This window comes from Cucurbita pepo, chromosome LG01, assembly GCF_002806865.2.
Source record: "Cucurbita pepo subsp. pepo cultivar mu-cu-16 chromosome LG01, ASM280686v2, whole genome shotgun sequence".
NCBI lineage: Eukaryota > Viridiplantae > Streptophyta > Magnoliopsida > Cucurbitales > Cucurbitaceae > Cucurbita > Cucurbita pepo.
This window is the reverse complement of record NC_036638.1, coordinates 5368633-5478464: the sequence shown is the minus strand read 5'-3', so window position 1 is coordinate 5478464 and position 109832 is coordinate 5368633. Positions and strand designations below refer to the sequence as shown.

At 34.7% G+C, this 109832-nt stretch overlaps 16 protein-coding genes and 1 long non-coding RNA gene across 25 annotated transcripts in view; 8 read left to right on the top strand and 9 right to left on the bottom strand.

Moving 5' to 3' along the window:
* The first annotated feature begins 3204 nt into the window (after positions 1 to 3204).
* On the top strand, positions 3205 to 6413 carry LOC111776771 (putative cysteine-rich receptor-like protein kinase 35). 2 transcript variants are annotated; one of them, XM_023656128.1, is made up of 6 exons: positions 3205 to 3527; positions 3645 to 3784; positions 4727 to 4937; positions 5069 to 5306; positions 5399 to 5552; positions 5681 to 6413. In XM_023656128.1, exons 1-6 carry the CDS (start codon positions 3464 to 3466, stop codon positions 6167 to 6169), a joined length of 1296 nt encoding a protein of 431 aa, XP_023511896.1. In that variant the 5' UTR covers positions 3205 to 3463; the 3' UTR covers positions 6170 to 6413. The 2 variants fall into 2 exon arrangements, with proteins under 2 accessions (XP_023511896.1, XP_023511904.1); XM_023656136.1 differs by having other exon boundaries at positions 3208 to 3527; positions 5072 to 5306.
* Positions 6414 to 6907: 494 nt separating this feature from the next.
* On the top strand, positions 6908 to 7893 carry LOC111776782 (probable NAD(P)H dehydrogenase subunit CRR3, chloroplastic). Its single transcript, XM_023656147.1, has 3 exons — positions 6908 to 7186; positions 7268 to 7410; positions 7556 to 7893. The coding sequence occupies exons 1-3, from the start codon at positions 6963 to 6965 to the stop codon at positions 7678 to 7680; spliced, it is 492 nt and encodes a 163-aa protein (XP_023511915.1). The 5' UTR covers positions 6908 to 6962; the 3' UTR covers positions 7681 to 7893.
* Positions 7894 to 22477: 14584 nt separating this feature from the next.
* Positions 22478 to 24409, bottom strand: LOC111796135. The gene is made up of 3 exons (XR_002815298.1): positions 23994 to 24409; positions 23158 to 23232; positions 22478 to 22784 (listed from the first exon to the last, which is right to left on the bottom strand). It is a non-coding gene; the product is annotated as an uncharacterized LOC111796135 (long non-coding RNA).
* Positions 24410 to 25124: 715 nt separating this feature from the next.
* On the bottom strand, positions 25125 to 29882 carry LOC111796129. The gene is made up of 10 exons (XM_023678835.1): positions 29229 to 29882; positions 28950 to 29087; positions 28209 to 28397; positions 27032 to 27169; positions 26823 to 26941; positions 26568 to 26700; positions 26351 to 26480; positions 26163 to 26242; positions 25917 to 26051; positions 25125 to 25807 (listed from the first exon to the last, which is right to left on the bottom strand). The coding sequence occupies exons 1-10, from the start codon at positions 29715 to 29717 to the stop codon at positions 25577 to 25579; spliced, it is 1782 nt and encodes a 593-aa protein (XP_023534603.1). The 5' UTR covers positions 29718 to 29882; the 3' UTR covers positions 25125 to 25576.
* Positions 29883 to 30805: 923 nt separating this feature from the next.
* LOC111807726 (30S ribosomal protein S17-like) lies at positions 30806 to 36346 on the bottom strand. 3 transcript variants are annotated; one of them, XM_023693581.1, is made up of 4 exons: positions 36003 to 36346; positions 35491 to 35641; positions 33233 to 33314; positions 30806 to 31094 (listed from the first exon to the last, which is right to left on the bottom strand). In XM_023693581.1, exons 1-2 carry the CDS (start codon positions 36162 to 36164, stop codon positions 35492 to 35494), a joined length of 312 nt encoding a protein of 103 aa, XP_023549349.1. In that variant the 5' UTR covers positions 36165 to 36346; the 3' UTR covers positions 30806 to 31094; positions 33233 to 33314; position 35491. The 3 variants fall into 3 exon arrangements, with proteins under 3 accessions (XP_023549349.1, XP_023549358.1, XP_023549366.1); XM_023693590.1 differs by lacking the exon at positions 33233 to 33314; XM_023693598.1 differs by lacking the exons at positions 33233 to 33314; positions 35491 to 35641; positions 36003 to 36346 and adding exons at positions 34741 to 34891; positions 35253 to 35436.
* A 2096-nt stretch (positions 36347 to 38442) lies between these two features.
* On the top strand, positions 38443 to 39116 carry LOC111808593. Its single transcript, XM_023694681.1, has one exon. The coding sequence runs from the start codon at positions 38465 to 38467 to the stop codon at positions 39002 to 39004; it is 540 nt and encodes a 179-aa protein (XP_023550449.1). The 5' UTR covers positions 38443 to 38464; the 3' UTR covers positions 39005 to 39116.
* A 3162-nt stretch (positions 39117 to 42278) lies between these two features.
* Positions 42279 to 46705, bottom strand: LOC111811209 (auxin efflux carrier component 4-like). 2 transcript variants are annotated; one of them, XM_023697966.1, is made up of 6 exons: positions 45147 to 46686; positions 44778 to 45054; positions 44595 to 44680; positions 43122 to 43279; positions 42963 to 43039; positions 42279 to 42820 (listed from the first exon to the last, which is right to left on the bottom strand). In XM_023697966.1, the coding sequence occupies exons 1-6, from the start codon at positions 46348 to 46350 to the stop codon at positions 42754 to 42756; spliced, it is 1869 nt and encodes a 622-aa protein (XP_023553734.1). In that variant the 5' UTR covers positions 46351 to 46686; the 3' UTR covers positions 42279 to 42753. The 2 variants fall into 2 exon arrangements, with proteins under 2 accessions (XP_023553734.1, XP_023553742.1); XM_023697974.1 differs by lacking the exons at positions 42279 to 42820; positions 42963 to 43039; positions 43122 to 43279 and adding an exon at positions 44001 to 44226 and having other exon boundaries at positions 44570 to 44680; positions 45147 to 46705.
* Positions 46706 to 48064: 1359 nt separating this feature from the next.
* LOC111792381 lies at positions 48065 to 54111 on the bottom strand. Its single transcript, XM_023673793.1, has 12 exons — positions 53944 to 54111; positions 53731 to 53841; positions 53416 to 53539; positions 53206 to 53339; positions 52957 to 53101; positions 52232 to 52410; positions 51241 to 51481; positions 50577 to 50663; positions 50283 to 50428; positions 49977 to 50084; positions 49763 to 49851; positions 48065 to 49043 (listed from the first exon to the last, which is right to left on the bottom strand). The coding sequence occupies exons 1-12, from the start codon at positions 54010 to 54012 to the stop codon at positions 48569 to 48571; spliced, it is 1908 nt and encodes a 635-aa protein (XP_023529561.1). The 5' UTR covers positions 54013 to 54111; the 3' UTR covers positions 48065 to 48568.
* A 4697-nt stretch (positions 54112 to 58808) lies between these two features.
* On the top strand, positions 58809 to 63681 carry LOC111801392 (protein WVD2-like 7). The gene is made up of 9 exons (XM_023685374.1): positions 58809 to 59167; positions 59304 to 59382; positions 60046 to 60708; positions 60920 to 61132; positions 61276 to 61319; positions 61421 to 61504; positions 61599 to 61695; positions 61998 to 62105; positions 63042 to 63681. Exons 2-9 carry the CDS (start codon positions 59341 to 59343, stop codon positions 63447 to 63449), a joined length of 1659 nt encoding a protein of 552 aa, XP_023541142.1. The 5' UTR covers positions 58809 to 59167; positions 59304 to 59340; the 3' UTR covers positions 63450 to 63681.
* Positions 63682 to 63953: 272 nt separating this feature from the next.
* Positions 63954 to 64331, bottom strand: LOC111805802 (formin-like protein 20). The gene has a single exon (XM_023691038.1). It carries the CDS (start codon positions 64329 to 64331, stop codon positions 63954 to 63956), a length of 378 nt encoding a protein of 125 aa, XP_023546806.1.
* A 4673-nt stretch (positions 64332 to 69004) lies between these two features.
* On the bottom strand, positions 69005 to 70175 carry LOC111781020. The gene has a single exon (XM_023661418.1). The coding sequence runs from the start codon at positions 70151 to 70153 to the stop codon at positions 69062 to 69064; it is 1092 nt and encodes a 363-aa protein (XP_023517186.1). The 5' UTR covers positions 70154 to 70175; the 3' UTR covers positions 69005 to 69061.
* Positions 70176 to 70725: 550 nt separating this feature from the next.
* On the top strand, positions 70726 to 77405 carry LOC111778088 (nicotinate-nucleotide pyrophosphorylase [carboxylating], chloroplastic). The gene is made up of 12 exons (XM_023657735.1): positions 70726 to 70966; positions 71053 to 71204; positions 72443 to 72585; positions 72892 to 73025; positions 73125 to 73188; positions 73329 to 73411; positions 73590 to 73673; positions 73756 to 73908; positions 74334 to 74510; positions 75017 to 75084; positions 76149 to 76266; positions 77039 to 77405. Exons 2-11 carry the CDS (start codon positions 71074 to 71076, stop codon positions 76243 to 76245), a joined length of 1134 nt encoding a protein of 377 aa, XP_023513503.1. The 5' UTR covers positions 70726 to 70966; positions 71053 to 71073; the 3' UTR covers positions 76246 to 76266; positions 77039 to 77405.
* LOC111778095 lies at positions 75091 to 81219 on the bottom strand. 3 transcript variants are annotated; one of them, XM_023657743.1, is made up of 3 exons: positions 80016 to 81219; positions 75730 to 75732; positions 75091 to 75520 (listed from the first exon to the last, which is right to left on the bottom strand). In XM_023657743.1, exons 1-3 carry the CDS (start codon positions 80174 to 80176, stop codon positions 75298 to 75300), a joined length of 387 nt encoding a protein of 128 aa, XP_023513511.1. In that variant the 5' UTR covers positions 80177 to 81219; the 3' UTR covers positions 75091 to 75297. The 3 variants fall into 3 exon arrangements, 1 of the variants encoding a protein (XP_023513511.1); XR_002812488.1 differs by lacking the exon at positions 75730 to 75732 and having other exon boundaries at positions 75091 to 75729; XR_002812487.1 differs by lacking the exon at positions 80016 to 81219 and adding an exon at positions 75874 to 76142 and having other exon boundaries at positions 75091 to 75732.
* A 5609-nt stretch (positions 81220 to 86828) lies between these two features.
* On the top strand, positions 86829 to 95618 carry LOC111807309 (putative 1-phosphatidylinositol-3-phosphate 5-kinase FAB1C). Its single transcript, XM_023693017.1, has 11 exons — positions 86829 to 88557; positions 88920 to 89702; positions 89828 to 89981; positions 90151 to 90492; positions 90973 to 91710; positions 91828 to 92159; positions 92245 to 92371; positions 92454 to 92618; positions 92725 to 94230; positions 94740 to 95006; positions 95166 to 95618. Exons 1-11 carry the CDS (start codon positions 88088 to 88090, stop codon positions 95418 to 95420), a joined length of 5139 nt encoding a protein of 1712 aa, XP_023548785.1. The 5' UTR covers positions 86829 to 88087; the 3' UTR covers positions 95421 to 95618.
* Positions 95619 to 98434: 2816 nt separating this feature from the next.
* Positions 98435 to 99673, top strand: LOC111779853 (uncharacterized protein At1g66480). Its single transcript, XM_023660030.1, has 3 exons — positions 98435 to 98730; positions 98904 to 99239; positions 99369 to 99673. The coding sequence occupies exons 1-3, from the start codon at positions 98488 to 98490 to the stop codon at positions 99429 to 99431; spliced, it is 642 nt and encodes a 213-aa protein (XP_023515798.1). The 5' UTR covers positions 98435 to 98487; the 3' UTR covers positions 99432 to 99673.
* Positions 99674 to 100357: 684 nt separating this feature from the next.
* LOC111809069 (U-box domain-containing protein 11-like) lies at positions 100358 to 103944 on the bottom strand. Of its 2 annotated transcripts, XM_023695416.1 has the most exons (5): positions 103355 to 103944; positions 102469 to 102585; positions 101986 to 102393; positions 100724 to 101802; positions 100358 to 100652 (listed from the first exon to the last, which is right to left on the bottom strand). In XM_023695416.1, exons 1-4 carry the CDS (start codon positions 103724 to 103726, stop codon positions 100729 to 100731), a joined length of 1971 nt encoding a protein of 656 aa, XP_023551184.1. In that variant the 5' UTR covers positions 103727 to 103944; the 3' UTR covers positions 100358 to 100652; positions 100724 to 100728. The 2 variants fall into 2 exon arrangements, with proteins under 2 accessions (XP_023551184.1, XP_023551175.1); XM_023695407.1 differs by having other exon boundaries at positions 100358 to 101802; positions 103355 to 103943.
* A 3416-nt stretch (positions 103945 to 107360) lies between these two features.
* LOC111780191 (annexin D5-like) overlaps positions 107361 to 109832 on the top strand; it is a 4970-nt gene continuing 2498 nt past the window's right edge. Inside the window, exons 1-3 of one of the 2 annotated variants that reach the window (XR_002812816.1) lie at positions 107361 to 107679; positions 107956 to 108101; positions 108887 to 109105. Coding sequence is in view for 1 of the 2 variants with exons in the window: in XM_023660526.1 (XP_023516294.1) it covers positions 107604 to 107679; positions 107956 to 108101; positions 108887 to 109105 (441 nt within the window). In the remaining variant the exon portion in view is untranslated. The remainder of the gene's footprint in view (positions 107680 to 107955; positions 108102 to 108886; positions 109106 to 109832) is intronic. The other variant, XM_023660526.1, reaches the window with a different exon arrangement.

Sequence of the window (109832 nt, the reverse complement as noted above, 5' to 3'; positions counted from 1 at the left end):
CTTTCGTACCATCCAGCTCATGTTCTCTAAACAACTTACTATTAGAGATCGGAGCTCTATGTCCTATTGGCTCATGTTCTCTAAACAACTTACTCTTACTATTAGAGATCGGTTGGCTACTCTCTAGTAGTTCCCATACAATTACTATAAAGTAGAGATCGACCTCGTGTCCAATAACTATCTCGATATCATGCTGATCTATGTCACTCTAAACAAATTCACAGTCAGAGAATTATAGGAGATCCTCTAAAAATCACATAATAACTTGATGATGTGCATATTATATACATAAGGAATTCACCCTAACAAATGTTATATACCTTAATAGCAAAGCTCACAAATTTGAATGATAGACATGATAATATCACCATACTCGAGCATCTTCACACTTTCAATCAACAACATGCTTTTACCATAACAAGTCGTATTTAAGCTTGTTTCATAAACTTGGTCAAAAGTAGGAGTTATATTGTGTCTTTTTTTTTTAAAATCTTAATTAATTAATATAGAATTGTTTTGAATTCTTGAAAACTCATTCAAAATTATTCTTAAACTTGAAAAGCAAAGTATTAAACTTTGATTTTGTTGTAGAAACTAAATAAAAATAATNAAAAAAAAAAAAAAAAAAAAAAAAAAAAAAAAAAAAAGTCAATTCTTATTTTCTAAGGCTGGGCCCCAAAAATTAAAGAATCTTACTTCCAGTTATGAATAGAATATAAATGACTTTTCTAATTGACCAAATTTCAAATGATTTTAATTTTATATTTCATTAGAGGATAAACTTTTTATTATTAATATTATTAATATTATACATTTTAATAGTATTTTTAAAGATTTGGTCTTATTTTGGTATATTTTTCTTCATAACAAAATAAGATATTTAAATATTTCTAACTTAAACTAAGATTAAGTAATGATGAAGATATTTTGAAAAAAATTATAAATCTTTTTTTAATGACATTCGTCAAATGGCAATTTTGACTAATTGGTCGAGAAATCACACGATATTTTTATTTTAATTAAATTGTATCTAGGATTATAAAGGTCATTTCTACCCTCCTTCCCAATATTGATTTAGACAAATAATTTCTGATTTATAATTAAAAATTACCATAATTTCCATATTAAATTCAAATTTTAACTCCAAAAATTTATCATAATTTCCATATTAATTACATTTTAAAAAAATATTTTTGAAGGGTAGTAATATTTCTTAAATAAATGTTTTTTTTTTTTTTAAATTTACAAGTTTTCAAACTACTTTATTTCCATTGAAAAAAAAAAACACATTTTCAGACATTAATTACTTTGCGCGTAGCTTCATCTCGTCAAGATCCAACATTTTAAAAAAATGTACGGAACTGGGCGCTGACTTTAATTAGATAAGTCCTTTTCTTTTTTTTTTTTTTCCTCTCAGAAAAAGGAAAAAAGTTAAAATTAAATAAATTTAATTTTGACGGCGCAAACAGAAATTTCCAGGAATTTTCAATTATCCAGCTTATTATTCAATATTTGATAATTAATTTTATTAAATTAATTTTCAGAGAATATAAGAAAAGTGCCTAATAATATAATCCGCCATAAAAATTATAAAAAATAAAAGTTTTTTTTTTCTTTCTAAATGTATTTCATAAATTCTGCTTCTAATATTTTATTTATTTCTTTATTTACTATAGTATAAAAAATATATATTGTTTCTTCTTTTTCTAATCTTATAATTATTTTAAAGAAGATGATGTAAAAATTATAAAATTTTAATATATCCATAAACTTTTTAAAGAAATGATAATATAAAAGCATTTATTTTTCTTTAATTTTTACCACTTGAATTCAAAAGGAAAATTAAAAAAGTATTAAAAATTTCCCCTTAACACAGGGCGTTTGATTTATTCCATTTATGCCCCTGGTTTTACCCGGTCAAGTGACCCATTTTTCCCTTTAATATTGTCTAAATCAGTCCTTTCATTTTCATATGAACAAGTTGCTAATGTTCACATTTTCATTCATATTTAGATTTCTAATTAAATGCTTAATCAACCCTTCTAATTTCAACCAAACCTTTTTTTTATTTTGACCTATCCATCGTTTTCGTGCCATTGTTATTCTCCTATCTTAGCTAAATACTTTCAACAATCCCAATAACTTTTACGTTGTTTCTTTTATAAATATATTCATCTCACCAACTTTTCTCTCTTGATTTCGAGAAATAGTCCTAAAATTTTCAACCGCACTGTTAAACCAAATCTAATTTTCTCTCTCTCTCTCTCTCTCGATATGTTTCTAAAAATTTTCAGGTCGTGCGGATTCTTCCCTCAACAAAAGAAGAGATCTCGGCAAAATTGTCACGAAAATATATACGACCATAATGAAAATTTAAAATTTTTAGGTATAATTAAAATTAATGTTTTGAGTGTGTTTTTTTTTTTTTTTAATCTAACCAACATAATATAAATAAATAAATAAATAAAACAGGGGGAGAAGGCGACAAAAAGTACCAAAATTTTGTCGTGTTTTGATGACGTGTACTCATTTTTCTTCTGAATATTAATTTTCTTTGTTCACACGGTTTTTATGTTTTAGAGCTGTCTTTATTCACGCGCCTTACTTCATATAATAGTCTTTCCATATTACGTATCTCACTACCTCACGAAATTCCCTTAATTTTATGTTTATGAGAATATCTAATACAATTTTAAATTTTAAATTTTATATTATCGATCGCTCGCTATTTTATTAGAATAATGGTTTAGAAGTTTCTATACAAAAATTTAAAAGGGTCGTCTACCAAAGTGTTCATCTATAATCTGTAAAATCCTACCTTAGTTGGAAAAGGGTAACAAATAATTCAGTACAAAGATGTGAAAATCTCTATCTAACATACGTGCTTTAAAACTACGAGACTGACAATAATACATTATGGACCAAAACGAAGAACATCTACTAGCAGTGAGCTTTGACTATTACGTAATCAAAGTATCACTAACCCTAGATTAACTATTTCTCGAAAGATCCTTCTAATTCACATTGCACTTGGTAGATCCAACACCTAAAAGATTTTCTTTCGAGTTTGGACGAAATTTGGGATCTTAAAATTTTGAGTTTGAGAAAAAGATCTTACTATTAATTTTTTAGATGATAATTGATGTCTTTATGTATTGAACTATGTTCAAAGAAAAGGTACGTGTTTGTTTGTGCGAGGGGGCAGTGGGTTTGAGTTTTCTAAGGTCGTGGATTGGGTCAATTCGTGTACGTGTTTTTGCCTTCGATCTTTGTTTTATATTTCTCAAATCAAAGATCAAATTTGGATTCCCCATTTCTCTGTCTCAATTCCCCAATCCCATCCGCACCAACATCATCAGCAGCAGCAGCAGCAGCAGCAGCCATTTTTTGATCCTCTATTCGCTTTTCTTCTTCCCAACTTCGCTTGATTTTCGCTGTTTCCAACTTCATGGACTAGACGAGCATGACGAAGTCCAAGAGTATGTTACACAACCTCATGAGACCATTCAGATTCGGTTCATCAAGAGGTACCTCCCAAAAATCCACTTGCTTTCTTCTTCTGGTCCCTTTTTAATTAGGGCAAATCATTTTCTGTATCTTCTGATCTTGATTTTTATTAGCGATTGATGGTTTGGGTTGATTAGATAGCCAGGGCGAGGACGATTTGGAGCAGATTGCAGCTAATGAACAGAAGTTTTTTCGGTTCGAAACCTTAGTTGAAGCTACCAACAATTTCCACCCCACGAACAAGCTTGGCCAAGGCGGATTTGGTCCAGTTTTCAAGGTTAGATCCAAACCTTACTCCATTGACTGCAAAATTTATACTCTGACCGTGAATCGAACCATCGAAACTCTTCCTTTTTGCTCTTATTTTATTTCATCGATTTTTTCGTAGTTAACAAGGATTTGGACTCCATGGAAGTTTGTAATAAATCTTGTTGCCCTTTCTGCCATTTTGTTTTCTAAATCATATCTGTTCTAGCAGCATTTTTCTTCGTTGTTTTGTGCTGAACTTTTGACCTCAATTTGCGGTCAATTAGAAATACAGCGACTATCACTTTCCTTGGGTTTCTCCCTATTTGCCACCTCACTTGCAATGAATCCTGGAATTCGGGAGAACATGTTTACTATCAAGAATCAAGCTAAATACATGTTTTTGGTGTTTTTTTCTTCAATTTAGTTCTTATTTTTCAAAAAATTTATGCAATCTTGCCTCTCATATTTCTACATTTTTCAATCATACCCTTTATTGGTCAATATTAAAATTAGTTGAAGACGAAGTTGAAATGATATTTAGTGAGTTAGCATATATTTAGGGGAAAAGTTAGGCTACTTGAGATAGAACAGTTCTGTTAAATTATTTTCCACAGCTATGTACAAAAATGAATTATGCCCTGTTTGATCATTTAGTTCTGTTTTTTAAATTCATGCTTATTTTTTTATTTATTTATTTATTTTTTTTTATAAATTTCATACTATGGTTTCTACATTTCTTGAAGGAACTCTTGAATTCTTGAACTCCTAAATGAATCTTTCCTAAATGAATCTTTAAGTATGTCTAGAATTTATTTTTGAGGTAAGTTCTGTTCTAAGGATAATTTCATCGATAACATCTTTAAAGATTCACGGTCCAAGCTTGTTATTGTTTAAGAAAATGGAGAGCATGATTCAACATCCTTTTCAAGTAACATCTAAGTTTCTTTTACTTCTTTTTTTTTTTTTGTAGGGGAAGTTGAAGGATGGAAGAGTGATTGCAGTTAAGAAGTTGTCGCAATATTCAAAACAAGGAAAAAAAGAGTTTATGACTGAGGCCAAATTGTTGGCTCGTGTGCAGCACAGAAATGTTGTCAATTTGTTGGGGTACTGTGTGCATGGTTCAGAAAAATTACTGGTTTACGAATACGTCACGAATGAGAGCCTCGACAAGCTTCTCTTTAGTAAGTAATGCTGGGAAATTTAGTTCTTCTTTCAACTCTATATTATTATTTTTGTTGTTGATATGATGCCTGATCTTCGAAGAACTGTCGGTAATAATAATTGTTGTTTGTTGTTGTTGTTGTTGTTATAGCAGAAGCCAGCAGACGAGGAGAACTTGATTGGAAGATGAGGTATGGCATAATCTTTGGCGTAGCACGAGGGTTGCAATATCTTCATGTAGACTCACATAATGTCATTATCCATCGTGACATCAAGGCTGGTAACGTTTTGTTGGATGATAAATGGGTCCCTAAGATTGCGGATTTCGGTATGGCTCGTCTCTTCCCGGAAGATCAAACTCATGTCAATACTCGTGTTTCTGGTACAAAGTAAGTTTCTTTGCTTTGCTGCAACACCCCCATCAAATTTCTGAATCCTATATGGAGCGCTTCACTAATTTTCTTTTTTCATATATGAATAGCGGGTATATGGCTCCCGAATATGTAATGCACGGGCATCTATCTGCGAAGGCAGATGTATTTAGCTTTGGTGTTTTAGTGTTGGAGCTTATCAGTGGCCAGCGAAACTCGTTATCATCTGGTTTATTTATGGACGCCGAAAATTTACTTGATTGGGTAAGGTTTTAATTGCATATGCTATGTTGACTGATCATTTTAAAAGATCATCACTATAGTTGTTAGTCATTTAGAAATTTCTGATTTGTTTTCTATAAGGTCTTACTGAGATATGAATTTTTCTGCAGGCTTACAAGCTTTACAAGAAAGGCAGGAGCTTGGAGATCATGGACTCAACTTTAGCATCATCAGCTGATCCTGACCAAGTTACAATGTGCATTCAGATAGGATTGCTTTGCACACAAGGCGATCCGCACCTACGGCCGACCATGCCACATGTAGTTTTGACCCTGTCGAGGAGACCTGGTACTTTGGAGGAACCAACAAGACCGGGAATGCCTGGTTCTCGATATAGAAGAACACGTAGGACAAGCGTATCGTCCTCCAATGCTGGAACTTCTGGTGCATCCGATTCCTATGCTTCGACGACCAATACTACTGGAACTATTACTGCAACGGCAACTGCAAATGAGATTGTTTCTGGTTCTTCTTCAGTTAGTCAAGGATACAATACTCGTGGGAAAACTATTACTGCAACCGAAAACGACATTGCTTCTGGTTCTTCTTCGGTTAGTCAAGGATACGATACTCGTGGGAAACGTCCCATGAAAGGTTAGGGTCTTTTCTAATAGGTTCATTCTTTTTGTTCATAAGTTTTGTACCCTTAGTTATATTAGAATGTAAATGTGGCAGTGGAAAGTTTTTGCTTGGATCGCCATTCCTTCCCCATTCCCCCTTTCTCATCAGATTTTTTGTGTACAGTAAGTTTGCAGTTGTAGGCCCAATCCCCAATGTACAAAGATCTGCATTCTGTATTTTCCAAAAACAGTGGTTTGATGCAACTTTGACCATTCTTTTTCATCCCCATCATTTCCCACCAAGATTTCTCGCTTATTTTTTAATTGTTTAGGTATAAAATATGGTGGTGAAGATTTGAAATCCACGTCGGTTAGAGAATTAGAGAATGGAAAGAAACATGAGTGTGGAAATCTCGTTCTTATTATTTTAAAACTTTGAGGGGGAAGCCAAGAAGGAAAAGTAAAAAAAAGGACATTATTGGCTAGTAGTGGGCTAGGGCCAGGGCTGTTAGAAATGGTATGCAGGCACGCTGCCCCTAACGGGGTAGATTGTGAGATCCCACGTTTGGAAGAGAACGAAAGTATTTTTTATATGGGTGTGGTGGAGAGGGAAACGAACGAATCATTTCTTACAATTTAGGAGCGTTTGCACAACTAGCTTGTAATAAAAACAATAATAACATTTTAATAATAATTTAGTCCTTACATTAAAATTTCTTACAATTTAGTCCCCAATTTAATAAAAATTTCAATTATATTAATGGAAGTATGGTTTGTTATGTTTGAAAGGATAAGAAGGGGTTGAAGTGTTTGTAAAACGAGTGAAACAGGAATGGCTTGCTTCTTCTGCATTTCTGTGACCAAAAATGTGGCTCTCGCTTCACTCAATCCCAGCGACGACTCTCACTCGCCTCCTCCCAAAACCAATGGCGCCGCCGAAACTATTCCGATCAAGAATCCACGGTTACGCCGGCGGCTTCCAAAACCTCGTCGGCCCTCCGTTATTGAAATCGAACGTGCTATCGGTGCCGGAAGGTTCAGAGACGCGGATCCCAGGCAAGTCCGAGAGTTCTCTTTCGGTGTTCTGAACTTTATTGTAGTGAAATATGAGATGTAATCTGAAGTTTTGATGCTCAGGGATTTGGAAGAAGATAGGAAGGCTGCATTTGACATGTTTTTGATGAGTTTTACGGGGAAATATGAAGGAGCACTCATGAAGAAGCTTCGCGAGACAGGGGAATGGGTAACTGATCAGACTGAAACCAAATTTCAAGCTTCAGGTAACCAATTCTCTCGAAACTTGATTGTCTTTTTGAGTAATGAACACTCCACTCCCTCTAGAATCTAGAGAATGAAGGAGTTCATTAATGTTGTTGCTGGGTTACCCCATCAAACAAGACATATTGATTTTATTTTAATTTGCAGGAAAATCGTTTCTGCTGTTTACGTTTCAATGGGTTCTTCCAATTTGGGCATTCTCACTCCTTGTGGCTTCTGGAGTCATTAAGTTACCATTCAACACTCCATTTCTTGATCAACTTCTTACGTAACAAGCTTTGCTAATAAGTTTCTAATAAGTCCATTAATATTCAATTGCGTGTAATAGGATTTGTGAGTATAGGTTGTCAGCATCTAGTTTATTGAACATGAAATTGAAAGTTTAATGTGTATTAGATACAAAATTCGATTCACATTAACTTTGTAAACACAGCTCAATTGATAGCCTTACTAATGTTATTTGGAAAACACCATTGAGTTGAGTTTGTCTTGGGTTGAGTTTTCATTTGGGTTTGGGTACTCAGCTCGGAGTTGAGTTTGTCTATATGAAAGATGAAAGCTTGCAAAATTTGGTGTCAATTAAACACTCAATAGACGCTCTGCGGTGCTGTATGATTGTTCGCCAAAATTACGTCTACTCCAGCCATATCAAATATGCCTCAAAATGTATTATAATGAGAGACATGATGTTAAACTTCCACCACCCCTACGTGCTCTATGGCCTAAATGAGCTAACCCATGACACGTGTCATGGTGTGGCGAGCATTGCAAGATGAGTGTCCTGGACGTCTTCCTTAGAAAATAATTCTACTGTATTTATAAATTTTTCATGAGAATATCTAAATCATGATACTACACGGTGCTAAAAATGAGACTCATTCTAAATCCAATCGTGCTCTTTAGGCTTCAACTGAAAACCACACATTTATTTTATTATTTAATCCATATTTAAAACACTCCCTTTCCCTCTATGGTGGCTCCACCCAAGTGCCATGATATGACCGAAGAGGATGGTACACATCCAACACACGAAGAAGAGTATGCATGAAAGCCAAAACGAGACATAAACAAAATTAGGGGCAATAAGTTGTCATGATTACTAGAGATAGGCTCGAAGAGGACCATGTAAGATCCTGAGTCATAACCTCAATAGTTGGGATTCTGGCGTGAGTTAAAGCATAACTCTAGAATTAAGTCCGTCTATATAAATGATGAAAGCTTGCCAAATTTGGTATTAACCGGACATGAGGTCGTATGACCATTCGTAAAAATCATGTTTATTCAAATTAGACCTAAAATATCTCATAATGTACTACGGGGCAGTGTATTACGAAGGCCAACTGATTTTGGGGATCCTTTCCGTTTCCTACTGCACGTTTACAAGACTTCGAGGGGTATTAAAAACATCCCGAGCCTTTGGAACAGCCACCCCTTGAGGGTCTATTGATATCTATTTTTTCGAACACTTTTCGTTTAGCAGAGATCTTTTCAATGTATTTGGCTGCATAATCAAACCAGCAACAGTAATGTTCTAAATAACGTAGAAAATAATGTTCTACATTATTTACAAGGTCTAAACACCTTTGATTCATTCAACCTCTTTCCAAATCAGGTTCCCCACTTGGCTCATGATCCTCTCTTCTCCTGTGCTACTCACTCTTTAACACCTTTCATAACATACAATTCGAACTCTTGGAAGTCTAATTCAAATCATTGATAATAACACTAAATGGATTTCGGCTTCACTCCTTCACTTTGAATACGTGAGACAGCTTTAACTATTTACCTTATTTATTATTAACCTGAACCTGATGTTGTGTCCTTTTAGCTTCGGAACCAACAACTCCATTTCCTTACTGGAACCTTTGACTCTACTTTATTCCCTTCCTCTCTTTCTTAGTGATAATCTAAGGGAGACTCGAGAAGAAAGCTATCAATTTATGACTTTTAGTTACAAGAAGAGGGAAAGGTACAAAGCAACTCGACTATAAAGGAGAGGAATTATCAGAATTTAGTTAGGCAGCTGAAGAAGAACAAAATGAAAGAAAAACTCACAAGAATGTAACCATGATCGCACGACTCCAGAACTTATGGGTCTCACTGCTTACTGAAATCCGAAACCTTTGACTCTATTACCTAACCATCTTAAATGAGGTAAATAGGCTACTCGATAACCTATTCTATTTCCAAAATAAACTTTCCAAATAATTGTTCAGCTTTTAGTCTAATATCTCTAATTCAACACACAGTCCTGTACCCACCACAATACATGTGTCTTTTGCCTCTTCTATGTGCATATCATCCACTATTCTCTTCTCATTTTAATATTCAGAGTACCTTTGTCCCATTATCCAAACACTTCCACCCAGATTATGTCCACTCCAACTAACACAAAAACTTGCATCTACTTCCGAAAACCATAACTCTTTAAGAATACCAGGCGAGGTCCAATCTCATTCTTTTAATCAAAAATCGTTTTTCTACCGCTTATGCCTTAAGCTTTTCAAAAGATTGTCTATTATCAATATGTAGGGAGTCGAATCTCATTATGAACCCATGGTTCTTGTATCTAAACTTATCTTCCTTCCATCCTTACGTAGATAAACAACTACCAAAACTTGAACCTAAAAAATTTCCACACAAACCTAAAAAATTTCCAAAGCACTTTACCTTTTATGCCATCTAATTTCATCTCCTCATACCAACCTTCATGGCAAATCATCAATAATTCCAACAAATTATCCTCCTACATTGTATTAACACAAGTCATTCTACAGTAAGAAAACTTGCAGCCAAGAAAATCTCTTTCTGTTACTAGTGCTCTCTTTCTGTTACTAGTGCTTGGGCTGTAATTTGTTCTCATACATAGTCGGGTCCATAGAGACAGTTGACTTATACCTGGTTCATGCATGACTCTGTTTGTGCCAGAAAATTAGAAAATTTTATGTATGTAGCCTAGTGTAAGATTTGAATAATTCTTGTATCCAAACTCATCTTTCTTCCCTCCTTTCATACATAACCATTGAACTAACAAATTTCAAAGGGAGTCCAATCTCATACTTAAAATTCACCATTCTCGTGTCCAAACTAACGATCAAACTAAAACATTCCAAAAAACTAACAATTATTTAATTTATACACACAACACAAGTCAATTTCACAAGCTTCTTTTTGCAATAAGTTAAGATATCATCTCATTTAATGTATCATCTCATTTAATTCTTCAAAAAAATCATAAACTATTCTAAGAAAGTACCCATTTCTTCTTCATAATACTTTATTCAATTGCCATAAATTAACAATACTCCATGATTACGTTTGATCCATCAAAAGGCAAGAAATCATCCATAAAAAATTGTAGTCCAATCTCATACTTTAAATATCCAACGTTATCTTTCTTCCTGTCATTCCATACACAACAATTAATCTAAAAAAAAATTAAAATGATAGTCCATTATCAAAAGGTTGGGAATCCAATCTCATACTACATCACACAATTTTCATATCCAAACTTTTAACTTCCTTCCTTTACCTACATAACCACCTATCTAACTCAAAAGATCAAATACAATTTAATTTTTCTTTAGTATCAATTAACCAAACTCTTTTCTTCTAGCGCTTCCTTCCTCTAAAATTTCATAAACCTCTTTGTGATCCCTTACTTCTTGATTCCAACAATTCTTCATTTTTCAATTGTTCTGGATTCCTTTCATTATGACATCTTAAAACATAGATTCCAACCATTTATCACTTTTCAATTGTCTATTCAAACATATAGTCTTCCATTTAACTTTTCTTTACCATAAATTAAGCAAATTCTTGTAGTCTAGTGCTTCACAATCCTCTTTTTGCAATCATTCATGTGTTCCTTGATTCCAACGTTTCTTTGCTTTCCAATTATCCTTGATTCAGATTCCTTTACACTTCTTATCACATATAACATCTTAGAACTTAGATTCCAACAATTCGTCACTTTTCAATGGTTTATTTACCATACTAAATGGATCTTTTTCTTCTTTAAGTAAGGATATCATCACATTTAATTCTTCAAGGAAATTCATAGATCGTTCTAAGAAAGTAGCTTATTTCAACGTCATAATACTTTATTCACTTACCCTAAATTAAACCTTAATAGACAATACTACCTCAAATATTATTTTTTATCCAAAGAATGGCAAGATATACTTATTGCCCTTGGGATTGTCCTTCTCCACCATGTTTTTCTAATTTTCCCTGGTGACCTTTTGTCCTGCCTTAAGGCCATATACTTATTCTGGTATTTGTTCTTCTTGATTGTTTTCTTAACATCCTTTGTTGAGATTATAAGTTTTTCTCGGTCATCCTTGTGTTTTTCAGTATCTCTTGGTACATATTTCCTTCCTTGTATCCAACAAGTTTTGACATAATCAACCTTGTTCCTTCAAGGTTGTATCTTAGGGATCTCTTGTTCCTTATTGTACAAAGCTTATTGTGGTTCTTAGGGTCTTAAGTCCTTTACTTCTTTCCTTGGAGTAAATACTATTTCTTTTTCAGACCTGTTTCAAAGGCTTGAATCCTTATAATCTCTTGCTAGGGCATTGAAATACTTTTCCATTGGCCCATTAATCTTCCTTGAGTATCTTAATCCTTTTTTTGAATCCTCCTTGAGTATCTTAATCCTTTTCTTGAATCCCTTAATCCTTTCTTGGGCACCTTAAACTTAATCTTACTTGGTCTCTTACAAATTCTCTTCCTCTTACAAAAATTTCGTCCTCAAACGTTCACTTTTCTTAACATGCCTTTGGAGAGTTCTTGGTCTTAGTTATGCCCTTCCAAGTTCCTCGAGAGTCCTTGCATGGGTTTTTCCTTCTCAAACATGTTTTTCTAATTTGCCCTTGTGGCCTTTTGTTCTGCCTTAAGGCCATGTACTTATTATGATATTTGTTCTTCTTGACTGTCTTCTTAACATCCTTTGTTGAGATTACAAGTTTATTTTGATGTGTAATTCTTTATATCTGGGAGAATATCTCCTTCATTGTACCCAACAAGGTTTAACAAAATCAACCTTGTTCCTACGAGGTAGTATCTTAGAGACTTCTCTCCTTCCTTCTTGTACAAGACTTATTGGTAGATTCCTAGGGTCTTAAGTCCTTCTTTCCTCAGAGTATATACTATTTCTTTTTCAATGATATGAATCCTTATAATTCCTTGCTCTACCATGAGAAATCTTTTCCTTTTGACCCATTAACCTTCCTTGGGTCTCTTAATCTTTTTTTTTAATTTTTTATCCCTGAATCCTTCCTTGGGCACCTTAAACTTACCCAAGTATCTTAATCTTACTTCCTCTCTTACAAATTCTCCCTCTCTTCAAACTTTCGGCCTCGACAGTTCACTTTTCTTACCATGCCTTGGAGTAGTTTTTGGTCTTAGTTATGTCCTTCCAAGTTCTTCGAGGGTCCTTGCATGGGTTTGTCCATCTCAAACATGTTTTTCTAATTTTCCTTTGTGGCCTTTCGTTTTGCCTTAAGGCCATGTACTTATTCTGGTATTTGTTATTTTTTAACATCTTTGTTAAGATAACAATTCTTTCTTGGTCATCCTTGTGTTTATCCTTATATTTTGGAGCATATTTCCTTCCTTGTACCCAACAAGTTTTAACATAAACAACCTTGTTCCTTCAAGGTTGTATCTTAGAGACTTCTCTTGTGCCTACTTGTACCAGGCTTATTGGTGGATTCTTAGGGCCTTAAGTCCTTTCCTTCTTTCCTTGAAGTAAATACTATTTCATTTTCAAACCTTTTATAGAAAATCTTGAATCTTTCTTGGGCACCTAAAAAAAACCGAGTATCTTAATCTTACTTGGTACTTACAAATTCTCCCCCTCTTAAAAACATTCATCCTCGAAACTTACTTTTCTTACTATGCCTTCGAGGAGTTCTTGGACTTAGTTATGTCCTTCCAAGTACCTTGGGGTCTTTGCATGGGTTTGTACTTCTCCAAATTTTTTTTTCTAATTTGCACTTGTGGCCTTTCATCCTACCTTAAGGCTATGTACTTATTCTAGTATGTGTACTTCTGGACTCTCCTCTTAACATCCATGGTTGAGATTACAAGTCTTTCTTAGTCGTCCTTGTGTTTTCCCTATCTTGGAGCATATTTCCTTCTTTGTATCAAACAAGTTTTAACATAATCAACTTTCTTCCTTCAAGGTTTTATCTTAGAGACTTCTCTTGTTCCTTCTTGTACAAGGCTTATAGGTGGGCTCGTAGGGTCTTAAGTCCTTTCCTTCTTACCTTGGAGTAAATACTATTTCGTTTTCAAACCTTTTTCAAAGTCTTGAATCCTTATAATTCCTTGCTCGGGCAATGAAAATCTCTTCCTTTGGCCCATTAACAATCCTTGGGTTTCCTAATCCTTTTGTTAGATCCCTTAGTCCTTTCATGGGCTCCTTAAACTTACCCGAATATCTCTTAATCTTACCCGAATATCTCTTAATCTTACTTGGTCTCTTCCAAATTCACTCCCTCTTAAAAACTTTCATCCTCGAAACTTCACTTTTCTTACCATGCCTTGGGGGAGTTCTTGGTCTTAGTTATGTCCTTCCAAGTACCTTGGGGGTCCTTGCATGGGTTTGTACTTCTCCAAATTTTTTTTCTAATCTGCTCTTGTGGCCTTTTGTCCTACCTTAAGGCCATGTACTTTTTCTAGTATTTGTTCTTCTTGACTCCCATCTTAACATCCATTGTTGAGATTACAAGTCTTTCTTGGTCGTCCTTGTGTTTTTCCTTTTATCTTGGAGCATATTTCCTTCCTTGTACCCCAACAAGTTTGGATATAATCAACTTTCTTGTTGCAAGGTTTTATCTTAGAAACTTCTCTTGTTCCTTCTCGTACAAGGCTTATTGGTGGGTTCTTAGGATCTTAAGTCCATCTTTCCTTCTTTCCTAGGAGTAAATAATATTTCTTTTTCAAACCTTTTTCAAAGGCTTTAATCCTAATAATTCCGTGCTAGGACATTGAAAATCTCTTCCTTAAGAGTCTTTTAATCCTTTTTTACCTTAAACTTACTCGAGTATCTCTTACAAATTCTCCCCCTTATAAAAACGTTCATCTTCAAAAGTTCAATTTTCTTCCATTGCCTTGTGGGAGTTCTTGGTCTTAGTTATGTCCTTCCAAGTTCCTTGAGGATCCTTGCTTAGGCTTGTCCTTATCCAACATGTTTTTCTAATGTCCTTGTGGCCTTTTGTTCGGCCTTATTCAGGTATTTACTTTTTCTTGTATTTTTTTTTTCTTGACTGTCTTCCTTGTGTTTTTCTTGAATTCTCATATTTACAAGTCTTTCTTGGTCATCCTTGTGTAATTCCTTACATCTTGAAGAATATTTCCTTCCTTGTACCCAACAAGTTTTGATATAATTAACCTTGTTCCTTCACAGTTGTATCTTAGAGACTTCTCTTATTCCTTCTTGTACAAGACTTATTGGTAGGTTCTTAAGGTCTTAAGCCGTTCTTTCCATAGAAGTAAATACTATTTCTTTTTTAAACCTTTTTTAACGGCTTAATCCTTATAATTCCTTGCTAAGGCAATGAAAAACTCTTCATTTGACCCATTAACCTTCATTGGGTCTCTTAATCCTTTTTTTAGATCCCTTAATCCTTTCTTGGGCACCTTAAACTTATCCGAGTATCTCTTAATCTTACTTGGTCTCTTACCATTCTCTCCCTCTTAAAAACTTTCGTCCTCAAAAGTTCACTTTTCTTACCATGCCTTGGGGGAGTTCTTGGTCTAACAAATTCTCCCTTTCTTAAAAACTTTCGTCCTCGAAAGTTCACTTTTCTTACCATGCCTTAGGAGAGTTCTTAGTCTTAGTTATATCCTTCCAAGTTCCTTGAGGGTCCTTGCATATGTTTGTCCTTCTCCGACATGTTTTTCTAGTTTGCCCTTGTGCCTTTTGTCATGCCTTAAGGCCATGTACTTGTTCTGGTATTTGTTTTTCTTGGCTGTCTCCTTAACGTCCTTTGTTTTTCTTATATCTTGGAGCATATTTCCTTCCTTGTACCCAACAAGTTTTGACATAATCAATCTTTTTCCTTCAAGATTGTATCTTAAAGTCCTACTTGTACAAGGTTTATTGGTGGCCTCTTAGGGTCTTTTACTTAAGTCCTTCTTTCCTTCTTTCCTTGGAGTAAATACTATTGCCTTTTCAAACGCTTGAATCCTTATAATTCCTAGCTAGGGCATTGAGAATCTCTTCCTTTGGCCCATAAACCTTCATTGGGTCTCTTAATCCTTTTGTTAGATCCCTTAATCCTTTCGTGGACGCTTTAAACTTACCTAAGTATCTCTTAATCTTATTTGGTCTCTTCAAAATTCTCCCCCTCTTAAAAACTTTCATCCTCGAAACGTCACTTTTATTACCATGTCTTAGGGGAGTTCTTGGTCTTAGTTATGTCATTCCAAGTTCCTTGAGGGTCCTTGCATGGGTTTGTCCTTCTCCGACATATTTTTTTAATTTGCCCTTGTGGCCTTTTGTCCTTCCTTAAGGTCATGTACTTATTCTGGTATTTGTTTTTATTGATGGTCTTCTTAACATCTTTTGTTGAGATTACAAGTCTTTCTGGGTCATCCTTGTGTTTTTCCTTATATCTTATCTTGGAGCATATTTCCTTCCTAGTACCCAACAAGTTTTGACATAATCAACCTGGTTTCATCAAGGTTGTATCTTAGAGACTTCTCTTGTTCCTTCTTGTACAAGGCTTATTGGTTGGTTCTTAGGGTCTCAGGTCCTTCTTTCCTCGATGTTACTAGGTTTCTTAATCCTTCAAAAAAAAACTTTTGGCCTTGTAAAGATTGCTTTGTCTTGAGACAATCTTTTTTAGGAGGGCTCTTAGGGTCTTAAGTCCTTTCCTTCTTTCTTTGGAGTAAATACTATTTTGTTTTCAAACCTTTTTCAAAGGCATGAGAATCCTTATCATTCCTAGCTAGGGCATTGAGAATCTCTTCCTTTGGCCCATAAACCTTCCTTGGGTCTCTTAATCCGTTTGTTAGATCCCTTAATCCTTCCTGGACACGCCTGAAACTTACCCAAGTATCTCTTAATCTTATTTGGTCTCTTCCAAAGTCTCCCCCTCTTAAAAGCTTTCATCCTCAAAACGTCACTTTTCTTACCATGCCTTGGGGAAGTTCTTGTTAGTTATGTCCTTCAAGTACCTCGGGGGTCCTTGCATGGGTTTTTCCTCATCCAAAATGTTTTTATAATTTGCACTTGTGGCCTTTTGTCCTACCTTAACGCCATGTACTTATTCTAGTATTTGTTCTTCTTGACTTTCATCTTAACATCAATGGTTGAGATTACAAGTCTTTCTTGGTCGTCCTTGTGTTTTTTCTTATATCTTGGAGAATATTTCCTTCCTTGTATCCAACAAGTTTTGACATAACCAACTTTATTCCTTTAAGGTTGTATCTTAGAGACTTCTCTTGTTCCTTCTTGTACAAGGTTTATTGGTGGGCTCTTACGGTCTTAAGTCCTTTCCTTCTTACCTTGGAGTAAATACTATTTCGTTTTCAAACCTTTTTCAAAGTCTTGAATCCTTATAATTCCTAGCTAGGGCATTGAGAATCTCTTTCTTTGGTCCATAAACCTTCTTTGGCTCTCTTAATCCTTTTGTTAGATACCTTAATCCTTTCATGTACACCTTAAAATTACCCAAGTATCTCTTAATCTTATTCGGTCTCTTCAAAATTCTCCCCCTCTTAAAAACTTTCATCCTCGAAACGTCACTTTTCTTACCATGTCTTTGGGGAGTTCTTGGTCTTAATTATGTCCTTCCAAGTACCTCGGGGTCCTTGCATAGGTGTGTCCTTATCCAAAATCTTTTTCTAATTTGCACTTGTGGCCTTTTGTCCTACCTTAAGGCCATGTACTTATTCTAGTATTTGTTCTTCTTGACTCTCATCTTAACATCCATTGTTGAGATTACAAGTCTTTCTTAAGCATCTTTATCTTTTTCCTTATATCTTGGAGAATATTTCCTTCCTTGTATCCAACAAGTTTTGATATAATCAACTTTATTCCTTTAAAGTTGTATTTTAGAGACTTCTCTTGTTCCTTCTTGTACCAGGTTTGTACCAGGTTTATTGGTGGGCTCTTAGAGTCTTATGTCCTTTCCTTTTTTCCTTGGAGTAAATGCTATTTGGTTTTCAAACCTTTTTCAAACGCTTGAATCCTTATAATTCCTAGTTAGGGCATTGAAAATCTCTTCCTTTGGCCCATTAACCTTCCTCGGGTCTCTTAATCCTTTTGTTAGACCCTTAATCCTTTCATGGACACCTTAAACTTACCCAAGTATCTCTTAATCTTATTTGGACTCTTCTAAAGTCTCCCCCTCTTAAAAACTTTCATCCTCAAAGCGTCACTTTTCTTACCATGCCATGGGGGAGTTCTTGGTCTTACTTATGTCCTTTCAAGTACCTTGGGTGTCCTTGCATGGTTTTGTCCTCATCCAAAATGTTTTTCTAATTTGCACTTGTGGCCTTTTGTCCTACCTTAAGGCCATGTACTTATTCTAGTGTTTGTTCTTCTTGACTCTCTTCTCAACATCCATTGTTGAGATTACAAGTCTTTCTTGGTCGTCCTTGTGTTTTTTTCTTATATCTTGGAGCACTTCCTTCCTTGTATTCAACAAGTTTTGACATAATCAACTTTATTCCCTCGAGGTTGTATCTTAGAGACTTCTCTTGTTCCTTCTTGTACAAGGTTTATTCGTGGGCTCTTAGGCTCTTAAGTCCTTTCCTTCTTTCCTTGGAGTAAGCACTATTTCTTTTTCAAACGCTTGAATCTTTATAATTCCTAGCTAGGGCATTGAGAATCTCTTCCTTTGGCCCATAAACCTTCCTTGGCTCTCTTAATCCTTTTGTTAGATCCCTTAATCCTTTCATGTACACCTTCTTAAAATTACCCAAGTATCTCTTAATCTTATTTGGTCTCTTCAAAATTCTCCCCCTCTTAAAAACTTTCATCCTCGAAACGTCACTTTTCTTACCATGCCTTGGGGGAGTTCTTAGTCTTAGTTATGTCCTTCCAAGTACCTCGGGGGTCCTTGCATGGGTGTGTCCTTATCAAAAATGTTTTTCTAATTTGCACTTGTGGCCTTTTGTCCTACCTTAAGGCCATGTACTTATTCTAGTATTTGTTCTTCTTGACTCTCATCTTAACATCCATTGTTGAGATTACATATCTTTCTTGAACATCTTTGTTTTTTTTCCTTATATCTTGGAGCATATTTCCTTCCTTGTATCCAACAAATTTTGACATAATCAACCTTATTCATTCAAAGTTGTATCGTAGAGACTTCTCTTGTCCCTTCTTGTACAAGGCTTATTGGTGGATTCACAGGGTCTTACTTAGTCCTTCTTTCCTTCTTCCCTTCTTCTCACTTAAGTCCTTCTTTCCTTCTTCCCTTCTTCCGTTCTTCCGTTCTTCCGGGGAGAAATACTATTTCTTTTTTAAACCTTTTATAAAGGAAGGTTTAAATCCTTATAATTCCTTAATGCATTGAAAATCTCTTCCTTTGGCCCATTAACCTTCCTTGTGTCTCCNATTTCTAGACTAAATCATTCCTCTCATTTCTAGACTAAATCATTCCTTCCATCTTCTTAATCTTATTTGGTCTCTTACAAATTTTTCTGCTCTTAAAAACTTTCATCCTCAAAACTTCGCTTTTATTACCTTGCCTTGTTGGAGTTCTTCGTCTTAGCTATGTCCTTCCAAGTACCTTATGGTCATGTACAAACCCTATTAGTTGGCTTAGGGTCTCAGGTCCTTCTTTCCTTGTTGTTACTAGGTTTCTTTTTGGCCTTGTAAAGATTGCTTTGTCTTGAGACAATCCTTTTTAGGAGGGCCTATAGTCTTAGTTCTTTAGTTCTTTCATCTTGGTCTTATGAACTCTTAGCGTTACTACTTGTCCTCGGGGTGTTAAGGTCATCTTACATCTTTGCTGGTATAGTAACCCTAAAGTTAATCAAACACATAAAAGCCTTTGGCATCCTTATCTTAAAGTCTTAAAGGTGTTCAATTCCTAGTTGTGGCAGAGCGTCTTTCAAGCAGGGCCATAGAGAACCTTTACTTGGATATTACTCTGTCACGACTCAATTTCATGAGTCGCGACTATATAAAAACTTGAAAAAACAAAAAAAAAAAAACGGTAAAAAATTTGTGTTTAATACAAAAACATAAAATACATTTTATTCAAAATAAATTCTATGAGTTTAAATACATTGGGCCCCCATTTAATAAAACAATTTAAAACACTAAAGAACTGAATGGCTCTATATGGCACCTGCTCCAGATCCATTTCCAACCTCGGTTAGCTCCTTTTCGCATGTTAAAAACATGAGAGAACTAGAATGAGTACAAAAACTCAGTGAGTTGCATACTTGGCCGCTCTTAATATAACTTTCTTTCCTCCTTTCATACATAACCATTAACCTAAAAACGTTCAAAGGATTGTCCATTATCCAAAACTAGGGAGTCGAATCTCATACTTTAACCCACAATTCTCGTATCCAAACTTATCTTCCTTTCCTCCTTCCTTACAAACATAACTATCAAACTCAAAAAATCCATACCATTGTAATCATCTCACTTAATTGTTCTTGGAAACTCATAGACCCGTTATGAGAAAGTACCTCATTTCCTCACCATAATACTTTCTCCACTTGCTCCAAATTAAATCTTAATAGACAATACTACTTCTGTCAATCCAAAGAATTAAAGAAATTATCAATAAAAAAGTTTTAGTTCAATCTCCTACTTCAAAACAAAATTCTTGAACCCAAAGCTATCTTTCTTCCGTCCTTTCTTACGTAACCATTGAACTAAAAAAAATTCAAAAGATTTGTCCATTATCAAAAAGTTGGGTTCCAATCCCATACTTTAACCCATAAATCTTGTATCCAACCTTATCTTCATTCCTTTCTTACATACATAACCATCCAACTCAAAAAATCTAAAAGATTATCCGTATCTGACTTGTAAACCATATACAATTTAACCTTTCTTTAGAACCAAAATTTCAAGAATTCTTCGCTTTTCAATTGTCCTTTTTTTCAAATGTTTTCATACTTCTTATGGCATATGACATCTTATTCCTTGATTCTAACCGTTCTTCGATTTCCAATTGTATATTCCAACATATAGTCCTCCATTTACCGCTCTAAGTGGATTGTTTTCCTTTTTATATAAGGATATCATCTCATCTAATTTTTCGAGGAAACCCATAGACCGTTCTAACTTGTAACTTTATCTTTCTTCCTTCCTTACATACTTTAAACCAAAATTTGTATCCAAATTAAACTTTGAAACTTCAAAAGATTGTCCATTCTCAACTTGAGACTCCAATCATATACTTCAACCCAAAATTCTCGTATCCAAACTTATCTTCCTTACATACATAACCTTCAAACTCAAAAGATCCAAGAGACTAAAAGGCAATTAAACTTTTCTTTAGCACCAATTAAGCATAATTTTTTATTCTAGTGCTTCCCTTTTCTAAAATTTCACAAACCTCTTCTTGTGATCTTTCATTCCTCGATTCAACAACTCTTCGCTTTCCAATCATCCTTGATTCAAATTCTTTCATACATCTTATTCCACGTCTACCACTGTACACATAATGTTTCCTCCTTTATGTGGCATAATACCTAGTGTTATTTTTTCATTTAATTCATCACGGAAACTCATTGACAAATCTAAGAAGTGCCTTCATCCATCATCTTAATGATTCATCCAATTTACAAATCTTTACAACCCCTTTTCCGTAAAATAAACCTCCTTGCTTAGAAAGGGTTGGAAGACCTTGGGGCACCTCTGTATGGTATGGGAGAGTGTGTACAATTTTTTGTAATTACCTTTAAATCTTATTTTGTTTGATTGGAGTATCTTTTTAGGTCAATTGGGCTCTCCTCTTGGGGATATCACACCCGTTTCTTTTAAACAATCCTTTAGGTCTTACTTTGCTTGATTTGAGCACCCTTTATAGGTCAACTGGGTTTTCTATTGGGTGGTTTTCTAGTGTTCCCTTTGTATTCTTTTATCTGATCTCAATTAAAGCTTCACTTTCATTTTTTCTAAGAAAAAAGATTTACCTAAAAAGCTCATAAAAGAAAAGATGTAATTTAATTCCTTACTCGTCAATCNTTCCTTCCTTACATACTTTAAACCAAAATTTGTATCCAAATTAAACTTTGAAACTTCAAAAGATTGTCCATTCTCAACTTGAGACTCCAATCATATACTTCAACCCAAAATTCTCGTATCCAAACTTATCTTCCTTACATACATAACCTTCAAACTCAAAAGATCCAAGAGACTAAAAGGCAATTAAACTTTTCTTTAGCACCAATTAAGCATAATTTTTTATTCTAGTGCTTCCCTTTTCTAAAATTTCACAAACCTCTTCTTGTGATCTTTCATTCCTCGATTCAACAACTCTTCGCTTTCCAATCATCCTTGATTCAAATTCTTTCATACATCTTATTCCACGTCTACCACTGTACACATAATGTTTCCTCCTTTATGTGGCATAATACCTAGTGTTATTTTTTCATTTAATTCATCACGGAAACTCATTGACAAATCTAAGAAGTGCCTTCATCCATCATCTTAATGATTCATCCAATTTACAAATCTTTACAACCCCTTTTCCGTAAAATAAACCTCCTTGCTTAGAAAGGGTTGGAAGACCTTGGGGCACCTCTGTATGGTATGGGAGAGTGTGTACAATTTTTTGTAATTACCTTTAAATCTTATTTTGTTTGATTGGAGTATCTTTTTAGGTCAATTGGGCTCTCCTCTTGGGGATATCACACCCGTTTCTTTTAAACAATCCTTTAGGTCTTACTTTGCTTGATTTGAGCACCCTTTATAGGTCAACTGGGTTTTCTATTGGGTGGTTTTCTAGTGTTCCCTTTGTATTCTTTTATCTGATCTCAATTAAAGCTTCACTTTCATTTTTTCTAAGAAAAAAGATTTACCTAAAAAGCTCATAAAAGAAAAGATGTAATTTAATTCCTTACTCGTCAATCTCTTTCAACATTAACATTCATTATAATCCTTCATTGTAGTTTAAAACAATAAAAACATGATATCCGAACCACAAAGAACATCAAAAAAAGAAAAACAAACCCATAATAAAAGTTAAACACAGGAATCTAACCTTGTTAGGACCACAACATTGTCAAAAATGTAATTCCTGCGAGAACCAGACCGGACATATGGTAGTTCATGATGTCAAATAGAAAATTTCTTACGTGGAGTGTTTAAAGTAGCAACTCTAGTTGGATTCTTTGTAGAATGACCTCAACTTTGTTATCTCCATCTATGTCCACCATTGTTCATCTGAAATTTTCACAATAGAGTTACTAACCAAAATCTTCTACATTAGCAAAGGAAATATGAGCAATAATGACAAACCAATGAGATATGGACAATTTGAAACCATTAAGAGTGAACATTGACCATTTTTTTGTTGGAGTTTGACCCGTAAATAGAATTGATTCTAGCTTGTTATTCTTAAAAATTGAAGTGTGTGAATAGAATAATCTAAAACAATATTTACATAATCCAAATAATCTGAGTTAAATAAGCACCAAATATCAACTTTGAAAATTTTGCAACATTTTTGCACCTTGTCGGGTGACTGGTGACCCATATAATCATTTCCAATGAAGCAAGCTTACATCTTTTAAAATCACTCACATCAGAAGCTTACATCTTTAGACTCTGCACCAAATTCTTTCTTAGACTCTGCCTTTTCCTCTTCAGCTGACCAAACTCTTTCTTCTACCTTTTAAGAACAATGTAATGTAGAGAAAATGTCAAAAAAATTTAACTCGTGAACTTATTACAAAATAGAACACAACTCGTCCTTCCTTTTGCAGGGTTAATTCACACATTGAAAACATAAAACACTGAAAACTGAATGATGTTCAAATCGGTGAAAGGTTTGTATAGGGAAGAATCTACATATATGTCACAATTGATAACTTAATCAGAGGATGTGATCATGCCATATTACAGCCTAAAGAAAATTAGTGCCAGAAAACTAGACCCCAAATCACCAAAGGGTATACATGATGTTGGTTATGATTGTTTGTGGGAGTTTTCTAGAGGGCATCTTTTTGGTTTTGCTGAAAGGCGGAATCGTCACTGTAACCTTAAAATTTCAAACCCAGAACAGCGACCAAACTACGCATAAACTAAAAGGCTGAAAACGAAATTTTAAGGCAATCGGAGGAAGAGAGAGCAGAGTTATCACTGTACCCTTAAAATTTCAAACCCAAAACAGCGATCAAACTACGCATAAACTAAAAGGCTGAAACGAAATTTGAAGGAAAACGGAGGAAGAGAGAGCAGAATCATCACTATACCCTTGAAATTTCAAACGCAAACAGCGATCAAACTACGCATAAACTAAAAGGCTGAAACGAAATTCGAAGGAAATCAGAGGAAGAGAGAGCAGAATCGTCACGGTACCCTTAAAGTTTCAAGCCAAGAACAGCGACCAAACCAGCCATAAAAGTAAAAGGCAGAATGAAGGTAGTTTACCACTATTTTTCGTCACCGAGACGAGGCGAGAAACTCCTTTCGAATCTGCTCTCTCATCCTCCGATTGCCTGGTAACAATGTAGCGTTTGGTTTGAGCAACGAAGACTGAAAGGGAAGAGGCCGTTGATGGAGCATTGTAACTATGTAGCCTTCGGTTTGGGCAACGAAGACTGGAAAGGGAAGGGAAGAGGGCGTTGATGGAGCGCTCTGGTTCTAATGTGAGAATGTGCTGAAGAAGAGAGTGTGAGTGTGAGTGTGAGTTGAGTGCGGGAGATATATATAAGTCCGAGTGAAACACGCGGAAGCCAAGACAGCTGGCATCCGAGAATGGCGGGCAACGGCTATGAACACCGTTATGACTTTGACCCTGGAAAACCGTCGACGATATGAACGTTGGAGGTTATATTTCCGAACCTAACAAAACCCTTGTCGCCGGAGAAAAGGAATGAAAGAAAAAAACGGACACCAATGACGTGGCTCTAATTTCTAACCCTTTTTTTTATTATTATTATTATCTTTCTCCCTAATTTCTTTTGATATATTAATGAGTTTAACTATCTCACTTACCAATAATTTATATATATTAACCAACCTAATCATTTGTTAACATATGCTCTTACTAGTAATTTTTTTAGGCTATTTTTTAATCGCTAATTTTATGACTTAATTTATTTTTTAATTATAAAAAATTAGATCAATTTTGTTTGAAGGAATGGTTTCAATCATATTTAAATTAGAATTATATTTTGGGCAGAAAATATTATTGGTATCGAATATTGTTTACGTTATTTTTATTTATCGAATCATTTTTACGAGTATTGTGAAATATCAAACTCTTCCCATAATTAGGATCATTACATTTTTTTTCTCCAGCAAAAATGATATATAGTTTACATAATTATTATCAACAGTTGTTAATGTAATTATGTTGTGAATCAAAATGATATAAATTGCAGTTAATTACTATCAATGGTAGCTAAAGGCAACTATGTTATATCAAAAATGTATAAATTGCAGTTAATTATTATTGTAATTTAACCTATTAACTAAATTCAAAAGAAAAACAGCAGCAAAATAGAAAATAAAAACTTGTAATCTAATCAATAGAATCACATATGATTAAAAACATAATTAAAAGTTAGAAAATTGCATTTTAGAAATGAAACAAATTCTTTCTTCCGAAATTACATTTGTATCCAACTCCCTTTCTGATCATCTATTGCCGAGTCTGTGAAGGTTAGAGTAGGCAAATAACTTAAAACAAATCTAACAACCGAAGGAGGAAGAAGACGAAGAAGAAACAAAAAGGACAGTCAAAAATCAAATCAAAAGATGCTAAAATGGCTATTCAGCCTTTTTGAGCAGCAGCATTAACTTAAAAAACTTACTACAACTACTACTTTTGTATCCTCGAGAGGATTACAAGAAGGATGTAAAAGGACTAACTAGTTGGTGCAGTTTTGTTACCAGGGGATTTTCGGCTTCCCTTACTCGAAAGTGGTCCTTGCCCAAGGACGGCTTCATCGGAGGGGGAAGAGATCGAAATACGAAACGTTATCTGACAATGCAGGAAGGGCAGCAGCTCAGAAAGAGTGTTGTGGGATGAAAGCAGTGAGTTTCTCCCAATCCAAAGACTCTATGTTCGGGGACATGAATGCAGCGCCAACGCCTATAGCGATAACGATAAGAGCCATACTTTTGAGACATCCATGGCCTCGTGAAACCCTGTTCAGTAATGCCTTAGCATACTTATCTGCCTCCTTGTATATTGACTGGCGATCATCCTCTTCTTCATCAGCCAATGCCTTCTCATTCTATCCACAAAGAATATCATGGAAAAAAGAAAAATAAGAACGGTCAACTACTACTAGTTCAATTCTTCCGGAATATAAGCTATGTTTTGCACAAGAATAAGGGAACTACCTTGATTCTGAAACTTTTTAATGTCTCTCTCAGAGCATCAAAAGGAGCTAGATTTAAAGAAAGCTTTTTCCAGTCATCAGAAAGCTTTTTCAAAACAGAAACACTAGCTTCTAGGTTATCCTCATAAATCTTGTCCTGCAAAATACAATTGCATATTTTAGAGGATGAATTTAAAAATATCCCAGATCAGTTGAATATTGGAATTAAAATGATTAAATGTATGGGAAAAGAACAAGAATAACTCACCCATTGCTTGTAGCAATCAACATTTTGCGTCAAACACCAAATGAAAACGTTAGTTGCTTCTCCAGATAGCGCTGAAACACCTATTAATGGATATTCTCTCAGTTACTGTTTCATGACCAACAGAATAGTTCCCTTGGTATGAAAAAGGGTTAAAAAAGAAAAAAAGAAACTAAATTACAGTATCATACTTTCTCCTGCTGCTTTGACAGCAAAACTAAATATCTGCTGTGAAACTTGTTTCATGGCTTTACTACCAGGAGAGCCAGCAAGTGCAACCTCCTTCAAGGTTGGATAGATGGCCTCAAACCTTTCAGTAGCCTGCAAATAGTACAATGTCAAAAAAGAAATCTGCATATTGTTTTCAGCATATTAGATAACAGCAACATTTCCCGTGACTATACCGACCTTCACTCTAGCTGATGAGGCAGGGAAAGTAACACGTAGAAGTGTTTCAAATGAAGAAGGCGGAATCAATCTCTCCCCCTTCCTGACTGCACCATTTACTAGAATAGTACGAGCTTTTGGAGAGGACAAAATTCTGCAGTAAAATGATCTTTCATGTTCAGGAAAGCAAAACTGGAAGGGGAGGGAGAGTGGAGGATGAAATATAATAGTTAAAGGGAAGATAGATGTATTGTGTGATTGTCCACGTATTCCCACCTTTCCACTAGCTGCAAAATTAAATCTCTAGACTGGGGATTACAACTTCTACCACTAACTATGGGCAAAAGGTTATGTGCCCATGCATAAAGCCCTATTGCAAGATCTGCTTGACAAGCCTGGCATGGGAATAAGGAAATCCAGTATAAGAATCATAAAAAAAGAAATTAAACACCAATGAATTACAAAAGACATTAATATCAATTCACCTGAACTATCATCCAGACAAGTACTGGAAGCTTGTCCTGTCCTTGATACTTTGAGTTTTCCCTTATTGTTGGCAACACGTGAATGAAAATCTCAGGTTTTCTTCGTAATACCATTGCTAGGACTACAAATATGGCAACCTGCTATGCAATAATATATTAATTCTTGAATCATACAGAAAATATGTGAACACACCCTCCCCCTCCCACCACCCATACACAGAGAGAAAGAGAAGTTAAGTGAAAAAGCAAATAGAAACTCATAAGCATCTGTGCAGCTTATTGTTAGTGAAAACAAGAAAGGCAATGATGAACAAATTTATGAAGGTTAAACATGTACTCCAGAATAATAAACGTGAAAGGACAAGTCATAGAAAATGAGTAAGATAAAATGAGGAAACGTCAACAAAAAAACAATATATCAAGAACGTCAGACAAGGATAATAGAGATGCATATCATGATCATCACTCTTATTGAAACAAAAAGTGGATTGCTTGCTTATTGTAAAGCTATCCTATTTACCAGTTGAGTTAATGATTATTACTACTATTATTAGGTATTATAGTAACAATCTATGTGGGATTCCATTTCTTGCCAAAGATGGCATTAACACTCTAATTTCATCAAAGAAACAGATTTCCTAGGCTTTTCAGCCTCTGTTAGATCATCTTTGAAGTCCCTGCAGTTCGTTTAGCTTTACAAATTTCCAGAAACAAACAAGGTTGAAAACTAGTTAATAAGTGTCGAGTTAATCAAGGTTGCTTTATAATATTACTTTTTAAGCTTTCTTTACATCTTCTGAATCATCTTTTCTTCTTTCTTTCTGTTTTGCAGCGTTTTGAAACAGCATGTCATATGCTCAAAAAAGAATAACAGTACCTCCCTAAATTTACTTCACTTTTCTCAATACGGAACAACAAATTTTATTCGTTCTTGATTTTTCGCATTTTTCTCCATTTATTAGATCCAGCACCTAATCTTAACCAATGGAACCCTCAAAGGTTGTTGACGTCAGACCTTTTGAAAAAAGGAGAAATTGGGGGTTAGGTTCAACTCGAACCTCACAATATCAGTGGTACACATGGACTGTGCCACCCAATATGAACAAACCAATGTATCATTATCCCTCCCAGTGCACATAAACTTCAAACAAACAAAGAGTGATGCAACCACTGATACCTGGGATTTTGACGAAGCATTTTGTGCTCCCTTTTTAGAGCCTTTGGCACTAGCTTGTTGAGCCGCAAAGTCAGCAAGGATGCTATCTAAAGACCATAAAACGAAAGAGTTGAGTGCCTCAAGAGAACGTTTATTAAGCCAATCAACTGACGCCTTATAGACATCCTCAGAAATATGCGAGAGGGGGGTCTGCAAAAGAGTAGATGCAACAATTAAGTCGTAAAGTGTACCATTTACTAACAAAAAAACAAAACTCCATCCATTTTAAGTCAGAGCTCATGAAGATAATGAATGTAAGTACTGGAGCTCACACAATTGGAAAATTCGATAACTAGGCAGCTAATTATAAAAACTAGATTTTATTTTGCTTTAACCTATAATGCACCAAATATCTTCTAAAACTCATAATACTGCTCAAGAAAATCTGACAACTTCGATGGCTAATTTAGAAGAATACACTCACGTCACCCAAAATCAATGGCAAACAAAGAGAAGGTTCAAAGTTCTTGTTCACCCCCAAAACTGACCCTCTGATCCAACCAAATCCATGAACAGTTTAAAACACAGAATGTACATCTACATAATACAAAAACATTTTGCCGAAAGATTATTCTGCACCAGCACAAGGGATCTGAAGTATTAAGCAGAAGCAAACAGAAATGTTGATACGCAGATCTAAGAATTCACCCACTGAAGGCGAATTTCAGAGGAATATAACAAATCAAAGATCAGAAAACTCACATCAACAATCTTAGCTACTGGAGACTCCCTAAACATTTTCACCCACGGAAATTGAGAAGCGCTCACGTCTGAGAATGCGCGACCAAAATAATCCGCAAACCTCATTAGCTGAATATCCTGCTGAGTCTCGTACGAGCCCTATTACCAAACATTAAGATGGAAGAAGATGAGAAGAGTCGATAGTATTCGATCGACATCAAATTCTTTTCAAAACAAGCAGATCAATTTAGATAATTTAAAACAAAAGAATGCATCGTCGAGCAGATCATATCGCATTACCGACACATCGGCCAAAAACGCCAACAGATCGTTTACATCAATCTTCGCAGCCGCCTCCGCCACCGAAATCTTAGGCTTTTTCGGCTTCTTTTGCTTCACCTTCTTGGCATCCTCGCTAGGCTTTCCGTTCTCCACACCCACTCCATCACTGTCCTCGCCATCCTCATCATCGGACCTGATCTTCGATCTAACCGGAACAGCCTCATCGTCGTCAACAGCAGCCGCCTTCTGCGCCTCAGCAATTCGGCGGCGTCGCTCCTCCGATTTCTGCTCCAGCGAGCGAAAAACGTTGTCCGCGCCGGGGACGGAAACGGTACCATTAGGCACGATTTTGGCGGAACCAGCATCGGCGGAGGGCTTGGCCGTCTTCCTCTGACGCTTGGCGTAGGTAACCTTCTGCCAGCCATGGTCAACATGGGCGTGAGAAATAGGGGCGTCAAGATCTTCATTTACAGGGACGGATTCAAAAGCAACGTGTTTGTCCTCCATGGCTGAGGGGTAGGGGGATTGTATAGTGATAGGGAAATGGAATTCAACAGAAAATCAGAAGAGATTTTAAGTGGGTCCAAAGAAAATTGAGATTGAGATGAAGAAAGAAGAAGAAGAACAAGCGAAATGAGCTGAACGAAGAAAAAAAAAATGATCGGAGATCCGTAAGATATAATCGACAAAGCCGACTCAAGGAGGAGAAATTAAACTTATAGGGCGTTGACTTCCTAGAAAGGCCCATTTATATCACCGGATTTACAGGAATGCCACAACCCGTAATTTTCGGAATCTCTAAAATTTTAATTTTTCTTTAAAATTTTAATTTAGGTTAAAAACTGTTTTGATTCCTTAATAATTTAGTATTTTATTCATTTGTTAAGATTTAGTATTTTCAAATTATTATTTAAACTTTAATCCATTATTTGATCTTTTCTTTTAGCAAATTTAAAACTTTTAATTAATAAAAAAATAAAAAAAAATAAAAAAAAATAATAATGTGGGTTGTAGATGATATATTATGTAAAAAGAGGGGTAAGAATTGTGGGCGGGGTTTGCAACGCAAATTTGGAGGGTACACAAAATATGGTGTGTTTAGTTAACGTGTAGAAGCATTTGGGTTTTGGGGGCCAAGTGGTAGTGACCATAGTGGTAAGTGGAGAGGCTGCCTTACCTTAGCGCCAAACATTCTTCAACCACAAGCAAAGCATGCTATGGTGGCGCATTTCCATTTTTTACCCAAAACAATGACCACACTTCCACTTCTTTGTGTCTAATCATTCGGTTTTAGTATAGTGTATTGAATATCGAATGGTCGAGTATCATAGTTACTATCGTACCTAATTTTATTTAGTATAGTGCAACCTACAACGACCTTCGTGGTGAAGAGGAAGTATTCTAAAACACTATTTCTCAATTGGGAAATAAATTTGATTGATTAAAATCGATTTAAACATAACAACAATTATTAGATGCCTTTTTAAAACATAACAACAATCATCATGTAATGTATTGAAGTGAAAATGCATATTTTAAACAAATCTTCAAATGAGAAAAAGCTATACAAAGTAAAAATTTCAACACAATCCAAGTATTAAATTAGATGAAACCTTTTTGAGTACTTTATTATGCACTTTCAACAACCTCACAAAAAGAAACTTATGGAAATAAATCCTGATAGGGAGAACAAAAATAGGTTCACACATCAATACATAACGTAATGCTAATGTAACTACAAATCTTTAGCATCAGAAACATACATACTGCTTACATTACAGTAGTAGTTCATTTCCAGAGCTTTCGTTCTTCGGTTTTTCGATCAATTTCGTTTTTTCTTTTTTTATCTGGTTCGGTCTCGTATGTGGTTTGCAGTAGTTTCCCCTGTTCAATTGTTGTGCAAACAAATATTCTTGTAAGAGTCTTTACATAAATGTGAGACAGATTAGCAGTTGTTCACATTGATGAAAGAAAACAATAGAAGGGAGAGGGAATCAACTTAACTGAGTTGTGAAGAAATTATATACATGCAATGTCCCATTAGGTTGAACCATAAAAAATTGAATGATTGTTGAAGGAAGTTACAAGGCACATGAAGAGGCAAAACAATAGCTAACTACAGAATCATCCATGGATCACTCATCTTTAAAGAATCTACTAGTTCATCCCACCTAACTCCCAAGAGGGTAGCTAGCATGAAAACCTTCAAAACAAAGCACCTAATATTTTCTGTTCAGACCTATTACTGCAAAATAAATAAATAAAAATAAAAAGTTCAACAAAAATGAAGGGTGGAGATTCAAGCCTCTAACTATGTTCAAATTGGTAATTACTACAAAGATATTTGTGTTAATAGAAGTTAGGAATCATCCAAGATCTTGTAGGGACTACAATCCATTAGTTGAAACTATCACAAAACCTTCCCAAATAGAAACAAAGGGCACCCCGAGAACATATGATCCTAATCTTCCCTTCCACATAATTCTTAAACAAGAAGCAACACTTGATGTCAAGATACGTTTGGGGGCATCTTTTATGGATATTCAGCTCAGATCTCTACACAAAGTAGCCGGAAGATAACAAAAAAAGCATATTAGGAAAAGTTTCTGCAAATGGGAGGCAAGGCTTAATTGGCTTGAACTCAAACATTTGTCACTAAATTTTTTGGAATTAAAGAAAANAAAAAAAAAAAAAAAAAAAAAAAAAAAAAAAAAAAAAAAAAAAAAAAAAAAATCATATTCAGTAATTTCCACTTCTTACTCAAACCAAAATCATTAATGGGATACGCTCATTGAAGTTCTCCCTTGTTCAAACCAAAATCATTGACGACAATAAGATGGAGCTCATTTAAGTTTCACCAATCTCCATTCCTTACAAACAAAACTCATTGGTCGTTAACATCCCGAAAACTTATCAATAGGATATACAGCCAATCAATATCCAATGGAGAAATAATTGGACTAAATTATGACCCTTTGGAAATAAAGATGAAGAGGATGCAAATTTGATTTCCCTTCTACTTGCTAAGCAATGACCTGACATCTGCCATCCTCCAAATGAATTTCCAAAACGAAACTCTTTTTTCTTTATAGCGGAGTTATAGTGTGAAAGAAGTAACAGTTTTCCTCACCCTTCTTTCACCATTTTGGTTGGCACTTTGATCTTCCTAACATATCCTCTTTGAGGATAATCTCAGCAATTTGTTTTCATTAATGTTGTAGAGCTACTTTCATTTTGAGATAAGTTTCTTTCCTCATCTAAGGCATCCAGAGTAGCAATACTATTAACATTTCCAAAACTCTTTTTTCACATTCTAATTTTTCCCTTTAGATCTTTCAGTTTTAAGATAGAAGAATGGCCCAAATAACCTAATATCTAGTAAACGGTTCCACCATGTTTTGCATACACGAAGGAACTCAGCATGAACCTACTGAACATAATCAAAACGAAAGGGAGTTCACCCATCCAAATTACCAACTTCAAGGAAAATTGGATAATAGTCAGATGTGCTCCTATTCAACCCCACTCATATGAAAATTTAGAAACTCGTACAGAAAAGCATAGGAGAAAGAATTTGACCAAACAAGAAAGACGAGCTTTCTCTCATGTTTGACCATGTAAAAGGCCTCCTTTTCTAGAGGGTCAAAAAGAGATAGAATTCTTCATGCTGGAAGTAAATCTATTACTACTTGAGATTATTCTCTCGATCATCTTACCACATTGAGATTACTCCCAAGACCCAGTTACAATCATGAAAACCTATCAAAACATAAATAAGGGTTGTTCAATAAAATAAAAAAGCCCCGATAGACCCAATGCATTGAAAGTAGTCATTTGCAATGATCTTGGAACTCCATGAAGATTCAACTAATTTTCTATTAACTTCTCTGAATTTTATTTCTTGGACAACAACAAAATTAGGATTGGATTACTATATAAAGTGTCTAACCAAACCACAGTGAGCTCTATCTCTCAAATGTCTACTTGTACTTCAGATTTAAATCTTCATTAAACAGTAGTACCTTTATAGCTCCTTCGGAAAAATGTTTGCTTTGCACCTTCCAACTTTCAAGAATCCAAGGTGCTACAGGTGTTTATCTCCTCCTTCAAAGAAATGTGGTCAAAAGTTGAAAAGTCTATTGATTTGACTTCATAAAATCAACCATTTCCCTTTTCTTATTTTGAGGAAACCTCGGACGACCAAGAAACTTTCCTCTCCGCCTTTAATTGAAAATATAAGGTTTGCATAGTATATTAAACTCGTTTAACATTACGGAGCATCTATCAACAAATATCCACTGACATGTTTCCATAATAGCCATGTAACTCTCTGAGGAGAAAAGGACAGTGTTGCTGGGACCAGCACCTTTGAAAACTCTATTTTCACTGAAAGAAAGCCACTAAATTTTCCTTTTAACTTTGATTTTATTCACATGATTCAGCCCTCTCACTGTGTAGTTTACCATGCTAATGCAATCATACCATTTAAACCTCCAAAAGAATCCAGCATGGTATTGACGGTTTTCTGTCCGAACCATTTGACCCCACTACATTTGGTTGACAAGCAAACTTGTATGATTTTAAATCTTAGGTGTATGGCTACCTGATGCATGTTGGTTTTGAAGGTTCCAAGTAATTCTAAAATGACAAGTGAAAGAGATTGTTTTTGACCTTATTCCAACCACAATAGCTAGGAACAACATAGGACTTTCGGAAGACAAGCATCCTATAGCTCAAACTTCAAATAAAAAATTTGAACAATCACCAACAAGTATTTTAAAGACAGCTATCTGGTTGATCAAAACCCTGAATTCTAAGCAATGCATTATCTGGATAAAAGGTGAATAATTCAAAACATTAACAAGTAATTGGAGGGCAGAATGAACATAAAATCAATTATTATGAAAGGACCTTCCAATAACTACTATCGTTATGTTCCCTTTTTATCGGGGAGGGGGGATACAAATTTCCCCAAATTAAAAGATACAACAAACGTTTAAATGAAACAAATGCCTAAATGAAGCCTAATGAAGCAAATAAAATACAAGGCTCTAATCATCAAACGCCAAACAAATGATCACAATACCATGGGAAGGGCATCTTGAGTTCCCACAAAACAATTCAAGGTAAAACATTACATGTGTCAATGCAGCACGAAAGCCACCACCCTAAGTACATTAGTTTCAAGACTACCAAAATAATTCATTTTAGTTTTATTACTAAATCTTCTTAGCTGGATGCGCACAATGTTGTCATTACATTAGCAAGAACTAGTCATGGACCTATCATGCCACCAAGAAAGATGCTAATTATCAAATATTGTTTACAGAACATTAAAGATGTATTCTTGTAATCAACTGCAATGTGCTCTAAATAGAGGCAAAACAATGTTTAAACAACAATATCATACAAATAGTCATCAGGTATTCAAGTGATTATGATTTCATAAGACAATCCAAAAATTAAAAAGAGAAAAAGAAAATACAAGTTTGGCTTTCTATAAAACAAAGAACAAATGTCTCAATCAAACCTTAGGTAGTTGAAGGAGCTGAAACTTTGCCTTTGTCTGAAACAACCTGGTTCTCTTGTGATGGTGGTTGGTAAATTCGTGCTTTCCTCAAAATTTCAGCAACCACCCAACGTTTATGCTTGCTCAACGGCCTAGAAGGGTCTAGTTTAACCTGATATTATAAAATTCAATTTGTTTCATCAGTGGATTAGAAATTATAAACGTTCAAATATTAAAGTACCCTCGGTTCATGTTCCAGAGAAATAAAAACGCGACAAGATTAATATAAATGAACATTATGCATTTGCAAATTGAACGAACAAACTCTCCAAACACAAAGAACATTCGCGAAAACATGCGAGATTCTTCAATATACGGAGAATATTAGCCATTTCATCCAGTATTACAGTGTAGTCAAGCAAATTACACGATATTGTAACTGAAACTCAAAATCGAGTCGAAAACATGGTTGATTAAATTGGAATGAAAAAGAAAAAATTAATTGGGGAGTAGAAATGGGACTGAATTCTCACCCTGTCACCAATATTGCACTGGTTGTTCTCGTCATGAGCCATGAACTTAGAAGTGCGCTTAACGTAGCGATTATAGAGCTTGTGATAAAACAATCTGTCCACTGCAACGACCACCGATTTCTGCATTTTATTTGAGACCACCATCCCCACTACCTGCTTCATCTTGCCCCTGAGATTGAAACCCCTAAAATACAAGTTTGGCTTTCTATAAAACAAAGAACAAATGTCTCAATCAAACCTTAGGTAGTTGAAGGAGCTGAAACTTTGCCTTTGTCTGAAACAACCTGGTTCTCTTGTGATGGTGGTTGGTAAATTCGTGCTTTCCTCAAAATTTCAGCAACCACCCAACGTTTATGCTTGCTCAACGGCCTAGAAGGGTCTAGTTTAACCTGATATTATAAAATTCAATTTGTTTCATCAGTGGATTAGAAATTATAAACGTTCAAATATTAAAGTACCCTCGGTTCATGTTCCAGAGAAATAAAAACGCGACAAGATTAATATAAATGAACATTATGCATTTGCAAATTGAACGAACAAACTCTCCAAACACAAAGAACATTCGCGAAAACATGCGAGATTCTTCAATATACGGAGAATATTAGCCATTTCATCCAGTATTACAGTGTAGTCAAGCAAATTACACGATATTGTAACTGAAACTCAAAATCGAGTCGAAAACATGGTTGATTAAATTGGAATGAAAAAGAAAAAATTAATTGGGGAGTAGAAATGGGACTGAATTCTCACCCTGTCACCAATATTGCACTGGTTGTTCTCGTCATGAGCCATGAACTTAGAAGTGCGCTTAACGTAGCGATTATAGAGCTTGTGATAAAACAATCTGTCCACTGCAACGACCACCGATTTCTGCATTTTATTTGAGACCACCATCCCCACTACCTGCTTCATCTTGCCCCTGAGATTGAAACCCCTAAATAAAAAACCCCAACAACCCTTTTAAGCTCTAAGCTGCTGCAAACTCGAGGGTTTAGAAACTATCGGGCAGGAACGGCGTGCGGCGGGGCGGCGTACAGTGGGTGGTAGGGTTTGGAAAGGATAGCTACGTTGGTTATGATGTCCGATGACTGGTGNCTCTAATTCAAAATTTTAAAATCTTAAACCTCTTAATTTTAAAAATCTGTTTTGCTCTCTTAATCGACTATTTGAGTGATTTCAATCCTTAATTTTTTTTTTTTTTTTTTCAAGTTAGACTGTCAGTAAAATGTATTTTTAAAATATTTTTTAAATCGTTTATTTACGGTACATTAACTTTTTAATATTAGTTTTGAAGATAAGAGTATTTTTTTTTTTTTCTTTCTGTACTTTTGACATTTAAGAAAAATTTAAAAATTATTAAGAAACTCGTGAAATCTTCTCGACTATTTTTAAAATACTCGAAATAAGGTATTACAAGAATTGAAAATCACTGTCTATACTAACAATGTACACCTTCCTTTACTGAATCACAGGAACTTCATGATTAAATGTTGTTTGCTTTGAACAATTTTATATTGGTAATCTCCTACAAATATTTATAGAATGCATGTGACTGATACATGCTGAAATAACTTACGTTAGTCTATGGGAATATTTTCACTCTTAAAAGTAAGAAGTATGTAACGTAATCATGTCATATAAGAATGTTGGAACCATCAAGTGTCGAATCACTGATATGGATCGTTATAGTTACCCTAGTGAATACGATAAGACAATTATTCGAGAAGCTTGTTCATGATTACAGTGGAGAAACATATATCATATCCAAATTCTTTGAATACACAATATTTTCTCGAGACCTAACTACATAAAATGATTCTTTTTACATACAAAATTTTATGGTGTGTGATAGACCAACGACGAATATTAATTCTAATATCATATATTATCTAAAATTATGGTTTTTTTTTTATAGATTTTTATAATTTATAGTATAATTTTGAAATTTATGTAGGACATTATCCCGACTTAAATTAAACATACATTAACATATCATTTATGGAGTATGGGGCTGTGTATGGATACCCATTAAGTTTCATTGGAATTAAGTACACAATTAATATCGAATATGATGATAGAATGTATGTAAGAAGCCAGAACTGATTTAAGATCGTTCACTTGTATTTTACGTATGTGATCTTTTAGTCGAGAATATAAATTTAATCGAGACGGGTGGGCCGACCAGTTGCAGAGGGATATAAGTGCAAACCCCAGACAACCAGATGGGTGGAACAGTTGGGCAGCTGAGCTGAGGACTGTGCCTTGCCATTCAATCCATCTCTTGTAGCATTGGTTTTAGCCTTCCTAATATTACACCCATTTACTGCTATTATAAATGCATAAGGTTGTTGCAACTTCCATATTTAATTCCCTTCTTCTACCCCCTTTCATTACCTTACCTGTGTAATGAATAATATAATGGTTTTAATAAATTCCGTTTAATTTGTAGAGCTCAGCTCTGTGTAGACACGTCTTGAATAGAGCAAAAAATTCCCGTTTAAACAGGAAATAGAGATTGTATTCTCTATCCCGTTATGTACAAAACTAAACAAGGACGAGGATTATATATTTTTTTTTTTTTGCTATTTATTCAAGTAAATATGTTGAAGTTGTTGTTTCATGAAAGTCGAACGTTGGCTAATTTAGAAAATTATCTATCTTAATTAGTGTGAGACTATTGTGGAGAGTTGTGTTTATCTAACATGGTATCAGAGTATTTTTTATTTATATAAAAAAATTTGGTTACGTTGAACAGTTGGTGGATGTTTCATTTATAAGAGTTATTATTGGATATAAAAGCTTATGGGCGTGACATGAGCTATATTAAAAGTTGGAAGGTCCCCCATATTTTCAAGAGTTCGAACCCATATGTAACGATTGGAGAGGGGAACGAGCGCGAACGAGGACACGGGCTCTGAAGGGAAGGTGAATTGTGAGATCCCACGTCAGTTAGAGAGGAGAACAAAACTTTTGTTATAAGTGTATGGAAACCTGTCTGTAGCAGACGCGTTTTAAAATGAGGAGAGCCGGAAAGAAAAAAACCGAAAAGGATGACTCGGGTCATAAATGATGGGGTAGAATTTAAAGAGAGTGAAGGGCATAATTGGTAATTTGGTGAAAATAGAATCCCAAATAGAAAAGAAAGAAAGCTATATTAATAAGGGGTACCCACCAGTATTCCAACACCAAAAAGGAGGAGGAAGTAGTGAAGTATGAGTGTAATCACAGAAGAGGTGAAAGGCAAGGCCGACGAGGTGTACTATGGCGACAAGGTGTCACAGGAGAAGACAAGGCTTCTACTGAAAGAGGTGGGGCTTCCCAATGGGCTTTTGCCATTGAAGGACATAATAGAGTGTGGGTACGTCAAGGAGAGTGGGTTCGTTTGGATGAAGCAAAAGAAGGCCATAACCCACAAGTTCCACAAGATTGGGAAGCAAGTCACCTATGCCAAAGAGGTCACTGCCAATGTGGAGAAGAATAGGGTCAAGAATTTGACTGGTGTTAAGGCCAAGGAGGTTTTGATTTGGCTCACTTTGTCCGAGATCTATGTTGACGACCCGCCCACCGGGAATATTACCTTCCAGATCCCGGCTGGGCTGTCCCGGGCTTACCCGGTCGACGCGTTCGAAATTGAGGAGGAGGCAGGGACGGAGACGAAGAAGAAGGACGTGAAAGAGGAGGAGGAGGAGGAGGAGGTGAAGAAGGAGGTGAGTAATGGAGGGAGTGTGGTGGTGAATGTGAAGGAGGTTTGATGAGATTGTTTGTTGTAGGGTTCATCATGTGCTAGGATTGAGATTAATCTTTGTTGAGCCCCTGTGATAATAATTAATATCATATCATAACTTTTTATTTTCTCGATCTTAATCTTTTTCCCGAAGTGTGCAATGAGTTATAACCCTATCAAATTAGTTAAATTATTGGGCTTAGTTATAACTAATTGAGATAGATAGGTCGGGTTGAATTAAGCAAAATCAACCCAACCAAACATAAATAGGTCAAGTTGAACTGATCGAGACTTAATCCTTTTGCATGTATCTTCTCTCTCAATTTCTTTTCGACAAGATTAATTAATACATGTGAAGAAAAACCAACGATAAATCGAAAAAGTTATCCGAAAAAATATGAGCTCAAATTTTCTCCACACTTTCGCTCGATTACAGTAGACATATTATTGGTGTTCTCCGTACATATGGATAATATTTTTCTTAATGGTTTCAAAAATATAATAAATAATTTAAAATAATAATGTAATTAATGGGTTAATATAGATTTATATTAAAAAGAAAATGGGCCTTGAAATCATTGGGCTAATTTATGTGAGGTTCTATACATTTGGGTCATGGGGTCATGGGTTCAAATCCTTCCCATGCACAATTAATATTGTCTATTTCATTCCTAAAGTTTGTTTAAATTTAGGTAATGAGTTTTTTTTTAAGGTTTGAGCGGGTAAGGGTAATTTACGCTTTTGACCTTGAGTTTAGAAACTCAACGGTTAATAAATCGTGTTATAATATGCGGTCTATTAAACTTCTAATACATGACTACCACATCCCATGATTCCTAATGTTAGGTTTTGAACAATCGAGCTCGATTTTAGCTTGCTTCCAGTTACTTCACTCAACAAGTTTTACCACCACAATAATTGGCATAAAGCAACAGCTCAACTTCACAGAAAGATAGTGCTACAGCTTAGCTAGCTGCTTCTGAGATTGCCAACTGATCGAAAGTAAAAAAAAAAAAGGTTGAAGAACGACTCGTATCTAATGAAGATGTATGATGCATGTAACCCGATCCGTACATGGTACAGTGTAATGGTTAAATGGGAAAGAGAATGGGTTGTTGGAAGGTATTATTGCAATGAAAGGGAAAGGCCACAATTATTGGGTTGGCTCTCGTGTGGTGTGGCTCTGCCCATATTGGGTCATGTGGGAAAGTAGCAAAGGACTGAGACATCAGAATTAAAGGCCAAATCATATCAAATTGTAGGGTACCCTAAACAAATGGAAGTCGAGTTGGAGCAGTTTGGATCGAGATGAACGAAAAGAATGGTTATCGTGTGCGTTGAAAAGGGATGAATAGTGATAGAAAAAAGGTTAGAAAAGAAGAATTGATTGTGCAGCGTTCATGTATGGTCCTAAAAATAAAACCCTTCTTCATTATTGCTATTTAATTTCTTCTACCACTTGCTCTGCTATTATTTTAATATTATAAATTCAATTCATGTACTATTTTTTTTTAAAAAATATGTAATATTTTTTAAAATAATTAAAATTATTTTAGAAGAGTTTTTCATGAATATATTTTTAAGTTAAAACCTATTTTTTAAATTATTTAAAAATTTTAAACGTATTTTTTAAACAAAATATTAACGGAGAAATTTAGAGGGAAAGACTGCGAGTCAAACCTATGGGACAAAACGCACGCTTCTGGTCCCAGCCAGCCATTTATTTATTTTATTATTATTATTATTATTATTATTTTAAAATTTTTAATTTTTAATTTTTAATTTTTTTTTTATGTTATGTCGAAATCCCATTATTTCATATGTTATGAATTTTAAGGGACCTAATTTCGGGCTATCATTAAAGCCTCTTCAACAATCCAAATTTTCAATGTTATTTTAAATTATTAATGTTTATTTTTATAAAATGATTTTAGAATTATTAAATTACCAAAAAGGACACTACTTTTGGAAAAAATAAGAAATAAGTTAATAATTCTTGGACTATTTTTTATTTTTTTAATAAAAAATATTTATTTATAATAATTACAAAGTTTACGAATATTTAAGTCTATAGCAAATTTTAGGATAAAATATATTTAAATGATTTATCGTAACAGTCTTACTTTTAGAAAGAGGTCAAAAAGTCAGCATATGGGAGAATTCATGAACCTAACCATTTGTGTAGTTGGCTAACTACGAGACACATTGACAAATAATTGAATAAGAATTAAATGAGATATGTCTAATAGCTGGATCGTTTTCATAGTTAGTCAAGAGGTTTAAGAATCGTGAACGAAATATTATTTCAAATATCGATCGCATTAACTACTTTGATCTAAACTTAGAGAAACAACCGGGTATTTTCTAAGATTGGATACACATTATCATAAGACAAACCATATGGTAAACAAAAAAAATGAAAAGAATAACATTTGTGTCCACTAACCTATGAATAAGAAAGATGCAAAAATAAAGATGTTATGGAAGGTCCCATCAAATTACCAAACAACTTGGCTTTGGTTGAAGAAATTATACAAGTCTAAGTTCCTTTATAAAAGTGAAAAAGCTAAGCTAAAAAAGTAGAACCTCCTTTCTTTGGTTAGATTTGGGTGTTTCTGGGTGTTCCGTGAATTGTTGCGATGTTTGTATATACCTAAAACTAAGGGATTTTATATGTACGAAAACTTTACATAATTGTAGTACTTATTTACTTTTGGGTATGAGAATAACATTGGAACTCATGATACGATCTCGTGGCAGTTATCTATGTGTGTGCATCCAAATTATACCATCTCTTCGTGATATGGTCTTATGGCTATAAGCTCTTAGTACATGAGAGACGATTTTAGGTCCTTCAACTTTGCAATACTTTTCACTAAGTATGCATATCTAACCCAACATACCAGTGAAATTGTTTACTTAGTATTTCTAATACTCATAGTTTTCAAAATATTTTTAGATAAGGTCGAGAAGGCGTGCAAAGGTCGTGACAAGGAGGGATTATTAGCTACCGGGGGAGCCTCACTCTTGATGTTCATCCATAGGGTGGGTGAATATACCAAAATTTTACATCCACTAAATTAGGAACTAAACATATTTTGTATTTGTTTTGAAGTGGAATGTTGGTTGTTTTGAATTAGTGGTTGGATAAGGAGTAGTTTGCTTTAAAAGATGCCTTTGTTCTCTCATCTTTTTTATCTTTTCCACACTGTATTGATGCTGAAAGTACACATTATCATCTTCTTATCTTCTTTATCTTTACAAAAAAGTTCCTTTCTGTAAATCTACAAAAACAAAGCAGAAGAGAGCAAGACGACAAGGCTTCATATAATTGCACAACCGATCATATTCAAACCACAACAATGGTTGACTACAACAACATCTTCACCCTGCCTCCTTTGTGTTCTCTTCATTATTTGCAATACCCATTTCACAAAATGGTCATCAAAGTTAGTCAAATTTGTCCTCTTCTTCATACACCACAACAACAACAACAACATTGAAATTAACAACCTTTTTCATGCAAAATCGAAAAGGATTGAGAACCACTTCCCTTGATTTCCTCATCAATGTTTCCCATTTCTCCCTCTCTCTTGTCTTTTCAAAATTTCAACCCTTTTTCTTCTTCTAGTAGAGTATGCTTTTGTACTAATCTCCCCCCAACCCCCCAAATATTAGGAACTTCTTTGACAATTGAATTGTGTTGAATCAAACCTTGTGGGGGGTGATGTTCTAGCGTTTTTTTGCTTGTGTTTCTGGCAATGGCGCGCCGAGGTTTTACAAGCCGAGAAGAATGTAGTAAATGAGAGTGATTGGAAGTGCTATTAACATCCCGAATATGACTCTACACGCACCCAACAACGAGTAAAGATTGATATTAGTTAGGAAGGAAACAGCATCACAACAAATCAGACACAGAATCTCACTTTGTTAACATGTCAAGTCGAGTTAAAGTAAGTATTCGGTTGAATTTGTGAGAAACTTACGCGGTGTTGAGGATGGCAGGATGAACGTTGTACTCTTTAGCAAAAACAAAGGGAACAATGCCTTGGGGTAATGCAGCCTGCAAAGATCATATCAGATCAACATAGTTGGAGTCACTTGCTATAAGTTTCGTTAATGGTGAAACGGACAGTTCGAGTAACCTGAACAATGGCGACGCGGAGGAGATTGCCGTGCAGGCCGATAGCAGCCGAAGCAGCTGCCATCACAGCCGGGCCAGTGAGGAACCTCACTGCCATGGCAAAAGCAGCAACGGAGTTTCCACAAGCTATTAGTTTCGGTTGTAAAGCCATGAATATACCTTTGGAAGGGAAACAAAAACCAGAGAGAGAGAGAAGAGTCATTTGGACCATAAAAAGATGAATTTAATGAGAATCATTTCACAATGTAAAGGGGACGGCAGAAGAGTCAACAACAAATGTGACCATATGAAACTTAAACCACCAGAGACACTGACGNGGTCATTTGGACCATAAAAAGATGAATTTAATGAGAATCATTTCACAATGTAAAGGGGACGGCAGAAGAGTCAACAGCAAATGTGACCATATGAAACTTAAACCACCAGAGACACTGACGAGTGGACCCACATGTTGGGTGGTAGAGATCCATTTGTAGTGAAGAGGATAAATATTTATGGATTTGGTTCGTGACAGAGAATGTGAGAAGCAAATGGATGGTTCCTAGTTGGTGTTGGCAGTAAGGACCAAGCCATAATTTCAGACATAGACAACAACAACAACCTAATATCTGCCTAATTTAATCTAACAAATCACCGTTGCTAACCGGAAAATTTGAAAAACTCCCCACAAAAAATGTACCCTTATCTGTTAANTGTTGCTAACGGGAAAATTTGAAAAACTCCCCACAAAAAATGTACCCTTATCTGTTAATGATCCCCTACCCCACTACTATTAGATACTAGTTTTTACGCTCTTATAAGTAATGTTTAGTTCCCCTCTCCAACTGATGTGGGATCTCACAATCCACCCCACCCCCTTGGGCGTCCAACGTCCTCACTGGCACGCCTCACGATAATTGGCTTTGATACTATTTGTAACAGTTCAAGTCCACGGCTAGTAGATATTGTCCTCTCTAGGCTTTTCTTTCCAGAGTTTCCCTTGAGGTTTTAAAACACATTTACAACGGACGTGGGATCACTTTTCCAAATCTGAAAACTAAAAACCCAGAACTCTATCAAGCAACCAGAGATGAACACGTTTGCAGGCATACAAAAGCCAATAGAAACTTGTAGGNCTACCCCACTACTATTAGATACTAGTTTTTACGCTCTTACAAGAAATGTTTCGTTTCCCTCTCCAACTGATGTCGGATCTCACAATCCACCCCACTCCCTTGGGCGTCCAACGTCCTCACTGGCACGCCTCACGATAACTGGCTTTGATACTATTTGTAACAGTTCAAGTCCACGGCTAGTAGATATTGTCCTCTTTAGGCTTTTCTTTCAAGGGTTTCCCTTCCGGTTTTAAAACACATTTACAACTTTTCCAAATCAGAAAACTAAAAACCCAGAACTCTATCAAGCAACCAGAGACGAACACGTTTGCAGGCATACAAAAGCCAATAGAAACTTGTAGGAGATAGATTTGACTCACCTAAGCTGAACATAGCCATTCCAAGCCCAGCATCAGAGAGTATGGAGATTGATTGCGCTACTATTTTAGGCATAGACACATGCCAGCTGCAAATGAACACACAAAAAATGATTCAAACTTGAGGGCTAACAGAGAAAACAAGAGAACATCCAAATCAATGGCTTCAAAGTTTAAACACAGTACCGAAAGGCAATAAGAGCCCAAGCAAGGCCAACGAGACTTGAATATGTGTTCGGATTTCTAATAAGCTTTCGCCACACCATGATTAAGATCAAACGTGTCATAACGCTCGTCGGAGGCATTTGTTTCGCCGCCCCACTCTCCGGAGCTGTGGCGGGGGCGCTGCCGCCTGAGCCCAGCTTGAGAAGTCCAATAGGACCCTTTTCTTCTTTCTCATCGTCTACCTCAACTCTCCCTTGAAAATTCAACTCCTCCCCTCTGAACCCCTCACTTTCAGCAACTAATTAATCATGATCACAACAATAGTTTATCGTTAAATGCATTGAAATAAGCTTTGTGATTATTGGGTTTTTGTGTTCTTTGTGATTCTACCTTTCTTCTCCCCATTCTGCGGGTGATCGGCGATGAACATCCTGATTTCCTTGGCGTTCTGATCGGAGCGTCCTGTTTGTTCAGTAGCTCCTAAATCGGACCCGCCGAATACATGAAGACCGTCAGTTTCTGAAACTGGCGAAGCGCTTGAACTCCATACGAACATGTGAAGCTCCTTAGCATCATGGCTGGCTTTACTCGTCGGACCGCCGTTCTGTGGCAGCGGCTGCTGGGGTGGCTGTGTTTTAACGCTTTTTGTAAACTCTGGATTCGGCGCCGGATAGAAACCGAACCTCGGAGAATTCGCCGTCGGAACAGCAGAACTCTCCTCAAAATTCGACGGCCGAGGCGTCGGACCTCTCGACGATTGAACGGAATACAATTCCGGTTGGCCAAAATTCGAGTGCCGTCCTTGATATCCCATCAGAGAGTAGAAATCCGAGTGGTTAAAATTCGAACCTCGTGGCGTAGGGTTTCTCGAAGAACTTAAACTGTAAATCTCCGCTCCAGTGAGATTCGACGGCCGAGGCGTCAACGCCGGAAGTGAACAAGGCCCTAACGACCGCCGTGAAGCGTTAGATTTCCTCACAGTGACATGAAGCTTGCCGTCGTTGCCAATTTCAGCGTCGGTCTCAAGAAAATCCCTCCCATCCAAGGAAACCACATCGGAATCGACCTTGAAGGACACAATGGAGGCCGCAGTTTCAGGAAATTGCTCCATAATAAGAATCTTCGCTCCACGATACTCAAACAGAAAAAGCAGAAGCGTGTACCAGATAATGCACTGCATAACAACAACTTGAACCATCAAACTCCCAGAGTTACCTCCATACATAGCCTGTAGCAGAGGAATCCCCATGACGAGAGTATTCGGCAGAGTTGAAAGCGAGAAGATGGTAATCATCCACTCCATACTCCCATTTTTAGTAAAATTCGCCCAAATCGTAAGGGCAACGAGCATAATAATCTTCTGCAGAGTATCAGCAGCAATGAACCGAAAGTTCATAGCATAAGGATCATTATTAGAGATGAAATGGAAGGAAAGCAAGGGTACGGCAAAGATGGCAACAAAGCGGTTGATACCGGAGCACTGATCCGGCGAGAAGATCCTCCACCAACGAACAGAGCCGTAAGCCAAAATCATGGCCACGTACAGAGGAATCACCGCCGTCAGGACAGTGTAGAGGTCCTTCCCGGTGATCATCTCCGGCGAGACAAAAAACAAAAAACAACGAATGGGAGCTTCTGTAGAAGCTAGAAATTGAAGAGATTGAAAACTCGATTGATGATAGAGGGCAGATTTGAGAAGATTAGGGGAAGAAGAAAACCGTTGGATAACGAACCGTAGAGAGAGAGAGAGAGAGAGAGAGAGAGAATTATTTGGATGGTTGCAGAGGTGCTAATTACAGAGTGGAAACTGGGTTCCACTGTGATTAGGCTTTAGAGAGAGAAAATTTGGTGATTTGTGGAGGGAGAGAGGGAAGATGGAAGAATATATATTTATAGAGCAGAGCAGAGCATAGCATAGCAGAGCAAAAGGAGATAGATTGGGAAGGATACTGTGGCTGAGAAGTGAGCTGTGGTGGGTTTTGGGTTCTTTCTTTTACGACTTTTTTGGGCTTTTCTTTTAGGGAGGGGACCATTCCCTACACAATTGGGACACTCCCCCTTTAACTAACCATACCATGTGCTTCTCTTCACTCTTAACTCAACCCTTGGGTTAACTTTTAACTCACCTTTCCCACTACCACCCTCCAATAGTAAAAATAAAAAAGATTTTAATATAAATAATATAATATATTTTTACTATTGATTCCGAAACTAATAATATTAATTAATTGAATATCTGTACCAATTCCCACAAACATCATTGGTTAAATGATATGGTATAACATGACATGTAATCGTACATAATCATAACTTATAATTCACGTAATATTGACGTTCATAATCATGTATAATTATTTGTCTCAATAACTCATGTTTATTGTTAGAGAGTATACGTGCATGAACATAAGTTCATGACTGATTATTGTTATACCATATATTAATAAATTTATTACAACAGACTTCATAGCTGCGTGAAGAAATTGTGGCTGTGTGGGCGTTACCAAAGAGAGGGCGGGAACAATTTGACTTCCTTTTATCTCTATATACTCTATATATTTTTTTCACCACCCCTTGGATTCACCTTACAACCTAACAAATTTTGTTTACACATAAACAACATTTAAATTTAAAAGCATAGCTTAGAGTATAAAACATCAATTATCATTTTAAAATTCCATGGTTCTAATATCTATCCCTTCAATTTAAACTTTTAAAAGAAAAAACTTAGATTTCAAAAGTTTAAATCATTAAGCGAATTTATATATTAAAAAGAATTATTTTTAAATTCTTTGTCCCATAAAGTTAACATTTTAAACGACAACATCCGTAAGCTTTTTCTAAATCGTTATCAGTCAAAATATGGAATATAACTTTGCCATCTATTATATTCAACTAATTTTGAAGTTTCTATCTTCGAATCTCCCTCCAAATGTAGAGAATTAATCTATACCATTAACTTTGTCAATATCATATTTTCACTTATCTAAAATCGACTTTCCATATAACCTTTAAATAAGAGTTAATGTGGTAGACATTAAAAAAAACTAAAACACATTAAAATAAATGGACACAACTTTGAAAGACAGTCCAGAAAAATCTGTTGAACAAACTTGTAATTTAACTCGACAAGACTTGCAATTTAATCCCAAAAGAGGGAGAAAGAGCATGCTTGCTGAATAGCAAGGCAAGGTTATTTGTCCTAAATAGCACTATCCATATTAAATAGTAATTAAAAATGACAATTTACTTCCACTTTCAGCCACAACATTTATCAGGAAGTTATGAAAGTCATTATTATAACCTGAATCTTGCACGAAACCTCAACAAATACCGACTCTGGTTTCCATTATGGATTTGAGTAGAACATGCACATTAATCATATTTCAGTCAAGCACTCAGCCCTATCCATCCTATCCAAACCAGTAAAAAGAAATAACACATATATACACCCATCAAAGGCAATACTTCAATTAACTACTACTAGGAATTTGAAATCTATTCTCACAAGTTAGTAGCTATCCTACTAAAAATTTAGAACTATTTATTTTCTAAAAAAATTAGTAGAACTCTTTCACTCTTTCTCTATTCCACTATCCTAGTTGTAAAATATATATATATAGGTGGTCACTAAGAGATATTCATTCACTAGTGTCTAGTGAGTAGGTAAGTATTAAAAAAAGAAAGAATCTCCCTTTTTTCACGTCCTTTCTGTGTTCCTCTTTCTTACTTGTGAAAAATTTAATAGTGGTCAACATCAGATAACTCTAAGACACTCTCCATAAAAAAGAAAAGTATTTTGGGGGTAGGGGTGGTCATGTACGTTTTCTTTTGAGTTTGTTGAAATTTGGTTTCATTAGTTGAGTTTGAGTACCTGTGAAGCCTTGGTCTCGGGCCAGAACTGGCACCAATGGGATTGGTGGCTTCTTCGTTGGACTATTTGGATCAACCAAGTCAATGCTGATGGTATTAGGAGATGTAGCCTTAGTTCTCTGTCTTGGTATCTCAAGTCTCTCTAAAATCCTTGACGTTTTCACAGCCAATTGTTTGTTGCCATCGGGTGGCGAGAGAGAAAGTCGATCCAGCTTGTCTTTGGAGACATAAACTGGACATGTTTCAGGGAATTCATGGGTAACTAGCTGCTCCCAAGTTTCAGCAACTCCAGCTTCTATGCAGTCCATTGCGGTTACAATTTCAACGTCTTTTACAGAGTTCACAATCCCTTTCAAATAATCTGGGCCGTTTGATTCATTGCCGTAGGTTCCCTCTTCTGACCTAGGAGTTAATGACCTGGCATATAACACCAAGAAAAATCTATTTTTCAGCTCTACTACTCATCATTATAACAAAAATTTCAAGAAGTAAATTAAGGGCTACGCAATTGGGAGATACAGAATGTGGTCAATACATTATTGTTTCTGAAATGTGATGGCGTATCAAGTTTGATAAGAAAACCCGACAAATTGCCTTGAAATGTGGGACGTGGCACAGAAATGTGACACATATTATTGAAAGCTACAGTGTTGTACGTTATCTTTGTCTCTAGGAAATTATTTGACATTAATTAGATTTCAGAGAGGAGAATAATCGAAGTCCGAGAAGCTCAAACGTTCTTTGATTAGAAAACCAAGATGGATTAGATTTCGTTTGACTCTGACAGCAGCTTTGTTTCAGTGCTGCATCGCCGGTCCAAAAAGTAGAGCCAGCGAGGGTATTATATTCAGAATTTGTTTCTAGTTTTGTAATTTAATTCCAAAACCCTTTTGAAATCTTTTCCAAATTTTGGAAACTAAAAGAAATAATGTTTACGTTTTCAACATTTGACAACAATTTCAAAAACTACTTCTAACGATTGGAAAACTAAATAAAGAAAACTGTGTTCCAAATAGTCTTCATTAGTTTAATTTTGAAAAAAGAAAAATTAGAATGTAATTAAAAAATCCATTACCACCTTGGCTAATGTAAGAGAGCTATAATATAATATACACGAGGGAGGAGAGGATTACTACCTGAACTCCAAACTTTCTTTCACAAGAACGTTCAACTTTTGGTGGAGGCCTCTTTCATGCATCAACGGATTGTAGTCTTTTAGTTCAACCTAAAGATGAAAGAAGGTACTTTTAATCCCCACGAAGAAATAATTTGAGAGAATACCATAATTGCATCTTGCATATTTCTCAGATTGTATAATAATGCACCTAAAAATGTTTAGACAAATTCAACCTTCTCCAACGAGACAAGAATGGAGCTTTGGATCTCCTGGCAAACATGAGCCGTAATCAAAGTCTTGATGTCTGGTACATAGAGAACTTCCTCAGAGCCAGCAAGACGCTGCAATTTTCCCTTAATAATTCAGAGATGAATTGACAAGAAAGCTTAACCAAATTGTGTTTTGCACTCTTGTTAGTTGATCAAAAGGAATAGATTCTAAATCAAAATGATAAAACTTAAAATCATTGGTGAAGACAGTAATCATTATATAAAGAACAGTAAACACTCCATATGTCAAAAGAGAGATTCGATTATTACCCTAAGAAACATTGATCCATTTTGTGATGGCTGTAGAATATAATAGCAAGGGAAAGTAGATTCATTTAAGGTCTCCATATTCCAATTTGATAGGCAAACCAAACCCTGATCTAGTGAGTGGAGAGCACCACAAAGTCCACGAAAAGCTACCAAATAAATAAAGGAATAAAGAAGTAATAATATATATATCAGTGTCATCTGAAACCAGAGGCAAAGGGATGATAAGGGGATGTTATATAAAGTATATGAAGGAAAAGCACATTGAAAAAATTAAATGGAGGTTGTCCTATGCACCTAAAGCGTTCAACTCAAACTCATCGTTTCCTGCTGAAGAAGATTCTGATGATGGAACCACAACATAGGAGGCTCCCATAATAACACCTACATCAAACTGTCAAAACTTAGAAAAGTGATTCCATAAAGTGTTTGTTGACTACTACTTCTTGATGACAGAAATTGAAGGTTGGGAAGAAAATCAAAGATGACCACCAGCCTTTAGTGTACGAGTAATCATTAACATATGATATTTTATGATTTATGTCATGATCTGGGTTAGTCAGAAAAGTCATAAGCCCATAACCTGAAAGTCAACCTCAAGGGAAACGAGAGTAGGGTTTTTATTATTATAAAAATAAAAGTAGGTAAGATAACAATTATTAATGATACTTTACATAATGGTTATAGGTAACAGGGTCTAACTTTGGTTTGAAAAATTATTTTGGAAGAGCATAGATGTACGAAGCAAACGTGAGCAGTCAGCAGAGAAAGACGAGTAGTAATTGAGCTCAGGATTTTTCCACGTACGACTTGGGTAGTGGAGCACCAGAACAGGAAAGTATCAGACATACAAAATTCAGCATACATTCCCTGATATTTCAGGGAAAATTCCCACACAGTAAACATGTCAATATAGAAGGCAAATGGGAGGGAAATTGACAGAGCTTCAGAACCAACTTACTTTCGCATAAGGTTCCCAAGTTGGTTCGTTGTATGATGTCAAATTTAATTTGTGAAGAATTTAGTTGAGACTTGGTAAGACACTGAGACGACGGCAGAAACAGGATTGATTTCTCCCCAACTTTCGTTGTGTTTTTCATTACGTCAGAGGTTTCCAAAAAATCCCCGCTGATTGCACAGGAAGATTCCTTCATCTCTTTTCTTCCGTAGACTTCTAATGGCATACCATGACATCTGCATGTCTACAACATTTTCAGTAACAGTTAAAATTCTTACCCACAGCCTAAGAATGCAGAATAAAGCTACCAAAGCATTCAATATGATATTTGATACTTTTCTCTAGTCCTACTTAGGAGGATATGAAGTCTATAATTGAACTCCCAGATATGGACATGATTATACCATTTTAGTTGGCAACATTTCCAAAAAAAAAATGGTTCAATTTCAAGCTATTTCTTTTCATTAGAAATTTCAGCATCCTGACAGAACTAAAATGACATTCAAATATGAAAGGTAAAGAACTACAGGATAAACCAAATATTTCGAGGTACTTGAATCCTACCCTCTTGAGAACTCTGCTGCCAAGCAAAAATGAAAATAAATCCATGAATGCTCCAAACTATTGAGCTCGATTAGCCATTTACTTTCAATTGAAGAAATTGAGTGAGCTTGTCAGCAAATATGAGAAAATACAACTCTTTTATTTTAAACCCTCTCCGGAACTAATTTGAAGTGTCTACTCATCCTTGCCTATGATGTAACATGGCTCACTTTCACAATTACATACTAAGTTTCGGAGACTAGATTGTCCCAAATTTGAAAGAACCTCGATGAAATAAAATCATTAGTTCAATGGAATTATCATGGTCAAATGTGTTTTTTAGTCCAAATTTATTTTCCCATCAGAATGTGCAGAAGTGGTTACTCTACTATTAGGTTGCGTGACAGGAAAATTTAAACAAATAATCAATAATCTGATTGAAAGAATATACCTGACAAGGGGGAAACCCATCAATCATCTGCGTGACAGTCATATACAAGTTGCAGGTTATCTGGTTCGTGGAATAAATGAGGTTTCCTTTGAAATCAAAGCAAGCTATTAATGGTTCTTTCATATCATCCTTGAGGTCGTGCAACCATTGTCTCACAAGGCTTTGAAATACTCTGACATCTGCAAATTTGTAAAATATTTTAAACATTAGCTCAATCCACTGCCAATAGATAACTACGATGAACTACGTATAGGAAAATTTAGAAGATTGCAATTTGTGGTGTGAAGGTACCTAAAGAGGTGAAAAAATGAATCCAGAACTATAGTAAACAATTATGGTTAAACAGACCGATAGACAATTGAGGAAGAATGATTTCTTAATGAAGACTAACTTATAGACCAAGAGGACTGATGCTGATATGCATTAGCCACCCCCAATGTTCAATGGAGTAATGTCCTTTATACAATTTCCCCATTATCAAGATGCAACGACTTCCATTTTTTACATTGGATCAGAAAAGGTTGAAAATTTTCCACTTGTAAATGAACAAGATATGCATCAACTATTAAGAATTTGTGGAATTGTTATTTCTTACGAGTTAAAAGTAATCACGTGATAGATCACCACAGTACTCAACGCCCACAGAGTTGGGAAATCTCATAAGTTCTCAGAACTTTCTTTTCACAAAATATGAGTAGGAGAGTAAACCATTGTTCTACGTCTACCTGGAAGGTATAATTCAAGAGAGCAGCCATCAATGTCAGAAATGCGTCTAATTAGCCCGTTAGCATCCTCTTCAATGAAATTGAGATGGCTCGATTTTTGCTTAAAGATGACAAACTCAACTGAAACACGCATGTTAGCCGCCTCCTGAGGAAAATAAAAACACAATCCAAAAGAAAAAGCCCTTAGACTTATCATCCAAATTGAAGATGAACCAAAACCTTAGCAGTTCAGCTAAATAAATGGCCAACCATAAGTGTCTTTTCCAGGTGGGAATCCAAATCATAGTGTGCATATGCGCTTAGTACAATCACTTTCCTCTTCACATTTTCACCTCCCCATGAGTATAGAACTTGATCACTTAAAACAGCCGACAATTTCACATCTATCAGGTAGCAGCCAAATTCAATTCAATAAATATTCAACAGAAATGCCAGTAAAGTAGTTATTACGGGAGATACCGCGGCCATAGACGGTTACGTAGTCATTAATTTGGGGAATAAAGGCATCGGTTGGCAAATTCTCTACAGCGCGGTGGAAGTCACGGAGACTAAAACTTCTATTAGGAGTGTAAGCAACCTCCAACTGTTTAATTCAGTAATGGATACACATAACCACAAACGAGCAATTTCAACTTCAAATTCGATTAGCCAAACAATTCAGAAAAGAGTAAAGTAACGAAATCTATCAGGATAAAAATTTCAAACGCCTATGTTCTAATAGCGCCTGCCTATATCTATGCGTGAGCGTGAGTGAAAGTTTTTGCATATCCATACAAGAGCATCATCAGGACCAGAGGACGCATTCTTGAAGACGTAACACAATCCGATCCTACCAGCCGATGACGATGATGATATAGCATAAAGATTGGCAAGCTGCAACAAGGACTAACAGAAACAGATGAACACAATACACAATCGTGAGATTCGTCAGTCGGAGATAGAACGAAAATGAAAGCTTATACAAATTTGAATCCAAACTGGCCTTACATCCGTTAAGCCGCTGAGGATGGGAGGAGGCAAGGTTCTCAAATCTAGCAGAAAACACAGCAGCGCCATTTCAGGCTCGCGAATTCGTTTTCACTTTGCTTACAGTTGCCACTGATTTGGCGCGAAAATTGTTCAGTACAGAGACGAGCTTAAACGAGAACGATTCTGTACCCGGTCCTGGCGCTCTGTTTCTTAACCCGCTCTAGGCCCATTGGACTTTATACGTGTGAGCAATATTGGTAGAGATTAATAATTTTGTAAATTTTGTTTTTAAATTTTAAAATAATTTTCAGACTCACATTTTGTAATTGTTAAATCATACAAAAGTTGAACAACCCACTATTTAATTTACAAGGGTGCAGAAACCTTCTCCTAGCAGTTTTAAAACTTTGAGGGAAAGCCCAAAGAAGACAATATCTCCTAGCGGTAGATTTAGGCCGTTACAAATGGTATTAGAGCCAGACATCAGACGATGTGTCAGCCTTCTCACTGTTCCTTGAAGGGGGTAGACGCCGATGTGCCAGCCTTCCCACTATTCCCTGAAAGGGGTAGACACAGGACGGTGTGCCAGTAAGGACTTTGGGGGTGGATTTGGGGGCGGTCCCACATCAATTGGAGGAAGGAAAGAGTGCCAGTGAGGACGCTCGGCCCCAAAAGGGGGTAGATTGTGATGTCCCACATTAGTTGGGGAGAAGAACAAACCACCATTTATAAGAGTGTGGAAACCTTCCCATAGCAGACGCGTTTTAAAGCCCAAAGCTCTAGGGCGTTACCGTTCCATTATCATTAAAAACTTTTATTTTTACTTTTAATTTTTTTTTTAATTTGTTCTAAAAAATATTTTTGAAAGTTTTGTTTTTTGTTTTTTTTTTGTTAAAATAATATGAAAATTTGAAACACACAAGGTTATTTTTATTATATTTTATGTTTTTCATATTCAAAAAAGGGTATTTTTTAACTTTTTTTTTTCTTTTTTTTTAACTTTTTTATTTTAAATGAAATTAAGTGTTAATATTAAAATGGATTAAGTCGTCTAACTACAGCTGATTTTGTGACACGTGGAACTACATCGACCATTGAGCCAGAACCAATCGCATGGACACAAAACTGGCCACGTTCCCATGCCACTGCCACAAATATTAAAATATATTTATTTATTGAATTTAATGGTTATAAACTCAAGTCCACAAATGAAAAATTAGTTATTGCAAAAGTTACTAATCAATTTTTCATCCATTTCATTTAATTTAAATTTATTGTATTCTAATTTTTCTTTTTATTTTTCAAAAAAATTAAACATTAATAGAAAAGTTATGATTAAAAAGAATATTTATAATCTTAATTTTTAAAAACAAAAAATTAAATTAAATCCGGAGGTTTATAAATTTATTAAGAGATAAATAAAAACCCAGAGAGGTAACGTGACCATGTCAAAGGGATGTATGAGAATATCGAACCTTCAGACGTCGAATTCAAATACAAATTTTTAATCAAAATCCTAAGCATAGTTCATTATAGTCAATCCCTATCCAATCCAAATTTATGATTGATTGAACAAGTGAACAACTTTTCACGAGTTATTGCAAGTTGATTAGTCTTCCATCTAGACAACTTGATTAATGAAATCACGTGAGAGTACTAATGAATTCCTCCTCCACATAAGCATTCAATTTGAGCTAGATAATTTAGTTGAAGTTCGGGATAAATAACTAACCTAAATCTAACTCAACTAGTTAGTTCATTAAAACTTCTCGAATCTCTTAACCTTTTATGGAACTAAAAGAAAATCTGATAAATTTTGTAAAGTCACGATCGACCCGACTAAACTAAATCAACTTGAATATGATTGACTTGACTAGTCAGCATCCCGAAATCTCTTCTTTTGGTTAAGATGTCTAAATCGGTAATTTCACCACAAATATGGTATGAATGTGGGGAGACCACTAGACTCCTATATACATGTATACCACCAAGCCATGCATAGCCACATGGGTGGGCTCCCAATTTGAAGGCATTCTTCCTCATCCCATAAAAAGGACGACAGAAAAATGAGCCAAGGGGGAAGTTTTGGCAAGCAAGAGACGTTGGGAAGTCCCTTTTGCTCATTTCGAGTTCTGGGTCAATTATCTCGGAAACGAAACATTCTTTATAAAAATGTGAAAACCTATCCCTAATCGCAAGCGTTTTAAAATTTTGGAGGGAAACCCATAATGAAAAGTCCAAAGAAAACAATATTTGCTAGTGGTGAGGTTGGATCATGACAATCATTCATCGTCACTCATTGAATTTCAAGAAAACCAAATAGGAAGCTAGCCCATTTGATCAATAATAGAGTAGACGTCGGAAATTTATGATTGGAATCCAAAGCTTTGATTGTAGGTGGAAGAAAAAGAAAATTAAGTTACAATATTAATTTGAGCGAACATTGCAATAAATAGACTCAAACTATATAGACGATTCATTTAAGTAGTACTTACTCGAGGACCCCAACATCTACATCGAGCTACACACTCAATATCATAAAGTTTCAAATTTTATCAAGGGTAAATAAAAAAATCTAGCCTTTAAAAGTTTAAATATTAATTTAAAGAATCCATAAATAGTTTTTATATAATTTAAGAAAGATATTTAATAATTAAAATGAGTTTAATTAAATGTAACGTTAATTGAGAAAATAATTATGGCGGGAGGGCCCGCCAAATATGAGAGAAAGGCGGGTTGGAGGCACGGACGGGGCACGTGGGGGACGATGGATGATTAATTTCTTGTCCTTTTTGTTCTTGTCTTTTATTAAGGACAGATTCATGCATTCGCAGCTTCCAAGTAAAATTCTTGAATCATCATCATAGCTTCAGTTCCCCATAATAATAATAATAATATAAACTAAATCAACTTGAATATGATTGACTTGACTAGTCAGACATCCCGAAATCTCTTCTTTTGGTTAAGATGTCTATGTCTAAATCGGTAATTTCACCACAAATATGGTATGAATGTGGGGAGACCACTAGACTCCTATATACATGTATACCACCAAGCCATGCATAGCCACATGGGTGGGCTCCCAATTTGAAGGCATTCTTCCTCATCCCATAAAAAGGACGACAGAAAAATGAGCCAAGGGGGAAGTTTTGGCAAGCAAGAGACGTTGGGAAGTCCCTTTTGCTCATTTCGAGTTCTGGGTCATTTTTCTTTTTTGACCCAATTATCTCGGAAACGAAACATTCTTTATAAAATTGTGAAAATCTATCCCTAACCGTAAGCGTTTTAAAATTTTGGAGGGAAACCCATAATGAAAAGTATCATCATCATAGCTTCAGTTCCCCATAATAATAATAATAATTAATAAATAATAATAACTTTTCACCAAAGTCTCCAATGGCCCATTTGTATCACTTAATCAATAATTTTAGGATAATTATAATAAATAATTTTAAAATATAACCTTTTTTTTTTTATATATATAAATAATTTTGAGTACACACTTCAACGCAATAATAGCAAATAATAAGCATTATTGAAAATTAGCATGCAAACAAGCCATGTTTAATATTTGAATTAATAATGTGTGTATTAGATAAGCGACCCCATCTGTTGATAGGCTTATCGCTAATACAACTCAATTATCGCTAGTCAAAGTTGCTATTATTGTGTTGGACTCGCATATATGCGACTCACACTAATTTACTTTTTAAAATTTTAAAGATATATATATGACAAAATATACGATATATATATATATATATATATATATATATATATATATATAACAAATATTACATATTTATTTATAATAATCTACCAAATATACCATACATCAATTCTTGTATTGATGTACTAAATCATATCATTGATATTTTAGGTAATGAAAGGATATATGAAGACGTTGTTTATGACACCTAAATAACCGATGCCACATTCGAATGAAAATGATATTAAATATAGGATAAATGAGAAAGAGTTACTGACTGTACCAATAAGGTGCATTTTTTCGGTGGTTCAATCCTATGAATTTTAGGTCTATAGCTATTCATATCAATAATTAATTTATAAATGATTATAAGCTAATACGTTTTGAATTTTATACAATTATGTCTAATCTAAATTATGTGAGAAAAATTAATCAAAATTTTTTGAAGAGAATAATACGAAAAAAAAAAGGAAAGGATAAATTTAAGTTTAATTCCAAAAAAAGAAAATTAGAAAGTTGAAACGGCGTCGTAAGGGGGATCCAAGTGTCGGAGAATTATGAGTTTGGCAGTCCCACTTAAGCAGATATCAATATAAAGACAAGAACCAAAAAGGCAGGTGCACATGTTATTCTTCGCTTCAGGCCGAACCCTTGGATTAATCAAATCAACTTCCTATTAATTAATTAATTAAATTAATTAATTAATATATTTTTACTATTTTTTCTACCATATTGCCTTTTTTCCCGGAAAAAGAAACACATATTTAACCAACCTCAGATCCAAAGAAAATAAAAAAAAAAGGGTTAAATTTCAAATTTAATATTCCACCTCATAATAATAATAATTTAAATTTAATTTGTTATTAATTTTAATACTTTTATTTAAATGTTATTTTTATAGCGAGGAATTCAAATTTCATAGTATATACGAAATAATTTATTTTTTAATAAAAAGAATCTAAATCTAATTTTGAGGCTATATGAGTGAGTTTTCGTTTTTGTATTTATTTATTTTTTAAAATTTATATAATTAATTTTTTAAATAAGAATAATTTTATTTAAATAACTATATATTTAGTAACAAAAAGTTTATAATTTAAAATTGAGAGTAAGCATGGTGGGCATTCCCGAAAAAATAAATATTTAAGGAACCTCAGATCCGAAGAAGATAAAAATAAAATAAAATAAGAAAGAGCCAATTGTTCCGTTTACGGACTTCAAGAACAAAGATCAAAAAGCGACATTTAAGAACACAGTGAACTCTGCCTCTGAAAGAGAGAGAGAGAGATTTGTGAGATTTGTGCTTTCGCTCGTAACACGCTTGCTTCAAGATTCCATCAGCTACTTGCAAGTAAGTGATATCTCTGAATTTCATTTCTGTCATTCAGACTGTTTCGTACTTGGGAGATTTCGAGAGAAGCATAGTCGTTGCCATCTAATCCAGACTTGTAGCCTCTGCGTGTCATGTTCTAAAGATATGTTGCTGTGAATGTGAATGCGAATGTGATTGTTTCGGTTTTGTGGCTTGATAAGGTAAGTTTGTTCATGATCCAAATCTGTAGCAAAATCTGTACTGGATTTTTCGAGGCTTTTTCTTCGTTTTTTTTTTTTTTTTTCTTCCTTCCTCTTGTGATTGTTTTAACTTTTCTTCTGTTGTTTGTTCGAGCAGTTGTTTTAGTGGTTTCTGATGCTTGATTGAGCTAGTCATGGCTGGAGATATCGAACAGCCGTTTACCTTTAATTTTCAGGTACTGCTTTCGCTTTTTTTTCCTCTTTCCGTGTGGTACTTTATCGTTTTTTTGTGAATGATTTGAAAATTTGATGTCGAATTAAGAGTTTCATTTCTCAACCTAATTGCGAAATTTTATTACACGCGCACTAATACTTGCTGTGGAGATAGAATGTCCTGTTGCTTTGTCTATCGTTAACAGTTAGTTATTAGATTTCTCTTGTTCTATGCTGTTTTCGTCAATCTCTCCTCGAAAGAACGGGAGCACGTTCTGTTTGGTTGAATTCTAAGAAATTAGTGCATCATTCACTCTTAGTAATTAGAGGCTCAGTTTTTCTGATATGGTAAATTGATTTTCTCACCTCATCCTCCAATCTGTAGAGTTTGATTGTTGTTGCAATTAACTGTTACGGAGCACTTATTAAGAGAACTTCGATAAACGAACGTTTTGTGCTGGATAGGCAGATGATATGGTAGTTAAGAACTTATAATGCATTAACAATGAAGTTCACAAATCTGAAGTTAATTACGAAACTCCGCTACGGGCGGGACCTTTCAGCTGCTAAGATATGATCTGTATAATTTTGGGGTATGATCAGCAAGAGTTGGATGCCATATTTTCTCCAGTTTTTTCAGGGCTCGGTGATTCCTTTCTAATGTCCAGTTGTTTGGAATTGATCAGGTTGAATCTGTAATCTCGGACTCTATATCATTTGGAAGGTTTGAAAAAGAATCCTTATCTTGGGAAAGGAGGTCATCATTCTCTCATAATCGTTACCTAGAAGAGGTAGAGAAATTCTCCAAACCGGGTTCTGTCAATGAGAAAAAGGCTTACTTTGAGGCTCATTTCAAGAAAAAGGGAGGGTTGCTTGGTCAGAATTCAGCAGAGTCCCATACTATTGACAGTGATGTATCAGAGCAAGTGAATCAAGAGGCAGACATTGAGATTATAAACATGGAGAATCATGATGGCCATGTTGATGATAGCTCTGTCAGTTCACAAAACCATGGGGACCATGTGGTGATGGAATTTGAAGAAATGCCAAGACATGGAATTTCATCTCCTAATCCTAAATGTGAAAATTCTTTCAGCGGTGTTGATGGTTCAACATATGGTGACTGCAATGGCGTTCATGCTGAAATAAATGAGCAAGATGACAGTGGGGAGAACACGTTCTCAACTGTTGTAAGTGGTGAACCAGAGGTTGAAATAAAGGAAGATGCCAACAGTCTTGGAATGAGCGAGAATACGCCGTCTGAAGCCATGGAGGCAGTCCCCAAAACTGAGCTAGTGAAGAAAGGTGCCAAAAGCTGCTCAGGAAGTCAGCGAACTCTCACTCCGAAGGTGCAGTTCTTCTCTAATCTTTTCAACATTTGTTCCTCTCTTCTTTGTTATCTTTCAATTCATTAACCAATTACATTCTGATTCAATCATGTTGCATCTTGTAAGCCCATTTTTCTAGTTAGGAAAGCACCAATTCTGCTATCCAAATCCTTCAGTATAATTTCGATTCTTTTGTTACTTACTCCTCTGCTCGGCAATCCCTTAAACATAGATGATAACTAGAAGGGAAACAAAGGCCTCCTCCAGATCTCAGGCCAACATTTGTCAGAGTCGAAGAAATGTTTCGGGTGATGTTCTCAAATCTCCTGAAAAGGCATCCAGTAAAAGCAAAGGAGAGCCTTCACATACAACTTGCACAGAAGCTCATCCATCAAAATCTGCCATTTCACGTACAAAAGCTGTCCGTAGAACCCCCAAAGTTGAGGTAATTTGTGGCTCTATTATATTCAACTTGGAATTCTGATTAGTGCCATTATATTTATAATGTGAAACAAATATTTCTTGAATTCACCGAAGTCTCAATTTAATATTGTCAATCTGTTTTTTTCTTAATTTAAATTTTTCTAGGATTCTAAAGTTATCAAGGGAAGAACTATTCTTGAGAGTAGAAGGTATGCATACTGGTTCCTTTTTTTGGTAGTTTTTTTTATATAATTTATTTTTTAAGTTTAGCATGTTTGATGAGTTGAGACCGTGAAATGATTTCATTCAGATGTAATGAGGTACAAACTTCTGGAGTATCACATTCTTCTCCATTGAAGGTTGAGTCTAGATCATATTTAAGGACAACCACCAGGTTTCACTGCCCTATCTCAAGAGATATTCTCTTCTTCTTGGCTTTTATATCGATGTCAAGATTTCTCACGTATTATTAGTTTATATGAATGTAGGCAAAATCGGACTGTCAACTCAGCCATGCAAGACACTGGGAAAAGCGCTTCAGCTTCCAATTTTAGAAGCAAAGACTTCGCAGAAAGGAGAAAACAGGCAAGCATGACCTCTGTTATTATAGAGCAATACATAATCCTATACAAAAGAATATAAATGACATACTACTATGAACATCCACTTTCATCTAAAGTTGGTATTTGTATATCAAGGTAGCTGATAGATTTGAGAGTCAAATAAGAAACATGGGTAAAAAAGACTAAATCAGCATCTTTTCATAGTACTACTTTTAATTGTAGAGAGAAAGAGAGCTGCATGACATTACCTATGCCAAAAAAATGGCAATTTAGTATTCTTATTTGAAAAGCATAATGAAATTGGTTGTCCTGCTGTTGTCTCAGGGTAAGGCAGACTCTGAAATTAAGAAATTACAAAAGAACCTTGACATCAGATCAAAACCAATACCCTCTTCTTACGGTGCAATTCGACCAGAGTCAGATGGGAAGAAGGTAAACGTGCATCATTTTTCCATATATTCTCGACTGAAACCTTTAGCTTTCCTTTTCTGCTGTACACATTTTTTAATTCCAGCCTCGAACTAAGAATAAAACTCCAAAATAAATATAGTTGCAATCTCTAAAAACTGGCTGTTCCGGGTGCATATTGTAGGTTGTTAACTTGACAGTCAATATTGAATTGGTTTTCTTATGGATTGCCGTAGTTACCTGTGTCCCGGTGTAGCTAAATATAGGAAGACTTTGAATATATGAGACAACTTTGGCAAGAGCACTCTGGAATGTATCTAAACGTCATTTTACTCGTTTGATAACTATTTTGTTTTGTTATTTGTTTTTGAAAATTAGGCTTATGGAACGCTACTCATTATACCTTAAAACTTGATTTTGATTTTGAAATTTGGCTTAGCATGCAAAGGTGTGTTTTTAAAGAAGGTGATAAGTTTACCAAAAGATTGTGAAGAGAAACAAACATCCTCTACAAACATAGAAAACCAAAAACAAGAGTGATCTAACGAGTCCTAAATTTATGTCAAGTTCTTTGCACATAAGTGAAGATGTATAATTCATTTCTGGCACAGTGCATGCATTCTAGTTATTTGGAAACAACCTTCACAAATATTTGACCATCTATTCGTCTCACTGTAGTCAGGAGTAGAGTTGAATTTGCTAGAATGTCTCTAAGTTCATGCTATATTTGCTATAGAAGCCTAGTAACTAACAAAGAAAACAGAACAATTAAATGCTCCTTTTACCCAAGTTCTAGGCAGCATTTTATATCTTTAAAAAATGAGGAAAACAACTATGAAGAAAAGTAGTACTTTTGTCTAACAAATGAACGGGCTAAATACTCTTGTATAGGTTGGTTAACACCCTTTTTTTTCTTTAAGCACTAGAATTTACTTTGTTTTGGTTTATGGCACATTTCAGGCTGTGTTTAGTGGCACGAAAGCAAGAAACACTTTAAGAAAGTCCACAGCTGTGGCGTCCTCCTCGCATTCGCAGTTAGGAAAAGACATCGATTCCTCTGCAAGTGAAGCACCAAATAATACTTCAAAAAACAGGAACTGCCATGTAGCCATGCATGATGAAGCAAGCGTTAATTCTTCAAGTCCATCAGCTAACCAAGAGTTAAGGAAAGACCAAGCAAAGGGGAAAGAACCCAATGTGCAGAAATCCATAGTTTCAGAGAATTATAAGACGATGTCAAAACAAGCAATTGAGGGGAGGCAGAAAGTCGGGGTGCGGAGAAGCATGAATTTGATGGGGAGACCAAAGGACACTAAGGCTGTTTCTGGCTCCGGAATGGGACGATTTGCTGTTGGTGTTACATCATGAATGGTACGCGTTTCGTTCCCTTCCAGGTAGTAGGAATCATCAGAATAAATTGTCCATGTTCTATAGTGCCATAATTGTTTTCATTGCTGTTATGGTGTACTGTCATTTAGAAGTCATGTATGTTAAGGTTCGGCAGGAATAAGCAACAAATTGTGACTAAATTTTCTCTATTTTGAAAGACTTTATATCGATAATTATTAAATTATGCTTTAGGTAACCAGGGATTCATTTCAGTCCCCTCATCTGTCAAGAATACTTTTTTTTTTTCCTGTTATTTTTTTAAGGATAGTCCAATTAGAGTCCACGAATACATGACACCATTGAACCTAAAAAAATGCATAAAAATTTCGAAATGAGACCATAAAAATATCAATTATGACATAATCCAAGTTTCTATAAATTTATTGGACTTTTTTTCAACAAGATTTAAAAAAAAAAAAATCAGAGTTCAAATGAGAAAATTCGAAGGTTAAAGCTTCCTGGTTACTGTCTATATCACCTCATTCAAACTCCAAGAAAACCAATCAATCCAAAGAGAGCAACCGCCGACAACTCCACGGCTACCCTCCTTCGATCAGCACCGGCGAAGTCCCGGTCAATGGGATACAAGTTTCCAGGGGGGCCGAGTATGTATATGAAAGACGACGGAGGAGGCGGTGGCGGAGGGCAGTAGGCCGGTGACGGTTTCTTCGGTGGGGGTGGTGGGGGTGGCGGATTATGGGTGCAGGGTGTACACTTGACGCTGGGATCGTCCCCGCCGGTGGATTCATCAAGCTTCTTGGAAGAGAGGAAGCCATGGGTGAGTACTACATTGATTGAGAGAAAGAAGATGAAGAAGCTGAAGATGAACAGAGCATAACGAGGCCTCGTTTGGATGCACATATTCAAAATTAATATTTGAAGACTAAAAGTTTGGAGAATAAATGGACAGTTTGAAGGAGCAAGAGACTTGAAGTTGAAGAAAGGTTGTTTGGAAGGTGAAGAGAAGTAGTGGAGGTTGGTGGCTTTCGATATGGTTCGGAATTCCCTTGCTCACTATATTGGTTACGTTCTTTATTTCTCGTTCAGTAGAAACAAATCGAACTCTGTTTGATCTTTCAGAAGCTAAACCTGATTCAGTTATAAGCTATAACTTAGAATACGCATCATACATGTCTTAATTAGTTGAATTACGCTAAAATAAACAATTTATTAAAAATAAAAAGGTTTCGCACATCTATAAAATAATTTTTTTTATACGTGGAAGTATCACTTGGAATAATTACTTTAAATAATATCTAAATAGTGGAACCAATAATACACTATTTTATATAAAGTAATTAAACTAATTAACGTGACGCGTAGTTTTTATTTTAAGATGCTTTTAATTTTCAATATATTAACTTTATTTATTTATTTTTGTGTCTCTCCATAGTTAATTTGGATGAAAATAGGATAGAAAAAGTGTTTTTAAGTATTGTATTACTGTAATTGCTTAATAATTTAAAAAAAGACTTAAAATGATTAAATAAATAATTTAAAAGGAATTATTTGAAGTTTAAATAAATAAAGTTCTAATTGTTTCCAAATTCATAAGTAATTTTATTAATTCAGGTAAAGAATTAAATTTTAATTAATAAAATTTGTGTTTTTAACTCTAAATTTTAATTAATAAAATTTCAATCAACATTAATGAAATGCTATAATTTAGTGGATAATAAGAATCATTAAGACATGTTAACATGCGAACAACATCTGTCTTAGGTAGTTAAATTGTGTAAGTTTGTTGTATAAAATGACTAAAATGCCCTTAGTCCTGAGTGTGAAAGTTTCTTTTGAATTATTTGTCTTTCCAACATTATAGGATATTAAAGTTGCAATTGATCAAAGAGTAAATAACGTGATCATGTGGCAGGGAATGATGTGAGGGTCATCTTAATCTGAATTTGCAAGGAGTAGTCACAAGGAATGCAAGGGTCATCCTGATCCGAACATGCAAGAAGTAAATAATGTGATCATGTCGCAGGAAATGCGAGGGTCATCCCATCCGGGTCGAAATCTTGAACATGGACGTAAGAAGAGAAATGATCCTACGTTTTTTTTCTTTTAAAGTACAAAAGTTAAAATAGATATTTTGAAAACTCGTAAAAAGCTTAAATAATAATAAAAAAATAAATATGGACCAATGCAAAGAGGAGTTAGCTAGTTCTTGTGGTTGTTGGAGAGTTTTCGTGTAGTTTATAATGGGGGTTGGTTGGGTTTGGGGGCAGAAAATATCCATCTTTTTTTAAACACTTAATTATTTCGTTACCAACCCAATTATTTCTAACTTTTCGGGTATCAAACGTTATATATATTAGATCAATATGTTTTCGATAATCGGCCAGGAAAATCCTTTTCTTTTCGGTGAGAGGAAATCGACGGGAAATTGTTGGAAGAAAATAAAACCTAAACAGAGAGAATTGGTGAAATTTTGACTGTGCTTAAAATCCGATGGTGAAATCTTTTTAACAGATTTACCTATTTAAATATAACTTATCTTGAAAATGGCTGGAGAGTGGCAACTAAATCCATGCCACTCCATACAAAATTGCCATCTAAAACTTTGTTAATCCATTCGATTAATGAAATCGTGTGAACGTAAATAAGGAAAAACTCAGGTTTTATCTAATATATATCATTGTTGATGAAAATGCCAAAATTTCAATTATAATAGAAATTGTGACACCCGAGTAAAAAAGAGGTACATGAATAAACGAATGACGTACTTTTATTACATAAAATTAATTAATTTTAAATTTAGAAAATTAATTTTTGAAAACCTAGAAGACAGAGTCGAAGCCGACAGGCCTCTGCAACGCATGCTCACAGACAAACGAAGCTGAGTAGGAGAGAGAAAGAGAGAGGGGTTTATAGATGTGGTTATTATTATAATTACGTGGCTGTTAATTACTANTTTTTTTTTTTTTTTTTTTTTTTTTTTTTTTTTTTTTTTTTTTTTTTTTGTCAATATTCGTTCACCTGTATCCATACCTACGTGTACACCTCGGCTCCTTGGGGTGAATTACTATATTATCCCTTCAGGTGTTCTCTCCTTAAAGGTTTCGTTCGTTTGAATGTTATTAGAATTTTATATAAATAAAATATTTGTAACAATTTTATAAATAAACCTATTTTATTTTTATTAAAATGATTTCCATTCCTATAAATTTAAGTTTTTTTTAATAAATATATTTAAATAATTGAATTTAATAAAATTATATAAATTTTTAATAGATCATAAGAATGTGTAAACCTCATCTTAGTAGATACATTTTAGAACTGTGAGGTCGACGACAATACGTAATGAATCAAAACAAACAATATCTACTAGCGATGGAGATGGACAACTACATAAATAAATAATAAAATATATACTACGTTAAACAAAAATTAAAAAAATTGAGTGAATTTAGACTCTAACAACCACTCGATTATTAAAATTTTTAAAATAAAATAACATGATAATTGGCATTAGAAAAAATTTAAAAAAATAATTAATTAAATGAATTGGAAAAGATACACATGTGATGCCTACTAATAATTTTACGTATCCAAGAAAAGGTTCCCACACGTGCCACACGTGTTCCACCCTTGAACAAAACTCCTCTCCTTTTGCTTCTATAAATTGATGGTAGACCTCTCCACAACACATAACTTAGAAGGAAGAAATGGCTCAAAAAATGGCATAGGTACATTCTTTTCCTCCCTCCGCTCGGTCGTTCTCTTTCTCCGCTCATTTTTTTTTATCTTCTTTTTTAGATGGGGTTCGTTCGTTAATGAAAACAGGAGGATGAATTCGACACGATGCTTGTCAAGTAAACAATCCTCTACTGTAATTATAGTTTTTGTTATCGTTGTCTCTCTGATCTTAATTTTTTTTTTTTTTTTTCTGAACTGATTCATTTTTGTTGTCTTCTTTTTTCAGATAAGGGTTCGGTAAGGAGAACAGGGGATGAATTCGATGCGATGCTTGTCAAGTAAAGAGCCTTCTACTGTAAATCATAACCTTTGCTCTCGTTGTCTGTTCGACCTTGAACTTTTCTTTTTCCAAACCGATTTCATTTTTTTGCACCCTTCTCCTACATTTTCAAAACATAGAGTTTTTTTTTTTAATTAAAAAAAAAAAAACCCTTAAATTTTGGATGGATTTATGGGTAGGTAGCACCCAAAAGCACCATTTTTGGTAGGTAAGTGACATCTTGTACTTTTTATGCGAATTATNTTTTTTTTTTAAAAAAAAAAAAAAAAAAAATCACACTTTTCGATTGGTCGAGGTTATTACTGACTTTTCACGACTCAAAAGTATAGATCTACTTGTTTAATAAAGGATCAATTAAGAACTATAGTAAAAAAGGTTTTCTTTTGGGACGAGGTTAAAAATATGTGGTAAAAATGAAAAATAAAATTTGAATGATTGAATTATTTATATTTTTTTTTTCGGCTCAATAAATAATTATTTATTTTTTAATTAAGTTTAGTTTCTTTGCTTTTGTTAATTAGTCTTAAAAAATATTTTCAAATAAAAAAGAAATTATTTTATTTAAATTTGGTTAGAGATGTAAATGTTTCTTAAGAATTAAAAAAAAAAAAAACTAAAAATAATATTATTTCTTAGCTTAAAAGATTATTAATTAAGAAGTTTTCTAAATTTAAGTAGAAATTAAAAAAATAGATTTTTTTTTTTAAAAGACCTATTTTCTTTTAGTAAATATTTATTAATTTTTTTTATTGCTATAAATTCGAATACAAATAGGTTGTGTTTGGACAAATTGAAATACCGAGGCCGAACAAACAACAGACACAAGGGATTAGTAGAAGACTGTTTATTTGACAACGGATTTGCATGGAATTCAATGCTTCTCATTGATCAACATTTCAAGATCGTCCAAAGTTACAAAAAAGTAGTTAGCTATTACGATGTAACGATCCATCCTTTCATACATGAATAAACGAGTTATTATAAAAGACAGGAAGAGCAGAGAATTGGTGCACATTTGTACTAGCTAAGTGTGTGATTATACCTCCATTTATTTAAGACATAAATTATAACCGTCATACTTACCTACTTATCATTTTCCTCTATTATGTTGCTACCACGATGAAACTCTAGAGGGCTATCAACTATCTCTCGTAGTAGTAGTTGAGAGTCATTTATAGCTCTAACTCTATCAAACCAACCAAGCTATCGATGCAACTGTCTATGAATGACTCTCAGCAACTACTAGAAGTAGTTGGTAGCCTTTTAGAATCTCATCTTTATAATAAAGGGGCGTGACTCAGTGCATGTCAACAAATAAATTTCAATCGTTAGTAAGGATAATTAGAAACCCTTAGAGTTCATAAATATGGCTCTCAATCACTACTAGAGACAGTTAGGAATCCTCTGGAGTCTCATCATAGTATTATAATTGTGAGATCCTACATCGGTTTTAAAAATATTGAGGGGGAAGCCCAAAAAAAAAAAACTTAAAGAGAACGATACCGGGTAGCGGTGGACTTGGGGCCTTACGATTATAATGAAACGCACGTAATCGTGATATCAAATTGATATTATTGATAGATTGGATAAATAAAAAGTTTATGATAATAAATCAATTAATCTTCTTATCCATGTTCCCAATGAGTTGTTTCATCTGAAATCTCCAAAAGAAGAAATAAGCCAAACCGAACCCGACCAATACATAAACCCAAACCCATTCGTCTTCACTCTCTTTGGGAGACCTCATTTCCTCAATCCCGAACCGCTCCCTTCCTAAATTACCATTTAACCCCTCATTCACGTAACCATTCAACACGTACACCCTCCCCTCATTCCCCACTGTCACGCCTGTAGCGAACTTCTCTTCATCGAGGTCAATTTCGTCATAAACCACCCCCTCACCCCAACTGTCCTCGCTCTTCAGGAACCAAAGCTTTCTGTAACTCACCACCAAAACGACGCCGTCTCTCCTCGCCGCTATCCCGTCCGCCCCTTTCAGATCTTTGTTCAGCAAAACCAGCCTCGCCGTTCCGTCGTCTGCGTCCACTTTGTACATCTTTCCGGTGTTTGATTGCACCACCAGAAGATATCCTTTGCTCACGTAAACCGCGCCGTTTAGCCCTGAGGATGAATAGACTTCGTTGGGGGTTGCGGGATGGGAACTGTAACTCGTTGATTTCGAGAAGACTGTGGCCGATCCGTCTATGTTTACCTTCCAGATGAAGTTTCCGGCGGAGTTTGTGATGAAGGCGTTGCCCTTGAAGTCGGCCGCGACGGCGTTTGCGACAGGGCGGTGACTGGAGGTTCCATCGGATGGGAGAGGAGTGAGGGAGATGCGGCGGCGAGATCGCAGATCGTAGGCAGCGAGGGCGTTGAATTCCGGAAGTGGAGGGGCAGCATGGACGGCTGCGAGGAGGCGGTTGTTGACGGAATCGATGGCGAGACCTAAGATCGAGACGTTTTCGGGGAGGTCAGGATCGTGGATTAGGGTTTCGGCGACGCCGGCGTCAGAGACGGAGACGAGAGTGCGGTGGTGGAGTGAGCCGACGACGAAATGCTGCGCGGATGCGTCCCATACGATGCCCTCTGGATACAGATTTGGGGATCGGAAATCGATAAGGTGGGGCTTTCGAGCTAGGGTTTGGGAGAGGAACAATTGGAAGAGGATGAAGAGGAGAATTAGAGAGCAATTACTCGGCGCCATGGGAGCGATTGGAGAGGACTTACGATGGATTAACGATTAGTGGAATGAATTTATATGTCAGGAAGCAGATGATGAACAGATTCCTTGAAGAACCAAGACAATTGGACTGGATTTCTTGTCAAAGGGGTTTCTTTTCTTTAACTTCTCAAAAATTTAACATTTTTAATTCTTTTTTTGTTCGATTTAGATGATGAAGAGTTAAAAAAAACAAGTGATCATTCGACATTGTCAACGAAAAACACGATCGTAATTGATTGTATATGAACTAAGATGATAGACTTCTACCAATTCTCTCCTTCTACCGATTTACCTTCTCCAAAGTTTACTCGATGCACATTGTCGTTGTCAACCACGCATCATCGTTGTTGGTGTTCTACATAATTAATAAAATTAGATTATTAATGATAATTTTATATCATAATCAAATGATTATATTCATTAGATCTTGAAATTTTAAAGACTAAAAAGCTCAAATTTTGATGATAAAATTAAAATATTCACTAAAATTTTCAAAATTTGATATTAATTTTAAAATGTATTTAATATTTTATTAAATTTGTAGAAAATAAAATTTCAATTTGTGTCCTCTCCGCCAATCATTTCTGTAGCCGACTTTCCCTGAAGAACTTTATCGAGAGAAGAAAAAACAAGCAGCGTTCTTCCTTATACATCGCTTCTTCATTCTCAATTAGCGTTCTTCCTTATACATCGCTTCTTCATTCTCAATTTTGTTGCTATCTCTCATACACAGGCAATAGAATCGTGAGTTTCAGGCATTTCCAGACTGGGAATTACACATACACCGCCGCCAAGGTGAGTTTCTCTTCACTTTCTCGCTTTCGCCCTCCTCTAGGTATTTGAAAATTTTCACTTATCGCAATTCCACTTTATCTGCACAGTCGAATTAGTCTTTTGGGTAGATGCATATACTGAATCTGTATAGACCCTCTTTCGGGCATATCTGGCAATGCTGTGGACATAGCGATTTGCGGGGCTGTTCTAGAGGGTTAACACATATCTCAATCTCTACTGCTCACGGCTTGGTTCCCAGGTATTTGCATGGTTTCCTAGGTCCTCATGTAATGTTGCAAAAGAAAACGAAGAATTTAAGACTATGAATGGGGAATTGAATGCATGTTGAGTGCCTTTCTGTAATGAATATAATGAGAAATCAAGGACAAGTTGCTAACAAGTAATGATAACTTCTGGGTACAAAGAAAATGTTAGGAACTAAAGCAAAGTTTGCCTTCTGTTTGGGTTGATTGCTATTTAGATTGGATGATATTAACATGTGAACTAATGCGTTTTTTGGACGTTGGAATCTCATGATTTGTAACAGCCCAAACCCACCGCTAACAGATATTGTCATCTTTATGTTTTTCTTTTCGGGCTTCCTCTCAAGATTTTTAAAACGTGTTTGTTGGGGAGAGGTTTCCACCCCCTTATAAAGAATGCTTCGTTTCCCTTTCCAACTGATGTGAAATCTCACAATCCACCTCCCTTTGGGGCCTAGTGTTCTTGCTGGCACTCGTTCCCTTCATTAATCGATGTGGGACCCCCTAATCCACCCTCCTTCGGGGCCCAGCGTCCTTGCTAGCACATTGCCTCATGTCCACCCCCTTCGGGGCTCAGTCTCCTCTCTGGCACATTGCCCGGTGTCTAGCTCCGATACCATTTATAACAGCTCAATCTCACCGCTAGTAGATATTGTCCTCTTTGGGCTTTCCCTTTCGGGCTTCCCTTCAAGGTTTTTAAAACGTATCTACTAGGGAGAGGTTTCCACACCCGTATAAAGAATGCTTCGTATCCCTCTCCAACCAACGTGGGATCCCACATGATTACTAGTTGATAATTATAATATTTCATAGATCTCAAAATGGTAATCATTGAAATGTGTTAGACTTCAATGTCAATTACAGTTCATGTTCTATGAGACATTGGTCCAACTTATGATCCACTTTTTAGTGCCATCTTGTTCGTAATGATATAATGACACATTAAAAGAGTAAGAACCTTTTAATTTGGCAACTTTTAGTTGATTTTATATCTTAAATATGTCCAACTTCCATATCTCAGGCATTAAAAGAGTTCATCAAACTTGTGATCCCCTTTTAGTACCATCTTGTTCATAAAGGCATAATAAAACACTTGATGACAAGAAAACTTGACGCCCTGTAAAATTTTCATGTACTGGTTCTTTCATTTTAATGTAGAGCTCGTCTGTTTGTGCTGTAAAGATTTATGGTGACTTGTTAGCTTTCCCCTTTGTTAATGACTCAACAACTTCAGGAAACTTACGGCAATGTCTGCATCTGTGTCAAAAGATTCTGGAATATCAGTTGCATCAGTAGCAATCCAGCCTCCATCTCACCCTACCTATGATTTGCGAGGCGTTATCAAGTTAGCCCTTGCTGAAGATTCTGCTAATTTTGGTATAATAGATATTACTTTTTAATTTTCCATGGTGATTTCTGGGTTTACCTCCCCATTCATTATGATCTTTTTCTTTTTTAAAAGAGGAATTAGTTGCTGAAATTTTCATTTGCCAAATAATATTTAGCATAGTTTTTGCTTCCTAGGTATGCTTTCGATCTTAAGTCTTATTTCGTTGAACAAGAAATTTATAGATGCATTCAAATCATCAATGTAATTATATTTTCGCCTCGAATCTACTTGGGTTAAGTCTGTTTTTCCACCTAAGTGAAACTGCTGTGATAGTACCCCTAACACAATTGTAGGTGATGTAACATCTCTGGCCACCATCCCCTCTGACATGGTAGTGGATGCTTTCTTCTTGGCCAAAGAGGACGGCATTGTTGCTGGCATTGCTCTTGCAAACATGGTATTCCAGGAGGTTGATCCTTCAATTAAGGTAATGTTGATGTTCTCTCTCATCCCTCCCTCCCCCTCTTCCTTTTGATTCTTATCGAGTTATTTATGAGATGGACGTGTTCCCGTTGATCCTAATCAGGTAGAATGGTCTCAGAAGGATGGAGATTATATTCATAAAGGACTACAATTTGGAAAAGTTTCTGGTAAGAACTGAAAATCTCTAGGAAGCTTAACAAAACTCCGTGTCGAGCATAGTGTTGGTATGGGATACTCCAAACACGTGATGCAGACATGGAAATAAACTTCCTAAACTTCCTAAACTTCCTAAATTTTTTATATGCAGGGCAAGCACAAAGCATCCTTGTAGCTGAAAGGGTGGCACTAAATTTTATGCAGAGAATGAGTGGAATTGCAACATTAACTAAGGTTCGTTTGTTTCCCTTATGATGCAATCAATAAGTAGTTTGATAGTATCAATTTCTTCCACATAGTGTATAAATATAGGGACACAATGGGGTGAGATAGCCAATGGATTTTATGTTATTTTGCCTTTTTTCTTGTTTTAGTGAGTATTAACAAGTCCATGGCATCGAGGATTTTGCAGGCAATGGCAGATGCTGCTGCCCCTGCACGCATTCTGGAAACGAGAAAAACTGCTCCAGGTTTACGTTTGGTGGATAAGTGGGCGGTGTATATCACTTCCTTGGTTCTACTTTTACAGAAACTTTTTTGGCATTCTACACTTAAATTCTTTATTGATGTTCTTACAGGTATTGATTGGTGGAGGCCAAAATCACAGGATGGGTTTATTTGATATGGTGTTGATAAAAGATAATCATATATCAGCAGCTGGAGGCATCTCAAATGCCATTAACTCTGTTGACTTGTATCTGCAACAAAGAAATCTTAAAATGAACGTCGAGGTACTTTCCCGAATCCTAACGTTTTTTTAATAAGTTTAAAATTGTTTTTCTAGTTATTCTGAATCCTTTTTGTTTGTTTTTATATTGTAATATCTATAGATATTAAAATTCTATGGGTTTCCTAGTAATTAGATGTTATAGGGTTAGAAAATTGTCTCGTAAGATAAGTCAAGGTACGTGCACAGAACATTTATGGATATTAAAAAAATGTGTGGGCGCTTGTGTGTATGCGCTTGTAACTCCGATTTTGTTTAAATTAAATTATAATGATATATATTACAACTTGTTTACACCTAAGTTTTATTGTTTCTTAAATGTTTAAGGATTTCTTCTTGATATGTTTCAACATGCTAATTTTTGTTTTTATATTGCTTACTTTTAGATGGAACTGAATTTTTCTTGGTTATATTTTAATCAATTTCCAGGTTGAGACCAGGACACTTGAGGAAGTTCATGAGGTACTGCACTATGCTACCCAAAACAAGACATCCTTAACTAGGATGATGTTGGATAATATGGTCGTTCCACTCCCAAGTGGCGATGTTGATGTGTCCATGCTTAAGGAGGCTGTAGACATCATCAATGGGAGATTTGAGACCGAGGTACGTACTGTTTAATACCAGCACATTTCGCCGTGTCGGGAACTTGAACTCTATTGATGACCTTTAAGTTCTGCATATAGATCAATTTTTTTACTTAGGATAACTAATACATTGAGTTATAATGAGTTTTGCCCTTTTGAAGCGCGACCATTTGGCTCACATAGCGTTTAAGTTTGATAGATATTTGATAATGTGATACTCAACACTTAACACACCATATGCTAGAAGAGTGTCTGGTTTATAATTTGATTGCATGAACACATTATTTATGAAACGATGGACAAAAATGAAGAATTTTCGATGAAATACATTGGATTATTCTTCTTAAAACACATATTTTTATGTATGTAATACGTATTTGATTTAAGATTATTCTTCTTTACTCGTTTTTAGGTTGAATTTGCATTTAGGAGGATGTCCTATCCTGTAATATAAATGCTTTGTAGTTATTTATTTATTTATATAACGTTATATCAGATTTTGATTCGCCTATTCTCTGGTGGTAGGCTTCAGGAAATGTTACTCTGCAGACCATACAGAAAATTGGACAAACTGGGGTTACTTACATATCCAGGTATAATACACAGATTGTAATATTTTATCAGCAAGCTTCCAGCTTTTCTTTAATCAAAGTGTATATATATATATATAGTTTCAATGCTATTACTTCTCTTAAAAGTCTCTAGTGTCATCAAGAAAGCTTTAAAAGATTTGTTGACAGCCTGATACTGACTCAAAAGAGTCCCAGAAAAGCACCTGAGAGCTAGGAGTTACTGTATTATCCCAGCTATATTTTCTGACACATTATGGCCTTTTGAGGAAATATTTCTTGATTGCCCTGTATTCCATATATTGAAGTCGTATTTCCTTCGCAATATCCTCGCATTAGTTTACTCCTAGCATTTACTGTTGGCCTAGCAGTAGAATCCTTGAACTCACCTTCACTTGTTCCCTTCAAGGTGAAGGTGCCATATTGCCCTGCTGTCTTCTGTAAATTTGGCTCCAACCAGCTTAAAACAAAACAGTGCCTCTTAGATTTGATGGGTAACGCGACATAGATATTGATACATCAAATCATAGAGAAATCTTTGATTTAGTTATTCGAGCAGTTTAGTCAAGGCTCAAGCTGAGTCTAGTGAGGATATTGCTTTCTGCCAGTTATGCTAAAATATATGCTCCATGTAACACAGCAAGCAAAAGTAGTCGGGGAAAAGCTAACCTGCTGGAATACCATTCAAACAAAAGAAACAATGTCCGAGTCAAAATATACTCTCAAGGAAACACGTTAAGAAACTCTCATTTCTATTCATAAAAGATGAAGCCAAGGAGAAAATGATTCTAAAACAGTGAAAACTTTGAAAACCTCCACTCAAGTAAGAAGAGAGCTCTTTTATTTTGCAGCCTCATGCATATGATTCCATCTCATCTCATATTCTCATCAGTAAAATTGACGTTATTGTACGTGGATGCCATGTTTGTGCTATTATGTCTTTTCTTTATTGCAAGGGGAGAACCATTTCTTGACCAAATCCTAGTGGAAGTGGGGATCAAGCTATAGAAACTAGGGGGCTTTTTTTTTCTTCTTTTTTTGCTATCTTTTGAGATAATATTTTATGACTTCATCTTTAATCTTTGCAGTGGTGCGCTGACACATTCTGTGAAAGCACTTGATATCTCTCTCAAGATAGACACAGAGTTGGCCCTTCAAGTTGGAAGGCGTACAAAACGAGCCTGATTCTAAAACCCCACGTATCTGGTAATGTTTATCCTTTAACGTTTTATTTTTGGGAATAATTCAATTTTAACCCTAATTTTTCCATTTCATCAAATTATGCCTAGACTTGGTTAAATGATGCAATTTCTATCATCTATTCAAATCTTGTTAATTCATCTACTAATTTTAACAAATGTGGGGTGTTTAGATTTAAACACTTGAGTCATGTTGATCCTAACCACGTTGGATATTTGTAGCTTCTTATTTAGTGTTAGTTCTGTCAAGTTTATTTACTGGACGAGTAAGATATCTGGTTGAAGCCGTAGCTTAAGTTTTGTGTACTTTTGTTCAAGATGAACTCTGGATATTTTAGTTTTATCGTTATTTTTCTAAACTATTTACTAAAAACCTAACATAGATACTTTGTTTCTTTGATGAATAAGGTATCTATATAGGCAGATCCTTGTGGTCACTTGCAGTAGTCTAAGTTTTGGATTTTAGAACAGATTTAGAGTTTTGTTGAATGATTTATGAAAAGTTTAGGGCAATAACTCCAAAAAAAAAAAAGAAAAAGAAAAAAACAGAAAAGTGTTCCAAGTTTATAGACAAACATAATATTTGGAACACAGAAACACATATTAAATGGAAATTTGGTATAATTAATTGTAAATGGAAGTAGGTGAGTTTTGTAATTCAGTGTTTCTTGGAAGTTGCTTGTGGAAGTTATGAATTGTCCAAATCTTATGGTTGCGTGTAGTGTATGGCTGTGTTAGTCTTTAACGTATTTCTTTTGTTCTCTCTCACTTTCTTGCAGGGACCAGGCGAGAGATGAGAGGCCTTTGCCGTGGTGGCTTACATCCACTTTATTATTACCCGTGAATCACTCATTTCTTTGACGCCAAACAATAAATAAAAAGTGGGTGCTTTAGTTTTTAGTCCTTAGAGGTAGTTTTTCTTTCTACAGAACCCCCCTCCCCTTCCTTGTAGCTGTAGCAGCCAACCTGAAACTTTTATCATCCTATCTATTATTTATTTCCTTTACTTTTTTTGCACTTTTAATGCTTTTCTCTCTATTATCTTTCCCAAAATGTTAGAAGGGGTTGAGACACGAGTGTCTCATGCTTTTGTGTACAATGCTTGACCCTAATTTTTATACGAATGCCATGCTGACTCCCATTTTCTAGGCTTTCTTTTGCACGAGGGCTGCTTGTAAAAATCAAAAATTACAAATTTAATCCTATAATTTACTTTGTCCTTTTAGCAATGCTAGGCTCAATGATGCCATACTAAACTTATTGGACATAATGCGGAACAAATTGAATGAGGGTATATTATGCATATTATATTTTGATTGAATGTACCTCCGTCGTCATTGTATCAAACTGATTAGTACTTGTCCCATCAATACTATTATATAAACCAAAGAATTAACTTGTCCTAGAAATAGGAAGAAAGTGGGAAGAGATTTCTCCCTAACGGGCTCGTTAACAAAAACTATATTCCTGCTCAAATTTCCATTCCACATCATTTTTTATAATTATAATTATGAAACGACTCTCTAAAGTACGCTCACTTGTTTTACTGAAATTATCATAACACCAACCATGAGAAGTGTCCAAGTATAATAAAAGTAAGATACAAATATATATAAATACCGAAAAAAGATTATGTTATAATATTGGAAGTAGAAATTATTCATTTTCAAATGAATAATTTAAATATATATATTAAAAATCTCCAACAAAACCCAATTTCCTCGATTCCTGGTATTGTTTGTGGGCACGTTTAATTTACAAAATTTAAACTCATGGTTTCTATAGTATAGAGAGAGGATGATGAAATGAAGGTGAAAGCATAGTTGCTGTTGTAAGATTGTCGTGTAAGGGAGGTGCCAACCCAACACAACCAACCAACCAACCAAATGCTGCTTTATTATTATGCATCAGCTCAGAAACAGAGCATGTTATTTTATTCCATTCTCTGTCGGCGTTCTCCATTTATTCCTTTCCAATTACCCAAAAAACAACCCTCCATTCTTAGGGTTCCCCAAGTTATTCCCACTCATGTACTCCACCTCACATTCTCCACCCATCAACGGCCCAGATTCTTTGGAGATATTTTTCCATGATATATTATAGCTTCTTTCACATTATTCTTTGATGGTTCTTTTGTGGGAACAGAGAGAGGTATAGTATAAAAATATTGGATGCTCTTTTCCCATTCTTATTCTCTGAGGCAAAGGCTTCTCAAACAAAATCCTCTCTGTTTGGCTATATTATGACTTGTAAGGTTCTATTTTTCCCTGTTCTTGGCTATCAACTTCCCTTATTCCACAGGTTCATATTCCCCCTTTCCTTTCCTTTCCTTTCCTTTCCTTTCCTTTCCTTTCATGCAAGAGTTTGGATGCATGACCTCCAGATTCGATTTGATGCTATATTAAATCAATCACTAAACTTTAAAAAAGTGTGTATGATAACGAGTTATTATATCGATACAGTTTCACAAAGTAAGAAGTGGTCGGATCCCATAAAACACAAAAATCCATATTGATTAGAGGCTTATAAACTTTCCTCCATCAATAATAAAGGCAACTTTTTCCTAACCACAGTGATCAGAAGGATAAGGTTTAGACCACTCTGTTTAGGCTTAGAGCCAAAATAAAGCTACATCTATCTTCGTAATTGGTAATAAAAAGGGCACCACTTAACAAAGAAACTTATGGCAAGTGGGGAGTATGCCAAGTCATGTCATTTGGGGTTTTCTAGCCGACCAAGCCCCAGAACTCATGAATTTATTGGCCTGCCCCTTTTTTCCTCTAAGATATCATTATGATGAAGCCAAATTACTCCTAAAGTTTATTTGACAATGTTGGAAGATGCCTTTCCTAGATGACAACTTTTTAGTTTAGAGGCTAATTTTGTTCCAAAGTTTTGATCTGATCCAAACCTCATCCCACATCGGTTTACATTTGTAAAAAGAACACTTAAAAACCTATTTTTTAGAGCCTATGGTTATATGTGAGTAAGCTATTATTACTTTTTATTAAGATACTTATAATTTACTCTAGCAACAAAAAAACAAAAAAAAAACAAAAAAAAAAAAAAAACAAAAAAAAAACAAAAAATTGAAGTATTTAAGATGAGTAGCATTTCCACGTGAAACACTTTTTTCATATTAATTAATTGCTTCATTTAAAAGCATCTAAAATGCTCTTTAAGAATTTTCCTTTTTGATGATGCGACCAAACATCACGAAGATTTTAAAAAGTAATTTTAATTAGTAAATAAAAAAGAAAATTGTTTCTCATCATTATAAATAAAGAAATAAGAAAAACCCCATAAATAGTCAAAACACGAGAAAAAGTATGTTTAATACAAAATCAGAACCACATGAAGAAAAACAATATGTGGGTATCCAAATTTGCAAAATCCACTTGAAACAAATTAAATAGCTCAAATATATTTATATAAAAGAAAAAAAAAGTCTAAAAATGATAGGGTCATGGTATGAACTATGTAAAATGGGCCCTAGTGGTTGCCATCCTCATTTTCCAGACAAAGACAGTCCAAATCATATATTGACTTTAGCTACCATATATATATATATATGTATATGTATATGTATATGTCATATGGAAGGGAATCTAACATAAACAAATAAAGAGGGCAAAGGATCATAAATGGTGGGATCAGATTAGCCCTAATTTGACAAATAATTCACAATTAAAAGAATGAAACATGCACAGTTCAGAATACAAATTCCCCATAAAAAAGCAGTGATTCAAAACATACCCTTCGCTTATCATGTGGAGATGAGTCAGGCATGATGAATAATCCGCCCATGGGCGGCGCTGGCAGTACGCCTCTTTCACCCTGTCCGCCCAACCGATGCCATTGGCGTGTCTAAATGACGCAAACATTTTCACAAACACTTGGCGTGCGTTTTGGACCATTCGCTTTGCCCACTCATCTTCCTTTATAAAAAAAACAGAAAAAACCCATTGAGAATCAAATCCAAACGCTGTATGTAATTTAAAACTAATGAATCGATTTGCTGCTGAAAAACGCCAAGAAGATAACGCAATTATGTTGAAATTGAATAATGTTTATTTGAAAAGAAAGAGGAGAAGGGCTTATCTTTCGGCGGAGCTTGTCAGCACATACGTCTCTCTCTCAGGACGTTGTTGTCTCACCAAACAAAACTGTCGCCATTGTCTTCCCTCTCGCCTCTTCTCTTTTCATTTCCATCTCACATTCTCAACACACCCTTTTCTTTTTTTGGGCTTTTATTTTCAGTTATCCAATTTTAATTCATCTATTTTCAATAAATGCATACCACGATAGATACCCAATTATTCTAGCCGAAGCAAAGTAAGATCAATCGCACTCACACAACCACAAACAAAAATTAAACAAAGAGACTTAGCCGGAGAGAAAAAATTCTCCTACGTCCACCGTGATAGCCAATCACTATAATTGAAGTGTTTATAATGTGTATCTCTCACACTCTCATGCTACAAAAATTTTCAACAAAGTTCCGTTAGGCAAATACTAAATGACAATAACTTCATACCTAAACCCAAATATCATTAGCCAAATACAAAATAGCAATGACTCCACGCCTCAAAATAATTACAAGCCATTTATATAAGCATATTAATACTATTTCTCATTTATGAATCAAAATAATTCATGTACTCATGTGAGAATATGAACTAAAATAATCAAAATAAATGAGACTATGACAACTTACAACCATTCTTGCATCAAACTTGCTCGAATGTTGGCTCAAACTTCACGTTTGGCGCAAAGAATCGGCTCCATCGCGATTGTTTTGGTTTAGGGCTCATTCTTCCTTGCATATTCCAATTCCATCGCAATCATTCAATTTCGTTGTAGTTGTTTTCATTTTGCTTCACCATCTCCCGTCGATTTTCACCGCCATCGATCTCGCGCCACACCCATCCAGAAGGAGCTGTCGCCGCTCGCCGCTCGCCGCTCGCCACGACCGAGGAAGAAGGATAACTACCGGAATTCAGTTAACCACTTGTAATGACCCCACTTTTTTACACACGTATTAGTTGAAGCCATCCTGCTAACCATTTTATCATTTAAAAATAATTATTAAAAAAAAAAAAAAAAAAAAAATCCCCAAAAAAATTTACAAGTCTTTTGTTTTTTCTTAATTTTTTTTTTTGTTCAGAATTTCCAATTTCTTGTATTTTAATCTTAAATTAACCATCGTGTAAAATTACTCAAATACCTCTCAACTCAATTTCCCTTTTTCTTTTTTCATTACTTGTTTTCTTTTCTTTTAATTATTTGTTTTGTTGGCTTTTGACAAATACGAAAATGCCCTTATGTCCATTTCTGTAATTCCATAAAACATGTTTGGAAAGTAAAAAAAAAACGTTAAAAATACAATTCATTCACATCGCCATAATTCTAGATGACATTATTAAATAATCAAACAAATAAAACAAAATCAACTTTATGATAAAGTAAATTATTAAATCCTTATTTATAAATTAAAATAAAATATGTAATTTTATATATTACAATTATACCATTTAAATTTTATTTCAAACCTATTGATACAATTAGGCTATAGGATTTATGTAAAGTAAATTTGGTTTCTGAGAATATTTTTAAAATAAAATTTTTAAGAAAATCATATTATTCTAATTAAAAGATTACCTGAATTATTTTGACCTAAAAGANATCTCACATTCTCAACACACCCTTTTCTTTTTTTGGGCTTTTATTTTCAGTTATCCAATTTTAATTCATCTATTTTCAATAAATGCATACCACGATAGATACCCAATTATTCTAGCCGAAGCAAAGTAAGATCAATCGCACTCACACAACCACAAACAAAAATTAAACAAAGAGACTTAGCCGGAGAGAAAAAATTCTCCTACGTCCACCGTGATAGCCAATCACTATAATTGAAGTGTTTATAATGTGTATCTCTCACACTCTCATGCTACAAAAATTTTCAACAAAGTTCCGTTAGGCAAATACTAAATGACAATAACTTCATACCTAAACCCAAATATCATTAGCCAAATACAAAATAGCAATGACTCCACGCCTCAAAATAATTACAAGCCATTTATATAAGCATATTAATACTATTTCTCATTTATGAATCAAAATAATTCATGTACTCATGTGAGAATATGAACTAAAATAATCAAAATAAATGAGACTATGACAACTTACAACCATTCTTGCATCAAACTTGCTCGAATGTTGGCTCAAACTTCACGTTTGGCGCAAAGAATCGGCTCCATCGCGATTGTTTTGGTTTAGGGCTCATTCTTCCTTGCATATTCCAATTCCATCGCAATCATTCAATTTCGTTGTAGTTGTTTTCATTTTGCTTCACCATCTCCCGTCGATTTTCACCGCCATCGATCTCGCGCCACACCCATCCAGAAGGAGCTGTCGCCGCTCGCCGCTCGCCGCTCGCCACGACCGAGGAAGAAGGATAACTACCGGAATTCAGTTAACCACTTGTAATGACCCCACTTTTTTACACACGTATTAGTTGAAGCCATCCTGCTAACCATTTTATCATTTAAAAATAATTATTAAAAAAAAAAAAAAAAAAAAAATCCCCAAAAAAATTTACAAGTCTTTTGTTTTTTCTTAATTTTTTTTTTTGTTCAGAATTTCCAATTTCTTGTATTTTAATCTTAAATTAACCATCGTGTAAAATTACTCAAATACCTCTCAACTCAATTTCCCTTTTTCTTTTTTCATTACTTGTTTTCTTTTCTTTTAATTATTTGTTTTGTTGGCTTTTGACAAATACGAAAATGCCCTTATGTCCATTTCTGTAATTCCATAAAACATGTTTGGAAAGTAAAAAAAAAACGTTAAAAATACAATTCATTCACATCGCCATAATTCTAGATGACATTATTAAATAATCAAACAAATAAAACAAAATCAACTTTATGATAAAGTAAATTATTAAATCCTTATTTATAAATTAAAATAAAATATGTAATTTTATATATTACAATTATACCATTTAAATTTTATTTCAAACCTATTGATACAATTAGGCTATAGGATTTATGTAAAGTAAATTTGGTTTCTGAGAATATTTTTAAAATAAAATTTTTAAGAAAATCATATTATTCTAATTAAAAGATTACCTGAATTATTTTGACCTAAAAGAAAATTCATTAGGCAAAATTATACGGACTAATCCATATGAAAATATCTAAAATATTTGATATTTTGATTTGAACTTTTGGTTCCACGTCTATGTCTAACTTTTTTTTTCTTATTTTAAATAATTAAATAAAATTATTAATTACGGGTCGCATTGATATGGTAGTGTATGCATATTATTAAATTAATAAAATAATTATTATTCTATAATTTTATCCCCACCTCTCAAATTAAGAGCTGTAATTATACTTNTTAAAAAAAAAAAAAAAAAAAAAATCCCCAAAAAAATTTACAAGTCTTTTGTTTTTTCTTAATTTTTTTTTTTGTTCAGAATTTCCAATTTCTTGTATTTTAATCTTAAATTAACCATCGTGTAAAATTACTCAAATACCTCTCAACTCAATTTCCCTTTTTCTTTTTTCATTACTTGTTTTCTTTTCTTTTAATTATTTGTTTTGTTGGCTTTTGACAAATACGAAAATGCCCTTATGTCCATTTCTGTAATTCCATAAAACATGTTTGGAAAGTAAAAAAAAAACGTTAAAAATACAATTCATTCACATCGCCATAATTCTAGATGACATTATTAAATAATCAAACAAATAAAACAAAATCAACTTTATGATAAAGTAAATTATTAAATCCTTATTTATAAATTAAAATAAAATATGTAATTTTATATATTACAATTATACCATTTAAATTTTATTTCAAACCTATTGATACAATTAGGCTATAGGATTTATGTAAAGTAAATTTGGTTTCTGAGAATATTTTTAAAATAAAATTTTTAAGAAAATCATATTATTCTAATTAAAAGATTACCTGAATTATTTTGACCTAAAAGAAAATTCATTAGGCAAAATTATACGGACTAATCCATATGAAAATATCTAAAATATTTGATATTTTGATTTGAACTTTTGGTTCCACGTCTATGTCTAACTTTTTTTTTCTTATTTTAAATAATTAAATAAAATTATTAATTACGGGTCGCATTGATATGGTAGTGTATGCATATTATTAAATTAATAAAATAATTATTATTCTATAATTTTATCCCCACCTCTCAAATTAAGAGCTGTAATTATACTTTGGAATTCTAAAATTGGATCCATTATTTTCTATAAATACAAAAATAATAATAATAAATAAATAAATAAATTGAATAATTCCTCTGCCTTTGCTTTCTTTTCAAGAAATAAACCATCAAATCACCCACCCCAAGAGGTTTATATTTATGAATTAAGAAATATAATTAAGAACAAGCCATTAAAACGACGTCGCATAAGGAAATTAAAAAGGCAAAATAAAATTTCATACCAAATCAAAAGTAGTGGATTACCACAAAAAAAAAAGAAAAAAAAAAGTAAAATAATTATAAAAAGAAACCCAAATTTAATTAGATTATTAATTGTTGCTTCTTTTACAATTCATTCCATTAAAAAAAAATCTTTTGCTTCATAAATAAAAAAATAAAAAAATAAAACAAAATATTTAAAGATTTTAATGAATTTGCTAAAAAATATTGACTTTGGATAACTTAAAATTCAAATAATATTATTTATTAATATTGATATTTATTCAATTTTATACTACTTTAACTCATTCCACTACAAAAAATGCTGATGGAGAATCCACGTGGCAAATGGAAAAAGAATCAAATTCTAATAAAAAAATAATTTTTATCTATGACAATAATTATCATTTTAAAATAAAATGGATATCGTATATCTTTTTCTATATTGGTTGATAATGATAATAATAATTATTATTATGATTTAATGATGAATAAAATATAATAAATTGCTATTTATACTTTTCTACTTATATCAACGTGATGCTTTTAAGTTTTAAATGTTAAAAATCTTTTCTTTTAATCATAAAAAAAATGATTATTGACCTAAACACATCGTCTGAAATATCTAATCATATTGATACGTAATCATCTATAAACTTAGATTAGATTTTTGTTAAAAAAACAAAAAATTAAAATGTCAATGATTGAAACAATCTTAAAATAAAAAAAAAAAAATTTTGATGTTTGAATTTTTAAAAGGTTTATTTTAAAATACGAGTTGAAAAGAAAATAAAAATTAGTTTGATAATCTTTTATGACTCGAAAACATGTCTACAATAACGGTTAATAAAAATATTTAAAATAATTAATGCATTAATTGTAATAATTTAGATATGCTCCCCATTTCAAAATTTAAAAACAAAAAATTAAAATAACTAACTATTTGGCTATTAAAATTTAGTTTATAAATATTAAAAAAGAAATGAAATATTTGATTCTATAATATTTTAAAATATTTATGAAAAGTGAGGGGGTAATAATATAATTTTAAAAAGAAGGGGGATATTTTTGAAATAAAGATAAAATGGAAGGATAAGTAGGTAAAAAGTTATTTCACCAACCTAAAATTTAAATGCAAATTATACAAAAAAAAGAAACAAATAAAAGTTGAAAGGAACAATCATAATTTGGGTGTAAAATTTGACCCGTTAGCTTTCAATCCACTATGAAACCACGTTCTAGATTGCGTCAAAGGCGCGTGTACCACACATTCACGCACCGAGAGTGGGCCCCAAAAGCCCACAAAAATTAATATTTCTTTTAAAAAATTATATATTATTTTAATTAAAAAATATATTTTGGAGTAATTAAAGAAAATTGAGGATGAATTAGAGCTGAGTTGCTGACCAATCAACAGCATGGATTTGAACTCCTAAACCCTAAATTAAAATATAAACAAAAAGAACACAAAAATAAATGCAAAAATATTAATAAATACACCTCTTAAACCCTTTTTTTTTTTATTACTTTATTTTATATTATTGATTAATCAGCTTGATGGGCACTCTCAAAATAAAGAAAGAATTAAACCCTTATTTATTTATTTTTTTGTTTAGATTTATTCTATTTTAATTTTTTAAATAAATAAATATATCTTCACCCAACCTAGTGGATATTAAATAAAAATTTAATCTTTTCAACGTTAAAAATATTAAATAGATTCATGAATATTTAATAGAATCTTAACCCATTTAATTTTTTTCTAAAATTAAATAATATTAGATATAAAATTTAATTTTTAAATTTTTTTTAAAAAGAATTAAAATGATCTTATTTTGGACACAAAATTGAAATTTTAAGAATTTATTAAATAAAAAATTTAAAATTTAAAAATAGGTTATACCGATGAATCAAAACAGAAATAATAAAAAGTCTTAAGAAAGAAAACGTAATAAATTGGGCAGGCTTTGGAGGACTAAAAAGGAAATTCAGAGGACTAAGATTTCGGTTCGGCTGGGTTGGGTTCGGTTCGGTTGGGTTCGGTTTTATGGTTTTCTTTTAATATGGACATAGGGGCATAGGCAGATTTATTTGTTGTTTAATAATTATGAAAAAGAAAAAAAGCAGAGCAGCAAAAAGAGTAGTACAGAGAGAAGAAGAAGAAGAAAAGAAAAACCCAGAAAAGAATTGAAGTTTCTTGCGAAATCTGAACGGAAATGAAAGAATGGGAGATTGAAGAAGAAAGTGGTTCTTCAGATGGGAAAGACGATCAGTAGAATTGGTGGTTGTTGGGGTAACAAAGACGGAATTTTAAGCTTCGAGATGCGAGCTACTGATTCCGGTAGAAAAGGAACCTTCTCCGTACTCCTTCTATACCTCCTTTTGATTCTCATTTTACCAAGCATTCAAAATCAATTTCCTTCTGTAGTTTCTTCGTTTTCCTCTTCGCAAGCTACTGTTTCTCCTTCATCTTAGTTCAATCTGGTCTTGTTTTGGTGTTTTTCTTCCGGGGCTGCTTAATTTTGACTTGGTTTTCTATTTGTATATCGAATCAAGCTAACTCTCTTCGTTGATCTTTGACTCTTTTCTAACATATGATCGGTTTTTGCTGGATTCTCTCCTTGGGATGCTTAAATCGGTTGCCGGATTCATTCTTGAGGACTCTGGCATCAGTTAGGTTTTAGGGTTTCGTTTTCTGTTCTCTTCTTGTTGGTGTTGTTGTAGCTGGTGATACTAGTCTTTACTGGGTCCTTTGGTCTTCGGGTTATTGTTGTGATAGGATTCTGGTGTAAATACTGCCATATTTTGGTGCATCTCAGGTTTTTTCATAGCTTTCTATATCCTTCTTTTGATATATTTCTTGGAGGATTTGTTTTTTTTTTTTCCTCTTGTTCTTCTTTGGCTTTTGACTCCCATTTTGAGAGAGAAAGAGGGGAGGAAATACTTAGTATTAAGTCTGTAGACTCATACAAACACATCCCAAAGCACCCCATCATTTTTATTGTGGGTATTATTGCGTTTCTTCTTCTTTATTTGGAACTTTTTGTGGGTATTTTGTTTCCAAGGGTTGATTTCTTTTTCCATTTTATTTCTATATGTGAAAAAGAAGAAAAAATTCCATGTATTGAACTTGAAAGAGGAGTGGTGTTATACAGTTTCAACTTTGAGGTGTCATCGAGGTTTTAATTCTTCTTGGATGATTGACTGTCTTTGGGAATTCGTGATAGTTCATTACCAGATCGGTTGGAGGTTCAAATTTCCCCTGCTCCCATTTGTTGTACTATAAAAAAAATTAACAGATCTGATCGACAAGGTTAGGCCTTGGATTTCCTGGAGACCTGACTCACCAGTGTGCTTGTCTAAGGAATTTGTGATGCCTAACAATAGTTTCAAAATGTGTTGTGAGTGTGATACAAGCTTTTCCCAGATGTCTCTGAGATACCTGTGTCAGAGTTGTAATCAATCGTCTTGTGGAAAATGCGTTCGGGGTTATGAATCTTTTGTTGTTCAATCAGATGGTATGAAGGTAGGTAATGAGGCTATGAAGAGAATCAAGTTGTGCAAGTTTTGTTCTGATGATAACCTACGGCGTGAAGGTGGGAGGAGACATAGTGAGAAAGTATATCCTTCTGTCTCTCCCAGATATAGCCCAGAACCTCCTTCTACTAGTTATGATGGTGCAGACAAGTCTCCTATGAAGATTGAATCACTTTCCGATGATCGTCTGAGTCGATATCTTGGGTCACAAGATTGTGGTTATTCTCCCTATGCAGCATCACATAGGATTTCGAGCTCGTTTAATGCTCATCCATTTCCTATTTCTGTTCGCCACTCGCCTAACTGGTAATATTTTGTTTGAATGCAAATGCCTGTTCATCCCTATAATTTTTGGTATTCTAGTACCTGCTGTAACTTTCATGTTAGAAATTATGAAATCCACTTTTAGTTAGAAAACTCTTACGTTTGGTATATAGTTTTGTTGGTAGATGATGCATAAGTCTCAATATCATTTATTTGAGTACCTCAGAGATCTTATATTAGAAATTATAAAATCCAATTTTAGATAGAAAACTCTTTCGTTTGGTATACAATTTTGTGGTAGTAGTCAACTTTGTGATTTGAGATGATGCTTCTGTGATAAAAATATATTACACTTACACTTTAAATCAAGAAAAGCAAATTTTAATTTTTTGTTCCTAATGTAGGAGTGATGAAGATGATGCAGAAGATTCTGGGAGACATTATTTTAGCCCATCAAGTGATTATTGTCGTGACAGTTCAGACATAGAGTCGAGTAGTATTAGTACAAGAAACGAGTTCTTTAGTTCTCATTTCAGGGAATCAAGTCCTTCTGACAGCCCTTCAAGGAATGATTATACTTTAAGCAAAGCTGATTATGTTGTACAGACTATAGATCCAGGTCAAAGGGAGAATCTATCGTCTCAAGATGCTGAGGCCATTTTAAATAGGTCTGAGAGACTGACTGATGGTCAAAATAACAAACATGCATGCTCTGGTGACCTGCCAACTATCCAGGACCAAGAAGGAAAGGTAGAAAGGCCATTAGATTTTGAAAACAATGGTCTTATATGGTTCCCCCCACCTCCTGATGATGAAATTGATGACTTGGAGAATAATTTCTTTGCCTATGATGATGAAGATGATGATATTGGGGATTCCGGTGCTATGTTCTCTAGGAGCAGTAGCCTTTCTAGCATGTTTCCAGCAAAGCAAAATTTGCAGGAGGTGAATAAGGAGCCCTTAAGAGCTATGGTTCAGGGTCACTTTAGGGCTCTTGTTGCACAACTATTGCAGGGAGACGATACCAAATCTGGAGGAGATTATGTTGAGGACTGGCTTGATGTTATTACCACAATAGCCTGGCAAGCTGCAAATTTTGTGAGACCAGATACTAGCAGAGGAGGCAGTATGGATCCTGGGGATTATGTGAAAGTAAAATGCGTAGCTTCAGGACGTCCTCATGAAAGGTATAACTTATGGCCGTTACTGCAGCTTGGAGTATCCCTTTTGTGCAAATAGCTTCAATGCTTTGTGTATTATCATATATTTTGTCTTGACTAATGTCTTGAAGTCGTTTATCCTTTTTCTGCAGCACACTTATAAAGGGAGTTGTCTGTACAAAAAACATAAAGCACAAACGCATGACCTCACAATTCAAAAATCCAAGGTTACTTCTTTTAGGAGGATCCCTTGAATACCACCAAGTTGCTAATCAGCTTGCTTCTTTTAATACATTATTATATCAGGTACTTGTCTTTAGTTTTAAGAAAATCATCATTTAGTTTATGTTCTTTTTACACATTTAAGTTTTCTATGCATACAGAATGCTGGAACTAGTTAAAGTTGTCTTATTTATTATTATATTTTGGGTTTTATTGTTCCATGACCTCTAATATTCCTATCTCATTAATGCAGGAAAATGATCATCTGAAGACAATAATTTCAAAAATAGAGTCTCTTCGCCCCAATGTTCTGCTGGTGGAAAAAAGTGTATCCTCGTGCGCACAGGATTATCTGCTGGCAAAGGAAATATCTCTGGTGCTCAATGTTAAAAAGCCGTTACTAGAGCGTATAGCCCGTTGCACTGGTGCATCCCTTACTCCATCAATTGATCATATTTCCACGGCACGTTTGGGACATTGTGAACTTTTCCGGTTAGAGAGAGTGACTGAAGAGCATGGAGATGCTAATCAGAATAAAAAACTATCCAAGACCTTGATGTTCTTTGAAGGATGTCCAAAGCGTTTGGGTTGCACGGTAACTCTAGTTAGAAAATTAATTTGTTTTGTGGCTACTTTTTCAAAATGATTTTCTATGCTACTTTTTTGGAATGATTTCTTGGTGAAGTTTTTTGGGTACCTTACTGTAATACTTCTAATCTAAATTTTTTTACCATATTGTAACTTTTCATTTATCATTGAGAAATTCTCATTTTTCTTAAAAATGTCGTTGATTAATAGTTAATCAGTAAACATGTAAACACATGGAAACAAAATATTTGGATTTTTCTTTTCATTATGTAAAATTGTCAATAGTTCATACAATCATACTCGTGTTTTTTGATCAATTTTTTTCCATTCTAGTGAACTATAACCAATTTTTGAGTGTAGCTTTCAAACAACCTAATTTTCTTCTGACAATAGCTTGTAAGTCATAATTTGAATGGTTCTGTGAGCTTAGAAAAATGTGATTTTATAGTCTGTTCTGCTTCTAATCTTGTCACATTTCTTCTCATAGGTCTTGCTGAAAGGCATGTGTCGTGAAGAACTTAAAAAAGTTAAAGATGTTGTTCAATATGCAATATTTGCAGCATATCACTTATCTCTTGAGACTTCCTTTCTTGTGGATGAAGGTGCTTCTCTCCCTAAGATGCCGAAGCGCTCTATTTCTGTTGAAGATAATTCCTCATCAGAAAATCCCAATGCTCCCGAGGCATCCAATTGTCTGTTTGATCTTTCCACCGAAGATAAATTTTCTGCTCCTAGTTCTGAGCTTGATGAATCTAAAATATACTCGATGGATTCTCACCTTGGTGACAATAGCTTTCTACAGTCTACTGGCTTTGAAGACTCGAGCATCGTCGATACACTTCCTGACATATTCAATGATGATTTACTATCCGAGGTTGATCTAAAGCCTTCTCTTAACCATTGTGAGGAATTTAAGGACAGTATAACAGTTCCTTTCGCTACCCGAAGTCTTTCTGAATCTGAATTGCCAGAAACCTTGAAATGGAGAATGGGAAAGTCTGGTGGGATTCCAGAGTTGCGAAAGTCTGAAAGTTTTGATGAAAAGGAACTTTCTAATGAATACTTCTCAGCAGCGGATACTCACCAGAGCATTTTGGTATCCTTCTCAAGCCATTGTGTACTTAAAGGAACTATATGTGAGCGCTCTCGCCTTTTGCGCATAAAGTTTTATGGCCGTTTTGACAAGCCTTTAGGGAGATATCTACGGGATGATCTCTTTGACCAGGTTTATTTATTTCCTAATTCTATATGTCTAATTGATATATAAAAGTTCGTTTTGTTTATTTTTCCTTGGGTAGCTGTATAATTTTGAGGTGGTTTTTCGTTTGGGTTCTCATTGCAGACATCAAGCTGTCCATCCTGTAAGGAGTCGGCTGAGGCCCATGTTCTTTGTTACACCCATCAGCAGGGTAATCTTACAATCAATGTTAGACGCTTACCCTCTATAAAGCTTCCCGGGGAAGAAGATGGCAAGATATGGATGTGGCACCGGTGCCTTAAGTGTGCCCAAATTGATGGAGTCCCACCAGCAACTCCTAGGGTTGTTATGTCTGATGCTGCCTGGGGGCTTTCTTTTGGAAAATTTTTGGAGCTTAGCTTCTCAAATCATGCAACTGCAAATCGAGTCGCAACTTGCGGTCATTCATTGCAGAGGGACTGCCTCCGTTTCTATGGGTGTGTGAGGCATCTGAATTCACCATTGATTTTACAATTGTTATTGTATGTTGCTTGTAACTGAATAAGAAGTTTCTGAACACAGGTATGGGAGCATGGTCGCATTCTTCCGATACTCGACCATTGATATTCTCTCTGTTAACTTACCCCCTTCTGTACTCGAGTTCAATAGCCATGTTCAGCAGGAATGGATTTCAAAAGAAGCTTCAGAGGTGGTTTTCATAATTTGAAATGTGATTTGCATGGTTTCGAAATCTTGCTTTTGTTTACTCTACTTTGGGGTTTTCAATGCAGATTATTGGTAAAATGGAAAGCTTGTATGCCGAGATTTCCGATATCGTTGATAGAATGGAACAGAAAAACAAGTTGTCAACGCAGGACTCATCAGACTCGAGTGATGTGCAAAGCCACATCGCGCAACTGAAAGAACTGCTTCAAAAGGAACGAAGTGATTACATTGTAAGTGCTGTGAGAACAATTCAATTATGATAAACGTTTTAATTGTCCTTGTACATTTGTATATAGGTACTATGTTATTCATGAGAATTATTTGCTAATTTAATAGGGTCTTCTGCAACCATTCATGATGAAACCTTCGTTAATGGGGATGATTTCTGTCGATATCCTGGAACTGAATCGTTTGAGGCGTTCCCTATTAATGCATACCCACTATTGGGATCACCGGCTTTATTCGCTTGATTCCCTCCTCAAAAAGATTTTAAATCCAAAAACTGATGCGTCTTCACCTGTAATGAGAGATTCGAAAAGCGATTCTGCTCACAGTGATGGGAAACTTGAATTTGGCCACAATGAGAATATTCACGAATCTTCGTCGGTTCATGAGTTGGCTGGGAATGATTTACATTCAGAGCAGAAGGAAGAGTCAACAGCATTTGAATGCTCCGCATCAACCTCACATCAAGCCTGCAGAGAGGAAGCACACACAGATGGGGAACTGAGTACCCCCATGGATTTTTTGAGCATTTCTTCTTATGAATCCACTCTTTCTGAGAGAATCGATTGCGCTTGGTCTGGAACTGAGCAATCTGTGAAGAAACCACCGGCTGTTTCTGCACTGCAAACAGAAGAACCTCTAGATGGGGGAGTGAAGCAGGTGAGTCAAAAGGATAATCCTCAAATGAAAAGGGTATTGATGTCACCTGTGCGAGTTCATTCCTTCGATTCAGCGATAAGAATGCAAGAGAGAATCCGGAAAGGGTTGCATCCATCTACTTGTCAGTTGTCAAATATTAGATCTTTCCATGCTTCTGCAGATTACAGTAGTATGCTAAGGGATCCTGTTTCTAGTTTAACTAGAGCCCACTCTCAAATGTTACCATGGGAAACACAGAAGTTAAATTTATTACTCAGTTCAACTCCATCTTTTATCTCGACATCTCATATCCTTGAAGGCGTTCGACTGCTGCTTCCTCAGACTGGCAATAATGATATAGTTATCGCTGTTTATGACAATGAACCTACTAGCATAATTGCATATGCCTTAAACTCTAGAGAATACGATGACTGGGTTGCTGATAAGTTTACAAACAACGACGGAGGCCAGAGCATTCCTAGAATCAATATCGAAGATTCTCGGCCTGCAACTCTTTCAGCTTGGCAGTCATTTGGTGCTCTAGACTTGGACTATATCCACTATGGAAACTATGGTTCTGAAGATTCTTCAACCATGAGGACCCTCTTTTCAGATCCCAAAAAGTCTCCCCATTTGAGACTTTCGTTTGTAGATGAATCTTCAACATCTGGGGGTAAAGTCAAGTTCTCTGTCACTTGCTATTTTGCAAAGCAATTTGACTTGCTTAGAAAGAAGTGCTGTCCCAAGGGAGTGGATTTTGTAAGGTCTTTGAGTCGCTGTTGTAGATGGAGCGCACAGGGTGGAAAAAGTAATGTTTATTTTGCTAAATCATTGGATGAAAGGTTCATCATTAAACAAGTCACGAGGACAGAGCTCGATTCGTTTGAGGAGTTTGCTCCTGAATATTTTAAGTACTTGTCACATTCCCTAACCTCTGGAAGTCCAACTTGCCTTGCGAAAATTCTTGGGATCTATCAGGTAAAAATATTTAGCTTTTGAATCCTACTTTGGTTTCTTTTTTAACTTTCATATGCATTAGTTTCTAGAATAAACGTCTTGGAAGCTTAGAGGCCAAAATGGACACATCTTGAAAGTTCGATATATATATATATATACATACCCCTTCTTGTGGATGCATTCAAGTACTTTTACCGGACTCCACGCTCGTTATCCTTACTGTTCTCTCTGCTGGGCCCCTAGCACAGAAAACACTCCAAGAGGCTCAGCAGAGAGCAATAGAATTGCTCGACTGTAAAGTAAGGAAGAGTAAAGTGGCTCCTGGGGGGAACTACGCCTTTGATGGGTGAAGTATAAATGTTTTGGAAGCTTAGAGGCCGAATGGACACATCTTGAAAGTTCGATATATATATATATATATATATATATATATATATATATACTTTCTTGTGGATGTATTCGAGTACTCTTACCAATGACTATGGGGACGAATATTTACATTTTGTTTTTTCACAAATGTGTAATGGCAGGTCACTGTTAAACACCTGAAAGGTGGGAAAGAAATGAAAATGGATTTGATGGTGATGGAGAATCTTTTCTTCATGAGAAGTATCTCAAAGGTGTACGATCTCAAGGGCTCTTCACGATCTCGTTACAACCCCGACACATCCGGGGCTAACAAGGTTCTACTTGATCTGAACCTTTTAGAAGCACTGCGGACGAAACCCATATTTCTTGGAAGCAAGGCCAAAAGAAAACTCGAGCGAGCCATCTGGAACGATACATCTTTCTTGGCGGTAAGCTGCATTGTTGAATTCTCAAGTTCGTCTTTTTTATTGCATTTCCTTGATTAATTGGCTTGGATAAACAGCATGAATTTGGATGGATGATTGATTTGTATTCAGTACTTTATTCTTCATATGGAAGCAAATTTACTGATTCTTCACATTCTTCAGTCGATAGACGTTATGGACTACTCGCTTTTAGTCGGGGTTGACGAGGAGCGGAAGGAGCTCGTGTTAGGCATCATTGATTTCATGAGACAGTATACATGGGACAAGCAATTAGAAACGTGGGTGAAGGCGTCGGGGATACTCGGAGGGTCGAAGAACGCTTCTCCTACCATCATCTCTCCAAAACAATACAAGAAACGTTTTCGCAAGGCGATGACTGCTTATTTTCTGACAGTTCCTGATCAATGGTCTTCTTGATTTTATGATTAGATCATTGTATTCTTTTGTCCATGAAAGCATTTGTTCATCAATCAATAAAGTGATAGCAATTGCTGATATAAATTTGAAGGAATCCCTCTCATTCTTTTCTTCTTTTTTACACGTCCATCTCTTAGAACTGTGTACAAAGAAACACCTACTTTTCTTTTTTCGATCTAATGAGAAAGTTATTTGTAACAAATTTGGAATCATAACTTACGTAAGCATTACGTGTAGAAGATGTTCATTTTAGTTCGTAAGTTGATAATACTTTATCGTAAAGATATATTATAACGAACAACTTATCCCATTGGACTTAAACAAAAACGAACATCAAAATATTTTAATGGAAAATTTTCTTTTCCCTAAACAACCATAGTCCACAAAATCCTTTTCAAATGAATTTCGTTGTTATATATTGTGAGAGAGAACTTAAAAAAGTAAAAGAAATTCAAATATTTTGACCAATTGAAATCAACTCTTTCTTATGAACTTTGAATAAGATCCATAATAGATTGTGATTCCCATGTGGAAGAGAGAGAACAAATGTTTTTTATTTAGAGAAAAAGCTCATAACACTTTTTTTTAGAACTTGGAAGAAAAGGATTAGGAAAATGGGAGGAAATGGGTTGGCTCAATGGAGCACGTTTTTTTGAAATTTCATACCTAACATATGATATAAATATATATATATATACGCACGTCGTGCCGTTTATGTGACATGTTCTATCTTTAGTGAGGTCATATAATAGATTTGTAATGTTTCATGCTTAGAGGTCGAATCGAAACTTGAATTTGGATTGAATGTCTGATGACCTTACCATTCTTTAGCGACATGATCATGTTACTTACTTCTTCTTTTTAAGTGGTTCTAAGAGTGAAAACTGTCTTTATAAATTAAAATTGGTTCTTTTATCATAATTTATCTTTGCTCTAATGTGAACGCATCCAAATTTTCTCCCAACTTTAGTTTTCTTAATATATACTTACAAATGTTTAGGTTAAAAGTTAGCCCATTTTTTCTTACTAGTTTTTCAATTATTTCTTGACGTATGTGAAACAAAAATTATTCAACGTGAATAACAATAATTTGAGTGTCGCAACTTAAGAGTAAAAATGTAAAATATATATATATATATATATATATATCTTTTTAACCATTTAAAAATACCTTTATAGTTCACGAAATTCTCAACACATGTCCTTATCGTCTAGATCATGATAATTTTTCTAGTCTAATTTCAAAATCCAAAATGAGTATTAATTTCACGTAAGATTCAAATTAATACTTAAATATATGATAAAAATATATATTGAGAAGTCAATAATTTGAATTCTCTATGAACTTAAAATAATAATAATAAAAAAAAAAGTGTGTATATATAATATATATTAAATTTGGTAACGACCTATTTTTATTTTTTATTTTTACCCCAAAAAATAAAAACAACGTAAAAGAAAAAACAAAGTTTGAAGATTAATTTTCAAGGTTTTGAATTCCACGAAACACGAATAAAAGAATTAAAATGGCAAATTAAAAAAGAAAAAAAAATATGTTAGTGGTCAAGGTAACCTTTTTTCTTTTTTAAGTAAAATTGTTATAATTAAACACTAATATTAATTTAGGAATCAAATTCTTAATTTTACAAGTAATTTTGTGAACGTTCACATTGTTATAATTTAATTAAAAAAATTTCAATCCCACAAAATTAAAAAATTATAATATGTCCGTTTAAAATTATATGTATTTTTTCTTGATGGGCCAACTCCGTCATTCTCTTACGACATGATTACGTTACCTACTTCTTGCTTCTTAAAAGTGAAAACTGTTCTTACAGATCAACACGAGTCATGTTTTGTTCTTACTCACATGCATCGTAAAGTATTAGCATTGCAGACAAATTCTTAGGAAGTTACTATATATATATATATATATATATTATATATATATATATATATATATATAAATTATTCTTCTAAATTTAAAATTTCATGGTTATCCAAAGGAAGAGAGGAAGAAGGTGGTTGGTCTTGGTTCTCAAGCCAATGAAATTAAGAACCCAAAGCTTCCAAATTGATGAGCGGAAGGTCATTTTGGACTTTTTACACTATCTATTTTTTTAATATTCTTTCACTTTAAACAAAAATATAAAACACTTTAATATTATTATATATTACCCACCCTTATTTTATTTTAAATTACACCACCAATCAGAAGTGGGGATTAATTTTAAATTAATATATAATTATTTTAAAATATTTAATAAATTATAAACTTCCTTTTACCAGACATTTTATTTGAAAATTAAAATTTGAATTTTATTATATTAATTTAAGTTTGAATAAACATTCAAATTTAATAATTCAACTAAATAAAATTAGATTGTTACTTACGTTTTAGTGAATATATTATATAAAATGTACGGACAATTTTAGAGTCATTAATGAAAATTCAATAACGGGTCATATAACATTCTTCAAGATTTTAAAATATATCCGACCCAAATTAAAAGGATTAAAAGCTAAATTTAAACTATGCTCGAGTCAACATCAAATCAAGATGTTGAAATAAATTAAAGGTTGGATCGACGCCCGTGATTAACTCCCCACCCATTTTGTATTAAATTAAAACTATATATAAACTATATAATATCAAATCAAATCACAACCTTACCCCAATGTTTTGGTAACCACGTTGATTTATATAGAATTGATGAACGGTTGAAAATTCAATTTCTTAAAAAAAATATGTAAATTGGGTATGAAAATATCTCTTTAATAGACGTGTTTAAAAACTGTGAGACTGATGATTATAGCCAACGGATCGACCATGATTTAAGTTCCATACTTGGGTGGAAAGGGACAGTTTACGTACTTATTGTGCATTGTCAAACATGATTTAAATTCAATTTTCAAACATTGCCTTCTTTGTTTGACCACAAACAAACCCTTCACCAAACAAATTCCTCTCTATAATAACAACACCTTTACACTTTCATTTGTGTCTCTTCTACTACGCCCACCATCTTCCTCTTCCCTCTTTCCAGCTCTTTCCCTTTTGGCTGCCATGGGAAACACCTTTGGGCTCAAGAAGACGGTTAAGGTGATGACGGTCTCCGGTGACACGATCAAACTAACCCCCCCGGTTCAAGCTCGGGATGTCGTCAAGGACTATCCCGGCTTCGTTTTACTCGAATCTGAGGCTGTGAAACACTACGGAGTTCGAGCAAAGCCATTGGAACTCCACCAGAAGCTTAGCACGAAAAGACTCTATTTTCTTGTGGAGCTGCCTAAAGTTCCAAAAGAACAGGTGAGAGTAACGATATTAGAGATGTTTGTTTAACACACGATGAACAAGAAAAAAAAAAAGTGGGGAGAGATTTCTCCCAGTTTATTCAGCTGGGTTGGGGACGGAAATTATATTCTCTATTCCACTCTGTAGTTATTTGAGTTACATTAGTTATGATTTATTTTGACATGAAGGCTCCACGGCGAGTACGGTCGGCGATCAACATGAGTGCGAAGGATAGGCTAGAGAGCTTGATGTTGTCACGGCGGTCAGCATCGGACCTAACTATCATGAAACCGAAGAGCGTGTTGGCAGAGGAGGGCGGTGAACAGAGAGAGGGATCGGAAGCGACACGGGTGAAGGTACGGCTGCCGAAGGCGGAGGTGGAAAGGGTGTTGAAGGAGAGCAAAGATGAGGCAGAGGCAGCGGAGAGGATTATGGGGTTGTACATGGCCAAAGCTAGAGAAAGTGTTTGTCAAAATGAAAAGACGATGGAGAAGGAGAAGGATGTCATGATCAAGCCACGTGAGGTGCGCATGCACTGTCTTTTTTCTTTTTCTTTTTTAATTTAATTTTACTTGTCACTTCCATTTGTCATTAAGATTTACTAATTATTTTCGATGATAAAATTGAAATGATTTTCTTGGTTGAAAATGCAGAAGCGACGAGTAAGTTTCATGACGACAATAGAAGCAATGCCTCAAATTGCGGTAGCAACTTAATTAACAAGGGCAACAAAAATCATAGACAAATTAATTGAAGTGACACAGTGACGTGACGATCTACTGAGAGTATTACGTTACGTCCTTCATTTCAACTTAAAACATTTGAATTTTGAACCGCTTTTGTAGAATATAGCTAGATATAGTTTCGTTTTTTTTTTTACGTCCATTATGTACTCATAAATAAATTAATGTTATATAAGTAGCTAGCTCCCGAGTCATGGAGAGCTTTTTTTAGCTCAATATATATAGTTTAATGTTTCACATTATATATTAATATAATTTTTACTTTATATGGGTCAAAGATATGGTTGGAAACATAGACCCTTGGAGGTAAAAAAGGAAAATTGTTCTCTCCCTCACATAATTTACGAGAAACAAGAACTTATATTTTCTTGCAAACGACTTCACTTTGCTTGACTTGCTACACATAACGAATCCTACACATTTATATTAGTAGAAAAAGACATCAAAAGACATCAATATTAAATAGGAATGCATGTGACTTTGCACCAATACATGAATATATATCAATGTAGTTGATGATTAATATATCAATCAATTCATGTATCTAGCTATTCAAGAACCTCAATTATTTATGTATTCAACGTGTCAAGATTAATTCCAACAGGTAAGATACTCAGTATATGTGGATAAAGCATCGCTGTGTATAGGTCATGGGAATGAAGCTTTAGTATAGAAAATTGTAGTTATTTTCATTATTTTTTAAATTAATGTTATTATGATACTATTAATAATACTAATGTAATGAATTTCTATTTAAATATAACAAAAAATAATTCATCTCTAAATCTAAAGCCTACAAGGACAAAACTAGCTTAGAAGAAGATTTGAACCTGTCTGTTCTTTTGTATCCTTCAAATAAGAAATGTTATCATCCCTACTAACAGCAAACCATGACAGTATTTAATCAGAGGATAAAATGTTTCTTTCACTATATTCTAATCTCAAAACTCAGAAGATGTTCTTACAGAAAGGAACTGGACAAAGAAAAGGGTAAAAACAAAAAAACAGAGTCCAAGTATTCCCAAACAGTACCTTCTTTTTGGTTATAGCAGAGATTTGTTAAGAGAGCCAGTAAATGAATTTATACACACTTGTACAATATAATGAAGGAATGAAGTACACAGATTCAAGGAGTGTGGCCTTCATTAGCCATCCATCCTTAAATTCTTTGTTGCCACAATCAAAGAGAATGAGCTGAAAATCAATTGTCAAAAGTACTCAAAAGGTTGGAAAAGTATGGAAAATGATTGTTGATAAATCCATACCTTCTCTATATCTGCTGCTGCAGCGTTCGAAGATGCTCCAACAGTGAAATAGCCTTCCTCTTTGCTCTTTCTGTGCCACTCTTGGCGAGCTCGGTCAGTGGAATCACGGCACCCAGCCTACTCATGCAGGAAAGATTTTCTGTATCTCTCTTACACAAAGCAAGCAAAATTGCAGCAGCGTTTTCTTTGTTGCGAGGCAATCCGGTCCTCAGCAGGTCTATTAGAACAGGTATGGTACTGGCTTTCACCATGGCTACTTTTGCTTCTTGATGGCTGGCCAGGACCGACATTATTGTGAGAGCTTCGTCGACCATGGAGTTAACCGAGTCCGTAAGCATCTTTAATAGAGCTGGAATGATCCCTGCCCTCACAGACCTTCCCTTGTTACCCTGATAAATACACAAATTAAATAGTGCTGTTGCAGCATCCTTCTTCCCTCTTGAGCTTCCATTTTCAAGTAAATTCACAAGAGCCGGAATGGCCCCAGAATCACCAATGATTATCCTATTTTCATCAGCAAGAGACAAGCTAAAAAGTGTGGCTGCTGCATTTTCTCTCGCTTCCATACTTCCAACTCTCAGAACTTGGACAATGGAAGGTATGGCACCAGCAAGCATAATGAGTCCCTTGTTGTTCTCATATATTGAAAGGTTCAGAATGGAAGTAACTGCATTTTCTTGTATTAAAACATCACCAACAGTTAATAGATTGACCAAAGCAGGAATTGCTCCTGCTTCGGCAATCAGTATTCTATTATCCGTGCTTCTTTTCGATAGAGATCGAAGTTCGGTCACAGATGCTCTCTGCTCCTCAATTGAATGGCTTGTTAGTTTGCGGACCAGAGTTTCAATGGCTGCCATCTCCTCGCACACGTCACGGTACGATCCATCACACTTTTTGATCTTCCCATTGGTTAGTCCTGTAGGTTGCTCAATATTGTGGTTAACACACCATTGACTAATAAGACTTCGTAGCACATAATTTGGGGTGAGAATCAAATTTTGGAGCTTCTGCTGAGTTTTGGGACAAGTAGTATTCCCACAATCTATCCACCTCTGTACATAAGATCTCTCATACGTCTGTGTTGTAAGAAAGAACACTATTAACAAAAGGAACTCTAAGCTCAAATTCATTAAAAAAAACAAAAAAAGGTTAAGACATATATCATAACAGGTGAGAGCTTCAAATCACCCACATGTTCTTGAACTCAAAAAAACTCATCAAAAGAAACATCAAGTAATTCGTGGAAGTCGAAAGCCTACCTGGCCTGTGGACACAATAACAGGATCCCTCATGATTTCCAGGGATATGGGGCATAAAAAATCATCAGGGATTGGAACCGCGTCTGGGTTCTTCACCTGGTCTCCACTCTTTTTGGCAGAGTCATTCTGTCCATCAGAACAACCCTCTGAGGAGGATGGAAGTTTCTCAATCTGATCCACACCCCTATTCATCAACCCTCTACAATTTGGAAAGGCATCAAATTTCACTGTAATCTCATGATCAACGATACCATTCTCCTCAACATGAAAGTTATCAACACAGTTGTTCAGATTTAACAGGTCCACATTTTTCTTCAGCAACTGAGATTGAACAACTGATGGCGGAATTGCAGTCAGAGACCCATATTTTCTAGCTGCTCTTCTCAACTGAGCTCTCACTAATTCAACCTAGAGATTCATTGAAATATTAAATGATGATCAGAAATTGAAAAATCAAACAGTGGATTTTCCCTTAAATCCTACCTGTTCTTGAACTTCCTCTGATATATCAAGGCGATCATAAGGAAGATTGCTCAATGCCTTCTCTAACTTCCATGTCACGCATTGGAACTGAAAGATTATCTTATTGGCAACTTCTTCCTTCAAAATTAAAACGTACAGAAATTTCAGAAAATGTATACTGAGACTCATCAACACTGCCCCATTATGAACATATTTCGAAAATTAGAAAATTGGCCATGAACGTCAAAGTTTGAAATGAGGCATATGAGCAAAGAACAAGAAGCGTAACCAAAAATAGAATACGTGATAGCGGTGCTCCAAATTTAGAAGTCAAAGTTCATCCCACATGTCCGCTTGAGCTTAATTTGTGCAATTGGATACTCAAAGATGCAGAAAACTGTATATCTCAACAAATACATATCGCTGAGGCGATATTACGAACTAAATTTTGGGTACTCCGTAAAAATCAATGAAATTAGGGGTCCTGTTTTCCCCTTATGGACTTCGAATGACAAAATCAACATCAGCCAAGCTTACTAGGACAAGATACAAGATTAGTAAATGAAAATCTGTAACCAAACATCAAATATAGATCGTGAGAATCAAGAAGCCGTTCATTCAAGCAGTAGTTCCACAAAGCACAAATTCCAAACCGAAAAGCTAGGTCAAACCTAAAAAAAGGGATCGATAAATTCAGCAACTAAATATGGTGTGCTAAATCAAACTTTGAAGCTAGAAGAAAGTGAAGTGAAGTTGCAGAGGAATGCAGTGACTGAAAATCAAAACAAACACCATCAAGTTGAGATACAGCCCTCCAAGTTTCTCAAGCTCCTAACTCCTCTTCCTCTAAACCCAATCTCATTAGTAAAAGAACCAAAAGAAAAAGAAAATTAGACAGAGCGCTTACAGAAGAAGAACCGCAGGACCGGAAAGTCGAAGCAGCAAAAATGAGACGCTCAGTATCCTTCAACGCCGCCACTAAATCACATAGCCACGAAGACGGAGACGAATCCCTCACGGTAACAGCGCCACAAGAAGAAGAAGAAGAAGAAGAAGAAGAAGAAGACGCACCAACATGTCGAAATTTGACGCCATTGAAGTCTCTGATCTCCTCAAACAAATGCGTCAAAAGCACGATCCGACGCACCAGATCGGTACAATCCTTCTTGAAAACCCCTCCACTGCCCGTCCCCGCCGACATTCGAACGACATCGCGAACAAAATCCAGTAAAGCCGAAGCCGGTGGACAGTCGCTACCGCCGGCGAAAATCCCGGCCATTACTCCGACCAAATTGCCTGCAATTACGCAATGTATTTGGGTTTCAGTTGAGATTCAGTAAGTGGGTTTATCCTCACAGAGAGCTGAAAACTCGAGAAAATTAGGAACAGACAAATGGAAGAAATTTGGGAGAGAGAGAATCTGAGGAGTGTGAACCAATAGAAAATGAAGGAGGAGTAAACAAGGAGGATACAGTTGGAAACAGAATAAAATGAATTGTATAAACACACAGCAATATTTATTTATTTATTTCTCTTTCTAAATTATTATTTTATTATCTTTATTTAAATTCGCTCTTCAATCCAAGAAATTAAAATCAAGTTTATCCAACTCTAAAATATTTGTTCTTGTTTTTCTTTTAAAAAAATAAAAATAAAATAAAAATTGTTTGATTGTTTCAAACAAAACAAATTGTCGAACGTGTATGGATGTAATGGGGTGAGTGTGGCCTAAATTATTTTTTTAATCAATAATTAATTTTATATTTTAAAATAAAGTTTCGAGAAATACCGAGACTTGAACCTTTACAATTTGCCAATTACTGTATCAATGATGATTCAAACATAGTTATTACGAACATAATATAACCATTGAAAGTAATATTATAATTATGTTTGTATTATCGATTTGAATGTGTAATGATTGATTGAACGCTATCGAGAAACTGAACTTGGGTATACTTTCAACGAAGAGATGAGGAGTTTGGCAAACAATAGGTATACTTGGGGGATATGCAAATTGGAGAAGTGAGAAGGACAAGGCTGCCCCCACCCATGTTCTTGCCTTGTCTTTTTGTCCCTACACACACAACCTCAGTCAGTAGCAGCAGTTACCGTTTTCCCGTTAAACTTGTCTGCTCAAATGTTATTTAAAAAAAAAAAAAAAAAAAATTATTTTATCCAACTTAATATCATTTTTTTACCTTAAATTTAAAATTTATTGTAATTTTTACCCTAAATTTTTAAAAATACTATAAATTTTAATTCATGGTAGATTTTCGTTAGAAGAATCCTAGAGACAGCATTTTCACGTGCATTTATTAAATAATAAAACCTATATTTGGTATGAAATTAGAATAAATGATAAAAAAAAAATGATTTCACGGCCTACGAGTAATCACATTAACTCATCGAAATATTGTATATTAAATTAGTTAAAAATATATATTATAATCGACTGGAAGCATAAATCCATGACAGATTAATAACGTAACGAACCATGTGGCATAAAATAATTTGCATATATAAGAACTATGGAACTTTTATTAACAATTTTTGTTCTCACCTTTATTAATAGAAAGGGAGTAAAATTAGTAAGGCTTAAATTTGGAGCTTCAATCGAGCCATATAATTTACTCACTGTTAAAAAAATTTATATGTAAGCTAGAAATTCGAACCTCTAACCTTTTGATCAATAAAACAATAAAGTTTACATAGTTCAACAATAATCGACATATACTCATATGTAAAATTTTTTAATAAAAAAGGAGTGACGTTAGAGTTTAAATTCTCATACATCACTTAGTGTAATGTCTCGTGCATCAACATGATATATGGTAAAAATTGAGGATTAGGTGGGTCTCGAGTTATTATTCGTAACTCTAGCAAAAATATAGTTTTATTTTGAGTTTATTCAAATTTTTTTTTTTTTTTTTTTTATTTTTCTCTCTCCAGCCATACGCAAGTGGCATTTTCGGTGTTATCTAGAGAGAGAGAGAGCACATGCTGCCCTCTTCCGTTTCGTGGACGGTTTTCAATGACAGCTGTCACGTTTTATTTTAATTTGCCGAAATAGTCAACAATTTATTTTAATAATTTTAATTTATTAAAGAGCTCAAATTCGTTTATTTAGTTTATGAAAAATAAGATAATATAGGATTTTGTTTGTTCCAAACGTATCTACTTCTTCCCATAAAATATTGTGCGTATCAAATTGTTTTGGAATATGGAAACTCTTAAGCTAAATATTTTTAATTAATTAAAATATCCCTATCCTTAGTTTATTATTGAGTTTTAAACTTTTTATTATTAATTCATTAAAAAAAATAATTTTGAAAAACTAAAATTGAATAAATCTTAAAATATACCGACCGAATAGTAATTTAGTCGATTAGGTTCTTAAAATAAATGTTAGTTTATTATTAATTTATTATTTCATTACAAAATTTAGACAAATATTTTTTACAGCAAGTTGTGAATTTAATCTTTTACAATAATAAAAAAAAAAAAAAAGGAAAAATGAATATTTGACTGTTTTTGACTAATCACGAAGACTCGGTCAAAGCTGTTGAGCCCAAAATAAATACCCGTTCAATTATTCTTGTATTATTTAATTAAAATATATAATTTTGGACCAAAATATAAAAAGAAAAAGAAAAAGAAAATATTTATTGTTGATTAGTTCAAATCTTATTTATTTTATTTTGGTTGTTTAAACGTTTAAAATATCTTTTATATTTAATTATTACATAATGACCCAACACAATAATCTCTTTCTTTTGTTTTTTCCTCATGTTTTTTACCCTTAATACCTAAACCCACCACCAACCCCTTTTTTTACCGCAAAATATCACTGTCGCCATCACTCACTATATTTTATAATGAATTTTAATTATATTCTTTTACTGACTACATTTCTTAAGTTATTTAAATTCAATTAGATTTTTTTTAAGGTCATTTTCATTTGTATTTTTTAAAATATTTCAACTTTGATTAAGAAGGAATAATAATTTAGTCTAATTTATGGTCTCATATACACTTCTATTTATTGTTTATCCATTCATATAATAAAATAGACGTTTGATCATCAAGATCGATATCACTATTTTTTAGTATACCAACTCGATGACGAAGCAACTGTGAAATTTCAATAGACACGTTTTAAAATTACGAGGCTTTGTTTTGGAAAGATGGTTGAATTCTCAGATCTATTACAACATCATTCCTTTTCATGAAGTCTAGTAGCTTAATTTGTTAACNTTATTGTTGATTAGTTCAAATCTTATTTATTTTATTTTGGTTGTTTAAACGTTTAAAATATCTTTTATATTTAATTATTACATAATGACCCAACACAATAATCTCTTTCTTTTGTTTTTTCCTCATGTTTTTTACCCTTAATACCTAAACCCACCACCAACCCCTTTTTTTACCGCAAAATATCACTGTCGCCATCACTCACTATATTTTATAATGAATTTTAATTATATTCTTTTACTGACTACATTTCTTAAGTTATTTAAATTCAATTAGATTTTTTTTAAGGTCATTTTCATTTGTATTTTTTAAAATATTTCAACTTTGATTAAGAAGGAATAATAATTTAGTCTAATTTATGGTCTCATATACACTTCTATTTATTGTTTATCCATTCATATAATAAAATAGACGTTTGATCATCAAGATCGATATCACTATTTTTTAGTATACCAACTCGATGACGAAGCAACTGTGAAATTTCAATAGACACGTTTTAAAATTACGAGGCTTTGTTTTGGAAAGATGGTTGAATTCTCCAATCTATTACAACATCATTCCTTTTCATGAAGTCTAGTAGCTTAATTTGTTAGCATGTCGGAGCCATTTTTTATTAACATAATGGGATCGAGTTCTAGAAATCCCCATAGGTGGTGCTAAACAAATATTCCAAATGGAAAGTATCTTCCTACCGAGTTTTGAAGAATTCAAAGAGCAGCCCGTGGGTTCGTTCAAAAGCTTGTACGTTCGGTGGCAGCGTCCGGAAAAGCAAGTCGTCAATATTGAACGCCATGGCTAATCATTGTCCTTTATAATTCATCACTGAACATCTACTTTCCCTTGCAATTTCTCCTCATCCTTTCAAAATTTTCTCTCATTTTCTTTCCCCGGAAACGAACGCTATGTCTTCCTTGATCATTCCCCCCGTTCTTACTACTCCACGGGACGATGCTGCCCTACTTTACCGCGCATTTAAAGGTCAGTCTTCTAATTCTATTTCTGTGTAAGTTTCTTACGTCTTTTGCTTTGGTACTGTTTGTTCTTTTTTGCGGATTTGGGATCGGATTCTACGTTTATTGAAAAGTCTTGATCGGACAGGGAAAAGTGAGGGAGAATCTGTATGGTGATTAATTTCTGAATGGATTGAGTTAGATTGAAATTGACTGAGTTCAGGTGCCCTAAATGGTGAAGGTGGAGGCGGAAGGAGATTGAGATGGAGTGTGGTGACTGAGAATTTTGGTATTGATTTTGTAGGGTTTGGCTGTGATACTGCGGCAGTTATCAATGTTCTTGCACATCGAGATGCAGCACAGCGTGCTCTGATTCAGCAGGAATACAGAGCCATGTACTCTGAGGAACTCTCCAAGCGCTTGAAATCTGAGCTTAGTGGCAAAGTTGAGGTGAATCTCTTGGTTTTCATTACGGATTATAGTCCCATTTGTGTTTCTTATTACTTATTTCTCTCTCACTCAATTTTTAGTTTAACTTTTAGTGTTGTGCCTTCAAAAGGTTCACTTTCATTCTTGTGCTTTTTAATTTTTTTTTTTTTTTGATCATTTTGATTTCTTTTAGCATAATTTTACCACATTTTTGTTACACATCAAAATTCTTTTAGTAGTGTCGGGCTAGAGATGTCCACGTGCGAGGGCAGAATCGGAGTAGGCTTATTGTCCATATTTCCATCTCTTATTTCAATCCTCGTTCCCACAAAATTTTCATTTATTTTGACGGAATTTTGATCGCCAACAATTTTTTTTTTGGCATATTTAATATATATTTTTTAAAAAATATGTTTCCACAAAATTTTTATTGAATAATTTTTATTAATAAATTAAAACATTTTAATTAATATTCAACCTAATTTCTCCACACTTAAATTTCAATATTACCATATAATTTTCTAATATATAATTAATTAATTACTAAATAAAGTGATAAAAAATATATATAATATAAATATATTATTTATTTATATATATAAAAAGTGGGGCGGACAGGACGGGGATTTGGGCTGGGTTGGGGGCGGTTTACCCAATGGAGACGGGTTAATGGATTTTTTTTGTGTCTGGAGTTGTGATTGAATGAAATAAAAAAGAATATGAACAAACAAAAGAACGAGTTTCTCTGTTGCTTGTCACTTGTGAATCTTCCTGATCTTATCCTTTTGTGTTTTGTGTTGTTGCAGGATGCAATTTTACTATGGATGTATGATCCAGCAACAAGAGATGCTGTTATAGTGAAGGAGGCTATATATGGACAAACTGTTACTCTTAGAGCTGCCACTGAAGTCATTTGTTCTCGTACACCATCGCAGATTCAGCATTTTAAACAAGTTTACTTGGCCATGTTTCATTCTCCCCTTGAACGTGATATTCAAAACAGTGCTACTGGTGATCACCTAAAGGTCCTACTCTTTCTTTCTTGTTTATCAGTTTCTGATGATATTGTTCTGTTTCTTGGCTTTAAGCCTGCCTTATCAGTTGTATATGAAATGAGTACTCAAGTATAAAAAGACTTTAGGATAATGGGTTCAATCCCCATGTAGCCACCTACTTAGGATGTTAAAATCCTATCGGTTGGAAAACTTCGAGGTGTGTGTTAGAGTCCAAGCTCACTACTAGTAAATATTGTCTGATTTAACTTGTTACGTAGAGCCGCCAGCCTCACGGTTTTAAAACGGTCTACTAGGGAGAGGTTTCCATACCCTATAAGGAATGTTTCGTTCCCCTCTCCAACCGATGTGGGACCTCACAATCCACCTCCCTTGAGGCTAACAACGTTACTTAACGGGCCAAAGCGAACAATATTTNAATCCCCATGTAGCCACCTACTTAGGATGTTAAAATCCTATCAGTTGGAAAACTTCGAGGTGTGTGTAAGAGTCCAAGCTCACCGTTAGTAGATAGTGTTTGCTTTAGTCTGTTATGTATAGCCGTCAGCCTCACGGTTTTAAAACGGTCTACTAGGGAGAAGTTTTCATACCCTAGGGGAGGTTTCCATACCCTTATAAGGAATCTTTTGTTCCCCTCTCCAACCGATGTGGGACCTCACAATCCATCCCCTTGAGGCTAACAACGTTACTTAACGGGCCAAAGCGAACAATATTTACTAGCGGTGGGCTTGAGCTATTA

Bases quoted from the DNA above. Each gene is read 5' to 3' on its own strand.
- LOC111776771 (XM_023656128.1), top strand. From the start codon at position 3,464: ATGACGAAGTCCAAGAGTATGTTACACAACCTCATGAGACCATTCAGA. The intron at 4,938-5,068 runs GTAAGTAATGCT...TTGTTGTTATAG, and splicing joins CCTCGACAAGCTTCTCTTTA to CAGAAGCCAGCAGACGAGGA. The intron at 5,307-5,398 runs GTAAGTTTCTTT...ATATATGAATAG, and splicing joins ACTCGTGTTTCTGGTACAAA to CGGGTATATGGCTCCCGAAT.
- LOC111776782 (XM_023656147.1), top strand. From the start codon at position 6,963: ATGGCTTGCTTCTTCTGCATTTCTGTGACCAAAAATGTGGCTCTCGCT. The intron at 7,187-7,267 runs GCAAGTCCGAGA...TTTGATGCTCAG, and splicing joins TTCAGAGACGCGGATCCCAG to GGATTTGGAAGAAGATAGGA. The intron at 7,411-7,555 runs GTAACCAATTCT...TTTAATTTGCAG, and splicing joins AACCAAATTTCAAGCTTCAG to GAAAATCGTTTCTGCTGTTT.
- LOC111796129 (XM_023678835.1), bottom strand. From the start codon at position 29,717: ATGGAGGACAAACACGTTGCTTTTGAATCCGTCCCTGTAAATGAAGAT. The intron at 28,398-28,949 runs GTGAGTTTTCTG...ACTCTTTTGCAG, and splicing joins CAGTAGCTAAGATTGTTGAT to ACCCCCCTCTCGCATATTTC. The intron at 26,243-26,350 runs GTATGATACTGT...ATCCATTAATAG, and splicing joins TGTCAAAGCAGCAGGAGAAA to GTGTTTCAGCGCTATCTGGA.
- LOC111807726 (XM_023693581.1), bottom strand. From the start codon at position 36,164: ATGAAGCAGGTAGTGGGGATGGTGGTCTCAAATAAAATGCAGAAATCG. The intron at 35,642-36,002 runs GTGAGAATTCAG...TTATAATATCAG, and splicing joins AGTGCAATATTGGTGACAGG to GTTAAACTAGACCCTTCTAG.
- LOC111808593 (XM_023694681.1), top strand. From the start codon at position 38,465: ATGAGTGTAATCACAGAAGAGGTGAAAGGCAAGGCCGACGAGGTGTAC.
- LOC111811209 (XM_023697966.1), bottom strand. From the start codon at position 46,350: ATGATCACCGGGAAGGACCTCTACACTGTCCTGACGGCGGTGATTCCT. The intron at 45,055-45,146 runs GTAGAATCACAA...ATGATTAATTAG, and splicing joins GCAGAATGGGGAGAAGAAAG to TTGCTGAAAGTGAGGGGTTC. The intron at 44,681-44,777 runs GTACTGTGTTTA...GTTCATTTGCAG, and splicing joins TGGGCTCTTATTGCCTTTCG to CTGGCATGTGTCTATGCCTA.
- LOC111792381 (XM_023673793.1), bottom strand. From the start codon at position 54,012: ATGGCGCTGCTGTGTTTTCTGCTAGATTTGAGAACCTTGCCTCCTCCC. The intron at 51,482-52,231 runs GTATATTCTTTC...AAAATGTTGTAG, and splicing joins ATGGGTTTCCCCCTTGTCAG to ACATGCAGATGTCATGGTAT. The intron at 50,664-51,240 runs GTAAGTTGGTTC...AGTTTGATGTAG, and splicing joins CTTGGGAACCTTATGCGAAA to GTGTTATTATGGGAGCCTCC.
- LOC111801392 (XM_023685374.1), top strand. From the start codon at position 59,341: ATGGCTGGAGATATCGAACAGCCGTTTACCTTTAATTTTCAG. The intron at 61,505-61,598 runs GTTTCACTGCCC...ATATGAATGTAG, and splicing joins TATTTAAGGACAACCACCAG to GCAAAATCGGACTGTCAACT. The intron at 62,106-63,041 runs GTAAACGTGCAT...GGCACATTTCAG, and splicing joins CAGAGTCAGATGGGAAGAAG to GCTGTGTTTAGTGGCACGAA.
- LOC111805802 (XM_023691038.1), bottom strand. From the start codon at position 64,331: ATGTGCATCCAAACGAGGCCTCGTTATGCTCTGTTCATCTTCAGCTTC.
- LOC111781020 (XM_023661418.1), bottom strand. From the start codon at position 70,153: ATGGCGCCGAGTAATTGCTCTCTAATTCTCCTCTTCATCCTCTTCCAA.
- LOC111778088 (XM_023657735.1), top strand. From the start codon at position 71,074: ATGCATATACTGAATCTGTATAGACCCTCTTTCGGGCATATCTGGCAA. The intron at 72,586-72,891 runs GTATAATAGATA...ACACAATTGTAG, and splicing joins TGAAGATTCTGCTAATTTTG to GTGATGTAACATCTCTGGCC. The intron at 75,085-76,148 runs GTATAATACACA...TAATCTTTGCAG, and splicing joins GGGGTTACTTACATATCCAG to TGGTGCGCTGACACATTCTG.
- LOC111778095 (XM_023657743.1), bottom strand. From the start codon at position 80,176: ATGGTCCAAAACGCACGCCAAGTGTTTGTGAAAATGTTTGCGTCATTT.
- LOC111807309 (XM_023693017.1), top strand. From the start codon at position 88,088: ATGCCTAACAATAGTTTCAAAATGTGTTGTGAGTGTGATACAAGCTTT. The intron at 90,493-90,972 runs GTAACTCTAGTT...TTCTTCTCATAG, and splicing joins CAAAGCGTTTGGGTTGCACG to GTCTTGCTGAAAGGCATGTG. The intron at 95,007-95,165 runs GTAAGCTGCATT...CACATTCTTCAG, and splicing joins ACGATACATCTTTCTTGGCG to TCGATAGACGTTATGGACTA.
- LOC111779853 (XM_023660030.1), top strand. From the start codon at position 98,488: ATGGGAAACACCTTTGGGCTCAAGAAGACGGTTAAGGTGATGACGGTC. The intron at 98,731-98,903 runs GTGAGAGTAACG...TTTGACATGAAG, and splicing joins CTAAAGTTCCAAAAGAACAG to GCTCCACGGCGAGTACGGTC. The intron at 99,240-99,368 runs GTGCGCATGCAC...TTGAAAATGCAG, and splicing joins TCATGATCAAGCCACGTGAG to AAGCGACGAGTAAGTTTCAT.
- LOC111809069 (XM_023695416.1), bottom strand. From the start codon at position 103,726: ATGGCCGGGATTTTCGCCGGCGGTAGCGACTGTCCACCGGCTTCGGCT. The intron at 102,586-103,354 runs GTAAGCGCTCTG...TTAATTTTGAAG, and splicing joins GGTCCTGCGGTTCTTCTTCT to GAAGAAGTTGCCAATAAGAT. The intron at 101,803-101,985 runs GTAGGCTTTCGA...CTTACAACACAG, and splicing joins TTATTGTGTCCACAGGCCAG to ACGTATGAGAGATCTTATGT.